This window comes from Myxine glutinosa, chromosome 4 (genome assembly GCF_964187855.1).
Source record: "Myxine glutinosa chromosome 4, kmMyxGlut1.1, whole genome shotgun sequence".
Classification (NCBI taxonomy): Eukaryota; Metazoa; Chordata; class Myxini; order Myxiniformes; family Myxinidae; genus Myxine; species Myxine glutinosa.
The window spans coordinates 280,897-425,075 of NC_136264.1; the positions used below are offsets into that span (position 1 = coordinate 280,897).

The window sequence follows — 144,179 nt, forward strand, 5'->3', positions numbered from 1 at the left end:
AGTTGTCATACCCTTCCTCCCGTCCATGGTACACGGAATCTTGTGGTGAGGCTGTTGCCCAGAAACAACTTGCCTTCGTCTCCTGGAAAGCAAATCCAACGGAAGGAAATCTCATTTCCTTTCACAAAGCCCGAAACAAGTGTGTGTCCACCCTCAGGAGAGCCAGGAAACAATATCTCTCCGTTCTCAAGACCGAACTCTCTTATCTGTCTCCCTCTTCCAAATCCTGGTGGCATCTGGTGAAATCTGTTTCTGGTGTTTGTTCCCCCTCCATCCCATCCCTAACCTCAAACGGCGACACAGCTGACAAAGCCGAATGCCTGAACTCTGTGTTTGCCTCAAAATCTTGTGTCCCAAACCCATCTCTCTCTGTTCCCACCTTACCCAGTCGAACCCAGCTGCTCCTGAACTCGGTGTCCTTCTCTCCTCACAAGGTGGAAAAGTTTCTGTCAAACCTCGACTCTGATTCTGCAAATGGACCAGACGGCATCAGCCCACGGGTCCTAAAATCCTGCTCTGCCGCTCTTTCACACCCTCTCTCTATTCTCTTCACCCTCTCTTTTGCTCAAGGTCATCTGCCATCAGTTTGGAAATCAGCCAACATTACCGCTTTGCACAAAAAAGGTGCAAAAACAGATCCTTGCAACTGCAGACCAATCAGCCTGCTCCCAATTATCAGCAAAGTAATGGAATCCATCATTGCTTTGGATATCAAATCCTTCCACTTCTCCAATGGCTTGATCTCTGATCATCATTTTGGTTTCAGACCAGGTCATTCTACTCTGGACATACTGCTTCTGCAGTCTCAACAATGGATGGAGGTCCTCAATGTCAAACAGGAAATCAGAGCTGTCTCCCTTGACATATCTTGTGCCTTGGATACGGTCTGGTACCCCGCGCTGCTCATCAAATTCTCCTCTTATGGTATCCATGGAAAACTCCACACATGGCTTGCGGACTTCCTCTCTGGTCGTAGCCAAAGTGCGGCCCTGAATGCAATTCTCTCATCTCCTCTGCTTGTTCAGGCTGGAGTTCCCCAAGGCAGTGTTCTGGCCCTGTGCTTTTTCTGGTCTTCATTAATGATCTCTCCGACTCTCTGGAAAATCCTCTCTATCTCTTTGCTCATGACTCCACTATCTGCCGCTCCATATCCCAACCCTCAGGTCGGCAGGCAGCAGCCTCTTCACTCTCTGCAGACCTGGACACAATCACAAACTGGTCAAACAAGTGGAACATGTCTTTCAATCCTGACAAATCTCACACTCACTTTGTCTCTCCGTAAAAACCGTCTGGAGAACTCTCCCATCTACGTTTTGAACAATCCTTTTGAAGAAGTTCTGTCACTCAAGCTTTTGGGTCTCACTATCTGCCATGATCTGTCCTGGGAAAAGCACATTTCCAAGCTGGCCTGCAAAGCCAGTCGCCGACTGGGCATCCTCCGTCATGTGAAGTCCTTCCTTGGCACCTTTGAGCTCCTCACCACATACAAGGCTTTCATCCGCAGCTCAATGGAATACTGCTTTCCCCTCTGGGCTGGTGCTCCTGCCTCACACCTAGCCCGTCTTCACGCTGTTGAAACCAAAGCATTCAGAAGCATTGGAATCTCCCGCGATGAAGCTAACTCCAAGGGCCTCTCACTCACTCACCGCAGGCAGGTTGGTGGTCTTTCCATCTTCTACCGACTCCTCTCTGGCCTTGCCCCCCCCCCCCCCCCCCAGCTCTCTCTGGGCTCTGTCCCGCAAATATTCCTACAGGTCGCACAAGATCTGCCTGCAACCCTCTTATGGTCAAACTGCCAAAATCAAAACTCTCTGCTCACCTTCACTCCTTCATTCCTCTCTTCTCCCACCTCTGGAACAAACTCCCTCACTCTCTTCAATCCCACTCCACCCTCCAGGTCTTTAAAACTGCTGTTCACCACCATCTCTTATCTTCCCCCATCCAAAACCTTGATCTTTTCTACCCCCGCTAATTTCACCCCAATTCCACTTTTTTGAAATACCAACTTCTGTCCTGGAAGTCCTTGGTGTCCTTGTGTTTTATACTTCTCCCTCCACCCCCCCCCCCTTCCCACGCCTCCTCCCCCCAAGCCCTCTCCCTTCCACACGTCTCCCTGCTCTCAAATGTTGTGTTTGTGTGCTTCCCCTTCTCTCCCCAGCTTGTTTTCCGCTCCCTCTTTTTATGTGTTTTGTTTGTCTGGTTGATTTGTTTGTGAAGTAAATGTTAGCTCTTTCACGAGCCTCGATTCAGTATACAAAAAAAAAGAGGAAGAAGTTGTTTCTTGGGTTTGTTGATCTGGAGAAAGCATTCGATCGGGTTCCACGCAAAGTATTGACATTGGCATTGTATCATGGGGACCGCAAGGCTAACCACCACTCTAGTAGGGAAAATGGCCTTTGAAATGCATGTTGTTGTTTGTTGTTGATCAGTATGAATAAAACAAAAATTCCTCTGCAACTGTTAGACCGATGGACATGAAATTTTCAGAATATGTGAGGCTCCTGGAGAATTTTTGAATGATAATTATGACGTCATAGGTCACGTGGTACAGACGCCTTCTTGGAAAAAAATCGAAAAATGTTGCACCTCTATATCTCCGAAACTGCTCCATGGAAACAATTGAAACATGGCTCATTGTCAAGTACTCCCCTCGGGGAATAAGATATGTTAATGATGTCATCTGTGCCTTCGTTATGACGTCATAATTCGACAAGTTCAACACTTATCCAATCATTGATTTGTTTTCCTCAGCAACTGTTGGTCTGATGGGCACGAAATTTGCACCATAGGAGCGCTTCCTCATGTAGAATATTTTCATGATAATGATGACGTCATAGGTCATGTGGTACAGGCGCCATCTTGGAAAAACCGAAAAATGGTGCACCTCTATATTTCCAAAACCGCTGCATGGAAACATGGCTCATTGTAAAGAACTCCATATGGGGAATAGGTATTGTTAACAATGATGTCATTCATGCCATAATTATGACGTCATAATTCGACAGGGACAACGCTTTGTCTGACCAGTTTGAAATGTATTGGGCGTGATCTGGGCAACAATTATATTAGAGAATATAAATTTATGATGTCTTCACTCACGTTTACAAAAACCTTGTTTTCAATTCTTCAATGTCCAGGTTGGAGCACCATATAATAAGTTTAAGTGTGATTTAATTGTTGATTCAATGACTAGGTCTTTACTTTTTGATTTTTTGATTTTTTTTTTTTTTTGTATACAAGTTCGAGGCTCATGAAAGAGCTAACATTAAGCACACAGAAAGACAAACAGGCACATAAAACATATAACATGGGGAGCGGTAGACAAGGTGGGGAGAGAGGGGGAAGGACACAAACACAACATTTGAGAGCAGGGACATCGAGAGATCTGTGGGAGGGAGAGGGCTTTGGGGGTGGGGAGGCATGGGAAAGGGGGGTGGGGGTGGGAGAGGTATAAAACATATGGACACTGCAAGGACTTCCAGGAAAGAAGTTGGAATTTCAAACAAAGTGGATCTGGGGTGAATTAGCGGGGGTAGAAAAGATCAAGGTTTTGGATGGGGGAAGATAAGAGATGGTGGGGAACAGCTGTTTTAAAGACCTGGAGGGAGGAGTGGGATTGAAGGGAGTGGGGGAGTTTGTTCCAGAGGCGGGAGAAAAGGAGAATGAAGGAGTGAAGGTGAGCAGAGAGCCAATTTTTCGGCAGTTTAACCATAAGAGGGTTGCTGACAGATCTTGTGCGACCTGTAGGAATATTTGGGGGACAAAGCACAGAGAGAGCTGGGGGAACAAGGCCGGAGAGGAGTCGGTAGAAGACAGAAAGACCACCTACCTGCCTGCGGTGAGTGAGTGAAAGGCCCTCGGAGATAGCTTCATCGCGGGAGACTCCAATGATTCTGAAAGCTTTGGTTTCAACAGCATGAAGCCGAGCTCGGTGTGAGGCAGGAGCACCGGCCCATAGGAGAGAACAGTATTCCATTGAGCTGCGGATGAAAGCCTTGTAGTTGGTGAGGAACTCAGGTGTGCCAAGAAAGGACTTCGCACGACGGAGGATGCCCAGTCGGCAACTGGCTTTGGAGGCCAGCTTGGAAATGTGGTTTTCCCAGGAAAGATCATGGCAGATAATGAGACCCAAAAGCTTGAGCGACAGAACTTTGTGGAGAGGATTGTTGAGAAAGTAGATGGGAGGGTTGTCCGGTCGGTCTTTTCGGAGAGACATAGTAAGAGTGAGATTTGTCAGGATAGAAAGACATGATCCACTTGTTTGACCAGTCTGTGATTTTGTCCAAGTCTTCAGAGAGTAAGGAGGCTGCAGACTGCCGACCTGAGGGAAGAGGAATGGAGCGGCACAGAGTGGAGTCATCAGCAAAGAGATACAGTCACGTGAAAAAGTAAGTACACCCCATGTAAAGTTTTGACTTTTTCAACATATTTCAACATACAGCTATTTGATCTTCATTTCAACAATATTGATAGATAAAGGTGAAATAATACAACAAATATCATGAAACATTTACATTTTGTTGTCCATTGTATAATTTAAATAAACATGAATGCAAATTTCGCATGTGGAAAAAGTAAGTACACCCCTACATGTATCACTACTTCAAATACCTAAAATTAGAATCAGGTGCACCAGCTCAGGTGCAAATGATCAGAACATCGTTACAGAGGATCTTGGAGGAATCTGCCTTATTTAAACCGAAGACATCTAGTTTGGTTTGCGCTTTGTTGTTGAAGTGTGCGGCGTCACCATGCCTAGATCAAAAGAGCTCTCTGAGGCCTTCAGAAAGAAGGTTGGAGATGCCTACGAGTCTGGGAAGGGATTTAAAAAGATCTCCAAACAATTTGAAATCAATGATTCGACTGTCCGGAAGATCATCATCAAGTGGAGAAGATTCCAAACAACTGCCAACTTGTTCAGGCCAGGCCGCCTCAGCAAGTTCAGCCCGAGAGCAGACCGCAAGATGCTGAAAGAAGTCTCTAAGAACCCCAGAATGTCATCACGGGACCTACAGGTAGCTCTTGCCACTGTTGATGTCAAAGTGCACGAGTCCACCATTAGAAAGAGACTGCACAAATTTGATCTACATGGGAGGTGTGCCAGGAGGAAACCTTTGCTGTCCAGAAAGAACATCAGGGAAACACTAAAGTTTGCCAATGAACACCTCGGCAAAGACCAGCACTTCTGGAACAATGTGCTCTGGACAGATGAGTCAAAGGTACAGGTATTTGGCTACAGTACCAGAAGACATGTTTGGCGAAAACCAAAGACAGCATTTGACCACAAGAACCTGATACCAACTGTAAAGCTCTCGCGAGACTCTCGCGAGATCTTGGAGACGGCGGCAGGGATTTTCGAAGCTCCACACGGTCTCCACGTTTTTCGAAGTTAAGTCTGTTCACAATTGTATTTTGTCGAAACTGTATTTATCTTTCGGTGTGTGAAGTTATTGTGTGCAACTTTGGTTGTTTCTCGGTGTTTATCTTTCATAAATTGATCGTCTGTTTGCCGTGTCGTGTCTTGAGGCCTTGTACAGTGTGCACTGTACAACCTTGAGGCTTTGTTTTTTATCTCAGCGGTCCGTCTTTTGTGATCCAATAACTTTCGTTCTCTGTATTCCCAGGCTTTTCACCCATAGCCTACCTACTTCCTTGTGTAAATCTCAACTCAAAAAAAAAAAAAAAAAAAAAAAAAAAAAAAAAAAAAAACATTTTCCTTCTCTGTTATCATTCGTTTATTCATTCTTATTCGTTCGTTCGTTCTTCGACCACGTGTTTCTCCCCCATTTCCCCAGATAGTTTTCACTCATTAACCTTCAATGTTTACACTTTCCCCTCAAGTTATGTATTCCGTCATATTTTATAACACCTTTTTCTTCTTCTTCTTTAAAAGGCTGCTTTCGACTTGCTCACCAAATCAATTCATCCCAAAAAAAATATCCATCTCCTATAGTGCCTTTGTTCTACATTCCCTAAACTCTCCTGCACTCCATCCTCCATCCAGCGTCCTTAAACGTCTTTTTAACTCGAAGGTCACAAGCAACTCATTTTGCAATAAATGTTCGTTTCCCATAAATCGTACACTTTCAAAAATCCAATCTCACCCCTCCCCTCCAAATCTTCCCCATAACCCCTCCCCTCCAAATCTTCCCCATCACCCCTCCCCTCCAAATCTTCCCCATCACCCATCCCTTTCAAATCTCCCCCCTTGCCCCCTCCCTCCTAAACGACCCCCTCACCCCTCCCCGCCAAGACGCCCCCTCGCCCCTCCCCTCCTAGACTCCTGCCTCAACCCTCCCCTCCAAATCTCCCCCATATCCCATCCCTTTCAAATCCCTCCCCTTGCCCCTTCCCTCCCAAACTTCCCCCTCACCCCTCCCCTTCAAATCTCCCCACCCTCATTGCTTCTCAATTTCCCCCCTCTCACTCCCCCTCCTCAAAGCGTCCTCCCCGCTTCTTCCCCCTTCAAACTCTCACCTCCATCTCCCCCAACCTTCTGCCTCGCTCTTCCCCCTCCTCAAATAACACCTCATTGTGGCTCACCCAATCACCATCAAACCTTTTGTCCGCCCCATCCTTCCCTTTCTCCGAGCTATTCTGAAATCTCTGACACACCTTCAACAGCTCTCCCTACCTCTTCCACCTCTTCCACATCTTACCCTACCCCTCCTCCCCCCTGTTCTGTATCTGATGCTCCCCCTTCCTCTTCATTAACGGTATGGACCTCAAACATCCGGGGCCTTCGTTCAAACTTAACTGATCTCTCCATACAGGTTGCTTCTGTCAAACCAGACGTGATCTGCTTAACAGAAACTTTCCTCCTTTATGATGTCTCTGATTCCATAGTATCTCTCCCGGGCTACTCCCTCCTCCGGTATGATAGACCTGAGCCTCGTCCTGGAGGCGGGGTTGCTATCTTTATCAAAAACTCTCTTCCTCACTCGCCCTGCACTGCACTCTCTCCACCTCACCCCCAGGAATACCTCTGGCTACGGCTTCCCCTTCGCTCCCACCTCTTGTTCATATGTGTGTTGTACCGTCCACCAAACAGTGATGACTCCATCTACATCTCGCTGTCTGATGATATGGACCAACTTCTATCTACTCATCCCAACTCTCTCTTCCTCATATGTGGTGATTTCAACTGTCATCATGCCAGTTGGCTGGGTGTGGGTACCTCTCTCACCAGCCATGGCTCCTCAGCAAAGGACTTCTGCGACTCACTGGGACTGACACAATCTGTCAATTTCCCGACCCGGATCTCAGTCAACGGAACATCTTCTCTTCTGGACTTGGTTATGACTAACTTCCCTGAAAATGTCTGCTGCTCTTCTTCTGCTCCGATCGGATCATCTGATCATGTCCTTGTTAAAGTGGACATCTCTCTGACCATCCTCAGGGAGCCTGCTCAGCGTCGACGAGTCTGGCATTTCACTCAGGCCAACTGGCACGGTCTTCAAGCAGCCATCAATCATCTGGACTGGTCTCCCATCTCTACCACCTCTGACATCAACTCATCCTGGGAATTCTTCCAAAGTAAATTGCTCTCTCTCATGCACAGATTTATCCCATCTCGTCTTCAGTTGTCATACCCTTCCTCCCGTCCATGGTACACGGAATCTTGTGGTGAGGCTGTTGCCCAGAAACAACTTGCCTTCGTCTCCTGGAAAGCAAATCCAACGGAAGGAAATCTCATTTCCTTTCACAAAGCCCGAAACAAGTGTGTGTCCACCCTCAGGAGAGCCAGGAAACAATATCTCTCCATTCTCAAGACCGAACTCTCTTATCTGTCTCCCTCTTCCAAATCCTGGTGGCGTCTGGTCAAATCCGTTTCTGGTGTTTGTTCCCCCTCCATCCCCTCCCTTACCTCAAACGGCTACACAGCTGACTCCGCACGTGAAAAAGCTGAATGCCTCAACTCTGTGTTTGCCTCTAAATCTTGTGTCCCAAACCCATCCCTCTCTGTACCCACCATACCCAGTCGTACCCTGCTGCTCCTGGACTCCGTGTCCTTTCCTCCTGACAAGGTGGAAAAGTTTCTGTCAACCCTCGACTCTGATTCTGCAACTGGACCCGACGGCATCAGCCCACGGGTCCTAAAATCCTGCTCTGCTGCTCTATCTCACCCTCTCTCTGTTCTCTTCACCCTCTCTTTTGCTCAAGGTCAACTGCCATCTGCTTGGAAATCAGCCAACATCACCGCTTTGCACAAAAAAGGTGCAAAAACAGATCCTAGCAACTACAGACCAATCAGCCTTCTCCCAATTATCAGCAAAGTCATGGAATCCATCATTGCTTCGGATATGAAATCTTTCCTCTTCTCCAATGGCTTGATCTCTGATCATCAATTTGGTTTCAGACCAGGTCACTCTACTCTGGACATGCTGCTTCTGCTGTCTCAACAATGGATGGAGGTCCTCAATGCCAAACAGGAAATTAGAGCTGTCTCCCTCGACATATCACGTGCCTTCGACACGGTCTGGCACCCCGCTCTGCTCACCAAACTCTCCTCCTTTGGTATCCATGGAAATCTCCACACATGGCTGGCGGACTTCCTCTCTAGTCGTCGTCAACGTGTGGCCCTGAATGGGTTTCTCTCATCTCCTCTTCCTGTTCAGGCTGGAGTTCCCCAAGGCAGTGTTCTGGGCCCCGTGCTTTTTCTGGTCTTCATCAATGATCTCTCTGACTCTCTCGAAAATCCTCTCTATCTCTTTGCTGATGACTCCACTCTCTGCCGCTCCATTCCTCTTCCCTCAGATCGGCAGTCTGCTGCCTCCTCACTCTCTGAAGACCTGGACAAAATCACAGACTGGTCAAACAAGTGGAACATGTCTTTCAATCCTGACAAATCTCACACTCTTACTATGTCTCTCCGAAAAGATCGACTGGACAACCCTCCCATCTACTTTCTCAACAATCCTCTCCAAGAAGTTCTGTCGCTCAAGATTTTGGGTCTCACTATCTGCCATGATCTTTCTTGGGAAAACCACATTTCCAAGCTGGCCTCCAAAGCCAGTCGCCGACTGGGCATCCTCCGTCGTGCGAAGTCCTTCCTCGGCACACCTGAGCTCCTCACCACATACAAGGCTTTCATCCGCAGCTCAATGGAATACTGTTCTCCCCTATGGGCCGGTGCTCCTGCCTCACACCTAGCTCGGCTTCACGCTGTTGAAACCAAAGCTTTCAGAATTATTGGAATCTCCCGCGATGAAGCTATCTCTGAGGGCCTTTCACTCACTCACCGCAGGCAGGTAGGTGGTCTTTCTGTCTTCTACCGACTCCTCTCCGGCCTTGCACCCCCAGCTCTCTCTGTGCTCTGTCCCCCAAATATTCCTACAGGTCGCACAAGATCTGCCAGCAACCCTCTGATGGTTAAACTGCCGAAATCTCGGCTCTCTGCTCACCTTCACTCTTTCATTCCTCTTTTCTCCCGCCTCTGGAACAAACTCCCTCACTCCCTTCAATCCCACTCCTCCCTCCAGGTCTTTAAAACAGCTGTTCACCACCATCTCTTATCTTCCCCCATCCAAAACCTTGATCTTTTCTACCCCCGCTAATTCACCCCAGATCCACCTTGTTTGAAATTCCAACTTCTTTCCTGGAAGTCCTGGCAGTGTCCATATGTTTTATACCTCTCCCACCGCCCCCTTCCCACGCCCCCCCCCCCAAAGCCCTCGCCCTCTCTCAGATCTCTCGATGTCTCCATGTCTCTCGGTCCCTGCTCTCAAATGTTGTGTTTGTGTCCTTCCCCCTCTCTCCCCATCTTGTCTACCGCTCCCTATGTTATATGTTTTATGTGTCGGTTTGTCTTTCTGTGTGATTAATGTTCGCTCTTTCACGAGCCTCGACCTTGTATACAAAAAAAAAAAAAAAAAAAAAAAAAAAAAAGCATGGTGGTCGAAATATTATGGTTTGGGGCAGCTTTGCTGCGTCAGGGCCTGGGCAGCTCACCATCATAGAATCCACTTTGAATTCTTCATTGTACCAGAGGGTGCTTGAGGATAATGTGAGGCCATCTGTCGGAGTTGTTTTTGGTTTTTTTTGTATACTGAATCGAGGCTCGTGAAAGAGCTAACATTTACTTCACAAACAAATCAACCAGACAAACAAAATATATAAAAAGACGGAGCGGAAAACAAGATGGGGAGAGAAGGGGAAGCACACAAACGCAACATTTGAGAGCAGGGAGATGTGTGGAAGGGAGAGGGCTTGGGGGGAGGAGGTGTGGGAAGGGGGGGGGGGTGGAGGGAGAAGTATAAAACACAAGGACACCAAGGACTTCCAGGACAGAAGTTGGTATTTCAAAAAAGTGGAATTGGGGTGAAATTAGCGGGGGTAGAAAAGATCAAGGTTTTGGATGGGGGAAGATAAGAGATGGTGGTGAACAGCTGTTTTAAAGACCTGGAGGGTGGAGTGGGATTGAAGAGAGTGAGGGAGTTTGTTCCAGAGGCGGGAGAAAAGAGGAATGAAGGAGTGAAGGTGAGCAGAGAGTCTTGATTTTGGCAGTTTGACCATAAGAGGGTTGCAGGCAGATCTTGTGCGACCTGTAGGAATATTTGCGGGACAGAGCCCAGAGAGAGCTAGGGGGGCAAGGCCAGAGAGGAGTCGGTAGAAGACGGAAAGACCACCAACCTGCCTGCGGTGAGTGAGTGAGAGGCCCTTGGAGTTAGCTTCATCGCGGGAGATTCCAATGATTCTGAATGCTTTGGTTTCAACAGCGTGAAGACGAGCTAGGTGTGAGGCAGGAGCACCAGCCCAGAGGGGAGAGCAGTATTCCATTGAGCTGCGGATGAAAGCCTTGGATGTGGTGAGGAGCTCAGGTGTGCCAAGGAAGGACTTCGCACGACGGAGGATGCCCAGTCGGCGACTGGCTTTGGAGGCCAGATTTGAAATGTGGTTTTCCCAGGAAAGATCTTTACAGATAGTGAGACCCAAAAGCTTGAGTGACAGAACTTCTTGGAGAGGATTATTCAGAAAGTGGATGGGAGGGTTGTCCAGTCGGTCTTTTCGGAGAGACATCGTAAGAGTGTGAGATTTGTCAGGATTGGAAGACAGACAACCAAATTGAAGACAGACAATTGAAGCTCAACCGAAGGTGGACGTTGCAACATGACAATGACCCTAAACATACCAGTAAATCCACCAAGGAATGGCTGAAAAGAAATAAATGGAGGGTTCTGGAATGGCCATGTCAAAGCCCGGATCTAAATCGCAACGATATGTTGTGGGGGGAATTGAAACGAGCTGTGCATGCAAGAAACCCCTCAAACATCACACAGCTGAAAGAATTCTGCATGGAGTGGGCAAAAATTTCTCCCAGTCGATGTCAGAGACTGGTAGACAGTTATAAGAAACGCCTACTTTAGGTTGTTTCTGCCAAAGGGGGCAATACCACCTATTAGAGCCAAGGGTGTACTTACTTTTTCCACATGCGAAATTTGCATTTATGTTTATTTAAATTATACAATGGACTCCAAAATGTGAATGTTTCATGATATTTGTTATATTATATCACCTTTATCTATCAATATTGTTGAAATGAACATCAAATAGCTGTATGTTGAAATATGTTGAAAAAGTCAAAACTTTACATGGGGTGTACTTACTTTTTCACGTGACTGTAGAGAGGATTTTCCAGAGAGTCAGAAAAAGCACAGGGCCCAGAACACTGCCTTGGGGAACTCCATCCTCAACAGGAAGGGGAGATGAGAGAAATCCATTCAGGGCCACACGTTGACTACGACCAGAGAGGAAGTCCGCAAGCCATGCGTGGAGATTTCCGTGGATACCATAGGAGGAGAGTTTGGTGAGCAGAGCTGGGTGCCAGACCGTATCGAAGGCACGTGATATGTCAAGGGAGACAGCTCTAATTTCCTGTTTGGCATTGAGGACCTCCATCCATTGTTGAGACAGCAGAAGCAGCATGTCCAGAGTAGAATGACCTGGTCTGAATCCAAATTGATGATCGGAGATCAAGCCATTGGAGAAGAGGAAGGATTTGATATCCGAAACAATGATTGATTCCATGACTTTGCTGATAATTGGGAGCAGGCTGATTGGTCTGAAGTTGCAAGGATCTGTTTTAGCACCTTTTTTGTGTAAAGTGGTGATGTTTGCTGATTTCCAAGATGCTGGTAGATGACCTTGAGCAAAATAGAGGGTGAAAAGAACAGAGAGAGGGTGAGATCGAGCGGCATAGCAGGATTTTAGGACCTGTGGGTTGATGCCGTCTGGTCCAGTTACAGAATCAGAGTCGAGGTTTGACAAAAACTTCTCCACCTTTTCAGGAGAGAAGGACACAGGGCCCAGGAGCAGTTGGGTTTGACTGGGTATGGTGGGTACAGAGAGGGATGGGTTTGGGACACAAGATTTTGAGACAAACACAGAGTTGAGGCATTCAATGTTTTGGCAACAAAGAATTCTGCTGTGACGATGGTTGGGAGAGTCCTAATCAAATGAACGTCCGATTAAGAGGTACTAGCCGTGTCTGCCCCTCGCTTCACTCACGAGTTTAATTAAAAGAGGAAGTTGCACTTCACCAACACGTCACATCTCTATTGAGTCTCAATGAGAATGTAAAATGAAGTGAAACATGAAAAAGGATCTTTTATAACACGTGGTTGTTGCTGCTGATGCAGTGGTTGTTGTTGTCTGTGTGCTCCTTATGGGTACTTTTATATATTTTTCTGTTGGTTCAAGAAGTATTGCAATGTACGTATATAATTCCTCTCCAAGAAGTTCTGTCGCTCAAGATTTTGGGTCTCACTATCTGCCATGATCTTTCTTGGGAAAACCACATTTCCAAGCTGGCCTCCAAAGCCAGTCGCCGACTGGGCATCCTCCGTCGTGCGAAGTCCTTCCTCGGCACACCTGAGCTCCTCACCACATACAAGGCTTTCATCCGCAGCTCAATGGAATACTGTTCTCCCCTATGGGCCGGTGCTCCTGCCTCACACTTAGCTCGGCTTCACGCTGTTGAAACCAAAGCTTTCAGAATTATTGGAATCTCCCGCGATAAAGCTATCTCTGAGGGCCTTTCACTCACTCACCGCAGGCAGGTAGGTGGTCTTTCTGTCTTCTACCGACTCCTCTCCGGCCTTGCACCCCCAGCTCTCTCTGTGCTCTGTCCCCCAAATATTCCTACAGGTCGCACAAGATCTGCCAGCAACCCTCTGATGGTTAAACTGCCGAAATCTCGGCTCTCTGCTCACCTTCACTCTTTCATTCCTCTTTTCTCCCGCCTCTGGAACAAACTCCCTCACTCCCTTCAATCCCACTCCTCCCTCCAGGTCTTTAAAACAGCTGTTCACCACCATCTCTTATCTTCCCCCATCCAAAACCTTGATCTTTTCTACCCCCGCTAATTCACCCCAGATCCACCTTGTTTGAAATTCCAACTTCTTTCCTGGAAGTCCTGGCAGTGTCCATATGTTTTATACCTCTCCCACCGCCCCCTTCCCATGCCCCCCCCCCCCCCCCCCAAAGCCCTCGCCCTCTCTCAGATCTCTCGATGTCTCCATGTCTCTCGGTCCCTGCTCTCAAATGTTGTGTTTGTGTCCTTCCCCCTCTCTCCCCATCTTGTCTACCGCTCCCGATGTTATATGTTTTATGTGTCGGTTTGTCTTTCTGTGTGATTAATGTTCGCTCTTTCACGAGCCTCGATCTTGTATACAAAAAAAAAATAAAAAATAAAAATGTGTGTGCTCCTTCCGTGTCTGTCACACTTTACTCTAAAGGTGTTGTTTTATTTTAAACTACGAGTGCTCTTGTTTGAACCATGCGAAGCGTTCTTCTGACACTACCCTTTATTTGGGCAGTGTATAGGCAACAGACTACTGCCTCAATCAATCTCAAAAATAAAATTAACCTAGGTTATTTGTATGAAGCAAAATCATGAGTGCTGCTTTTGGGCATACATAATACATGGTGGTTATATAGCTTAGATAATTCCAATTGTACCCCCTCCCCTTCACCCCTCCTACCAAAGGAAGAAAATGCTGATTATTGGGTAAAAAAAAAAAAAGACAATTAAATCCAAAGCTTGATGGAATCAAATGAAACTTACAGTTGCACAATTTCAGGATGCCCTCATTAATCATTGAATGTTTCCGCTTCCTTGCTCAAATCCTCTCGGAAGGAGTTGATCATACATGCATACATGCATGCAAACATACATACTACATGCATACATCCATACATACACTTGCTCCATTATATATAGCCGTCTCATTGTGGGCATAACGTTGGAACCGCTACATGAAAGCTCCAAGTCCTGCTGCTTCCTCCTGGAAAGAACAGCTTTTAAAACTGGAGTTTTTATGATTAAGTGGACACTCCTTTTTGTAACAAGTAAATCGATTATTAGCTTTCCAACGATACAATTTTGATCATTCTTCAATGCTTGGAACCCTTTAGAAAAAAGCATGATGAACACATGTACGTACGGGCACTTCTCCTTTTAGTATTTGGTCTGAAGGATTTGTTCTGATGTTGGTTTGCCGAGGCTGAATGTAATGCTTCCCTGCAGTTTACTCGGGGACTCTAACTTGCTTCACAATCACAACACTGTTCATCTGATTAAGTCAGTTTTACAGTTAATTTTTGTCAGAACAGGTAGCTGCTTTTACTACCTTTTGTTTCATTTTGACACTAAACAGCACAATCTTTTAGTTGTACCTCAGTGTAAACAGTGTAATGTTGATGTCTTTGCAGAATACTCATTTCCCACTTCGATGAGCAGCAATGACAGAGCATACGTTCACAAAATGTGCCACAATTTAGGCATAATCTCAAAAAGCAACGGGTAAGATGCATTTGAATCGAGTCATCGTAAAATACTGGCAAGAGAATGGTTCAATGAGGATACTCTATGTTCTGCACTTGAAGGGCACTCGGTAGAGGCTGAACAGTTTACGTTTTCTATCCACTGATGGGCCGGATCTAGATTTGGACCTGAACGAAAAGCTAATCAGCTTGTTCTCGTCACTTACCCAACGCATCCACCAAGTTTTGTCATAATTCATCCACAACTTTTTGTGATGTCATGCGACATATCGTTTTTGGCCAGATTATTCAATGGTGAAAAATCACTTTGTAAAAAAATACAAAATTCTCTGATCCGGATCCGGATTTGAATCTTCACCAAAATCAAATCGATTCGTTCTTGTCACACATTCAACCTCTCCACCAAATTTCGTCTGAATCCATCCACAACGTTTTGAGATATCTTTTTCACAGACAAACAAACAGGAGGACATCATGCGGAGCACGATACTTGCAAAATCCGCCCCCCACCCCCAAGAAAAAAAAATTCCATTGATACAGCAAATTGTCTATTTCATCAAGATTAAAATTGACAATCTTCATCAAAGCTCGGGTCAAAAGGAAGAAAAGTGACGATTTTTCAGATTAAGAATGATGATTTTGGAAGGTTGACTTTTTTTTTTTTTTTTTTTTTTTTTTTTTTTGTATACAAGATCGAGGCTCGTGAAAGAGCTAACATTAATCACACAAAAAGACAAACCGACACACAAAACACAAAAAACAAGGGGAGCGGCAGACAAGATGGGGAGAGAGGGGGAAGGACACAAACACAACATTTGAGGGCAGGGACATCGGGAGGACTTGGGGGGAGGTGGGAGAGGAATAAAACATATGAACACTGCAAGGACTCTGGGGTGAATTACCGGGGGTAGAAAAGATCAAGGTTTTCGATGGGGGAAGATAAGAGATGGTGGTGAACAGCTGTTTTAAAGACCTGGAGGGAGGAGTGGGATTGAAGGGAGTGGGGGAGTTTGTTCCAGAGGCGGGAGAAAAGGGGAATGAAAGAGTGAAGGTGAGCAGAGAGCCTCGACTTTGGCAGTTTAACCATAAGAGGGTTGCAGGCAGATCTTGTGCGACCTGAAGGAATATTGGGGGGGACAGAGCACAGAGCATATGCAGAGCAGAGCAGAGCATATGGACAGAGTATATGCTGTTTTAGACATGGCCATACAATCTATTGAAGAGAGATTCCAACAGCTACAACAATATAATTCACTATTTGGCTTCCTGTATGATATATACAGTATAAAGATAAAATCTACTGAAGATGTACTTAAGGACTGCAAGAATTTGGAAAAATCATTGATGCATAATGGAAACAAAGATATTGATGCTGAAGATCTGTGTTGAATCATGACCTTGAAGATCATGACCTTGAGTTGACCTTTGGCCTTTTGACCTCAAAAAGTTGGTTTCCCAATTTCGTGACTCGATATGCAAATGCTGTTCAATTTTCAAGTCAATCGGTTGAGAATTGACGGCTTTTTAGATGAAAATTCATGATTTTTAAAATTTGACCTTGAGTTGGCCTTTGACCTTTTGACCTCAAAAGTAGTTCATTTCCCAATTTATTGACTCAATATACAAATGCTGTTCAATTTTCAAGTCAATCGGTTGAGAATTGACGGCTTTTTAGATGAAAATTCATGATTGTTAAAATTTGACCTTGAGTTGACCTTTGACCTTTTGACCTCAAAAATAGTTCATTTCCCAATTTATTGACTCAATATACAAATGCCATTCAATTTTCAAGAATCGGATTTAAAATGGCGATTTTAGAAATTTGACCTCCAGTTGACCTTTGACCTCAAAATCAATAGGCTTCTCAATTGGGACGACCGAAACAACTTGGTAAAGTTTAGTGACAATCGGTTTAGAATTGTGACCTGTACGCCGGTAACAAACAGACAAACAAACAGACAGCCAGACAGAACCACAAACGCAACCGATCAATATACTTGAAAAATCGATACAAACAGACATGGATGAAAACACAACCTTCATCCACCTTTGGTGGCGGAGGTATTAAAGTTTGAGAAGTCGAATAACTACTATTTGTGATGTGTTATGGTTTTGAAGTTTATATGTTGTCTAGTTTTTGTTTGTAGAACGTGGATAGCTAAATACATTTCATTTCAAAAATGTAAAATATTTCCATAAAATGTTTGTTGCTTCAATGATGTTTGCTGTTTTGCTTTGTACGGGTGTCACAAAGGCAGTCTTGCCTATCTCTCTGCACATTGCATATTATTTATGTAAGATTTACGAATGTACGATCTATCATGTGTTAATTTGTGAAAATTCTTCGTCAAAGCACGATAGAAAAATTGACAAAAATTGTTAATACCTGTTCAGGGCTTCATCTGAGTTAAAAGAAAAAATTTTGAGCGAAAAAGTTTGCCAAATCGAAAAAAATTCACTAATCCCTCAATTTACGATTTTCTATCCTGATAAAAGAACTTAGGTCAGAATGCGGGTGATAACTCACCTACTCTATTCTGTTTATAATTCCTCCCACATAAGCATTTTTTATGAAACTGTAATCATGTGCATACACGATCGGAAACATTTTCAATTTTAAAAATAATTCCCCTTTATAAAATAAAAAATAACCACCTTTAGAGGCCATTTTTCCCCGCAAAGCGGGGGTTGGCCTTTTTCGGGAACCGTGGTTGTTGTTGTTTTTTGGTCCCCTTTTTGAAGCAATGTTTTACGGCCGGATGCCCTTTCTGACGCCAACCCTTTTTGCCGCCTTTAACGACAAACAGGGAATTACCAGTGAACTGGTACTCAATTAGCCGACCTCGGAAGGATGACAGGCTGAGTCAACCCCCCTGGCGTTAATTCAGCGATCGACCGGGATTCGAACCCAGGATCCTAGGATCCTAAGCCGACACCCTAGCCGCTAGCCCAACACCAGTCCCCTTTGAATCAGGATTTTCCAGGAACCTATCCCCCTCTTCCCCATTGAAACAATGCCCGCTCATTCACAGATTTGGCATTCACAACATTTTCCAAGAAAGTATCCCCCGCGAATGTCGAGGTCCGACTGAACATCACTTCCACAATGAGACAACTTATCACCCCTTAAAGGTGTAGCTGCGAGAGAACTTGCTTTTATTTTCTTTATTATCACATATTGTTCTAAATATAGACTAGAAAGCCGTAACGAGGCAAGCTGTAATGCTTTTGTGTTTTTAACAACTGCGGTGAGTTGTGTTTTCAGTTACAAGTCAATCTTTTACTTTCTTTTCTAAATAAAGATTTTTAATTTTACTTTCCGAAATAAAGAGAATAAAGAGAGAACTTGCTGAAAAGGAGAATAAAGTCAGAAACCCCCAAAACAAACAACAACTGAAAATGGCTGCAGTAAAGACTTTTTAAAGCATCTCAAAGGAAGATATCAAGAGTTTGGTGATGTCAATGGGTCACAGGCTCGATACAGTTATTACATGCAAGGGATATGCAACCAAATACCAACTATTATACGACTTTAACTTACTCTGTTCCAATACTTATGCTTAACTAAAATGGAGGGGACTGAACATAGAGTTATATTGTCCTGCAATGGTAAAACACACACATATATATATATATATATATATATATATATATATATATATATATATATATATATATATATATATATATATATATATATATATATATATATATATATATATACTAATTCATAAAAGATGACCTTCCTCATATTCATCTTTTGATCTCAAATTCAAACTTATTAAGTATATCGCAATAATAACAAATCTGACTTCACGGTTCCAATACTTATGGAGTGCACTGTATCATTATTGTTGGATCTGACATTAAGATGTTCACGGAAGTGGTCTCCAAGCCGTCACCGGTTTCAGGTATACAGTTTATTACAAAATGAACATGAAATGCATAAATTATGTTGGGGAAGGTGGTACAGGTAAAATGCCCAGTAATACTGATGGTGTAATCTGGTGTTGATATTGATGTTATGAGGTCGAAAGACTGACTTCATACATATGAACATTCCTGGTGGGAGAATGGAAAGTAATGGCCTTTTCCCAAAAAAATTCATGAAGTTCTGTCTTGTTTGAATGAAAAGGAAGAAGAAGAAGCGGTGATGAGACAAGATGGAGGCAGTTGCATGCATGTAGTATTTTGAAAAATTCCTGGATAATTATTTTAACTGCAAGACTGTCTGGATGATAAACCAAAGTGAAAGGAATTAGTTTGCCAATATCCAGTTGTTTTGAAGGAGATTCTGCCCGTCAATAGAGTGGACAGATAAGAACCTTTTCAACAAGTGAAGTTTGATATCCACGGTTCGTGAAGAACTAATGCATTTCAATGTGGCCCTAGATGTGAAATACAAATCATTACTCTACAGTCTACAGCAGCGGTCGGGAACCTATGGCTCGCGAGCCATATATGGCTCTTCCGGTGACGGCATATGGCTCCCAGACAATTTTGAGTTGAAAAAAAAAAATTTAAAAAAAAAAAATAAGTTTGGAACTGATTTTAAAATACTTGTGATATTTCTTAATAATACTGTGTCATTTTAAAGTAAACAGAAATTAGTTTTGAAGATAAATTTCACGGGTCACGGGTCACCCGTGGGTCGGGTCGGGAACCAATGGCTCGCGAGCATGTCCGCGTCATTGTAAAGGTGAAGAAATCAATTTTATCAGATAGCCAACTAGTTTATCCGCTTCAATCCTGTAATGGAAAAGATGGCGAAAAGAAAAAAAGACGATGATTACCGTGCATTCCAGGCTGCGTGGACAGAGGAATTTGCATTTGGTGAGAGAGCAGGATCTGCGGTATGTCTAATATGCAATGATAAAATTGCATCGATGAAACGGTCAAATATAAAGCGGCACTTCGATACGCACCATGCTTCATTTGCATCGAAATATCCAGCGGGGGACAGCAGGAAAAGGGCATGCGAGGAGCTACAGCGGAGAGTGCAGACGAGTCAGCAGCAACTACGTGTGTGGACCAAGCAAGGTGACGGGAATTCCGCTAGCTTTGCGGGTGCTTTGGCAATAGTAAGGAATGGAAAGCCATTCACAGATGGCGAGTATGCCAAAACATTCATGCTTGATGTGGCCAATGAACTGTTTGATGACTTCCCAAATAAAGACAAGATAATCAAACGAATAAAAGACATGCCCCTGTCAGCAAGAACTGTGCACGATCGTAGCATCATGATGGCAAATCAAGTCGAGGAAACACAAATTAAGGACATAAACGCCGGGACATACTTTTCTCTCGCGTTAGATGAGTCAACAGACGTTAGCCATCCATCTCAGTGCAGTATAATTGCCAGGTATGCTGCAGGTGACACACTGCGTGAGGAAAGCTTGGCTGTTTTGCCAATGAAAGGGACAACAAGAGGAGAGGATTTATTCACGTCTTTCATGGAGTTTGCTAAAGAAAAAAAACTACCGATGGATAAACTTATTTCTGTCTGTACTGATGGTGCACCCTGTATGTTGGGGAAGAACAAAGGATTTGTAGCGCTTCTCCGTGAACATGAAAAGAGAGCCATCCTAAGTTTTCATTGCATCCTGCACCAGGAGGCGCTTTGCGCTCAGACGTGTGGCCAGGAGCTTGGTGAGGTGATGTCGCTGGTCATTCGAGTGGTCAACTTTATTGTTGCCCGAGCTTTAAATGATCGCCAGTTTAAAGCTCTGTTAGAAGAAGTTGGGAATCATTATCCCGGTCTGCTTTTACACAGCAACGTGCGTTGGTTGTCAAGGGGGAAGGTGCTCAGCCGTTTTGCAGCTTGCCTGAGTGAAATCCGGACTTTTCTTGAAATGAAAGGCGTCAAGCATCCTGAGCTAGACAACACTGACTGGCTCCTGCAGTTTCACTATCTCGTGGACATAACTGGCCATCTGAACCAGCTCAATGTGAAAATGCAAGGTATTGGAAATACAATCTCATCCCTTCAACAAGCAGTGTTTGCATTTGAAAGCAAGCTGGAAGTCTTTCTCAGGGACATTGAAACAGGTCGTCTTCTGCACTTTGAAAGACTGCAACAATTTAGAGATGCATGCTTAGCAAGTGACTCCACTCAACATCTGGATCTCCAGCAGCTAGCTGGCTTTACGTCCAATCTCCTGCAGTCATTCAAAGCACGTTTTGGAGAATTTCGTGCGCGCACTGGTCTTTTCAAGTTCATCACTCATCCACATGAGTGTGCAGTGGACAATATCGACCTGACATGCATCCCCGGGGTCTCTATCGGAGACTTTGAGCTGGAAGTTGCTGACCTGAAGGCATCAGACATGTGGATGAGTAAGTTCAAGTCACTTAATGGAGAGTTGGAAAGTCTTGCGCGACAGCGAGCAGAGCTGGCGAGGGAACACAAGTGGACAGAAATGAAAAATCTTCAACCTGAAGACCAGCTGATTCTTAAAACTTGGAACGAGCTTCCTGTGACATACCACACAATGCAGCGTGTGAGTATTGCCGTATTGACCATGTTTGGCTCTACATATGCATGTGAGCAGTCATTCTCGCATATGAGGAACATTAAGACCAACCTACGCTCACGTTTAACTGATGGAAGCCTCAACGCCTGCATGAAGCTCAACCTCACCACGTATGAACCAGACTACAAGGCCATCAGCAAAACCATGCAGCACCAGAAGTCGCATTAAAAGTAAGACATGTTTAATTTATTATACGTTAAAAATACTATATGGCTCTCAATGAAATATATTTAGAAATATTTGGCTTTTATGGCTCTCCCAGTCAAAAAGGTTCCTGACCCCTGGTCTACAGGTACACAGAGCTTTGGAAGCTGGGTATATGGAATTTTTAACTTCACAGGAATGGATGATGAATATAGTAACACAGAAACGAGGCAAGCTGTATTATTGAGGAATAATCACGTTACCATTTGTGTGTTATTGCTTTTATTTCTCACTCCAGACACTATAAACATTTCAATTGTATGTCAACATTTACATGTACCTGATTATGGCATCGCTTCCAACAGTAAAAAAGAAAATCTAAACAATGAGGGATGCCAAGACTAAGAGGGTCCAACCTGCTTCTGTTCTATTGGCTCCAAGCACTTGTGAATTATCAGCTCTCCTTTGCTGTTAATGTAGCAGTGCTGGAGCTCTTCCTCTGTTGGTAACCCTTGTGGTAATTTCAGTGGTTTAATCCTGTAAGAGACAAGACCATGTTAGTGGCAATTACAATATGAAAGGAAGTCTGGATAACTTCCACATTTTTAATCGATGCTTCCTTTAAAAATATATATACAATAAAAAGGAATGGCGAGAGCTCCCTAAGTCGAATCTTGTTTCCCTGAGAAAATGGTGATGTGAGCCCCCAATGAAAAAGCACGAACCTGAGTTGTTAGTTGTTATACACAAGCTGGGCCCATCATCTTACGACTATTATATTCCCATTAGGAAACGACTCATTGTTACCCGGCAAAAGCCGGGTACTTTTGCTAGTTAGTGAATATATCCCAAATCTAAAGATGCAGTAGATTACTGATGAAAAGAAGAAACGACTCAAAGAAATCTCTAAACCTATCATTCTTCAAATGATGTCAACAAAAACAATGTGGCTGAAATGTGGAATCTTGGACAATGCTTGAGCGGAAGCCGAGTTATTTCTGGTTAATTTTAAAGAAACCGGATGGTGATATCAAGACCGATTATTATAATGTGGTGAATGAAATAAGGTTAACAAGCGTTACGCCTAGGTCCCCCGTCGGGGAAGTGATGTGAGTTGACAAAGTGGAAGACGCAGAAAACATGCTATGATATGATATCTCGCTCTCAAGGTTCAGACATACATGGCGGTGGCCATCTTGGATTTTGACGTGGTGACCCAATTTTCAATAGCGTTCTTCCTTATGCCTAGATACACCCACACACCAGATTAGAAGTTGGTACTTCGCTTATTTTTCAAGATATTCCGCTCACAAGGTTCAGACATACATGGCGGCGGCCATCTTGGATTTTGACGTGGCGACCCAATTTTCAATAGCGTTCTTCCTTATGCCTAGATACACCCACACACCAGATTAGAAGTTAGTAGTTCGTTTATTTTTCAAGATATTTCGCTCACAAGGTTCAGACGTACATGGCGGCGACCATCTTGGATTTTGACGTGGGTTGCACCCACACACCAATTTCGAATGCGGTCCTTCGCTTACGCACGCACACCAGCACGCTCGCACACATGCACGGACGGATGGATGGATGGATGGATGGACGGACGGACGGACGGACGGACGGAGGGGAAAACCAATGTCCCCCTTTCGCTCCGCGGTGCGACAGGGGACTAAAATGGTTACATGGAAGCTTTTAATTAAAATACAATGTTATGATCATAAATCATCAAACGTGATGTGAAGATCAATGACATTTGGGATCCATTGAAATCTATATGCAACACAGAATGGAGCACTGTACACTATCGTATACGAGTAGATGTGTATCATGTGTATCCAATGTAAGGATCCGACAGATGCAAAGCAAAGAAAAAATTATCACTCACTGAATGAGGTGTCTGATGGTATTCAGCCTGTTATTTACTGATGGGGTGTTCTTGTGGATAACTGGATAGCGTTTCTGCAAAAAAAAATTAATAATAAATCTTCCACCAAAAAAGGCAAAAAAATATTCACGACATCATGCAGGAATTAATGTGCCATTTTAAAACAAGACCTATAGAGTACAACCTCTTACCAATGCAGTGTTTGGAAAATAACTTTCCAGTGGAATTTTATTATTTAAATACAGGAAGGGAAAAACCTTCATTTGCAGTGTCAAAATGATGTCATCACATATGTTGGCATTCTCAATCATTTCAAAGGTTTGTGGCACTTACTAGCAACTAAGCTTCTTACTTGCTTCTGCGCATGCGCAAGATTGGAGGTCACGTCTCTTCAAAGCTGTCCATGCGCACACGCTTTCGAAGTTAAGTAACTTTTCACAATTGTGTTTTTGTCGAAACTGTATCTTTCTTTCGGTGTGTGTAACTTTTGGTGTGTCTTTAATAGTATTCTTGGTGTTGGTTTTTCATACCTGTGTACAGAATCGTCGGTTAGTTTGTGTCGCGTATTCTGAGGCCTAGTGTAGTACGAGTAGGCTACCGTGTCTGACCTTGGCTTGAGGCTTTGTTTCTGTCTCAGCGGTTCTTCGATTGCGCTCGCAATTACTTTCCGTCTCTATTTTTCACGTTTCTCGTTCGTTCTCTGTCTCTGTTTTCATCTCAACTAAAATATAATATATATATATATATAAATATATATATATATATATATATATATATATTAAAGTAGAGTTGGCCTCTGTGTCTGTATCCTGATCTATCTATGATCTCTAAGATCTCGAGAACCCGTGGACGGATTTGCGAGCGGAAAGTACTGTTCGACCTCGGGATGGTCCCAGGAATGTCACGGAGACATAAACATTTAAAAAAATTTCGGGTTTTAAAATTAGCGTATTATTAGCACTAGCAGAAGAGAGAGGGATTCGAAGGGAGGGAGCGCAGCGCTTCTAGCGCTTCTGACTACAGCACACCTTAAAATTAAAAAAAACTTCGGGTTTTAAAATTAGTGTGTTACGCGTAATTAGCGCTAGCAGAAGAGGGAGGGAATCTAAGGGAGGGAGCGCAGTGCTCCCTCCAGCGCTTCTGTTAGCGTAATTAGCGTATTTCGGAACGTTAATTTTTCAACTTCATTATTCGGAATCAGTACGTCCCAGAGAACCTTCGTAACGTTAATTTTTCAACTTCATCCGATTGACATGGGACCCAACGGCATGTGACAAAGAGTGAAACATACAGGCTACATTTATTTGACGACAATGAGTTCCGACTTCCGACCTCGGTGGGATGACAGGCTGAGTCAACCCCCCTGGTGTTGAAGGGGGAGGGAGGAGGGGGAGGGGGAAGAGAAGGGGAGGGGAACGAGGGGGAAGGGGGATGGGAGGGGGGAGAGGGGGAGAGGGGAGAAGGGGGGAGGGGGAGAGGGGGGAAGGGGGGAGGGGAGGGGGGGGAGGGGGAAAGGGGGGGGAGGGGTGGAGGGGAGGGGCCCCTTCTTCCCCTGGGCACACCCCCGCACCCTTCCCTCCCCCCCTTCCCCTCCTCCCCCCTCCCCCCCTCATTCCCTCCTCCCCTCCCTCTTTCCTCCCCTCCCCTCCTCCTCCCCCCGCTTCCCCCCTCCCCCCCTCCCCACCCACGTTCCCCTCCCCTCCTCTTCCCCCTCCCCTCCTCCTCCCACTCCCGTGCAAAGCCGGGTACCTCTGCTAGTATATATAATTATATATATATATATATATATATATATATATATATTATATATATATATATATATATATATTCCCTTCTCTGTTCTTATCCGTTGTTTGTTCTTATTTGTTCGTTCATTTCTTCGGACCACGTTGTTCGTGATCACGTGTTCACCGTCGTTAAAAAATGTTTCAACTGTCCCCTGAAGAACTGTATTCTGTCATATACTATAACACCTTTTTTCTTCTTCTTCTATAAAAGGATGCTTTCGACTTGCTCACCAAATCTATTCATTCCAAAAAAAAATTCCATCTCTTACAGTTACAGTGCCTCTTTCATACATTCCCTAAACTCTCCAGCATCCACCCATCCTTCAGCGTCCTCAAACGTATTTTTGACTCGAAGGTCTCAAGAAACTCATTTTGCAATAAATGTTCATTTCCCATTAATCGTACACTTTTCAAAATCCAATCTCACCCCTCCCCCTCCAAATCTTCCCCATCACCCCTTCCCTCCAAAACTTCCGCCATCACCTCCTTCCCTCAAAAACTTCCCCATCACCCCCTCCCCTTCAAAACTTCCCCCATCACCCCTCCCCTCCAAATCCACCCCCCTTACCCCTCCCCTCCCAAATCTTCCCCATCGACCCATCTCTTTCAAATATTCCCCCTTGCCCCTCCCCTCCAAATCTTCCCCATCACCCATCCCTTTCAAATCTTCCCCCTTGCCCCTCCCCTCCAAATCTTCCCCATCACCCCTTCCCTCCAAAACTTCCCCATCACCCCCTCCCTCCAAAACTTCCCCATCACCCCTCCCTCCAAAACTTCCCCATCACCCCTCCCCTCTAAATCTACCCCCTTGCCCCTCCCCTCCAAATCATCCCCATCACCCATCTCTTTCAAATCTTCCCCCTTGCCCCTCCCCTCCAAATCTTCCCCATCACCCATCCCTTTCAGATCTCCCCTCTTGCCCCTTCCCTCCTAAACTCCCCCCACTAGAGTCCCTTTATACAGAGAGTAACGACATGACGATCTGGAAAAATACGGTCACGTGACTCAGGGAGCCATTTTGGAGCCAAATTCGCGTTCGCTTAACTTCTCGCGTTCGCGTGTTATGCAAGTACAATCGATTCGACTACCTACGGAAGCCTTAGTTCACTGAAAATGCCGGGTTGTTGTGCATTTGGATGCACAAATAGACATGACGAGGGTTTCAAGATGTACAGATTCCCTTCAGATCCCAATAGACATAAAATATGGGAGAATAAAGTGAGCCGTGTGGGCTGGAAGCTTCGTCTTCAAAGCTTTGCGAGGTCGGTCAAGTTACTGTTCAGTCCCGTTCAGAAAGTAAAGTGAATTATTTAACTTTCACCTTATAGAGACGACAAGTAATTCCCGCAACAAGTAGTCAATAGCTGTCATTGTATCATAGTGAAAACCGTTAATTTTTTTGTTTGGAAACATTGGATACTTTGCTTGACAGTACATTGTACTGTATTTTCTATATTTCTATTTAGAAAAAGAACGTTCAGTTCACAATATGCCAACAGTTTGATAATAGCGAGTATTAGGAATCATTTCTAGAGAATGGTTATGAATGGTTATGATGTAAATTCAACAGGGCTGGACAAAAAAAAAGAAGTCTCTGTTTGGCATTATTGTGTATTCGTGCATGCATAGTTTATTGTGTATTCGTACATGCATATTTAATTGTGTATTCGTGCATGCATCTTTTATTGTGTATTCGTGCATGCATAGTTTATTGTGTATTCGTACATGCATATTTTATTGTGTATTCGTGCATGCATATTTAATTGTGTATTCGTGCATGCATATTTTATTGTGTATTCGTGCATGCATAGTTTATTGTGTATTCGTGCATGCATCTTTTATTGTGTATTCGTGCATGCATATTTAATTGTGTATTCGTGCATGCATCTTTTATTGTGTATTCGTGCATGCATAGTTTATTGTGTATTCGTACATGCATCTTTTATTGTGTATTCGTGCATGCATAGTTTATTGTGTATTCGTGCATGCATCTTTTATTGTGTATTCGTGCATGCATATTTAATTGTGTATTCGTGCATGCATCTTTTATTGTGTATTCGTGCATGCATATTTTATTGTGTATTCGTGCATGCATATTTTATTGTGTATTCGTGCATGCATATTTAATTGTGTATTCGTGCATGCATATTTTATTGTGTATTCGTGCATGCATAGTTTATTGTGTATTCGTGCATGCATCTTTTATTGTGTATTCGTGCATGCATATTTAATTGTGTATTCGTGCATGCATCTTTTATTGTGTATTCGTGCATGCATAGTTTATTGTGTATTCGTACATGCATCTTTTATTGTGTATTCGTGCATGCATAGTTTATTGTGTATTCGTGCATGCATCTTTTATTGTGTATTCGTGCATGCATATTTAATTGTGTATTCGTGCATGCATCTTTTATTGTGTATTCGTGCATGCATAGTTTATTGTGTATTCGTGCATGCATCTTTTATTGTGTATTCGTGCATGCATAGTTTATTGTGTATTCGTACATGCATAGTTTATTGTGTATTCGTACATGCATATTTTATTGTGTATTCGTGCATGCATATTTTATTGTGCATTCGTACATGCATATTTAATTGTGTATTCGTGCATGCATCTCTTATTGTGTATTCGTGCATGCATAGTTTATTGTGTATTCGTGCATGCATATTTAATTGTGTATTCGTGCATGCATATTTTATTGTGTATTCGTGCATGCATAGTTTATTGTGTATTCGTACATGCATATTTTATTGTGTATTCGTGCATGCATCTTAAGAAATAGCTTGCCCATGTAGCATATCCACTTACCCTGTATTTGGTCTTGCCATTTTTTTTTTTCAGGGGAACACAAAAGTTCTCAAAAAATTCCACATAATGCAATGAAAGTTTTAATGATTGTAAAGATAAAAAGCAGGAAGTTGCTATTCATATTGGGGTCTCAACCCTCACAAGACCTCGAATTTGTATCGTTCTTCAAAATGGTAGAGATAAATGCTAAAAAAAAATTCATCACATATTGCAATTTTGACAGCTGGACGACGTTTCATTTATTCTGATTGTACCTGGATCTGTTGCTGAATGTGGTTAACTGATGAAAAGAAAGCTGAAAAGGTTAATTTACAGTATGTGTGCATTGACCGAGAGCCTGTGTGTGTGTGTGTGTGTGTGTGTGTGTGTGTGTGTGTGTGTGTGTGTGTGTGTGTGTGTGTGTGTGTGTGTGTGTGTGTGTGTGTGTGTGTGTGTGTGTGTGTTTATCCCGTGTGTGTGCATGTGTGTTTTAATGTGTTGATGTTTGTGTGTATGTTTGAGTTTATTGGCTCTGAAAACGCATTAAATTTGTTAGTTTGATAATGTTTACATTAAATTCATTTCTTTCAGACAAAACACACGTGTTTTAATGCCCCCCCCCCAACCCCCCCCACCCCGCTTTTCCTATCCTCTTAATCGAAGAGGTTAAAGATTATTTTAGGTTACAAGACTACCTTGTCACATAGTATGTTCAAATTCTCTCCAGGCATCGTGAGTAACCCAAATTATTATTGCCGACATCGCGATAATGAGGATTCAGAAATCACCCATTTTGTCACTTCTCATCAACCGCTCATTTTTTCAGACAAACTAATATCCCATTATAGGCAATCTGCAACATAATGGAGCTAATACTCATAGACCGACATCTCGATACAATAAAATAAATAAATAAAAACATTCACCGTACTCCCTAACCCGTCCCGTGTTTGTGCAGTGGTGCATTGCATTATACACGCATAGCTCATAGTGCACTGTGCATGTGCCGGTTCAGTGGTTCCGCACAATTGGCCCCAAAATGGCGGCGTATTCTCAGTTGTCGTTACTCTCTGCATAAAGGGACTCTACCCCCCACACCCCTCCCCTCCGAGACTCTCCCTCACTCCTCCCCTCCTCCTAGACTCCCCTCTCACCCCTCCTCCTCAAAGCATCCTCCCCGCTTCTTCCCCCTTCCAACTTTCACCTTCATCTCCCTCAACCTTCTGCCTCACTCTTCCCCCTCCTCAAATAACACCTCACTGCGCCTCACCCAATCACCATCAAACCTTTTGTCCGCCCCATTCTTCCCTTTCTCCAAGCTATTCTGAAATCTCTGACACACCTTCAACAGCTCTCCCTACCTCTTCCTCCTCTTCCACATCTTACCCTACAGCTCCCCCCCCCCCCCCCCCTGTTCTGTATCCGATGCTCCCCCTTCCTCTTCTTTAACAGTATGGACCTCAAACATCCAGGGCCTTCGCTCAAACTTGACTGATCTCTCCATACAGGTTGCTTCTGACAAACCAGACGTGATCTGCTTAACAGAATCTTTCCTCCTTCATGATGTCTCTGATTCCTTGGTATCTCTCCCAGGTTACTCCCTCCTCCGGTATGATAGACCTGAGCCTCGTCCTGGAGGGGGGGTTGCTATCTTTATCAAAAACTCTCTTCCTCACTCGCCCTGCACTGCACTCTCTCCACCTCACCCCCAGGAATACCTCTGGCTACGGCTTCCCCTTCGCTCCCACCTCTTGTTCATATGTGTGTTGTACCGTCCACCAAACAATGATGACTCCATCTACATCTCGCTGTCTGATAATATAGTCAGGTTTGTTATGTAATTTCGTTCTTTTTTTGTGGAGATTAGCAAAACTATACATTTTTGGAAAGCTGATAGCACCAGGAATCCGAAAAACCATGTTTCCATTTGCGCAAATTTTTCTTTGGCGGCCATATTGGATTTTCAAAATGGCCACCATCGGAAACCTATTTTTCGCGATATCTCAACATCCGAACCACCTAGAGTGCTGATTCCAACACCTATACCCACATTTTTGGGGATGAGGAATCACATGAAGCCATCTAAAATAATCTACACCTACCCTGGGATACCAGGTGGCAGCCTACAGCGGATTTTCAAGATGGCCACTTTCAGGAAACATGTTTTTTTCTGAATATGTATACCACATTGAGTGATGTTTCGCTACATTGTGGCACACGGATCATAATTATGAAACCACATCCCTCATATATCCTAAACAGGTGATTTATGTATTCGAGAGGTAAGTATATAGAGATGAGGCTATACAATCCATAATTATACATGTAATAATTACTTTTATTTGAACATAGAATATTTCCCATAGATGAAATTTTATCTTTGTCAACATTCATCAACATTTTGTCCTCATAGGTTTTCAAATGTCCTCATCACTGTCGTCAGAGCAGAGAACAGGTTGACAGTCATCGTCGTTTTCACATTCGGAGCTGCACAAACACAAGTCTGTGCATGCCAAGTCATTGGCACGGCACGAACACCGTCTCGATGAGCAGTCTCCTTTGCACTGACATCTGACCATCTCAAGTATTGCTTTCGGTGCTGGTGGTACATCTGTCATTAGTGGTTTCAATTCCCCATCGTTGTCCTTGAAGCAGCCATGTTGCTGTGGATCCAGGAACACTTGATGTGCGATAGTAGCCTGAGCCCATACCCTTGCCTGAAGATGTACACGATCAACATGCTGATTTAGAGCCCCTAGCGTTGGAGGTAACTTGTGACTTTCAGTCATGTGTTTACAGAAGAGGTACCAGCGCAACTCCGGAATGCTGTTGATACATATTCCCTTTGGTACGTACACTGCACATACAAATCTTGCCAAGTTGGACATCTGATCTGCGGTCACATCTGCAGCATCACCGAGCATTCTCATGGCCTGTATCACGTCACTATCGGCTCTGACGAAAGCTTCAAACCATGTTGTTTTGCCTATTCGCGAAAACCGTCCAGTATTGTCTGCTCCTGTGAATGTGTGGAATGCTGGCAATGCCTTGGCCTTTTCGACGCCAAGATTGTTCCAGATTGGTTGTACTTGCACAAGGCCCGACACAAGGGAGACAGCAGTGTTTTTGAGCAGAACATCATAGTTAGCTATGACCAAGACCAGGACATCCGTATCAGGAGAGAAGAAGGTAAGCTGTTCTGCGTTGGGATTGCGGCGAGTTGCCAGCACTGCTTGGTGAATCATCAGAGTGTCTGCCTCCTCATGATTATTGTCTTCAAAATGCACGCCTTTGTTACTCTTGGCCTTTCCTGCTGCACATATAATTATCAGCTTGGAGGCATCTCTGTTGTACTCCAACGTTTTCTCAGCCAGATATTCTGCCAAATCTGACTTTGTCTGATCGTGTGACAAGAACCGCTTCATGGTGATGTGTTGGATCTTGGTATTGTCCTTCACTTGGTACTGGATTGGATTGTGCCCCCCTCGTCTTTTTTGTCTTGTGCTTTGCTTCAACGAATCGGCCTTGTAAGTATCAAACACGAGGATAACTTCGTCAAAATGTCTTGTCAGTGACATCAATCTGGTATTAAAGCTGACACTGAGATCTTCAACGGTTACTGTTGCAGCTGGTTTTGTCAACAATTTCTGTACAAGAACCATGGCGTCGACTACTGCTATTTTCATAGCTGCAGAGTTATGGACTTGAGCTTGAGGACTTGAGGTCGGAGCTAAGTCACCCGGAGCTAAGTCTCCATGTTTCACAAGGAGATGGATTAACTTTGACTTGTCAAGGCAAGGAAGCAGGTCACCGTTTGGTGCGAACAAGGCGCGAGGTGTAAGGGTGAATTCGTAGTTGCCTATTGCGTCTTTCTGGTCAACATCACGGCTTGATTTTGTCAATATCATCAGCCTTCCATACAAGTCTTTTGTTTCCTTCAAGTCGACTGACTTGTCCCCGAGCATGATCTTGGTCTTCTTCACACCAGACAAGTACATCGTGTTGTTTTCTTTTTTCACGGGTGCAAATAAGCTGACTGTTCCGTTGATTCTTTCGTCAACATACTCTTCATACAAGTGTTGACCAATGTTGTCGATATTCAGGATTTGTGACGTGTGCTCCTCTGGGACATAGGCATGTGTGATCAAGTTGTATATGCTATTTCCTTCTGTGGTAAATGGATTGCCATGACTCATGATAGCAGCCTTGATCTTTTCAACCGCTGTATTGTTCAGATTCACTGCCCTCGGACTAAGTTCGTGGTGTTCTGTCACTTTGTCTGTTTTGGTGTCGAACTGATCTTTGAATTCTCTGGTCAGCCGTGACAATTCTGGAGAGGCCATAAAGAATCTCTGCCTTGCATTGGCATTATTGGAGATGCCTGGAAGTCCAGAATGAACCTTCATTGCTCTGTTTTCCTGTTCACAAGCGTGGTCTGCACCGATTGATACAAAGGGGATGCTAGATTTCGTTACTGAGATATTTCCATTCTCGAGTTCCCTGTATGTGGCCGGATGCGTCTTCCTCAGGTCATACATATCTGCTATGTATCGCGGCCAAAGACGTTTGTATTTGATACGATCCATGGAGAAAAATAGCTTGCTGAGTGCCTCACCAGATTCGAGGTGGAGTTTGAGATCTGCGTCCCGAGAAGCTTCCACAAAGAACAGAATTGTCTCCACTCGATGCAGGTAATTCATCAAGGACTTGAACATGGCTTTTTTGGATTGTTCTGTTTCCCAAGTCTTGAATATGTTCACAACATCAGCTGTAGTGATGACATTCAACAGTTTTGTGTTGGCTTCTTTCACACTTGTGGCTTTGGTGAACTTGTCCTTTTCTGAACATGCCTCGTCTATTTCTTCTGACATATCTGAGCAAACGGCTTTCAACTGTGGATAATCTTTGAAGAACAGGTCCAGCGCCATTTCATAAAGTGCTATATATGAATAAATATGAGCACGGAGAGTGCGTTTGTAATGCGAACATCTCAGGATCTGCCTTGTTGTTGAAGGTCCGTAGAGGTCGGCCTCTATCCACGCGTCATCAATACCTGAGTTCTCAATGGAAGTACCCAGGGCTCTCAAAGCAGCCATGACCACATGCAGCTCGCCAAGCCGAGGTACAACGGTACCTTTCAGGTCTGGCCTTGCATCCAGCAGCCTTATCACCTTTTCATAGAGGGCCATATCCCAGGAAATGACTGTAGGGTGGCTTGTACCAACAACTAAGTTCTTTAGCTGAGTTGTCTGAGAGATGACGGTCAGAAGAGCGACCACTCGTGTGCTACTTCAGGTAGAAGGGGTAAGACTCCGACTTGTGTCAAACTGTGACTACCCGACAGCAATGAGTGGTATCCTGCCCAACCAGGTATATATGTGCTGTTTGATTTCTGCATTCTGGTGATCATAGAAGCAACCAACCATCCTAGATGTGTAAGGTGATACGCTGGTGATATACCATCCTTGCTGATGTGGAATGTGTCTGTTCTCTTTATGGTTTTCGGCACCGGCTTGTCACAATGAAGCATAGGAACCTGGTACGGGGTCACTGACAAACTGGTAGTGTCAGCTATGCTCAGTTGTGGCGCCAATGTTTCTCCTTGAGTGTCACGTTTTTGATAAACAGCAATGATTGTTCCATGGGTTGTCCCTTTGCCATCCACGCTGTCTTCAGCAAAGTCTGTGTTATCAGCTGCAAAAAACACAAAAGTTCCCTTCTTCAAAAATGGAGGAACATAAAGTCCTTGGAACTTCAGGGTGTTTTCCACAATGGCATTTGCTAGGGCTGTTTCGAGGTGCATAACACGACTGTACGAGACACAGTAACCTTGAGAGCAGAGACTTTCCAGGAGTTTCTTGTTTCTTGTGTCATGGTGAACTGCCAAGGCTAATCCTAGAGACTGTGGAGTTTCTTGTGATTTGGTTGATCGGAAGGTCGCAGAATCAGTTTTGGGCCTATAGTTCACTTGCTTGTCAGATTTGAATCCACCCAATAGCATCTGACTAACAGTGAGTACTTCTCTGTTAACGTGAGTGGTTCGTTTTTCAGTTTCTAGTGTTTCTGTTGGCCCCACCATAACCCATCTGATCATTGCGTGGAGTGCTGCTGGAACATCATCTGTGCTGCTAGTGACCTGTATAGCATCGGATGAGTTTTCCTGTTGGTGGAAGTTCTTGATAATTCTGCGCAATGCCTTTGCTGCTTTATAGATAATATTCAGATCGTCTACTTCACTTTCTATCATGGCAGACTGAACCATATCGGATTCGCATGCATCTGGGGAGTAAAGAACAGAAGGTTTTCTCCTGTCCTTTTGCCTAACAGACGTTACGTGTGGTAGTTCTAGAAGAATTCTCTCCTTGAGCCAGTGTCTACTATATGCAGGGAAGTGGTGCGCCAATGCATCTGTGCCACCAAGCAAGTTGATGTATGTTGTTTCAATATGTGCCATGGATAAGTATTGTTTATTCTGAGTTTGACAGTCGACAAGGCTAATCAACTCAATCAAACATGATGTTTGAAACGGATGACCTCTCTCTGTTGTTCCCTTGTTATCCTTGGTACGTAACACATGGAATACATTTGTTGTCCAACATGACTTGTGGTATTGAACATCGATTGCATGTGCATCAGTGGGTGAGATGGATGTGTTTAACCTAGTTTGCAGGGTGAGATTTCCAGACAGCTCCACAGCATCGTGTAATGCTTTCCCACCGTTTTCTGTTCTCAATGTGTACAATTTTTGCTCGTTATCTTCCTGGCAGAAAAAGCAATGTTCCTTAATGAATGGAGCTGTTGCAGAACGTGTAAACGGACTGGTGGTGGAAGTTGATGGTTCGTCCAGTTCTGTGCTTTTTCGCTTTTGTCCACGTTTTTTCTCTGTGTAGGAGCCGGCTGAAATGTGATATTGATGGCGGTCTTTGGCACGTTGTACCTTCTCTTTGTTGGTTGCATTTGAATAACAGATACGATGCCAAACTGCATTATTGAATTGCAGACTTTCACTTGTTTCATCCTTTAAGCGACTGTGAATTTTAACATATTTTCCATCATGGTAGGCTGCTCTATCATTAAGGGTTTGTAGCAAGTGTTCAAACGAGTCCGGTTTGGGCTGCTGGACAAGCGTTCCATATTTTGCTGAAGCGGTTTGACAAATTATGCAGTGCTGCCACTGTGTGGGCTGAGTCGTAACTTCACTCATCTTCTCTCAAGACCTGCAAATATATAAAACGACAACAGGTAAGTAATTGTGAGCTTCATGAGGTTTATTTTAAATGAACTATTAGGTCTGATATAATGACTTTCCATGTACATGAACTGAACATGTTGAAATGATCCCATTTATGACTATGACTGTACTGAGGTGAAACATCACTCAATGTGGTATACATATTCAGAAAAAAACATGTTTCCTGAAAGTGGCCATCTTGAAAATCCGCTGTAGGCTGCCACCTGGTATCCCAGGGTAGGTGTAGATTATTTTAGATGGCTTCATGTGATTCCTCATCCCCAAAAATGTGGGTATAGGTGTTGGAATCAGCACTCTAGGTGGTTCGGATGTTGAGATATCGCGAAAAATAGGTTTCCGATGGTGGCCATTTTGAAAATCCAATATGGCCGCCAAAGAAAAATTTGCGCAAATGGAAACATGGTTTTTCGGATTCCTGGTGCTATAAGCTTTCCAAAAATGTATAGGTTTGCTAATCTCCACAAAAAAAGAACGAAATTATAAATCTGAACATAATGAACCTGACTAATATGGACCAACTTCTATCTACTCATCCCAACTCTCTCTTCCTCATATGTGGTGATTTCAATTGTCACCATGCCAGTTGGCTGGGTGTGGGTACCTCTCTCACCAGCCATGGCTCTTCAGCAAAGGACTTCTGTGACTCACTGGGACTGACACAATCTGTCAATTTCCCGACCCGGATCTCAGTCAACGGAGCATCTTCTCTTCTGGACTTGGTTATGACTAACTTCCCTGAAAATGTCTGCTGCTCTTCTTCTGCTCCAATCGGCTCATCTGATCATGTGCTTGTTAAAGTGGACATCTCTCTGACCATTCTCAGAGAGCCTCCTCAGCGTCGACGAGTCTGGCATTTCACTCAGGCCAACTGGCACGGTCTTCAACCAGCCATCAATCATCTGGACTGGTCTCCCATCTCTACTGCCTCTGACATCAATTCATCCTGGGAATTCTTCCAAAGTAAATTACTCTCTCATGCACAGATTTATCCCATCTCGTCTTCAGTTGTCATATCCTTCCTCCCGTCCATGGTACATGGAATCTTGTGGTGAGGCTATTGCCCAGAAACAACTTGCTTTCATCTCCTGGAAAGCAAATCCAACGGAAGGAAATCTCATTTCCTTTCACAAAGCCCGAAACAAGTGTGTGTCCACCCTCAGGAGAGCCAGGAAACAATATCTCTCCGTTCTCAGGACAGAACTCTCTTATCTGTCTCCCTCTTCCAAATCCTGGTGGCATCTGGTCAAATCTGTTTCTGGTGTTTGTTCCCCCTCCATCCCCTCCCTCACCTCAAACGGCCACACGGCTGACTCCGCACGTGAAAAAGCTGAATGCCTCAACTCTGTGTTTGCCTCTAAATCTTGTGTCCCAAACCCATTCCTCTCTGTACCCAGTCGTACCCAGCTGCTCCTGGACTCTGTGTCCTTTCCTCCTGACAAGGTGGAAAAGTTTCTGTCAACCCTCGACTCTGATTCTGCAACTGGACTTGACGGCATCAGCCCACGGGTCCTAAAATCCTGTTCTTCCGCTCTTTCACTCCCTCTCTCTGTTCTCTTCACCCTCTCTTTTGCTCAATGTCATCTGCCATCTGCTTGGAAATCACAAAAAAGGTGCAAAAACAGATCCCAGCAACTACAGACCAATCAGCCTTCTCCCAATTATCAGCAAAGTCATGGATTCCATCATTGCTTCAGATATGAAATCTTTCCTCTTCTCCAATGGCTTGATCTCTGATCATCAATTTGGTTTCAGACCTGGACACTCTACTCTGGACATGCTGCTTCTGCTTTCTCAACAATGGATAGAGGTCCTCAATGCCAAACAGGAAATCAGAGCTGTCTCCCTTGACATATCATGTGCCTTCGATACGGTCTGGCACCCCGCTCTGCTCACCAAACTCTCCTCTTTTGGTATCCATGGAAATCTCCACACATGGCTGGCGGACTTCCTCTCTAGTCGTAGTCAACGTGTGGCCTTGAATGGGTTTCTCTCATCTCCTCTTCCTGTTTAGGCTGGAGTTCCCCAAGGCAGTGTTCTGGGCCCTGTGCTTTTTCTGGTCTTCATCAATGATCTCTGTGACTCTCTTGAAAATCCTCTCTATCTCTTTGCTGATGACTCTACTCTCTGTCGCTCCATTCTTCATCCCTCAGATCGGCAGTCTGCAGCCTCCTCACTCTCTGCAGACCTGGACAAAATCACAGACTGGGCAAACAAGTGGAACATGTCTTTCAATCCTGACAAATCTCACACTCTTACGATGTCTCTCTGAAAAGACCGACTGGACACCTTCCCATACACTTTATGAATAATCCTCTCCAAGAAGTTCTGTCACTCAAGCTTTTGGGTCTTTCATGCCATGATCATGCCATTTCATGATCATGCCATCCATCACATGATCATGCCATGATCTTTCCTGGGAAAACCACATTTCAAATCTGGCTTCCAAAGCCAGTTGCCGACTGGGCATCCTACATCGTGCGAAGTCCTTCCTTGGCACACCTGAGCTCCTCACCACATACAAGGCTTTCATCCGCAGCTCAATGGAATACTGCTCTCCCCTCTGGGCTGGTGCTCCTGCCTCACACCTAGCTCGTCTTCACGCTGTTGAAACCAAAGCATTCAGAATCATTGGAATCTCCCACGATGAAGCTAACTCCAAGGGCCTCTCACTCACTCACCGCAGGCAGGTTGGTGGTCTTTCCGTCTTCTACCGACTCCTCTCTGGCCTTTCCCCCCCAGCTCTCTCTGGGCTCTGTCCCCCAAATATTCCTACAGGTCACACAAGATCTGCCTGCAACCCTCTTATGGTTAAACTGCCAAAATCAAGACTCTCTGCTCACCTTCACTCCTTCATTCCTCTTTTCTCCCACCTCTGGAACAAACTCCCTCACTCTCTTCAATCCCACTCCACCCTCCAGGTCTTTAAAACAGCTGTTCACCACCATCTCTTATCTTCCCCCATCCAAAACCTTGATCTTTTCTACCCCCGCTAATTTCACCGCAATTCCAGTTTTTTGAAATACCAACTTCTGTCCTGGAAGTCCTTGGTGTCCTTGTGTTTTATACTTCTCCCACCCCCGCCCCCCCCCCCCCCTTCCCAAGCCTCCTCCCCCCAAGCCCTCTCCCTCCCACATATCTCCCTGCTCTCAAATGTTGTGTGCTCTCAAGTGTGTGTGCTTCCCCGTCTCTCCCCATCTTGTCTTCCGCTCCCTCTTTTTATATATTTTGTTTGTCTGGTTGATTTGTTTGTGAAGTAAATGTCAGCTCTTTCACGAGACTCGATTCAGAATACAGAAAAAAAAGAAAAAAAAACTAGCAAGCACTAAATGCTTTTGCAATTTGGACAAGTTTTTCACTTAAACCTTAAGGTGGGTTTTCACGGGACACGCGAACGGTTCGCGAAGGATGCGAATGTCGAAAAAATGGCAAAGTCCAACATTCGTATTTTAGGCTCCAAAAGTTCGCCAAACATGCGCGGGGGTTCGGAAGCGTCGTTTTTTGTTCGGCGGGTATTTCAAACATTTTTGAAATCCCCGCCGAACAAAAAACGACTCCTGCGAACAATTGACGACGCTTCCGAACCCCCGCGCATGTTTGGCGAACTTTTGGAGCCTAAAATACGAATGTTGGACTTTGCCATTTTTTCGACATTCGCATCCTTCGCGAACCGTTCGCGTGTCCCGTGAAAACCCACCTTTAACAAGTTTCACCGCCTTAACCCATCTAATTTTACATCCAAAGTAATTGCTTCACGGTCTCCTTTTGCAGTTATGCTATCACTTGTACTTGATGGCCTTTTTCCAGACATCCTGACTTACTTTTACTGAAGTAATTTTTTTAAAGCATGGAAAACCAGTACAGTGTGAAAAGCATGGGAAACTAGTACAGTATGAAAAGTGTGGGAAACCAGTACAGTCTGAGAAGTGTGGGAAACCAGTACAGTATGAGAAGTGTGGGAAACTAGTACAGTATGAGAAGTGTGGGAAACCAGTACAGTATGAAAAGTGTGGGAAACTAGTACAGTATGAAAAGTGTGGGAAACTAGTACAGTATGAAAAGTGTGGGAAACCAGTACAGTCTGAGAAGTGTGGCAAACTAGTATAGTATGAAAAGTGTGGGAAACTAGTACAGTATGAAAAGTGTGGGAAACCAGTACAGTCTGAGAAGTGTGGGAAACCAGTACAGTATGAAAAGTGTGGGAAACCAGTACAGTATGAAAAGTGTGGGAAACCAGTACAGTATGAAAAGTGTGGGAAACTAGTACAGTCTGAGAAGTGTGGGAAACCAGTACAGTATGAGAAGTGTGGGAAACCAGTACAGTCTGAGAAGTGTGGGAAACTAGTACAGTATGAGAAGTGTGGCAAACTAGTACAGTATGAGAAGTGTGGGAAACTAGTACAGTATGAGAAGTGTGGGAAACTAGTACAGTATGAAAAGTGTGGGAAACTAGTACAGTATGAGAAGTGTGGGAAACTAGTACAGTATGAGAAGTGTGGCAAACTAGTACAGTATGAAAAGTGTGGGAAACCAGTACAGTATGAGAAGTGTGGGAAACTAGTACAGTAAGAAAAGTGTGGGAAACTAGTACAGTATGAAAAGTGTGGGAAACTAGTACAGTATGAGAAGTCTGGGAAACTAGTACAGTATGAAAAGTGTGGGAAACTAGTATAGTATGAAAAGTGTGGGAAACCAGTACAGTCTGAGAAGTGTGGGAAACTAGTACAGTATGAAAAGTGTGGGAAACCAGTACACTCTGAGAAGTGTGGGAAACTAGTATAGTATGAGAAGTGTGGCAAACTAGTACAGTATGAAAAGTGTGGGAAACCAGTACAGTATGAGAAGTGTGGGAAACTAGTACAGTAAGAAAAGTGTGGGAAACTAGTACAGTATGAAAAGTGTGGGAAACTAGTACAGTATGAGAAGTGTGGGAAACTAGTACAGTATGAAAAGTGTGGGAAACTAGTATAGTATGAAAAGTGTGGGAAACCAGTACAGTCTGAGAAGTGTGGGAAACTAGTACAGTATGAAAAGTGTGGGAAACTAGTACAGTATGAGAAGTGTGGGAAACTAGTACAGTATGAAAAGTGTGGGAAACTAGTATAGTATGAAAAGTGTGGGAAACCAGTACAGTCTGAGAAGTGTGGGAAACTAGTACAGTCTGAGAAGTGTGGGAAACTAGTACAGTATGAGAAGTGTGGCAAACTAGTACAGTATGAGAAGTGTGGGAAACTAGTACAGTATGAGAAGTGTGGGAAACTAGTACAGTATGAAAAGTGTGGGAAACTAGTACAGTATGAGAAGTGTGGGAAACTAGTACAGTATGAGAAGTGTGGCAAACTAGTACAGTATGAAAAGTGTGGGAAACCAGTACAGTATGAGAAGTGTGGGAAACTAGTACAGTAAGAAAAGTGTGGGAAACTAGTACAGTATGAAAAGTGTGGGAAACTAGTACAGTATGAGAAGTGTGGGAAACTAGTACAGTATGAAAAGTGTGGGAAACTAGTATAGTATGAAAAGTGTGGGAAACCAGTACAGTCTGAGAAGTGTGGGAAACTAGTACAGTATGAAAAGTGTGGGAAACCAGTACACTCTGAGAAGTGTGGGAAACTAGTATAGTATGAGAAGTGTGGCAAACTAGTACAGTATGAAAAGTGTGGGAAACCAGTACAGTATGAGAAGTGTGGGAAACTAGTACAGTAAGAAAAGTGTGGGAAACTAGTACAGTATGAAAAGTGTGGGAAACTAGTACAGTATGAGAAGTGTGGGAAACTAGTACAGTATGAAAAGTGTGGGAAACTAGTATAGTATGAAAAGTGTGGGAAACCAGTACAGTCTGAGAAGTGTGGGAAACTAGTACAGTATGAAAAGTGTGGGAAACTAGTACAGTATGAGAAGTGTGGGAAACTAGTACAGTATGAAAAGTGTGGGAAACTGTACAGTATGAAAAGTGTGGGAAACCAGTATAGTATGAAAAGTGTGGGAAACTAGTATAGTATGAAAAGTGTGGGAAACTAGTATAGTATGAAAAGTGTGGGAAACCAGTACAGTCTGAGAAGTGTGGGAAACTAGTACAGTATGAAAAGTGTGGGAAACTAGTACAGTATGAGAAGTGTGGGAAACTAGTACAGTATGAAAAGTGTGGGAAACTAGTACAGTATGAAAAGTGTGGGAAACCAGTACAGTCTGAGAAGTGTGGGAAACTAGTATAGTATGAGAAGTGTGGCAAACTAGTACAGTATGAAAAGTGTGGGAAACTAGTACAGTATGAAAAGTGTGGGAAACTAGTATAGTATGAAAAGTGTGGGAAACCAGTACAGTCTGAGAAGTGTGGGAAACTAGTACAGTATGAAAAGTGTGGGAAACTAGTACAGTATGAGAAGTGTGGGAAACTAGTACAGTATGAAAAGTGTGGGAAACTAGTACAGTATGAAAAGTGTGGGAAACCAGTACAGTCTGAGAAGTGTGGGAAACTAGTATAGTATGAGAAGTGTGGCAAACTAGTACAGTATGAAAAGTGTGGGAAACCAGTACAGTATGAGAAGTGTGGGAAACTAGTACAGTAAGAAAAGTGTGGGAAACTAGTACAGTATGAAAAGTGTGGGAAACTAGTACAGTATGAGAAGTGTGGGAAACTAGTATAGTATGAGAAGTGTGGCAAACTAGTACAGTATGAAAAGTGTGGGAAACTAGTATAGTATGAGAAGTGTGGCAAACTAGTACAGTATGAAAAGTGTGGGAAACTAGTACAGTATGAGAAGTATGGGAAACTAGTACAGTATGAGAAGTGTGGGAAACTAGTACAGTATGAGAAGTGTGGGAAACTAGTACAGTATGAGAAGTGTGGGAAACCAGTACAGTATGAAAAGTGTGGGAAACCAGTACAGTATGAGAAGTGTGGGAAACTAGTACAGTAAGAAAAGTGTGGGAAACTAGTACAGTATGAAAAGTGTGGGAAACTAGTACAGTATGAGAAGTGTGGGAAACTAGTATAGTATGAGAAGTGTGGCAAACTAGTACAGTATGAAAAGTGTGGGAAACTAGTATAGTATGAGAAGTGTGGCAAACTAGTACAGTATGAAAAGTGTGGGAAACTAGTACAGTATGAGAAGTATGGGAAACTAGTACAGTATGAGAAGTGTGGGAAACTAGTACAGTATGAGAAGTGTGGGAAACTAGTACAGTATGAGAAGTGTGGGAAACCAGTACAGTATGAAAAGTGTGGGAAACTAGTACAGTATGAGAAGTGTGGGAAACTAGTATAGTATGAGAAGTGTGGGAAACTAGTATAGTATGAGAAGTGTGGGAAACTAGTATAGTATGAGAAGTGTGGGAAACTAGTACAGTATGAGAAGTATGGGAAACTAGTACAGTATGAGAAGTATGGGAAACTAGTACAGTATGAGAAGTGTGGGAAACTAGTACAGTATGAGAAGTGTGGGAAACCAGTACAGTATGAAAAGTGTGGGAAACCAGTACAGTATGAGAAGTGTGGGAAACTAGTACAGTAAGAAAAGTGTGGGAAACTAGTACAGTATGAAAAGTGTGGGAAACTAGTACAGTATGAGAAGTGTGGGAAACTAGTATAGTATGAGAAGTGTGGCAAACTAGTACAGTATGAAAAGTGTGGGAAACTAGTATAGTATGAGAAGTGTGGCAAACTAGTACAGTATGAAAAGTGTGGGAAACTAGTACAGTATGAGAAGTATGGGAAACTAGTACAGTATGAGAAGTGTGGGAAACTAGTACAGTATGAGAAGTGTGGGAAACTAGTACAGTATGAGAAGTGTGGGAAACCAGTACAGTATGAAAAGTGTGGGAAACTAGTACAGTATGAGAAGTGTGGGAAACTAGTATAGTATGAGAAGTGTGGGAAACTAGTATAGTATGAGAAGTGTGGGAAACTAGTATAGTATGAGAAGTGTGGGAAACTAGTACAGTATGAGAAGTATGGGAAACTAGTACAGTATGAGAAGTATGGGAAACTAGTACAGTATGAGAAGTGTGGGAAACTAGTACAGTATGAGAAGTGTGGGAAACTAGTACAGTATGAGAAGTGTGGGAAACCAGTACAGTATGAAAAGTGTGGGAAACTAGTACAGTATGAGAAGTGTGGGAAACTAGTATAGTATGAGAAGTGTGGGAAACTAGTACAGTATGAGAAGTGTGGGAAACTAGTACAGTAGGGCGGGCCATACTTTTTTTTTTTGTAAATCAATCGAGAGGGGTGTTCATATTACGTATTTTGGTGTGTAGAACACAAATGTGAGGTTTAAAAAAAAATTCTGATAACCCTAACCTACATCAATTTGCAGTTGATTAGTATTAAATTTTTGATTATTTTGCTATTCTTCTGGAAAAAAAGAGACGTTTTTTATTTTGAAGTTAGGGCTTTTATTTTGGTAACTTCCTGTTGGGACGGCAGTTGTAGCCATCTTTTTGCTGAAAGCTCGATGTTGTAGGAGTTTGGCAATCCTTATCCATCCGTCTTCTCTTCTCTTCTTGTGGCATTGCCAGTAAGTACGTTTTTGATTAGGAACCTGAGGAACAAATAGATAATAATTTTAGATGTAAATTACCTTGTTTTATATTATATTTGTTAATTGATTTGTGTACTTACCTATTGCTAGACTGAGTTACATGTGAAGGAAAATAGTGACCTGTGAAGTGAATATTTTGACGGTTTTCTGTAATACCTGTGTAATACCTTAATATCTGTCTGTAGTGGATACTTACCTGTATATTATTGTTTTATTTCAGTGTGAACTACTAAAAATGGCTCAAGTCAGAACAAGGATGAAATCAAGTTCTCATTTAAGTAATCTTGTTGGCACTGGGCAGGAGCTGTTGGTGTCTGAACTGCCAACTGTGAGGGATATCCTGAGGTATGGCATCTACTTGAGGGAGCAAGGTGAAGATGACAAGAGGAACTACCCAGTGGACCAGCTCGTGTCTGACATCTACCCTGGTCTGATTTGTCAGTGGAGCAAAGCTAATGCTCTTTTGAAGCCTCCTGTTATCAATGAAAAGGTGACCATCATGTCCAAGCTCAAGGAGGTCTGGAATCAGGCAGTGAAGTTTTCTCTTGGGAAGGGCAAACTTGATGCCAAAGAGAGGTTCATTGTCAAGTTAGACAAGTTATTTGATATTTTGACTTGCAAGTGTCAGATTACCAGTTGTGAGGGGGGAGGCTGTGAGGCCGGTGAGGGCTGTGTGATCCAAGCCCACATTAACTGTTCCTGCAGCAGAGAGAAAATGATTCCTGTGAAAGATCTTGCCTACATCAAGGGACAGAAAGAGAAGGTTGGAAGTAAAGGACCCCACCAAATGGGGAGCCCTGATCTGCCAGAGCACAAGAGACAGGTGAGGACATTGGAAAGGCAGGAAAAGAAAAAGAATGCAGAGAAAAGGAGAAGGAGTAAGGAGGAAAATGCTGCAGCAGCAGAGAAGGCAGCCAGGAAGGATGTTGAGATTTTTTTCAGATGGTGATGAGGATCTGGAATTGGAGAGAAGTGGTGCTGAAGATGAGTTTGTCACTGAAGTTGAGCTCTTCCCTGAAACTGTCACTGAGCCTGCAGCTTCATCAAAAGTCCAGAAAAACTATGATGATATTCCAAACATTGCCCTTGCTAGTGTAAGGTATGGCATAGGGCTGAGGCCAACTGCAGCGATAGCAACTGCAGCTCTGATTGATGCAGGAATCATCACAGAAGACAATACAAGTAAAGTGATTGATAAGAACAAGGTCAATAGAGCACAGGAGAAGTTGATGACAGAGCTGGGGGAAGAGTTTGATGAGAAGTGCAGGGAGGAGGGGGGGGGGATCTCCTGCATCGTCTTTCATGGGCGGATTGACCTGACCAATGTGATGATGGAAGCTGAGGGCAGTGACCAATCTTTTCCTGCAAAGATCAAGGAAGAACACTATAGTGTTGTTAGTGAGCCTGGTAGCTGCTATCTGTTCCACTTTACCCCAGAGAAAGCAACTAAAGAGGAGTCACATGCGGAGCAGATTGCTAAGGTCCTGTTTGCCTGGCTGACAAAGAGGGGTTTTGCTTAGACCTTGTGGGCCATTGGAGGAGACTCAACAAATGTCAACACTGGTGTGAAAGCTGGAGTAATGCGGAAGCTGGAGCTACACCTGGGGAGAAAGCTGGTCTGGTTGGTGTGCAACCTGCACACTGGTGAACTTCCCCGGCACCATCACATTGTTCACCTTAATGGCCCTACTCTGTCAGACAACACATTTTCCGGGCCAATACGAAAGCTCCTTGCTTCTGCTACAGACTTGGATATCAATCCAAACTTCACCTGGATCTTTGTTGGCCCTCCACTGATCAAGCTGTCTGACAAGGCCATTGAAGATCTCTCAACTGATCAACACTATGGCTATAAAATTGTCTGTGCAATCAGGGATGGAGTGCTTCCTGCAAGGCTGGCTCTAGTGGAGATTGGACCAGTAAACCACAGCCGCTGGCTCACCACAGCGAACAGACTTCCCAGGCTCTGGGTGTCAAAGCATGGACTGGAAGGAAAGAACCGGAAGAATCTGCAATTCATTGTGGAATTCATCATTGGAGTGTATTATCCATGTTGGTTCAACGTGAAAGTCAAGCACTCCTGGATCGAAGGGCCTAGGCACATCTTGTTTCAGCTGGACTGCCTCAAGTCCCAGAGGAAGGAGGTGCTGGACCTTGTGATGCCGACTGTGAGAAGATCTGCTTGGTATGCCCACAGTGAAGCCATCCTCCAAACACTGCTGTGCTCTGAGGATCAGAAGGAGAGGACTGAGGGGGTGGAGAGAATCCTGGCCATCAGGGGAGAGAGGGACCCAGACACTCAGCTGGGGGGACTCCTCTGTCAGGATCAGAAAGACACCTGACATCAACTGTGATGGTTCCAGCATTGGTAACTTGATCAGCTGGTCAGAAGGTGTGTCAGAGCCACCTCTCACCTGCTCCCTAAGCACCTCGGAGGTGAAGAACTTCATCAACACCCCCATGGAGGTGCTCAACTGGCCTTGCCACACACAAAGCATTGAGAGAGTTGTTAAAATGGTGACTGAGGCTTCTGCTAAGTACTTCTCACAGGAAAAGAGGGATGGAGGCATCAGGGCTCAGGAGACCAGCAGGAGGCTGATGTCCAAGAATGAGTCAAAGCAGGACTTGTGCAACCTGGTAAAGTTCAAGAAGTAAGGAGATTGATCTTTGTAATTGTAACCAGTGATATACATGCAGTTCACCTGTTAATAAATATGTACATTTGATTTGGCTGTGTCAATATGAATGATTTCCCTTATATCTTTTAATATCTTATAAAGGGGTTCGAAAGGATAAAATTGGCAATTTAGAAATACAAATTGATGTAGGTTAGAGTTATCCTATCCAAAAAATAAACTCATATTTGAATTCCCCATAAAAAAACACATAATATAGACACCCCTCATGTTAGGATTTCCTTCAGATTCATTTTGGCACCTGAGTATGACCCACCCTACTAGTACAGTATGAGAAGTGTGGGAAACTGGTACAGTATGAGAAGTGTGGGAAACTAGTACAGTATGAGAAGTGTGGCAAACTAGTACAGTATGAGAAGTGTGGGAAACTAGTACAGTATGAGAAGTGTGGGAAACTAGTATAGTATGAGAAGTGTGGGAAACTAGTACAGTATGAAAAGTGTGGGAAACTAGTACAGTATGAGAAGTGTGGGAAACTAGTACAGTATGAGAAGTGTGGGAAACCAGTACAGTATGAGAAGTGTGGGAAACCAGTACAGTATGAAAAGTGTGGGAAACTAGTACAGTATGAGAAGTGTGGGAAACTAGTACAGTATGAGAAGTGTGGGAAACCAGTATAGTATGAAAAGTGTGGGAAACCAGTACAGTATGAATAGTGTGGGAAAGTAGTACAGTGTGAAAAGTGTGGGAAACAGTACAGTATGAATAACGAATAAAAATAACCTGGAGCAATATGTAACGCATGCAAGGACAAACAACAGACCACGTGTTCGTACAAAATGTAGTGTTTTTCAATATCGTTGCAGTAATAATATTATGAAAATAATATCGTGGAAAGGAAACATCAGCAAGTAGACCAAAGTCTGCAAAAATGACCATGATACAAGGATTCGTCATCAATGAGGAAGAAACCTTAAACAACAATCTACTACCATGTCTACCACTGCAACAATTTACTGTATGACAATACACTACTACATTAACGGGCACAATTATTCCCAAACTCTACCCCCGCTAATTCACCCCAGATCCACCTTGTTTGAAATTCGAACTTCTTTCCTGGAAGTCCTGGCAGTGTCCATATGTTTTATACCTCTCCTACTGCCCCCTTCCCATGCCCCCCCCCCCCCAAAGCCCTCGCCCTCTCTCAGATCTCCCGATGTCTCCATGTCTCTCGGTCCCTGCTCTCAAATGTTGTGTTTGTGTCCTTCCCCCTCTCTCCCCATCTTGTCTACCGCTCCCGATGTTATATGTTTTATGTGTCGGTTTGTCTTTCTGTGTGATTAATGTTCGCTCTTTCACGAGCCTCGATCTTGTATACAAAAAAAAAAAAAAAACTCGAATACATGAAAATCCTGAACCACAAACATTGCCGAAAACATACTGTATCTGAGCTGGAGTACACGTCCACGTGGCAAAATGAGTCTGCACCAAAATAAATAATTAAAATAGGGAACAAGAGCATTTTGAAATGAAAGCCCCATTACATCCGGCCGTAAAACATTGCTTCAAAAAGGGGACCAAAAAACAACAACCACGGTCCACGGTTCCCGAAAAAGGCCAACCCCCGCTTTGCGGGGAAAAATGGCCTCTAAAGGTGGTTATATTACAATAAAAACAGGAAGCATACGGAAAGCACTTATTTTTTGCTATTTGTTAAACCAAGATGTTATAATTGATATTTATGGTTTAATGATATCTCCTCAGACATGCGATAAATTCAATGTTCATTCAAATTGCAATTTAAAGAAATAAAACGATGCGCATTACAACGAGGAGGTTATACTATGGGTCCTCTGCCTTTGGGGTGGTATGAGGAATAGATGTGTGCGATATGAAAGTTACAGTTTCAACGGTTTTTGAAATATCGCGCACACAAACCTAGTTACTGAGATCGTTGCCATGGCAACATAATTCAGCCAATCATCGCTGTGATCTAATCATGTTGAGATAATGTCATGAGGAATTGATATCTGCAACATGAAACTTACAGTGTCAACGGTTTTTTAAATATCACGTTACAAAAGTCCAAGGACGGATAATTAATCGGTGATCGGTCGGACGGACGGAAGTCAGTTTAAAGTCCCCCGTCTCCGACCTTGTCGGTGGGGCAAGGGACAAAAAAAAGTTATGCACAAACTTACAAAGTGCATTTTGTGCAGTACGGATGTCATCGCTTATCATCCCAGATAACTTTTTTTGTCATAACGACGATAATAATTAGATACCAAAGTTTAAAAGAACGTCGTGATTATTTTCTCATAACATAATCGGTCAGAGCGGACTACTTACCTCATCGCATTACTCTCTCTCCTGCCTAGCGAGGGGAGAGAACCCCTCTGGGTCTCTATGACTCGCCACTCTCCACCATCCACCAGTAAATCGTTTTATTTTAGGAAAGGTGAGGAGATCAGACAGGAGAATAAGGGGGGGAAGGTGGAGGAGGGGGAGAACAGTGACCAACAGGCATTTTAAGGCCATTTTCCCTGCAAGAGCGGGGGTTAGCCTTGCGGTCCCCATGAAAATCTTCTCCATGGATGAACTGAGGGAGGAGATTGGTGTGCAGATGAGCTTGATGGGGAGATTGGTGAAATGCTGGCTGAGATGAGTGTGAGGAGGGATATCAGTAAGTTGGAGGTGGTTGGAGGTTGGAGAGAGTTGGCTGAGGACAGAGGGGAGTCGAGGAGAATCATGGTCAGGGCAGAGCAGGAGATTGAATGAAATGAATGAATGATCGTTTTAAGGCCATTTTCCCGGGTAGAGCGGGGGTTAGCCTTGCGGGCCCCATGACAATCATGGTTCCCTGTTTGAGGCGATGTTTTTATGGCCGGATGCCCTTCCTGACGCCAACCCTTGGTCACCTCTTACAATGCGCGGGGATACGGTGTACCTATTCTAAACCGGGGTACACGCCGGGATCATTCATCCCAGCAAGCTGGTACTCAATTTGCCGACCTCGGAAGGATGACAGGCTGAGTCAACCCCCCTGGCGTTAATTCAGCGATCGACCGGGATTCGAACCCAGGATCCTAGGATCCCAAGCCGGCACCCTAACCGCTAAGCCGGCACCCTAACCGCTAAGCCGACACCAGGCTACCAGGAGATTGGTACCATTAAATCTCACCCCTTATAAAGGGAAGGAGGAGGAGGAGAAGAAGATTTTACATTTTTTACAGCACCGTGAAACCCAACATTTGCGGATTCGACATTTGTGGACCCCGCGTATTTGCGGTTTATAAAATGTGGCCTGCTTATACATTTGCGTCCCCTGTGCGGGCATAAACCATCCCCACTTTTGGTATTTTTTTCCCTTTTTCAAGGAAAAAGACTGGCTCACAGAGACGATCGCAAACCCACCACACGGTTACGATTGGTTTTGACGTGGGGAGTGGGGTTGCTCGGTTTCTTGCATATTTATTTTATCATACATTTTTGATCAGGAACTGCTGATGATTATTTAACGATATATCTCTTGTGTAGTTTTAAGTCTCATGATTCCTTTAGTCCGCACATGATTAAAGTGTAATATATGGTGTAAATATTGTGCCGATCAGCGAGGCTGGTTCATGGTACGGTAAGTAAAAGTGAACTTTCATTTTGGATCTAAAATAAAATGAAACTCTAACACAAGAACTGTGATGCCAGCACGTTTAAAATTGTGCAATTTAAACAGAACGTCTATCTTCGTAAGATAATACAATCTTCCTTCAAGCTTAAACTCCGAGCAGTTAAAACGACAAATATTTCCGGGATTGAGACGCACTTTGGGGATCACGCAAGATCGAAGCAAAACAAACGGTTCATTATTGATAAAGTAACACGACGCTCACCGCAAGAGTGAGCTTACCTTTTGGAATTGAATACAGTGTTTGGGTTTTTATTTGTAAGGATTTTTTAATGAAACTAATTATGTGCATTCATGTTATTACCCTTTTAAAATTCCCCATTATGAATCATGAACCTTCATGAACCAATCCCCCTTTTCCCCATTAAAACATTGCCACGACATTCGCGGATTCGCGATTCGCAGTCGTTTTCAGGAACGCATCAGGGTTCTACCGGACTGTATTACAATGTACAAGACAGAATATATAATCAAATAAAAGTTTGTGAACTTACTTAAATGTGATGCGTTTAATGGTGGCGAAGCAACCTAACATACCTATTTCTTTTATTGCCTCTGCCAGCAGAGATGGATGGAGGTTATGTTTTAACCCCAGTCTGTCTGTCCTTTTGTCTGTCTGTCTGTCTGTCCGTTTGTGAACAAAGTATCTCAAAAGGTTATGGACGGATTTGGATGAAATTTGGCAGAGATGTAGCGTATGTGACAAGTACGAAATGATTAGATTTTGGTGAAGATCTGGATTTCAGATCCGGCTATTAGAACTTTTAAGTGATTCTTCATCATTGGGAGACAGGGCCAAAAACGATACATAGCAGGATATCTCAAAATTTTATGGACGGATTTGGACGAAACTTGGTGGATAGACTGTGTGTGTGACGAAGACTAATCGATTCTATTTCGGTGAAGATCCGGATTCGGATCCATCTAGTAGAAATTTGAAAGCGATTCTTCACCATTGGGAGATAGGGCCAAAAACGATATATAGCAGGATATCTCAAAAGGTTGTGGACGGATTTGGATGAAACTTAGTGGACCGGTTTGGTGTCTGACAAGGATGGTTCGATTCGATTTTGGTGAAGATCTGAATATGTATTCGGATATGAGAATTATTTATTTCTTAAGTGATTCTTCACCATTGGGAGATAGGGCCAAAAACGATACATAGCAGGATATCTCAAAAAGTTGTGGACGGATTTGGATGAAACTTGGTGGACAGGTTGTGTGTGTGTGACATGGAAGAATCTTTTCAATTTTGGTGAAGATCCGGATTTGGATCCGGCTACTAAATTTTTAAAGTGATTCTTCACCATTGGGAGATAGGGCCAAAAACGATATAAGGATATCTCAAAAAGTTGTGGACGGATGATTTTGATTAAATGTGATTCTGTATTGTGATTTTCTGGTCTGCTGTGGGATACAAAACGTAAACTGTTCATCTGGCGGAGGTATGCTCTCTACTGAGTGCCGTTCCAGTTTCTTATGAGATACAGGGCCTTCAGAAAGTATTCAAACCCCTTGACGTTTTTCACATTTTGTTGTTACAGCCTGAATTTTAAAACGATTAAATTGAGATTAAATTAAATTGAAATTTAGAAAGATTAAATTGAAAAGGATTAAATTTCCATGATTAAATTGAGATATTTTGTCAGTGATCTACACATAAAACTCCATAATGTAAAAGTGTAATTTTCTTTTTAGAAAGTGTTGCAAGTTAATTAAAAATGAAAAGCTGAAATGTTTTGAGTCAATAAGTATTCAACCCCCTTTGCTGTGACATTCCAAATTGAGCTCAGGTGCATCCAAATTGGGGAGGGGAGGGGGGGGGAGGCAGGAGGAAGGGGGTTCATATATATATGCTGGTGGGTGAATGGGGTGAATGTGGCATTCATCACGTTTCTGAGTTAAGTGTGATGCCGAACAGGAAGAAGAAGAAGCCGTATTACCAACTTCGTACAATTCCAGAATTGTTTGATTTATTTGTGTTCAAATGTTTGGTTATTGTTTTGTATTTATTTATGCGAATGTGTACTTGTATATAACTGTCATTAATTTTAAAAAGCTTAGGCCCTAACCAGGGGTTGTTTTTTTTAACCCCCAAAAAACGATCTTTTTTTTTTCAATTTTTTTGTTTTTTGCCTGAAACACCCCCAGGCACTCACTGATGAACCTCTGAAAGTTTGAGGAAGATCCGTTCAGCCATCTCTGAGAAAAATAGCGACACAGATAGACAGACACACACACAAACAGACAGACATCTCTCTTATATCGTAGATTATGCGTAGATCAGTGCCAAAAAAATCTCAATGTAATTAATTTTCAATTCAGGCTGTAACAGAACAAAATGTGAAAAAGGTAAGGGGGCAGGGGGGTGAAGGCACTGTAAATTGATCCATTTAACGTCATTTCACTTTGTTTTTTATTTATCCATTTAACCTTGTGCTTTTCAAGAACAGAACCATGAAGGTAACCAAGGACCAAGTGTACGTACGGTTTTATAAAACTCCTGAGCAGGCTGTGTGGAGAAGCACATTTGATTCAGAATAAGCTGGATTAATAAAAAATACTAAAATAGCAAACACTAGGTCCATGTTAATTTTATACAAACCTTTGTCAGACCCAGCATTTTCACCATGTTCTTTTCCCAGTACGGACGCCGAAGCGCACTACGTATGCGGTACACCACATGCAGTTGGTGTGGCTGCTCTGGATCTCCACCATAGTTCTTGTGATCTTCTTCGCTGGGATAATACCTTGGCTGACAGAGATGGTTAAGATAACTGTGTTCCACCCCACCCCGAACAGTATGTAATGTGAAAAAGCTAACGAGAATAACAGTTCAGTTCAATACAGCCCCCTCCCAGCTACCCCTCACTCACCTCCAAATAGAGTACCATACATGCTATTTGTACAATAACACTTCAGTTGAAGCTTTTAGTCTGCACTGCTGTATATAATGTAATTACCTCCGCCACAGAAGGTGGATGGTATAGAAATAAAATTATTGTAATCTATAATAATAAAAACGACAAGACCTAAAGTCTAACAGTGGCGTAGCTGGGCTTGTACAATATTATAAACCACAAACACGTCGCTAATGCTGTTTATAACATTAAACAAAGACATATGGAGGAATCCCGACATCCGTGAGGTAAGTTTTACAGAACTGAGGGAAGATCTACTGTAATCTATATACTCCACAAGGATTGGGTTAATAAACATTAACCCAATTGTCATGGGGACCATAAGGCTAAACCCTGCTCTTGCAGGGAAAATGGCCTTATAATGCCTGTTGTTGTTGTTGTTGATTGGGTTAATAACATTCTATCAAAAAACCGAGGCGAATTCCTTACTTCCGCGGTTGTTAGTCCGTACACCGCCTATCATGGAATCATGAACTATACACCGCTTCAATCCATCAACTTTGTATTCACGACATTGGGATTAAAGTGTTATGGTCATATTTACTATATTCTTATTATTATTACGAAAACGATACTACTGAAACGATACAACTGTATTAAGAAACCTGGGCTTAATTTGTCCGAAGCGGTCCGCAAAGTGTAGGCATAAAGCCTAAGGCCTATACGTACCGTATTGTCGCAAGAGACATAACGCTGATGCTTTCGATATTTGATGATCATGTTAATCAGTTTGTTTGTGTTTCACACTGAATGAAAAACAAGGGTAGAGCATGGCGATTGTGATATATGACAGGTTCAACGATATGTCCGGCTTGAACGAATTGGAATCAAAATGCCGGAGTGTGGAGTCAGCCGCCGTACTGCCATCAGACGTAATCACATCACCCCGTCATGTGACCAGATCCTCAGCTCTGATTGGTATATGTTTGAGGGGACATACATACATACATACATACAGACAAACACTGTTCTAGACGGCTTTGCCCTATGAGCTCTGCCATGAAAAGAAAGTGTCACTGTGTCTCCTCCATAATTCCAAAACCATGAAACTGAGCGACCCCAAACTTTGCATGCACACAGAGGGAACTCCGAAGGAGTGCATGAATGAAAACAGTGTCTGGATAAATATAAACATTCCTTTTGAAAGAGAAATAACGGCTTATCTTCATGAAAGGCTTTATCCCTGGTCAGCTCAACATCACCTCGCAGGGGTCTTGACCGTCATTTTGTTTTGGCCTAATCAAATGTGCCTTGCCTTGGAAATATAATCTACTCTCACAGATTAATTAAAGTATATAATCAAAATCTGTGTTCAGGTTTGAGAATAGAATCTCAAGCACTAAATAAGAGCCGAAATCTGGAATGAAATCTGAACATTTAAAGAAATCAGCCATTCTTATAACTAAGCACATTTATTTATTTAAGAAAGGCTGTCATCCCTCCTTCTGCTCTGTCATCTTAATTTGACGTTCCGCAACCTATGGGTCGCGACCCAATGTTTGGGTCGCGAAGGATTTTCAATGGGTCGCACGATCGTTTCAGAAATCGCGGGAAAAAAACTTTATCGACGATTTACTTCTCCCGACTGAACAGAACAGAGATCAAACGAACGCCGACACAAACTTTATAGTGTGGACTCTTCTACCGCGCTGTACCGATGTACCGCGCGTGCATCCGGTCAGTCAGATCATACGTTTAGATTCTGACACGCGAATGTCCATTGCTTTTCTTTCAAAAGATTGAGCTGTGAGCGTAAGGTACTCGCCATGGCTAGAAAGTATCAGCCTGTGTTCCTGAACTATGGGTTCACCTCGAATATCGATAAGCACAATGTTCATCGACCACAGTGTGTGATATGCCTTGACGTGTTGGCCAACGAGTCCCTCAGGCCCCAAAACCTGAAACGGCACCTCGAGAAGAAGCATGGAGATCATGTCAACAAGTCGCGGGAGTTTTTTCTCCAGAAAGAACGCGAGATGAACAAGAGCAAGTCAGTAATGAGTTCGGCTGTTTTTCTGTCGAAGGGACTGACCAAAGTCAGCTACCTGGTGGCGGAGAAGATAGCCAAAGAAAAGAAACCGTACACTATTGCGAGTAAATTTTTGTTTTTTCCATAAAAGTATTTCACTGCATTGGCGGTTTGTAGGTTCATAAAGTAATACATGGCGCTGTAAGTATAGTTAAATTTAGTTTTTCATTTCGTCTTTAGAATATTGATGTATCGGGTTCTTGCTTACTATTACTCATGCCATGTATACGTTTGGTATATCACAACTTCGTAAGTTTTATTGTTTGTTGCTATACAGCCATTCTTAAACTTTGCTTCTTTTTTTAAAGTACTGTTACGGGACCGCGGATAAGATGTTGTTTGCCGAGCGGAGGCCCCGCGGCCCTAACAGTTACCCCGACTAACCCGATTCCTGGACGTTGGCCGAAATCGCGCCACAGGTATTCAATTTGGAAACCTCTAAAGCGACCGAATGTAAAGAGGAAGAAGAAGAAGACGTACGGAGGAATAACAGGATTTATTAATTATTTTCACAAGCCAAGACAAAGAGAGCAGTTGGTTATATACAGAAAATCTCGCGAGATCTCGGAGACGGTGGGAGGGATTTTCGAAGCTCCACACGGTCTCCACGTTTTTCGAAGTTAAGTCTGTTCACAATTGTATTTTGTCGAAACTGTATTTATCTTTCGGTGTGTGAAGTTATTGTGTGCAACTTTGGTTGTTTCTCGGTGTTTATCTTTCATAAATTGATCGTCTGTTTGCCGTGTCGCGAGCAAGGCCTTTGCCGCGTCGCGAACGATTTGAAATCGAAGTTAAGTGATTGTTCCCATTTGTATTTTCGTTAAAACTGTATTTATTTATGGTGTTGTACGTATATTGTGTCCTGACGAAGATTTTTCGGTGCAAATCTTTCATACCTGTATTGAAAATCGTGTTAATTCGTGTCGTGTCTTGAGGCCTTGTACAGTGTACACTGTACAACCTTGAGGCTTTGTTTTTCTCTCAGCGGTCCGTCGTTTGTGATCCAATAACTTTCGTTCTCTGTATTCCCAGTCTTTTCACCCATAGCCTACTTCCTTGTGTAAATCTCAACTCAAAAAAAAAAAAAATACATTTCCTTCTCTGTTCTCATTCCTTTATTCATTCTTATTCGTTCGTTCGTTCTTCGACCACGTGTTTCTCCCCCATTTCCCCAGATAGTTTTCACTGTTATTAACCTTCAATGTTTACACTTTCCCCTCAAGTTATGTATTCCGTCATATTTTATAACACCTTTTTCTTCTTCTTCTTTAAAAGGCTGCTTTCGACTTGCTCACCAAATCAATTCATCCCAAAAAAAATATCCATCTCCTATAGTGCCTTTTTTCTACATTTCCTAAACTCTCCTGCACTCCATCCTCCATCCAGCGTCCTTAAACGTATTTTTAACTCGAAGGTCACAAGAAGCTCATTTTGCAATAAATGTTCGTTTCCCATTAATCGTACACTTTCTAAAATCCAATCTCACCCCTCCCCTCCAAATCTTCCCCATAACCCCTCCCCTCCAAATCTTCCCCATCACCCCTCCCCTCCAAATCTTCCCCATCACCCATCCCTTTCAAATCTCCCCCCTTGCCCCCTGCCTCCTAAACTACCCCCTCACCCCTCCCCGCCAAGACTCCTCCCTCACCCCTCCCCTCCAAATCTCCCCCATATCCCATCCCTTTCAAATCCCTCCCCTCGTCCCTTCCCTCCCAAACTCCCCCCTCACCCCTCTCCTTCAAATCTCCCCACCCTCATTGCTTCTCAATTTCCCCCCTCTCACTCCCCCTCCTCAAAGCGTCCTCCCCGCTTCTTCCCCCTTCCAACTCTCACCCCCATCTCCCCCAACCTTCTGCCTGGCTCTTCCCCCTCCTCAAATAACACCTCATTGTGCCTCACCCAATCACCATCAAACCTTTTGTCTGCCCCATCCTTCCCTTTCTCCGAGCTATTCTGAAATCTCTGACACACCTTCAACAGCTCTCCCTACCTCTTCCACCTCTTCCACATCTTACCCTACCCCTCCTCCCCCCTGTTCTGTATCTGATGCTCCCCCTTCCTCTTCATTAACGGTATGGACCTCAAACATCCGGGGCCTTCGTTCAAACTTAACTGATCTCTCCATACAGGTTGCTTCTGTCAAACCAGACGTGATCTGCTTAACAGAAACTTTCCTTCTTTATGATGTCTCTGATTCCTTAGTATCTCTCCTGGGCTACTCCCTCCTCCGGTATGATAGACCTGAGCCTCGTCCTGGAGGCGGGGTTGCTATCTTTATCAAAAACTCTCTTCCTCACTCGCCCTGCACTGCACTCTCTCCACCTCACCCCCAGGAATACCTCTGGCTACGGCTTCCCCTTCGCTCCCACCTCTTGTTCATATGTGTGTTGTACCGTCCACCAAACAGTGATGACTCCATCTACATCTCGCTGTCTGATAATATGGACCAACTTCTATCTACTCATCCCAACTCTCTCTTCCTCATATGTGGTGATTTCAACTGTCATCATGCCAGTTGGCTGGGTGTGGGTACCTCTCTCACCAGCCATGGCTCCTCAGCAAAGGACTTCTGCGACTCACTGGGACTGACACAATCTGTCAATTTCCCGACCCGGATCTCAGTCAACGGAACATCTTCTCTTCTGGACTTGGTTATGACTAACTTCTCTGAAAATGTCTGCTGCTCTTCTTCTGCTCCAATCGGATCATCTGATCATGTCCTTGTTAAAGTGGACATCTCTCTGACCATCCTCAGGGAGCCTGCTCAGCGTCGACGAGTCTGGCATTTCACTCAGGCCAACTGGCACGGTCTTCAAGCAGCCATCAATCATCTGGACTGGTCTCCCATCTCTACCACCTCTGACATCAACTCATCCTGGGAATTCTTCCAAAGTAAATTGCTCTCTCTCATGCACAGATTTATCCCATCTCGTCTTCAGTTGTCATACCCTTCCTCCCGTCCATGGTACACGGAATCTTGTGGTGAGGCTGTTGCCCTGAAACAACTTGCTTTCGTCTCCTGGAAAGCAAATCCAACGGAAGGAAATCTCATTTCCTTTCACAAAGCCCGAAACAAGTGTGTGTCCACCCTCAGGAGAGCCAGGAAACAACATCTCACCGTTCTCAAGACCGAACTCTCTTATCTGTCACCCTCTTCCAAATCCTGGTGGCGTCTGGTCAAATCTGTTTCTGGTGTTTGTTCCCCCTCCATCCCCTCCCTCACCTCAAACGGCTTAACGGCTGACTCCGCACGTGAAAAAGCTGAATGCCTCAACTCTGTGTTTGCCTCTAAATCTTGTGTCCCAAACCCATCCCTCTCTGTACCCACCATACCCAGTCGTACCCAACTGCTCCTGGACTCTGTGTCCTTTCCTCCTGGCAAGGTGGAAAAGTTTCTGTCAACCCTCGACTCTGATTCTGCAACTGGTCCTGACGGCATCAGCCCACGGGTCCTAAAATCATGTGCTTCCGCTCTTTCACTCCCTCTTTCTGTTCTCTTCACCCTCTCTTTTGCTCAAGGTCATCTGCCATCTGCTTGGAAATCAGCCAACATCACCGCCTTGCACAAAAAAGGTGCAAAAACAGATCCCAGCAACTACAGACCAATCAGCCTTCTCCCAATTATCAGCAAAGTCATGGAATCCATCATTGCTTCAGATATGAAATCTTTCCTCTTCTCCAATGGCTTGATCTCTGATCATCAATTTGGTTTCAGACCTGGCCACTCTACTCTGGACATGCTGCTTCTGCTGTCTCAACAATGGATGGAGGTCCTCAATGCCAAACAGGAAATTAGAGCCGTCTCCCTTGACATTTCACGTGCCTTCGATACGGTCTGGCACCCTGCTCTGCTCACCAAACTCTCCTCCTTTGGTATCCATGGAAATCTCCACGCATGGCTGGCGGACTTCCTCTCTGGTCGTAGTCAACGTGTGGCCCTGAATGGGTTTCTCTCATCTCCTCTACCTGTTCAGGCTGGAGTTCCCCAAGGTAGTGTTCTGGGCCCTGTGCTTTTTCTGGTCTTCATCAATTTATCTCTCTGACTCTCTTTAAAATCCTCACTATCTCTTTGCTGACGACTCTACTCTCTGTCGCTCCATTCCTCATCCCTCAGATCGTCAGTCTGCAGCCTCCTCACTCTCTGCAGACCTGGACAAAATCACAGACTGGGCAAACAAATGGAACATGTCTTTCAATCCTGATAAATCTCACACTCTTACGATGTCTCTCTGAAAAGACCGACTGGAAAACCCTCCCATCCACTTTCTGAATAATCCTCTCCAAGAAGTTCTGTCACTCAAGCTTTTGGGTCTCACTATTTGCCATGATCTTTCCTGGGAAAACCACATTTCAAATCTGGCCTCTAAAGCCAGTCGCCGACTGGGAATCCTCCATCGTGCGAAGTCCTTCCTTGGCACACCTGAGCTCCTCACCACATACAAGGCTTTCATCCACAGCTCTATGGAATACTGCTCTCCCCTCTGGTCTGGTGCTCCTGCCTCACACCTAGCCCGTCTTCACGCTGTTGAAACCAAAGTGTTCAGAATCATTGGAATCTCCCGCGATGAAGCTAACTCCAAGGGCCTTTCACTCACTCACCGCAGGCAGGTTGGTGGTCTTTCCGTCTTCTACCGACTCCTCTCTGGCCTTGCCCCCCCAGCCCTCTCTGGGCTCTGTCCCCCAAATATTCCTACAGGTCGCACAAGATCTGCCTGCAACCCTCTTATGGTTAAACTGCCAAAATCAAGACTTTCTGCTCACCTTCACTCCTTCATTCCTCTTTTCTCCCACCTCTGGAACAAACTCCCTCACTCTCTTCAATCCCACTCCACCCTCCAGGTCTTTAAAACAGCTGTTCACCACCATCTCTTATCCTCCCCCATCCAAAACCTTGATCTTTTCTACCCCCGCTAATTTCGGTCCCCTTGTGTTTTATACTTCTCCCACCCCACCCCCCCCCCCCCCCCCCTTCCCATGCCTCCTGCCCCCAAGCCCTCTCCCTCCCACACTTCTCCCTGCTCTCAAATGTTGTGGTTGTGTGCTTCCCCTTCTCTCCCCATCTTGTCTTCCGCTCCCTCTTTTTGTATATTTTGTTTGTCTGGTTGATTTGTTTGTGAAATAAATGTTAGCTCTTTCACGAGCCTCGATTCAGTATACAAAAAAAAAAAAAAAAAAAAAAAAAAAAAAATCTCTTCCGAAGCTGCTAACAAGGCAGGGAGTTTACGCCCGATTGGCTGACAATAATATCAAGTGGGCGGGGTCTGTGATCGAAGTCGCTGCCCATTCTCACGGGGGTGTGGTCTCTCGCGCTCTCTCTCATGGTCGTGGAGATCCGTACAAAATAACAACAAAATAAGGACAGTGTTTGGGAAGATTGTCGACACTTTGCTTTATTGTTCAATTACGAATTGCACAACTGTACAAAGATGATGAACCGAACCCTCACCAAGATATTAACGTCATAAGCAATCGATATTTCCGTGACGGTTTGTGGGGGGGGGGGGGGGGGGGTTCGATGGGTCGCGACTGGATGCCTGGGGTTTTCATTGGGTCCTGGGCTAAAAGGTTGCGGAACGCAGTCTTGATTCATACCTCCATATTATAGGGTGTTAGTTACTCCAATGGAACCATATCTCGGAGATGTATGGACCAATTTTGTTCATATATGGCACAAAGACAATGCATGAGGGTATACATATGCACATCATTTTGTTTCACGATGCGATTAAAGAGGGCCAACTGGCGGCCATTTTAGTTGACAAAAAACGCGATGTTGAACACGTCCTCAACCATTTATTGGATATGCATGGTCCGATTTTATTCAAACCTGGCACAAGTACAGTACATGAGGGCATACACATGCACCTGACTTTATTTTGCGGTCTGATCAAAGATGGTCGACTGGTAGACTGGCGGACATTTTAGTAGTAAAAAACTCGATATGGAACACGTCCTCAACCATTTCTCGGACATGCATTTACCATTCTTCTTCAAACTCTGCACATAGATAATGCAGGATGGCTTACATACGCACGTCATTTATTTCCGAGATCAGATCCAAGATGGCCGACTGGCAGCCATTTTTTACTTAAGTGTCCCCAACAATTTCTCGGACATGCATGGACCGATTTTGTTCAAACGTGGCACAAAGACAATACATGAGATTATACATATGCAGAAGATTTTGTTTTGGAATCCGACCAAAGATGGCTGACTGATGGCCATTAACTCCATACAGCAAAATTACTAAAACCACAGGGGCCATGACATTTTATGTGTTTTCTTCTTGTTGACATTTCTAGTGCCTTCAATAACATCATACCACACATATTAACTGACGAATTATTAAACTAGATGTTACACCTATGCTTATCTTAACTACTCTAAATGATTGCTCCCTTAATCCCATGGACTGTTTTATTTACACTATCAAGCAAAAAAGGTTGAAGACACACAGTACCTTTGGTTCAGGCCACTTGAAGACCGAACCTGCGTGCGATGTCGAGCACATATTGCGCAGCCATTGGCTCGGGCAGGAACTGAAAACAAGTAATTTCTGCAGAGACAGAGATAATTGCTTGTTAACTTGGTTCTTAACAATCTCAATCTAAACTGTGTCTATCACTATCTGAGTACCCACAATCACCACCTACCAAATCACCACCTCTACACAAAACCAGTCCAACTTGTCTCCCATGTAATTAAATATGTATTGAATTATCTCTGATGTAAAAAGCAAAGATTGAGCAAGATTATGAATTAAAACAACAACAACAACAACAACAACAACAACAACAACAACAACATGCATTGTAAGGCCATTTTCCCTGCAAGAGCGGGGGTTAGCCTTGCGGTCCCCATGACAATCTTCTCCATTTTGCCCTATTTTCTGCATCTCTCCTTGTTAACCCCCTTGCCCGCATTTCTTCTTCGACCATCTTTAGCCAAGTCTTTCTCGGTCTTCCCCGTCCTCTACTTCCTTCTACATTAACTTCCATCACTCTTCTCAACCAGTCACTTTCATCCTTCCTCAACACATGACTAAACCATCTCAACCTGTTCCTCTTCACAGCATCAATCACAGGCTCTATTCCCATCATCTTTCACAATTCATCATTTGTCTTCCTCTCTCTCAACGATACTCCGCACATCCACCGAACCATTCGCATTTCCACCCTTTCCAGCCTTCGTTGCTGCTCTACGTTCAATACCCATGTCTCGCTCCCATAAATCACAACACTTCCCACACATGCAGCATACACCTTTCCCTTCAGCTTCAACGACACTCCCCTCCTCGTCAGCACGCCACTCAGTTCCCGAAACTTCTTCCATGCACATCTCACTCCAGCAACCGTTGCCGACTCTGATCCACCTTCTCCATTCAGCATGTCTCCGAGGTAGCAAAATGTTTTCACACCTTCCAGCTTCATGCCGTCTCTAAGATCCAACTCAACATTTCCTCCATCTGCAGCTCCCTCTGTGCACACCTTACACTTGAATGTAGCTGCCACACTGGTTAATGACCCTCTCAGACCACTACATTTTTGATGAACCCACTCAGCGCACATTGTACATTGAATGGAGTTCACTCCGACACCCTTCCTGCACACAGCACATGGCCACTTCCCAGTTCTTTCCACCTCACCACATGCTTTACCACTTGCCATCACCTTCATCTTTCCTATATTCACCTTCAGACCTTTTGACTCCATACATTCCTTCCACTTGTTCATCTTTTCCTTCAGTCCATCCATACTTTCCGCAATCAACACCAGAACATCTGCATACAACAACTCCCACGGTAAACCCTCCTTTACGTTCTGAGCCAGCACCTCCATCACAGCTACAAATAGTAGTGGACTTAGTACCGACCCCTGATGCACTCCCACCTTCACCTCAAACTCACCACTGTTCCCGTCCTTCATGCTTACAGCTGTGCGCGCTCTTTTGTACATTGCCATCACTACTCTAATCAACCATTCCTCCACTCCTAACTTCCTCAATGCCCATGCCACTACTTCGTGTGGAACCCTATAGAATGCTTTCTCCAGATCAACAAACCCAAGAAACAACTTCTTCCTCTTCTCCATGTACGTCTTTCTCCTGCAACTGCCTCACAATAAAGAGCGCGTCTGTCGTTCCTCTTCCTGGCATAAATCCAAACTGCATTTCGTCGATCTTCACCTTCTTCCTTATCATCCTCTCCAACACCCTTTCCAATACCTTCATTCCATGCTCCAATAACATTATCGCTCGATACGAGCCACAGTCCAGAGGGTCACCTTTCCCCTTGTATAGAGGGACAAGGGTACTCAGTTCCCAATCCACTGGAATGCGGCCTTCTTTCACCACCAGATTACAGATCTCTGTCATTCTCTTCACACCCCAACTTCCTGCTGCCTTCAACATATCTCCCACAACTCCCGTCGGCCCTCCCGCTTTTCAACTCTTCATTGCTTTTATCTAACTTTTATCTATCACACTTTCATCCCTGGTGTTGGGCTAGCGGCTAGGGTGCCGGCTTCGGATCCTAGGATCCTGGGTTCGAATCCTGGTCGATTGCTGAATTAACGCCAGGGGGGTTGACTCAGCCTGTCATCCTTCCGAGGTCGGCTAATTGAGTACCAGTTCACTGGTAATTCCCTGTTTGTCGTTAAAGGCGGCAAAAAGGGTTGGCGTCAGGAAGGGCATCCGGCCGTAAAACATTGCTTCAAAAAGGGGACCGAAAAACAACAACAACCACGGTTCCCGAAAAAGGCCAACCCCCGCTTTGTGGGGAAAAATGGCCTCTAAAGGTGGTTATTATTTATTGCTTTTATCTAACTAACCCTTTACTCTTTAGGCTAACCCCCGCTCTTGCAGAGAAAATGGCCTTAAAATGCATGTTCTGTTGTTGTGTATTGCTTTTATCGCTTCCTCAACTTCCTTCTCAGTTATCTTCTCTGCCGGTCCTAAAACTGGGTTACGCTCTATGTTGCCATCCCATTCATTCTCTGCATTCAACAGCATTTCCATATATCTTTTCCATCTTCCTTTCATTCCATCTGGGTCCACAACGATTTGTCCCACTTCATCCTTCAAGCACTCACCCCCATCACATCACACCTGTCTTTCGCTATCTGCTTTGCAATCCTGAATACCGCTCTTTGACCCTCTTCCGAATCCAAGCGTTCTCCGAACATTTTCCTACATGCCTCCTGCACCTTTGCTACCTCTTTCTTTGCAGCCTTCTTGGCTGCCTTATAACTTTCATGCTCTGCTTTTTCTGCTCCCGTACCCTTCGCCTTCTGCCACTCCTTGAACTTCTTCCTCTTCTCGTCAATCCTCTTTCCAACTTCATCATCCCACCACCATGTTTCCGAGTGCCTTGTTGGTCCTTTTGTGCATCCACATACCTCACCAACGGCTCCCAAGAGACTATCTTTCATTGACATCCAACCACTTTCAAGCTCAACCACATCATCCTCTACCCTACTCAGCCTCTCTTTTAATGCCTCCCTTACTGTCACCTCTTTCAACCTCCACACTTTCATTCTCGGTTGGTACTTCACCCGCCGAGTTCTCCTCGCACCTTTCACCCTAATGTCGCAGACAACCAATTGGTGCTGTGAAACAGCCTCCTCCCCCGGGATCACCTTTGTGTCCCGGAGGTGCCCCCTATCTCGCCTACACACCATCAGGTAGTCAACGGTTGTCGTCGACCCACCTGACGTGTATGTAACAAGCTTATTATCCTCTTTCTGGAACTGAGTATTACAAATCAACAAATCAGCTCCATCAGCAAACTCCAAAATCCTTTCACCTTCTCCATTTCTCACACCATATCCGTAACCCCCATGAACTCCCTCAAAAGCATCCATACTCCTTCCCACATGTCCTTTTAGGTCTCCTCCTACCACAACAACTTCCTCATCTTTCACGTTTTCCATCAGCTTCTCTATCGCACACCAGAACTTGTCCTTCTCTTCATCGCTCCGACCAACCTGCGGAGCATATCCCGAGATGACGTTCACCAAGAGCTTTCCAATCATCATTTGCACCATCATCAACCTATCACTCACTCTAGTCACACTCACCACACTGTCTACAAACTCCTCAGAAAACAGGACACCAACACCATGCACACCTTCTGGGCACCCTTGCCACACAAACTTGTATTTCTGTCCCTACCTACCCTTCACCATTCTCACACCACTTCCCTTCCATATCGTCTCCTGCACACAACATATGTCCACTCTTCTTCTGACCAATACTTCCACCACTTCTCCTGATCTACCTGTCATTGTCCCTACATTCCATGTCCCAAACCTCAGAAACCGATCTCCACGTCGGGCTGTACCCTGCCCGTATGTAGTTGTAATTGTCATGGTTCTCTTTTTGAGGCAATGTTTTTATGGCCGGATGCTCTTGCTGACGCCAACCCTCTTAGTCGCCTCTTACGACACGCAGGGATACGGTGTACCTATTCTAAACAGGGTACACACCGGGATAAAGCTTTGAATAAAACCAAACGGGTTTAATCCCGAACAAAGACACGGAGAATGAAATCAATAATAACTATATACAATAAAGTAAAATACATCCGATAAAAACTAAGGCGTCAAGTCACAAGCACAGACGGGGCGAGGGACACAAAATGGCGACTTATCTCTGGTGGCAGCGGTTGAGAGAATGGGCACGGAGCAGGCGATGAGATGAGCAGGACGACAAAGAGGTGATGAGGAGACGAACAGGACCATCAACAGGCAATGGTGGAGGATGATAACACCAAGGCCAAAGCAGGCAGGCAGGATGACCTACTTAAAGCTCTCCTTCTTAGGAAGACCAATCTCCTCAGAATACCAGTTCTCACCAAAAACTTGAGCTCCTCTCCTCAGGCTCACGGTACAGTTAATTCGCCTCAGGGTCGCAGTGCAGTTAATTCTCCTCAGGCTCGCGGTACAGTTAATTCTCCTCAGGGTCGCAGTACAGTTAATTCTCCTCAGGGTCGCAGTGCAGTTAATTCTCCTCAGCCTCGCGGTACAGTTAATTCTCCTCAGGCTCGCGGTACAGTTAATTCTCCTCAGACTCGCGGTACAGTTAATTCTCCTTAGACTCGCGGTACAGTTACTTCTCCTCAGACTCGCGGTACAGTTAATTCTCCTCAGGCTCGCGGTACAGTTAATTCTCCTTACTCCACGCGAGCTCCTCAGCACCCGGATCCAAGATAATGAACTTAAAACACAATTTAAACCATTATGAATATATAAAACTAGACCAAACCCTCTTCGACGTTGCGACATCGACCGATATGCCACCGCCCACATTATTACATCATTATTCATACTTGCTCCAAGTTTGATATAAATCCATTCAGCTGTTCTCAAGTATCACTTTTTTTTCTAACTTGACCTCTGACCTTTACCCTCCTGCCCCCATAATACCAGCTTATCTTTACATCATTATACATACTTACACCAAGTTTGACTTCGATCCCTTCAGCCATTCATCTACCATGACCTTTGACCTCGACGCCGAAATCTAATCAGTTCATATTTTCATCATAATATAAACTTATACCAAGTTTAGTCAAAATACCTTCACTGGTTGTGAAGTTAGCACAGCAACACAATTTGTACCCAACGGGGGATATCTGACCTTTGACCTCTTGATCCCACAATCGAATCCGTTTATCTTTACATCATTGTACATAATGGAGCCAAGTTTGACTTCGATCCCTTCAGCCGTTCCTAAGTTATCGAGGTAATGAAAACGTATCACAGACAGACGTACGAGTACGTACGACAGTACGAGCGGGCGGACTGACTGAACGATGCACAACCCCAAAGCATGATGCCTCCAGTGACTTCATCAGCAGCGGCATGATAAAACGTACAAAGGTACACTTCCGACAATGACAATAAAACTCACAATGGGGCCTACGACCTCACAGTGGGTGTTTGTTTCGGCCTACGCCCTCACAGTGGGTGTTTGTTTGGGCCTACGCCCTCACAGTGGGTGTTTGTTTGGGCCTACGCCCTCACAGTGGGTGTTTGTTTCGGCCTACGACCTCACAGTGGGTGTTTGTTTCGGCCTACGCCCTCACAGTGGGTGTTTGTTGGGGCCTACGACCTTACAGTGGGTGTTTGTTTCGGCCTACGACCTCACAGTGGGTGTTTGTTTCGGCCTACGACCTCACAGTGGGTGTTTGTTGGGGCCTACGCCCTCACAGTGGGTGTTTGTTTGGGCCTACGCCCTCACAGTGGGTGTTTGTTTCGGCCTACGACCTCACAGTGGGTGTTTGTTTCGGCCTACGACCTCACAGTGGGTGTTTGTTTCGGCCTACGACCTCACAGTGGGTGTTTGTTTCGGCCTACGACCTCACAGTGGGTGTTTGTTTCAGCCTACGCCCTCACAGTGGGTGTTTGTTTCGGCCTATGCCCTCACAGTGGGTGTTTGTTTGGGCCTACGACCTCACAGTGGGTGTTTGTTTGGGCCTACGACCTCACAGTGGGTGTTTGTTTAGGCCTAAGACCTCACAGTGGGTGGGTGTTTGTTTGGGCCTGCGACCTCACAGTGGGTGGGTGTTTGTTTGGGCCTACGACCTCACAGTGGGTGGGTGTTTGTTTGGGCCTACGACCTCACAGTGGGTGGGTGTTTGTTTGGGCCTACGCCACACCGCTTTACCCCTGCCTGATGGTCCCGCAGCTTTTATCTCCCTCAGACCAAGTGACCCTGCCCTTCACCGGCGGAAGCCGCACAGAAATGCAATAATTGCCTCATATCAATATCAATATCATCTGATCGAAACACATGATGATGATGATGAAGTAAGCGGTAAAATAAAACGTTTTTTTGTCAATCTCTTCGAGGTTATAATTTCTCACAATAGCAAAGATATTAATTAATCTTTCACTTTTATCGATATAGTAATACTAATAGTAAGTATATCGTTACCACAAACCCACAGGCTGGATTATTATCATTATTATTCTTAAAACGTAATTCTTACTTACCCCAAGTGCGTTGCAGCCAATAACTCTGGAACAAAACATCATCTGCACAGATCAGGAAAAACGAGGACACTTTTCACTTCACGAGAACCTGGGAAGACGAGTTCGTACTGTACAATACTGTATAACTATAAGCCCCGTTAAACATCCACCGTGTGACGCAATGCGCACTAAAAACGCAGCGTATGACGCAATGCGCTCTCAAAACGCAGCGTATGACGCAATGCGCACATAAAACGCAGCGTATGACGCAATGTGCACGAGAAACGCAGCGTATGACGCAATGCGCACTAAAAACGCAGCGTATGACGCAATGCGCACTAAAAACGTAGCGTATGACGCAATGCGCACTAAAAACGCAGCGTATGACGCAATGCGCACTAAAAACGCAGCGTATGACGCAATGCGCACTAAAAACGCAGCGTATGACGCAATGCGCACTAAAAACGCAGCGTATGACGCAATGCGCACTAAAAACGCAGCGTATGACGCAATGCACACTAAAAACGCAGCGTATGACGCAATGCGCACTAAAAACGCAGCGTATGACGCAATGCGCACTAAAAACGCAGCGTATGACGCAATGCGCACACAAAACGCAGCATATGACGCAATGCGCACACAAAACGCAGCATATGACGCAATGCGCACACAAAACGCAGCGTATGACGCAATGCGCACACAAAACGCAGCGTATGACGCAGGGAAAACTCAAAACACAAAGAGAAAACACTTCCTGCTTCATCTTAGTTCAATCGTTTAATAACACATATTAATGTCGAGTTATAACATGTGAATGAAGGCAAGCATTAAATTCAAATTGAAGATAAAATTTATGTAACAATTGTCCTCTTTCATGCAAAGGCGCCGTTCGAGTCGACACTCGTGTACAGTATATGCTAAAGCTGAACCATTGGAGTTATATTACAGACCCATAGAGTCTATAATATAACTATGGCTAATGTACTGGATTTAAAGACTATCTGCATGAGAACATAATCGGAAGGTTTCATGAGAACAAGCCTGCATCACAACGTGAAGGGTTTTTAGTGTTAATCACCTTCTTATACCAATTACCATGTTACCTCACTACCCAACATCACATCGAGTTATTGCGCCTGCGCGAACCTAACATTATTCGGATCGACCTGATTGGCTGTAACGTTTTGCGGTTCGATTTCATTCGACGGACAACACATGACGTAGGCTGTCGTGACGTTTGATTCTCAAAAGTGAATGTAACCGATTTGTGAAGGCCTTCGTTCCCTGGTAAGTTCTTTGTACTGTCCTGGTGTGAGTGTTCCTCTTCCCATGAAATCGGAGCAGCCTGGATTCAGAAAATAACCCGTGAGGGGGAACTGATCATTCCAGGCCTCAGGCTCTCACGACTCGGGGCATCGAGTGTCCCGTGTCCACCATTGGGGTCGGCGAGTCTCTGAGTCGGAGAATCGGCGCAAATGGCTATAGTTGGTAAAAAGGGACGTCATGTACGAGCACGAAGTGTACCCGGTACCGTGATCTATTTAATACCGTACATCCTGTGTTCATAATTATATAAAAACAACTCGGATCGATCGGATCATTGATCTTGTTCTCCAGTAATGTCGAGACGATGTTCCATGTGACGGTGTATAATACAGTCCAGACGATGCTCCGTGTGACGTGTGTGACGGTGTATGAGTCGAGACGATGCTCCATGACATGGACCACGTGACGTGCGTGACGGTGTATAAACTATATCTATAGTAGAGTCGTAGCAGCCTGGATTGCAGATTGCAGTCGTATGCAGCCTATAACAGACGATGCTCCATGTGACGTGCGTGACGGTGTATAATAGAGTCGAGACTATGCTCCATGTGACGTTTGTGACGGTGTATAATACAGTACAGACGATGCTCCATGTGACGTGCGTGACGGTGTCTAGAGTCAAGACGATGCTCCATGTGACGTGTGTGACGGTGTATAATAGTACAGACGATGCTCCATGTGACGTGCGTGATGGTGTATAATAGAGTCGAGACTATGCTCCATGTGATGTGCTTAATGGTGTATAATAGAGTCGAGACTATGCTCCATGTGACGTGCGTGACGGTGTATAATACAGTACAGACAATGTTCCATGTGATGTGTGTGACGGTGTCTCCGTGGTCTTGAAGGCTCTCGGGTTGTAAAGTGTCTGAAGGGATTTAGGGTTCTAACTTCAAAAGGGTCTTAAGGGGTCTTTGGGTTCTAAATGGTCTAATGTAATTGATAAATGTACTCAGGTTCTGTGCCGACAAACAAACAAGACAAAGAAACTGAACTTGACCCAAATGCAACACCATTTCCTCTGGCGATGGTAACTATAACGACACTCGGCAAAAAACGTACCCAGTCCAAATGTTGCTAATGACGAAAGTACAAATGGAGAATCCACGAATGTCACGGATGGAAACCTTTACGTCATTTCCATTCTGCGTTGAACTCTATATATATATTTTTTTCCATTCCAAATGGCATCATTCATCATTCCAAAATACAAATTAATACTAGAGTATTGATATATCAAAATATAATGTTAAATAACGAATATATTGAGATACAGTATTATCAAACCAGCGAACTGTCGTCTATGCTCCATGTGACGTGCTTGATGGTGTATAATAACAACAAACAACAACAACATGCATTTTAAAGGCCATTTTCCCTGCTAGAGCGGGGGTTAGCCTTGCGGTCCCCATGACAATCTTCTCCATTTTGCCCTATTTTCTGCATCTCTCCTTGTTAACCCCCTTGCCCGCATTTCTTCTTCGACCATCTTTAGCCAAGTCTTTCTCGGTCTTCCCCGTCCTCAACTTCCTTCTACATTCATTTCCATCACTCTTCTCAACCAGTCACTTTCATCCTTCCTCAACACATGACCAAACCATCTCAACCTGTTCCTCTTCACAGCATCAATCACAGGCTCTATTCCCATCATCTTTCGCAATTCATCATTTGTCTTCCTCTCTCTCAACGATACTCCGCACATCCGTCGAACCATTCAGATTTCCACCCTTTCCAACCTTCGTTGCTGCTCTACGTTCATTACCCATGTCTCGCTCCCATAAATCATAACACTTCTCACACATGCAGCATACACCTTTCCCTTCAGCTTCAACGACACTCCCCTCATCATCAGCACGCCACTCAATTCCCGAAACTTCTTCCATGCACATCTCACTCGAGCAACCGTTGCCGAGTCTGATCCACCTTCTCCATTCAGCATGTCTCCGAGGTAGCAAAATGTTTTCACACCTTCCAGCTACACGCCGTCTCCAAGATCCAACTCAACATTTCCTCCATCTGCAGCTCCTTCTGTGCACACCTTACATTTGAATGTAGCTGCCACAGTGGTTAATGACCCTCTCAGACCACTACATTTTTGATGAACCCACTCAGCGCACATTGTACACTGAATGGAGTTCACTCCGACACCCTTCCTACACACAGCACAGGGCCACTTCCCAGTTCTTTCCACCTCACCACATGCTTTACCACTTGCCATCACCTTCGTCTTTCTGATATTCACCTTCAGACCTTTTGTCTCCATACATTCCTTCCACGTGTTCATCTTTTCCTTCAGTCCATCCATACTTTCCGCAATCAACACCAGATCATCTGCATACAACAACTCCCACGGTAAACCCTCCTTTACGTTCTGAGCCAGCACCTCCATCACAGCTACAAATAGTAGTGGACTTAGTACCGACCCCTGATGCACTCCCACCTTCACCTCAAACTCACCACTGTTCCCGTCCTTCGTCCTTACAGCTGTGCGCGCTCTTTTGTACATTGCCATCACTACTCTGATCAACCATTCCTCCACTCCTAACTTCCTCAATGCCCATGTCAATACTTTGCGTGGAACCCGATCGAATGCTTTCTCCAGATCAACAAACCCAAGAAACAACTTCTTCCTCTTCTCCATGTACTTCTCCTGCAACTGCCTCACAATGAAAAGCGCGTCTGTCGTTCCTCTTCCTGGCATAAATCCAAACTGCATTTCGTCGATCTTCACTTTCTTCCTTATCCTCCTCTCCAACACCCTTTCCAATACCTTCATTCCATGCTCCAATAACTTTATCGCTCGGTACAAGCCACACTCCAGAGGGTCACCTTTCCCCTTGTGTATAATAGTGAATAATAATCTGTTCACTTCTGGATTCGGGAGCAAGGTCCGTGTCGATCGCATTTTAAAATCATAATTGTATTGAGGAATTTCTGAAACCAGGAACCTACCTTATGACACCTGCTGGGACCCCAAAATGTTCCATAGAAGGTTATTATATTTCCTTTTAGTAAAATATGCAACTGTAATTGTTACTAAACGCTGTCCCCCTGTCATGTGACCAGATGCTCAGCTCCGATTGGTGGACGTTTGAGGGACATGCATGCATACATACACTGGACAGACAGACAAACATTGTTCCATACAGCATTGCTCTACGTCTATGGGCTACGCCGCTAAAATATATTGATGATTTTAGGCAACCATGACCATTTGACCTCAGAAGCAATCGACTTCAAGGACCCAATACGCAAACCCTGTTCAAATCTGAAGTCAGTTATATTTTCATTACAAAGCTTTGTTGAAAATTTGATGACAAATGTGTGTGTTCCTTTATCTTACTATAATTCACCAAATGTCCGTCCGTCCGTTCGAAGGTACTGCAAAAATGGCTCAACCGATCGCAACGATATTTTGGGTGGGTATTCCTGGGACCCCTCGGAGTAAAATCGGCTGTATTGTTTTTCCAAGTTTTCCAATTTTCCAGTTTTTCCAAACGATGGAATAATATTTACCGATATGAACAGTGATGTGGCTTTTATTGAAATTCTACAAATACTGTTTAGATTTTGATGACAATTACGAACCTGCCGCGAATGTGGAAGTGGACAGATGATGGCAATGCGCGGGTTTGATAATATCCCAATACAACCGTCATTCAATCATAATGTTAAATCGTCAAACGTTAATCGTGTTAATCGTTTTGTTAAAGTATCAATTGATGATTGGAATTGAGTGAATACAATTACGATTTTGAATTTGTAATTGTGTTCACCCAACCGTACGGAACTTCACATCAGGATTTATATATTTCTTTATGTCACGAATGTTGTTAAAAGTTTATTTTTCATTTTGTTATTTCATTTGTGATTGGAGTTATGCTGTTTGGATTGAAAAAAGAGATATTGAGTTCAAGTGAATGACGGAATGCCGTGACGGTTTCTACTTTCTAAACGTGAATTCGCGGGTCGCCATATGCAGATTCGCCATGGACCCACGATCGATGTTTCTATACGTGAACGTACCCGTTTCTTTGCCAACGGGTACGTTTTTCATGGAAGTCCTTCACGAACTTGCTGTCCATGTCTGACGTGCGACTGAAGGTGCTACAGGAATGTGGAATTTATTGGTTTCATGCTTTAGTATTCGCCGTTTCTGCATTGTCTGTTTGCTTCTGGCCTCCCACCCGTGCATAGCACGGGTACCTCACTAGTTTTTATAATAAAGCAACACACACATACACACACGTGATTGAAAGACAGGCTAACCAGGGGGGTGTTCAGTTACCAAGTTTATTGTCGAGCACTCGCCAAGCGGCTTAAGCATTCAATCAAACATTCCATTTGAAGCCGTTGATAAGGAATGGCTAGCTTGGCAAGCGCTAGCTAGCTGCGTGGTAACTGAACACACCCGAGGATTGTGATGTTTTATCATCGCAGCTCATTCTTTTCTCTTATCTTTTGAGAAGTGGTTCTTTTACGGATTGTCACTGAACGCTGGACATCCTCCCCTTGTAGTTTGTTTGTTGTAATATCTTCTGTAGTCGCTTTTAACATCTCGCTGAGGTTACTGCTTTTTTTACCAAAAGTGGACGGAGGTTATGATTATTCTTGTTTCTTTACGTTGTTCTAACTTTCACCAGCACGTTGTCGGAACTCTACAACTTCGAGTTTCTCTTGCCTTTTTAAATTATGGTATGTGGACATTTTCAATGATCTGCGTTATTTAGGCCTCATGTCACTGAGTAATGATATCTTGACTAGCAATTGTGTGTGTGTGTGTGTGAGAGTGAGAGTGAGACAGAGACACACAGGGGCTGGCAGGATTTTTTTTTTTAAATTTTTGTATACTGAATCGAGGCTCGTGAAAGAGCTGACATTTACTTCACAAACAAATCAACCAGACAAACAAAATATATAAAAAGAGGGAGCGGAAGACAAGAGAAGCGAAAGCACACAAACACTTGAGAGCACACAACATTTAAGAGCAGGGAGATGTGTGGGAGGGAGAGGGCTTGGGGGGAGGAGGCGTGGGAAGGGGGGGGGGAGGAGGCGTGGGAAGGGGGGGGGGTGGTGGGAGAAGTATAAAACACAAGGACACCAAGGACTTCCAGGACAGAAGTTGGTATTTCAAAAAAGTGGAATTGGGGTGAAATTAACGGGGATAGAAAAGATCAAGGTTTTGGATGGGGGAAGATAAGAGATGGTGGTGAACAGCTGTTTTAAAGACCTGAGAGGGTGGAGTGGGATTGAAGAGAGTGAGGGAGTTTGTTCCAGAGGCGGGAGAAAAGAGGAATGAATGAGTGAAGGTCAGCAGAGTCTTGATTTTGGCAGTTTAACCATAAGAGGGTTGCAGGCAGATCTTGTCCGACCTGTAGGAATATTTGCGGGACAGAGCCCAGAGAGAGCTGGGGGGGCAAGGCCAGAGAGGAGTCGGTAGAAGACGGAAAGACCACCAACCTGCCTGCGGTGAGTGAGTGAGAGGCCCTTGGAGTTAGCTTCATCGCGGGAGATTCCAATGATTCTGAATGCTTTGGTTTCAACAGCGTGAAGACGAGCTATGTGTGAGGCAGGAGCACCAGCCCAGAGGGGAGAGCAGTATTCCATTGAGCTGCGGATGAAAGCCTTGTATGTGGTGAGGAGCTCAGGTGTGCCAAGGAAGGACTTCGCACGACGGAGGATGCCCAGTCGGCGATTGGCTTTGCAGGCCAGCTTGGAAATGTGCTTTTCCCAGGACAGATCATGGCAGATAGTGAGACCCAAAAGCTTGAGTGACAGAACTTCTTGGAGAGGATTATTCAGAAAGTGGATGGGAGGGTTGTCCAGTCGGTCTTTTCGGAGAGACATCGTAAGAGTGTGAGATTTGTCAGGATTGAAAGACATGTTCCACTTGTTTGCCCAGTCTGTGATTTTGTCCTGTCCAGGTCTGCAGAGAGTGAGGAGGCTGCATGGGCTAGATGTATGCACACTCGCCTCCAAGTTGTCTAGCTTGAGTTTGAATCCATACCCAGCTATGCAGGGTGATTCATCAATGTGTGCACCATCCCTCAAATGGATGTTAAACTGTGCGTGTCTTATCTGCTGACATTTATTGGTGGGCGGTAAAGATTCCACGGTATCCTTCCGATAATAAAATAGGAGGCAGGCTATCGCCAGCACCATGAACAAATTACAAATTCATTGCCTGACTACTGCTTGGAGAGGGGTGGCAAATTGGCCAGCATGACCCCAGGCCTAGAAACTACTTCAACAGAACGAATTCTTTGAAACGGAGGCTATGACGGGACATTGGATATAACACAGACATGATGGGCCAAATGACCACTTCGTGTCAAACTTTCCTTGTATACTTTAGACTTTATTTTTCAAGTTTAAACTATTAGAGAGAGTGAGAGGGGTGTGAGAGGTCATGCAAAATGATGAGTATTTTGTTTTTCTCTTTATTCCAAATGAATTTTCATGTGAGCAATCTCCTAACTTGCCTCAGATTTAATATTGAGCGAATTTACAACAATGCTTTCAAATTATTTACATATGAAACTTCTGCTGTGAAGAAAACAAAGTTTCATTTTGGTTAAACCAGAAAAAGTGCACTTGCCTTTCAACTTTTGGACCATCTGATGTGAGTTGTCCACTTTGTTAGGTTATGAACGGGCCTCTCTGGAACCCAGACTGGGTCCTCTTCCACCTTTGATGTTGCTGGAGTTTGGAAGTTTCCGATGATGGCCACATGTGCATTTGCTTTGCCCACATGTGTTTTTTGGATATTGCTTGTGTTCTCAACCTACGGGGATTGTTTCAACAAGCAATCTTTCACTGCCCCGCTCCAAGAAAAGCCATTCGTGATTATTTGGAACGTTCCAACTGAAAGATGTGAATCCAAGTTTAACGTCAGGCTTCCATTGTTCATGTTCGATCTGGTGTCTACCCCACGGCACAACCACACGACACAGAGCGTCATGATGTTCTACGAGAACCATCTGGGTACGTACCCTTTCTACACGAAGAAGGGAGAGCCGGTACACGGTGGTTTGCCGCACAATGCCAGCTTGCTGATGCATATTCGGCGGGTACAGCGTGATCTTAAAGCGCTTGCCCCGACCCGGACTTCCACGCAGCTGGCGGTTATTGACTGGGAGGAATGGCGACCGCAATGGATCCGGAACTGGAACCAGAAGGACATTTACAGGCGGGAGTCGGTGAAACTTGTGCGGCAAAAGCACCCGAGTTGGGACGACGAGTGGGTCAACCAACAAGCGCAATGGGAATTTGAAACGGCCGCACAGCATTTCATGGAGGAAACGTTGCGGCTGGGAAAGAACTTCTACAAACAAGCTCTTTGGGGTTTCTACCTCTACCCAGACTGCTACAACTATAACTACAAGAAAGAGCAGAAGTCGTACACGGGATACTGCCCGGAAGTGGAGCGCAGGAGGAATGAGGAGTTGGACTGGCTGTGGAGGTCCAGCACTGCACTATTTCCTTCCATCTACATGGAACAGGAGCTTCAGAACTCTGAAAACGGCCGCAAGTTTGTCCAGAATCGCGTTAAAGAAGCCCTTCGGGTGGCAGATCTTGCCAGGGTCGGCCATGCACTGCCCGTGTTTGTGTACACGCAGCCCGTGTATGCGTATACATTTATTTACAAGTCGGAGGTAATTTTTTTTTTTTTTTTGAATCTCATGTAATGTTTTTTCCAGTGTTGTACTGTACTTGATAGACCAATTATATGACATAAAAAAAGAATAGGGCAGCTGTTTCATAACTATGCGTAATTACAATTGTCATTTTGAACTGTGTATTTGTACATTTGTCTGTCCCCTTCATAAGGACGACGAGTCGGGTTCAAAGGCCAATCTTTTAACATGACTGTATATTTGAGGATTGAAAAAAAATTTGAACAACATTTTCCATACAAGACTAATTACGTCTCTTCTATTGGAAATGTAGACGTTGACTTGCAAAGCAAGCCTCAAGGGCGGTGTACAGAGTGCTTTAAAAAAAAAAAAGATAAATACAACACACGTAGGTGAAATTCACTGCACATGATGTGCAGAGTACGAATGTTCATAGGATGTTTCATAAAGACGATATAAGCACACCTGTCGCTAGGCCGAGGCTTCAGACTTTGGCACGCTCACGAGGCTGGACAGTCATTTTTGATGGGTCTTTATTTTAGTAATTGCAATAAAATCTGGTTTGCAATATTGAGCCGTACACATCTCGAGTTTGAGAGAGAGATCCACTCATTGTGTGTGTGTGTGTGTGTGTGTGTGTGTGTGTGTGTGTGTGTGTGTGTGTGTGTGTGTGTGTGTGTGTGTGTGTGTGTGTGTGTGTGTGTGTGTGTGTGTACACACTTTCATTGCAGAAGGACCTCATGCACAGTATTGGAGAAAGTGCCGCGCTCGGTGCGGCTGGCATCATTCTGTGGGGAGACGTGAAGTTCTCGCAATCTCGGGCAAGTCTCACATGAACCCAATGGGAATGTTCAGAATAAATTGTTTTTTTTAATGCATATTAAGAAAGCTTATTAAATTTAAATGCCTCCCTGAAATAACTAGTTGGGCAGATTTCAATATAATTGTGCAAATTGTGGTAAAAAGCATCGCTTGGTACACCTATAGTAAGTACTCCCGAGAATGATCATTTTGAGATAGGGAGTCACTGCACCAGCAGCGCCACCTATTGGTCGCCACCTACAGCAGTGCCACCTTTACAAAGGTGAGGATTCGAATCTCCAACTGCAGAGTGATGTGCCATTACTTGAAGTGAGGGCTTTGGTTCATTCGATCAGGACACCAGTCATCAAATTGAAGATCACCTGGGTGTACTGTTTGTGCCATGTGGAGGAGAATGCTGACGGCACAGGCTGTCACTTGATGTACCTGTCATTATCATACGTGACAATCAGGTTGCCTTGGCCTGCTACTGGCACCAGGTGGAGCTGGTGTGCTGACGCCCTATCTGAAAACGATCAGTTTGGGAAGTACTGCATCTGTGTACCAAATTTGATGCTTTTACCACGATTCATTTACTATCCTAACAAAATCTGCCCCATTATAAACTTTTATAACAAGCTATTCTGGTTGTGGAAAACGACGGAGATGGCAGAACCTGGTGTTGTCGAAGGTTTTCACACCTCGTTTTAACGATGTGTGCGGCTCCGCTCGGTGGCAAGATGAGATTCAACTCGTCAAGTGCAACTTGCAGTCATGTGGCATCCAAGAAATCTTAGACGTCAACACGAGTTTTGAAATTGATATTCATGTCAGCAAAACCCAACGGTTGATAAAACGCCGTTTAAAAAAGGTGTCGCATGGGATTTTAAAGCTGAATGTAATTCTCATGGAGAAATTGCAAATCAAATCCACATTTACTGGCAAAGACATGGCCGAGAGGTACGCACACTCACCTCGAAGCTGTCTAGACTGGATTTGAATCCCGACCCAGGTATAAACGGACATCCTGGTGTTTCACAGGCACGGCGATTCATCAATGCGTGTGCCGTCCCTCGGATGGACGTTGAACGGGCATCCGGTCTGTCGGCATTGCTTGGTGGACTTTAAAGATCCCACGTGGTCCTTCGCGAAGAGTAGGCGAGCTATCGCCGGCACCCTGAACAAATGTCAAATTTCTGCCCTGACCTACAGGGGGCGTTGTATCAGCAGCACATCCAATTATGCCACCTGCGGCCATGTGCTGCGTACGAAAGAAGACGGTTTGTCTCTGTCTTTGTACAAGTTGTAGTGAAATCGTATTCGTACTAATGCTGAACCCAGGTGATGATCGTTGCTCGCTGACACCACTAGGGGCGCGGCTATAAGACCCGCTGCGGTCGGTGCTCAGGGGGACTTCTCCTGTGACATGTTACATCTAGTGGACTCGCTAATGGTACGCCTGCATAGAATATTAAGCTTGCTTGCATTGAATGTTATGGATGGACCCATGTGATGCCAAACCTTATTCCTATTGCATTTCCTGTATTACAGAATGATGTCATGGTCTTAATGGAATTAAACCACCAGATGGACTAAAGTTGTGGACCCGACTGGTTTTTCACAACACTTAATTCCATTAATGATCTACCGACATGGCGGGCAACAAGACGCTGGTGGTCACACCATTCTGCGCCGACCCGCAAGCCTCGGATGGTGGATTGCAACTGAAGCACTGGCTCAAAACGTTGGAGAATCATTTCGCTGAGCCTGAGACCGAGCCGACGGCTGTCGCGAAGCTAGCAACGTTGCACTCCAAAATCGACTACAAGGTGTACAATAGCATCGCACAATGTGCGACGTACGAGCTCGCGATTGCGGAGCTCAAACGATTGTACATAAAGGAAAAGAGCCCGGTGTACGCTCGGCACTTGCTACTAACGCGACGCCAGCAACCCAACAAGCCAATGGATCACTATGCCCAGGAGCTCCGGCAACTCTTGCTGGACAGCACCCGGGAGCCACGGACTCACGAGCAGGCTCAGGATGACCTTTTGCTAGACGCCTATGTCGCTGGGGTCTCCTCTCAGGACCTAAGGCTCAAACTCCTGGAGAAGACCGACCTGACCTTCGCTGCGGCACTCGAGCAAGGAAAGGTACACACTGAAGCGCGGTTGCAGTCGAACGTCTATGATCGCACGCGCCTCTTGGCGGGAACCTCGCTCCACGCACGGCCGGAGAGTGCTACCGCCGAGGGAGCGGAACTGCTCGCGGAACTCCAGGATGCTCCGGAGGAGGATCCGGTCCTGATGGCTGCCGCAACGGCCAGACCCAAATAGCCACCTGCTATTTCTGTGGGGGACAACGTCATTCCCGGGCCGTGTGTCCGGCTCGGGATGCCATATGCCATTTGTGCTCGCAAAAGGGGCACTACGCGAAAGTGTGCCGGAAAACCGCATGCGGCTCGCGGCAGCGCGCGACCTTGAATGGGCTCATTGCGGAGCTTACGTGCCGAGCTCGGAACACGGCGCCTTACCCGGCTTTGAAGGACAGGGCCCCTCTTCGCGGGCCCCTGGTCGCTCAATCGACCTTGGCGAGAGTCACCGAACAGCCACAACAGTCTCATCCTCGATCGGGCACGGCGCATGCGTCCTTGACCAGACTCCGGGCCACGCGAGGGGCTTTGGAGCCTCGCCAAGCGCCAGCGGTACGTTCTCGTCGTGTCTCTCAAGAGCGTACGGCGTCCACTGGCGGCGACACGAGTTCAGTACCAACTACGGTGGCCCTCACCCGTCAAACGGCGATTTTGAATACTACGGAGGCCCATACACATCAAACGGCGATTTTGAATCGCAAAACACCGGAATGCATGGGAAAGCTCTCTGATGGCTTTAACGGATTCCCCATGGACAACGAATACTCCGGCAACGACCGCAAAACTGCAGATTGCATGGGAACACACCCTGACAACTTATACGAGACTCCACGGGCACCCTCTGACGCCCGGAAAACTGCCGCTGGCATAGGATCCGCCCGCGATGTTCGGCCGACCCACTCGGGAGGTTCGGTCCCACTCACAGCAGGCTCGTCCGGCCTGGCACAAGCCCTTATTCCCCTCATGGTCAAAGGCCATTGTGTGCGGGCCTTGGTGGATACAGGGTCTACGGATAGTTTTATCGACCAGCGACTAGTGCACAGGCATGGTTGGCAGGTCTTGAGGTCTACGAGACGGATCTTCATGGCTTCCCAGGGACTTCGACTCAGCACGAAGGGGGAATGCCGATTGAAACTCGTGATAAAGGGACGGGTTTTCCCAGATGTACACCTTATGGTCTTACCTGCTTTATGTGCTGATATTCTGTTAGGACACGATTTTCTTCAGCGACATGGACGTCTGGAAATGGAGTTTGGTGGGCCTGACACGCTTGTTGTGGGGGCTGACGCGCTTGCTGTGTGTGCCCTAGCAAAAATGGAAATCCAGCCGCTTTCACTGTTCCCCAATCTAACCTCCGACTGTACCCCTGTCGCGGTAAAATCACGGCGCTACTCTCGAGCAGACATGCAATTCATTGCGGACGAAACGGCTCAGCTCTTGAAAGACGGTATCATATAACCTAGCCGGTCGCCGTGGCGAGCCCAGGTCTTGGTGGTGCGAAGCGATGCACACCGCAGACGCATGGTAATCGACTATTCCCAAACGATTAACCGCTTTACACAGCTGGATGCCTACCCCCTTCCGGGGATGGACGCGCTGGTGCGACAGGTGGCCCAGTACTCGGTCTACAGCACTCTCGATCTCCGTAGTGCATACCATCAGATCCCCATCTCTAGGGCAGATCGTATCTATACCGCATTTGAGTCGGGGCAACGGTTGTACCAGTTTACTCGATTGCCTTTTGGGGTAATGAACGGGGTCGCCTGTTTCCAGAGGGCCATGGATGACCTCATTGCAAGGGAGAACTTAACCGATGTTTTCGTCTACCTCGACAATCTTACGGTTTGTGGGTATGACCAAGGGCACCATGATGCTAATCTGACTCGCTTCCTCGAGGTCGCGCAGAGGTATCACTTAACCATGAACGAGGATAAGTGTCAATACTCTCTACGCAAGATAGATCTTCTGGGGTACACCGTGACCCATGGCTCTGTCGCTCCGGGTAAGGAGCGTCTGCGACCTTTGCTCGACATGGCCCCTCCCTGTGATCGGGCGTCCCTGAAGCGCGCCCTCGGGCTGTTCGCCCATTACTCCAAATGGGTCCAGAATTTCTCCGCAAAACTCCGCCCCCTTGTGGCCTGCGACACATTCCCTCTGCGTCCGGCCGCATTGGAGGCCTTAAGGCCGACATCGCCAGTGCCGCTGTGGCGACGATCGACGAGAGCGGATCTTTCGTCCTCGAAAGTGATGCCTCGGATCAGGCCATCGCGGCGACCCTCTCCCAAGGAGGGCGTCCGGTGGCTTTCTTTTCACGGACTCTTACCTCCGCTGAGCGGAGACATTCGTCTGTCAAAAAGGAAGCGTATGCGATCGTCGAGTCTATTCGGCGATGGCGCCCGTACGTACTCGGGCGATGTTTCCAAATCATCACGGACCAGCAAAGTGTTGCGTTCATGTACGACACATTACACGCCCAGCGCATTAAGAATGAGAAAATCACTCGCTGGCGTATAGAGCTTGCCGACTTCTGCTACACTATCAAATACCGCCCGGGGAAGGATAACCAGGCCGCCGACGCCTTATCGAGACCGGCTACGTGCGCAGGTATCGCCACTTTGGAGGGCCTACGCGTGCTGCATGCCACTGCGGGGCATCCGGGCGTAACGCGTTTCGCTCATTTTGTGCGGCGTGGCAATCTACCATACTCGATTGACTATATCCGCCGTATCTGTCGCGACTGCGCTATATGCGCGGAAATCAAACCGCGTTTCTATAACCCGCCCATGGGGACTCTGGTTAGGGCTACGAGGCCGTGGGAACGCTTGGCGATGGATTTCAAGGGCCCATTGCCGGTGTCGAGTAACTCTCGCTATCTGCTCACTATCGTCGATGAGTACTCGCGATTCCCCTTCGCTTATACGTGCGTGGACATGACTGCTGCCACGGTAATGCGATGCTTACAGAACTTGTTCTCTATGTTCGGGTACCCGGCCTATGTGCATACCGACCGGGGTGCGGTCTTCTTGTCTCAGGAGGTGCGAGGCTATCTGCTCCAAAATAACATCGCTTCTAGTTACACCACGCCGTACAGACCCCAGGCGAATGGGCAGATCGAACGCTTCAACGGGATTATATGGAGGGCCGTCATGCTCAACCTCCGGACCCTCGGCCGGGGCCTCGATAAATGGGCTTGGTCGTTACCTGCGGCGTTGAACTCGATCAGGGCTCTACTGTGCACGGCCACCAACCAGACTCCCCACGAGCGACTTTTCCACCACCCCAGGAGCACGGGGTGCATACGGTCTTTACCCAGTTGGCTCGCTGAGCCCGGGCCGGCCTACCTCAAACGGGCGGTTCGCACGAGTAAGTACGACCCCTTAGTGGACAAAGTGCAGATACTCCAGGCTAATCCTGAGCATGCTCGTGTGATGACGGCTGGACATGAGACCACTGTCTCCGTACGTCATCTTGCCCCATGTGGGGTCGCCGACCCTTGTAGGGAATCGGACGAACCGATCAAACCAATCTATGAGACTATGGACTCTTCCGACGCTCCCGTCACTGAAAGTCTGCCGACCCTCCCCACGCCACGTCTACCCGTGCCCGAAGGCTTGGCGGTACCCCCTTCGTCACCTGACTCCGGTAGCTCCTCTGACGCCGGGGTCTCTGGGATACGTGATGCCGTACCCGGGGAATTTCGTACGCGTGCTGGCAGAGAAATTTGCCGCCCGACCGGTACGGTTGGGTCGACTGATACCATGTTCCACACCCTGTTAATGCTGCCGCTCGCTCGATTCTAGCCGCTCTGCAGTATAATTCTAACGGTGGGGAGAATGTAGTGAAATCGTATTCATACTAATGCTGAACCCAGGTGATGATCGTTGCTCGCCGACACCGCTAGGGGCGCGGCTATAAGACCCGCTGCGGTCGGTGCTCAGGGGGACTTCTCCTGTGACATGTTACATCTAGTGGACTCGCTAACGGTACGCCTGCATAGAATAGGGTTAGGGTTAGGGTTAGGGTTAGGGTTAGGGAATCCCACTGCATAGAAATCCCACTCCTCCCTCCAGGTCTTTAAAACAGCTGTTCACCACCATCTCTTATCGTCCCCCATCGAAAACCTTGATCTTTTCTACCCCCGGTAATTCACCCCAGAGTCCTTGCAGTGTTCATATGTTTTAATCCTCTCCCACCTCCCCCCAAGTCCTCCCGATGTCCCTGCTCTCAAATGTTGTGTTTGTGTCCTTCCCCCTCTTCCCCCTCTCTTTTGTGTCCTTCCCCCTCTCTCCCCATCTTGTCTGCCGCTCCCCTTGTTTTTTGTGTTTTGTGTGTCGGTTTGTCTTTTTGTGTGATTAATGTTAGCTCTTTCACGAGCCTCGATCTTGTATACAAAAAAAAATAAAAATAAAAATAAAAAATATATATTAAGCTTGCTTGCATTGAATGTTATGGATGGACCCATGTGATGCCAAACCTTATTCCTATTGCATTTCCTGTATTACAGAATGATGTCATGGTCTTAATGGAATTAAACCACCAGATGGACTAAAGTTGTGGACCCGACTGGTTTTTCACCACACAAGTTATTCCATGAACCTTGGAGCGCGAAAAAAAAATACACGTAGAGAGAAAATTAGAATGCTAAATAAAGCCAGTGTTCCCCCTCGCCGTGCATTGACCATAACACAGTTATTGTAAGGATACCGAGATATATTTCCATGTTTTATTCAAAGCATTACACGTGGCAAATCATTCTGATAGTCTACAAGGCCTAGGTCTAGGTCCTCACACTCCAAACAATATCGACATGTATTCGTGCCATTTAAAGCAGTAAAAAAGCAACTTAAATTGTTGTTACACAATGATGGTACACTTTGTTAGGGGTAGGAGTGAGATATAGATGAACAGCCTTTGAAGGCCATTTTTCCCCTCAGAGCAGGGGTTGGCCTTTTTCAGGCACCATGGTCCCCTTTTTTGAAGCAATGTTTTATGGCCGGATGCCCTTCCTACAGCCAAACCCCGTTAGTCGCCTCTTGCGACACACAGGCTACCTCCTTTTCATTTAAGGGTGGAACCAGCCTCACATGTCTGCCAACATCCCAGGTGTTCTGACTAGGTTCTGACTACTCAATTTGCCGACCTCGGAAGGATGACAGGCTGAGTCAACCCCCCCTGGCGTTAATTGAGTGATCAACTGGGATTCGAACCCAGGATCCTAGGATCCCAAGCCGGCACCCTAAACGCCAAGCCAACGAACCCAGGATCCTAGGATCCCAAGCCGGCACCCTAACCGCGAAGCCAACTAACCCAGGATCCTAGGATCCCAAGCCAGCATCCTAACGGCTAAGCCAACTAATCCAGGATCCCAAGCCAGCATCCGAACGGCTAAGCCAACTAACCCAGGATCCTAGGATCCCAAGCCGGCACCCTATAGGCTTAGCCAACTAACCTAGGATCCCAAGCCTGCACCCTAACCGCTAAGCCAACGAACCCAGGCTCCTAGGATCCCAAGCCTGCACCCTAACCGCTAAGCCAACGAACCCAGGATCCGAGGATCCCAAGCCGGCACCCGAACCGCTAAGCCAACGAACCCAGGATCCTAGGATCCCAAGCCAGCACCCTAACCGCTAAGCCAACGAACCCAGGATCCGAGGAACCCAAGCATGCACCCTAACCGCGAAGCCAACGAACCCAGGATCCTAGGATCCCAAGCCTGCACCCTAACCGCTAAGCCAACGAACCCAGGATCCTAGGATCCCAAGCCTGCACCCTAACCGCTAAGCCAACGAACCCAGGATCCTAGGATCCCAAGCCGGCACCCGAACCGCTAAGCCAATGAACCCAGGATCATAGGATCCCAAGCCGGCACCCTAACCGCTAAGCCAGCAAACCCAGGATCCTAGGATCCCAAGCCGGCACCCTAACAGCTAAGCCAACGAAGCCAGGATCCTAGGATCCCAAGCCGGCACCCGAACCGCGAAACCAACGAACCCAGGATCATAGGATCCCAAGCCTGCACCCTAACAGCTAAGCCAACGAACCCAGGATCCTAGGATCCCAAGCTGGCACCCTAACCGCTAAGCCAACGAACCCAGGATCCTAGGAACCCAAGCCAGCACCCTAACCGCTAAGCCAACGAACCCAGGATCCGAGGAACCCAAGCATGCACCCTAACCGCGAAGCCAACGAACCCAGGATCCTAGGATCCCAAGCCTGCACCCTAACCGCTAAGCCAACGAACCCAGGATCCTAGGATCCCAAGCCTGCACCCTAACCGCTAAGCCAACGAACCCAGGATCCTAGGATCCCAAGCCGGCACCCGAACCGCTAAGCCAACGAACCCAGGATCCTAGGATCCAAAGCCTGCACCCTAACCATTAAGCCAACGAACCCAGGATCCTAGGATCCCAAGCCAGCACCCTAACCGCTAAGCCAACGAACCCAGGATCCTAGGATCCCAAGCCAGCACCCTAACCGCGAAACCAACGAACCCAGGATCCTAGGATCCCAAGCCGGCACCCTAACCGCTAAGCCAACACCAGGCTTGAGGGAGATTATTATAGATGGATGGAAGAATTATCATTGAGGAACAGGGGTGTGTGGGGGTGAGGCCTTGCTGGTGGACTAATCAGTGTTTTTACTGCTTCTCTGTGGTCAAAGCCATTGTTCACTTTAAAATTGAGATGTATGGTTGTTTTGTGTGGTGAGCAGGAAGACTGTGAGGGTCTTCAATCGTTTTTAGAAGGCAAGCTGGGTAAGTACCTGGTGAACGTGAGCGAGGCAGCTAGTCAGTGCAGCCAACTGCTTTGCAACGCACACGGACGGTGCGTGCGTAACAAGCCGGACTCGCACGCGTACCTGCATCTGCCCGCCACTCGCTTCTCCGTGTATCGACATGCAAAGGGCTTCGGCGTCGATGGGTATTTGAGGTCCAGTGACGTCTGGCGACTACGATCCGATTTCCACTGCAGTTGCTACGTCGGCTGGCGGGGTCGGGGCTGCGACAGGTCACGTGCCTCATCCATCGTGTTTATTTTACCTGCAAATGTTTTACTCGTGACGTTTGCTTTTGTGCTTCAATTGACTCGAGCTTGAGCAATGGTTTCCTTTGTGCAATTTGTGATGCGAAGAGACAGATGGAAGATTATGGATGTCTTCCCTGACTGGGATAGCTGTCTGGTGCACCCTCGTTTCATGTGGATGTGACAGTGCAGACTCCCACTGTGCCGCTGGTCTTGTTTCGGCACACGAGGAATCCATGAAGAGCAGATATAACGACTCTGTTTTCAATTAAGAGTTGCTGGAGATTATTTATGCATTTTAATAACCAAGGAATGAAGGTGTAAATTAAAATGTTTACTTGCCTTTAATCTATGCATTAACTAGAATGTCCAATTTAAGCAGGTCTTTGTTCTTTTAATCATGATGTGACATGTTGCATCATCATCATCATCATCATCATCATCACCATTATGATTTTGGCGGTGACCCATCATCGTCTGATGCTATGAAAAGGTGTCGGTTGGTGTTTTTCCTCCTCCCGTCCTCTCTCCTTCCTTCCTCCTCCTCTCCTTCCTTCCCTCCTCTCTACACCTCTCTCCTTCCTTCTCCCTCCTCCCCCTCCTCTCCTTCCTTCCCCTCCTCTCTGTCTCTCCTTCCTTCCCCCTCCTCTTTTCTTCCCCCTCCTCCTCTCTTTCCTTCCCCCCCCCCTCCTCCTCTCTCTCTCTCCTTCCTTCCCCCCCCCTCCTCTCTCTCTCCTTCCTTCCCACCCTCTCCTCTTTCCTTCCCCTCCTCTCTCGACCTCTTTCCTTCCCCTCCTCTCTCGACCCCTGTCGTTCCCTCTCTATACCTTTCCTTCCCCTCCTCTCTCTCTCTCCTCCCTCTTTTATACTGTACTATGAAGAATGCAGTTTAGTTTTATATTAATGGAGTTTATATTCGAGTAAGTTTACAAATCACATTTTTATACGATTTGTTTTTTTATTTTTTACATTGTGTATTCTGTGCTGGTGATACCATGATTGTTTAGTGCTGTGTGTGGGACATGATGTTTTCAAGAAAAAGTTTATCATCGATTTCCTGCCAGTTTTTTTTTTTTGAATGTTCAGAATATCGTGATGCATAAGTGAAACTTTTACTAACATCTGGAAATCAGGAAATAAGAACCATTTGTACCATCAACAGCTAGGTTCTGATAATTACAAGATGAAATCTTTTTCAACATGACGTCGCTCTGTGAAACCACCTTTGTGCCCCTCGTACTCGTGTGCTGACACGCTCTGATCTCATGTATCGGTATGGATGAATATGTACAAGTACCAACAGTAGTTGTCCGTGCAAATGAATTACTGATAAAATACAAACCCATTTCAATTAAAACGCTCAGAAAAAGGGATAATTATTTTTTTATATATGTAATGCTGTCTTCTTTGACAATGAAGAACGTCCAACGGTTAGTACATTTTAAAATTCTTCTTTATAGGTTTTAAAATTATCAATGATTCTTCTTTTTTTTTTTTTTTTAATCTTCGCACAGGTGTACAACCTTTTTAATTGGAGGAGATTCTTGTACATTTCACTTGGTCCACTTCCTTTACATTTTTTTTTACCCCTTTGTTTAATGACAAATAAACATCTTGACTTTCATACATTAAAAAAATTGTCAAATTGGAGCATCTGGCTCTTTTTCATTACCTCTGCCATCTGAAGACAGAGGTTATGTTTTCACTTGTCTGTTTGTGAACATAATATATTGTTACGGATCTCAAACGTCGGCTCTCCCCTTATCAAGAGGGGGTTAATCCCCTTGTCCTTTTATCTGGCCGACACGAGTCCTGGAAGTTACAACGTTCCTTCCGGTTGGTGGTAAATAGGGTTGTTGGTCGATTTTTAGTCCTATTACCTAATTACTACCACCGACCGTAAAGCAAGGGAATAACTCCCGCTCGAACCATGGATATTGATGGGATATGCCGAACGGATAGCAATCTGCGATCCGAGCTGTTAACAGGTGACTAGACCCGATTCGAAGCGGTTGCGATCGTGCCACGCTTACCCAATTAGAGAAAAGACTAGGACGATCGGATAAGAGGAAACCAGGAAAATAGGAAGAACAGATGGGTTTATTAATTTATGTACAAAAAATAAGAGGAAACGAAAGGAATGTACAAGAAAGAAAGAGGAAGGAAAAGTACACAGGGCAGCCTTAATTACAGTCTTAACTTATTCCCTGGACAAACGGGTCCATCTCACACACAGACACTCACACGGGGATTGCAGATGGTAGGGTGGAAGGTCCGGCGATGGGGTGCAGGCTCCAGTCCAGCAGACGAAACCCGGCAGGCAGCTCTTCACGTGGCGCAACGCGAACGGACAATTATAATCACGGGGGAAGGCTGGTATACTGCGTACGTAATATGCGCACTACTCGCTCCAAGCGCACTCTCCCCAATGTCCTGCACGCTGCAGTTCGTGACAATGCGTGCCGTGCGCTCGCCCTTAGTACAGCGGGTTTCCACAGCGCGTCTCTTGAAATACCAATGCCAGCAAGTCCTCTGTAATCACGACAGTCCTTCCACAACGACAGGTCCTTGGTAATCACCTCGGCGCTTTCCCCAACGATCAGTCCTTTCAATACCAATCTTTCACTCGAGTCCTTCCGAAGGGCTTTGTGCGCTGGCTTTTATAAGTCAAGCGAGCGAACGCTCCGCCAGCCCCAACCACGCCCTGTCAGGCGATGTCACTCCAGCCCTGGTTGGCTGGTTATTGCTTAACGGCCCCGCCCTGACGGCTGGGTGACGTGGCCACACCTCCTCCCTGGCGCTCCGCCCCCTTTTTCCAGGCTTCACCTCGTGGCCTATGGCGGCGTTTGAGCGAGCTCAAGGGCAGCGAAGGGTGCGGCCAAGGAGCGTACCAAATTGGGAGGGGCCATGGGGCACAGACTGGGGAGCGCGCTTAATGGCGTCGCTTGGAGGGAGGCTGCAAAATGAACGAAAGGGCCTACTCTTATTTGATTGACGCAACGCAGATTCAACTATTGGGAAAATGGCCTTATCTACACACATATGAAATAACTGACGTCCTATGGTGACCTACGTGTTGCTTGTGGCCTATCTATGGGGTGCTACCTTTAACCTTTAATGATGTGATATTTACAACAAGTGTGGGTTCTCAAAACCGCAACCATATCAAAGGTATGGACCTGGTGGATGGTTTGGGTGTGAAGGAAGAATTGATTCGATTTTTGGTGAAGATCTGGATCTGAATACAAGAATTTTGAAAGTGGATCTTCACCAATGAGAGAAGCCTGGTGTCTGAGTTTGAGCCCCCGTTGTGCCGTTGAATTAACATCAGGTGGGCTGAGTCAGCCTATCATCCTTCAGAGTTCTGCAAAATGAGTACCAGCTTACTGGTAACGGGCACTGCATCGCCACGCTGCCAGAAAATGATGCAACCAGCAGCCACAGGTAGCATACGAAACAACAACAAACATTGAGAGATAGGACCAAAAACGATATATAGCACAATATTGGGGGGAAAAAAAGAGTTGTGGACGAGCAAGCTATGCCAAACCGTGGTGGGAGTTGGGTAAGTGACAAGAACAAGCCGATTAGATTTTGGTTCAGGTCTAGATCCAGATCTGACCCATCAGTCGGATACAACACAAACTGTACTACCTGGCGGAGGTATATGCTTCACTGACTGCCATACCTGTTTGGTCTCTTTTGGACAGTGTGTTTTTAAATATATATATTTTTTGTATACAAGATCGAGGCTCGTGTAAGAGCTAACATTAATGACAAAAAAAAACAAACGGACACATAAAACATATAATTATAAATAAAGGGTGGGAGAGAGGAAAGCACAAAAGTACAACAGTAGAGAACATGGACATCGGAAGATCTGTGGGAGTGAGGGGGCATGGGAGAGGGGGGGGGGGGTGGTATTAGTCAGGTTCACTATGTTTTTTCGTTCAAAATCATGGTAGATTAGCAAACCTATACATTTTTGGAAACGTTATTACATGGAAAATCTGAAAATCAATGTTTACATTTGCAAATTCCGACCAATTCGATCAATCGACCAATTCCATTCGACCAATTCCATTCGATTCATCGAATTCGATTCGATCGACCAATTCGATTCGACCAATTCGACCAATTCCATTCGATTCATCGAATTCGATTTGATCGACCATTCGACCAATTCGATTTGCTAATCAATTTGACCGACCTTTGCTTGTGTGGAACGGACTGTGAAAACGATGCGGACTATATTGTCGGATACGACACACAGGACAGTGATGACGAACTCTAAATGGCATATTCTGTAATCGTGTATGTTTGATGCCATTGACTGCCTGTGTATATTTTGTCATTGACTGCCTGTGTAGATGTGAAGTTATACTGACTGCATGTGTATATATGATTTTGCTGACTGCCTGTGTATGTTTGGTGATATGAATTATTGTGACACATTTTGATGTTATTAACTGCCTGTACAAAATGATAACATGTATTTGATTATGCAACTTATCGCGAATATAAAGACAGTATTTTGCAATTCAAAACCTTTGATTCGTGTCTTACCATTCCCCATAGCACTAATTTGATACTTTCATTGGATTCCTTGTCCCTGAAAATATAGGTTTAGTATATTTTAAAAAGTTTTTAGGGTAATTAGAGGCAGAAATAGAACAAAATATGTATTTTACAGTGGCCATTTTGAAAATCCAAAATGGCCGCCATACAGGTATCTCTCCAAATGTAAGCATTGATTTTTAGTTTCCTTATGCTATAACCTTTCCAAAAATGTATAGGTTTGCTAATCTAGCATGATTTTGAACGAAATATAATTTATTGACATAGTGAACCTGACTATATACAACAAATAGACACTGCAAGACTTCCAGGAAAAGTCGGTATTTCAAAAAAGTGGATCTGGGGTGAATTAACGGGGATAGAAAAGATCAAGGTTTTGGATGGGGGAAGATAAGAGATGGTGATGAACAGCTGTTTTAAAGACCTGGAGGGAGGAGTGGGATTGAAGGGAGTGGGGGAGTTTGTTCCAGAGGTGGGAGAAAAGAGGAGTGAAGGTAAGCAGAGAGTCTTGATTTTGGCAGTTTAACCAGAAGAGGGTTGCTGGCAGGAGTTAAAGGTTGTTTAACCTCAGACTTTTCTGCCACAATTTGCCCCACACCATTTCCTGTTAAAAACATCCCAAACTCAAACAACCACTCTCCTCCACCCCCGGTACATATCAGGGCCATAGGTTGGGGTGTCACCACCAGGCACCCCACAAATGGCAGTCTCGAGCATGCACACATTGATCTTTTCCTACACCTGTAGGTAGCAGCTTTCTTTTATTCACGAGCTGAGATTTTTGGTTGGACCTGAAGCTTTGTTTTGTTAAGTGCATGTGTGGTGTTTGCAATGCCAACACAAACTTGCAATCACCAAACAAAGTGCTGCCATAAAGGCATTGATCGAGTGCCTGACCACATGACCCTTCATACTGATTGCCACAGCTAAAGGTCGGTTCCGGGTCCTGCCTCTTCCCGGGACGGGGCGGATGGTTGAATGCTGTTAAAAAGCAGGGTATGTGCCTGCCTTCAGAAAGTATTTACACCTCTTGACCTTTTCACATGTTGTTGCGTCACAGCCTGAATTTGAAATGGATTAAATAAGATTTTTGTCACTAATCTACACCATATTGATATTTTCTTATTGATATTTGTTATTTTTAATGCAATCAAGAGAGGCGCAAAGCACCCCTCTCTTTATATAAAGGATCGTTTCTCTGTATGCAGCTTTTACATGTGAACTGAAAATATGTTTCTTGGCTTCTACAGGGCGAAATCAGCTGCAAATTTCAGAAGTAAATGCTTTGTGCGTTGAGGTAATATCTATCTATAATTCCAGTAATCTCTGTGTGTATGTATGTATGTATGTATGTATGTATGTATGTATGTATGTATGTATGTCTGTGACCGCTGTTTCTCGACAACCACGGGTTCGATATACTTGAAACTTGCCAGGTATATTGCTGGGGACCCGAGGATGTGCCTTTTCAAGGTTTCATATTAATCGGACAAGTAGTTAGCGAGCTATGTCCAAAAAACGATTCAACCAATCAGAGAGCAGCGAGCTATCACGTGTGCCGAACGTGCCGAACAGACTCTGCCTCGGACGGCACATTTGAGAGCGTATTCATTTATTTCACGTTGGCAAACTATGTTGCCGCTATGTTGGCGTTAAACTATGTTTTAAAACTAATTAAAACTAATTTGCGATTCTTTCGCTTTCCTGCGCGTTTGTGCACGTTATGGCGATTTCTTTACCAAACTCCGCAAGCCGTTCGCTTTGGACCAAACCATTTCATGTAAATAGAGGGGGGGGATTGTCACCGTACTCGCAAGCCGTTCGCTTTGGACCAAACCATTTCATGTAAATAGAGGGGGGGGATTGTCACCGTACTCGCAAGCCGTTCGCTTTGGACCAAACCATTTCATGTAAATAGAGGGGGGGGATATAATTTTAGATATATATATAGTACGGGCATGCCCTAGTGTTCCAAATTTCAGCAACATCTGTTTCCGCATTCTTGAGTTTTATTTCGAAAACTCTCAAAATCGCGTTGGTGTCCGTCCGTCCAAAATGTGTTGCCACTCATATCTCAAGGACTATAACATTGAAACTAGCAGAAACGTGGAATATACATCGGCCAATATATCTAGTTAATGGCTTTCGAAATAAATTCCACATAAATGCTATAGTTTTTGCTTTAAAATTATATATATATATATATATAAGTTCAAATAAAGGGATGCCAATTTGATTCATACAGCTGCATGAAGAAGTAAATGTATTTTATTTGCCAGATGTAGGGTGCCCCTTTATATGAAGTTTTCTAGAGCATTACTTGGTTCCTCCTCAGAACACAAGGGCAGTCCGGCATGCACACGAGATTTATTGAATGCCCTTTATTTATAGGAATGCTCTATAAAAGTTTATAAAGGGGTGCCAATTTGATTCATACAGCTGCATGAAGAAGTAAATGTATTTTATTTGCCAGATGTAGGGTGCCCCTTTATTACTTGGTTCCTCCTAAGAACACAAGGGCAGTCCGGCATGCACACGAGATTTATTGAATGCCCTTTATTTATAGGAATGCTCTATAAAAGTTTATAAAGGGGTGCCAATTTGATTCATACAGCTGCATGAAGAAGTAAATGTATTTTATTTGCCAGGTGTAGGGCGCCCCTTTATGTGAAGTTTTCGAGAGCATTCCTTGGTTCCTCCTCAGAACACAAGGGTAGTCCGGCAGGCATGTAGTGAAATTATACTGAAGGTGAAGGTGAACCCGGGAGTGCTCGCTTATCCCACTAAAGGGGCGTCTATAAGACCCGGGACAACCACGACGCAAGGCCACTCCTGCGACATTTACTGTGACATATAGTCCTGTAGTCTTGAATGGTATGTACGCACCTATATGCTGGACTTGCTTGCTTTGCCTATTGTTATCGGTCTTTCCCATGTAATACCCCGATTCTGATGTCTTTTGCATGAATGTATTTTACAGGATTTTACCACAGATCTAAATGATATTGTTACAGACGCGGTTGTGGATGTTGGTTTACCGAGCGGTTTGGTATGACCGCGTCTGCACAGTTTACCCGATTATACTCGAACGTTGGCCGAGTCGCGCTACGCTAAATCAATTGAGGAAAGGACACAACGGTTGGGTTAAATGACACGACACCAGGGGTACAGTTCTCAAGACCTCCGGAGGAGGTTATAATATTTCGGAACGTTGAGATTACAAGGACAAGAGGGACAGCATAGGAAGGTAGGCACTTAATCACGGTCTTATAGTAACCCCGACAGACCACAGATAAACAGGACAAGACTGACTCACACCGGGATTGATGGCAAGGAAGGGCAGGTAGTCGGTAGACAGCACAAGGTGCACCTTGTGCTCAGGGACAGGATAGCGCGGCCCAAAAGATGCAGGGAGGTCTCTCAGCGCTCGGAGGTGGCGTCTGGTTCTCTTCACTTCAAGCTCGGGGCGCATCTCTCGTCACGTCCGGTCAGTGGCTCCGTATATCCGGCGGGGAGTGACACGCCCTCGGCTCGTTAGCTCCGCCCCAGATGGAATCGGCCCGCCGCTTCTTATTGGGTGCTGGGGGCTACCGGGCTCCGCCCTTGACGAGGGGCCGACAGTCAGCCCCTTCGTGGTAATCCCGCCGGAGCACATGGGCAATGGCGGCTAACCAAGCCGGAGTGAGGACGCACACTCCCCGCGCGCTGTTGTTGTTGTTGTTGTGGTTTCATGAGGAAGATGGGAGGAGGTATGGGGAGGTCCTAAACTCACTACTGGTGCCATACAATCACATTCTGGTGCAACGAAGAGTCAGAATTAATGGAAACGAGTCCTTAACTGACATAGACTAAGAATAACTAGCAAGATGTCCGAAAGTTGTCTACGTGAGATGCGGTGGACCTGGGCACGACATTTAATGGGGGAAAAAGGGGAAGGTCGGTTCTACAGAGTGTTGTTTACAGACAATGGGACTAGGGAATGGGGGATTGGGGATAGTTGGGGAGTATTGGGGAAATAGGGGAATATTTACAAGCGGATATGGATGGAGGCCAAATCCCATATCCGCAACAATATTAAACCAACCTACGGGACAAGTCGTGTGTGTGGATGATTTTCACGACAAGGCACACGAGATTTTTTGAATGCCCCTTATTTTCTATAGTTTGCCGAATGTCACGTACCATATAAAGGGGCCTTTAAAATGCCCATGGCATTTTCCCCAATAATTTTACTCAACTCTACTTTGATTCTTATCACATTAAATTCTCCAGTTTGGTATTCCATATTGTGTATAAAAAGATCATCACTGATATTGAACTATTCCTTTTAAAACCGAATTAAAGTACCTTAAATATTGTTGATGGGCTCTGCAGTTCATCAACACCAGAACAAAAGTTGAACTGGGCATATCGCATTTGTAACCCGATCAGATTCAAAATTGAAGGCTGTTCCTCAGAGGGAGAGGAAAGGGGCAACTCGAGACACCTGCAAAAGTGTTAATAAACAACAATAACGTCAGCTCTTGCAATTACATTTTATTGCACCATCAGTTTATTTAACCATGTAACGCAAAATAAAGGGCAATTCAACTGAATTTGCCAAAAGGCATACCATTTACCAATGAACAAAAAGCACACGCAGTAACATGTGAAATCTAATTTGAGTAAATATCATTCAAACAGAATGGAGTAGCGCCTTTCATTAATCAAGTTGCATCAAAATGGGAGGTTATGTCGAACGCACTATCGACCCAGTATTTTGCAATCACATCAAATAAGGCCACTAAAGTGCTTAAACCACAATCGGATCATACCATACCCTTTGTGATCACACGAGGATCTTGCTCACGTAATTCTGAACTTGAATGTGGAGTTGCTTCCTCGAGTCTTGGAACGTTGAAAGCGCGAGTTTTCGCGCAGTCTCTGAGCCGGCCCACAGAGCGCGGTATATCGGCAGTGTGTACTTCTGCTTACCCTGGTGGACAGATGAGGTGCAAAATTAAATAAATAAATCGATGTAAGTAGTACCATTGGTACCAAATAAATAAATAGTAGCATTGGCTCACACAAAATTAAATAAATCAATGTGCTCACATGTTTAGCAAAAGGTGACGTATTACAACACCCAATAAGGGACATGCAGAATAATCCCAGAGGCGACGCAGTCGCCTGTGAGAGCTGCCCCAACCTGGGTTTGAATCATGACAGCTGTAAACTCTCATCCTGATTCATCATGGGCAGGATTGGTAGGGCAAGGCATCAATGTGTGTGTGCCATCCATCGGATAGGTGTTGAACTGGGTGCCCATCTGCTTCTGTGAGTTAGGGGTCTTTAGAGACCCCATGGTGTCCTTTGCGAAAAGTAGGTGAGCTATTGCCGGCACCCTGAACAAATTACAAATTCCTGCACACATGGTCAGTTATCCTGTGATGGATGGACTGGCAACCTGTCCAGGGTTAAACCGAGCCAATGGTACTACCTCAGCAACCTCACACCTAATGGTAAACAAACAAGATACACCACCCACCCCACCTGCTCCTCACTCACCCCGCCTCCTGCTCCTCGCTCACCCCGACTCCTGCTCCTCGCTCACCCCGCATCCTGCTCCTCACTCACCCTTCCTCCTGCTCCCCCCGCTCACCCTTCCTCCTGCTCCCCCCGCTCACCCTTCCTCCTGCTCCCCCCACTCACCCCTCACCTCTCCCTTGCCTCCTGCTACCTGCTCATCTCTACCCCCCTTCCTGCTCACCTTTCCCTCACCCCCTGATCCCTGCTCACCTCAACCTCGCCTCCTGCTCCCCACTCACCCTTCTTCCTGCTCCTCTCTCACTCACTTTCCTCCTGCTCCCCGCTCACCCTTTCACCCCTCTGATCCCAGCTAACCACCCCCCCCCCCCCCACCCCCTTCTTTCCACCTCTGTCCTACTACTCCCTCCTGCTCTCCTTGTCCTCCCTCCCCTCCTCTCTCTATACTCCCGTCAGTGAAGCGACTCTGCGTTGCCCGGCAATGCAAGGTACCTTTGCCAAGTATGCTTCCATTCAGCCATCGCCGACCCCGCCCCCTTCCACATAATAGTTTCCATTTAAATTACGTCATGGTGTCCAGGTGCTGGACACACATTTGGGGGGGAACCCATTTTGAATTCCAAAACATTAATGTATTTGACATGCATACACAATACACATACACACACTTATGCTCTCAGACCCAAAAGGATGACTTCAATTTTAAGAATGTACACCAAATGGTACCTGAGAATGAAGGAAATGGGAAACCTCTGCAAAGCTCGCTGTGAGGTCATTCTTCACAACTATCTGAGACCATCGCAAGCGCAGCTCCGCGTTTTTGGTCTGTGAGACCTTTGGATAAGTCTTCTCAAGTAAGACCACGTTGCCTGTTATGGAAGTGAAGAAATTAATGAAAAACACAAATGCAGAAGATTTTAATCTCACGAGGAAATCCCAGAAAAGGGTATCAGACATGAATTATGGGAGAATAAAAAACATTATTTGTAATAATTCAGTGAAGAATGTGAAAAGGGTAGCAGCAAAAAACAAAAATTGATGGTATTAAACAGATATATCACGTACTTGTACTTTGATGGTAAGTGCTCTCATCACATTGGAAGTTAATATGTAGAATACATGAACAACTAGAAAGAGCAATCGTAGATTGCAGACCCTCGCCAGGACGTGTTTTCAGTGGTTTTTAAGGCTTTTGTGTTTAAACATATATGGCGGCCACACAACATATATGTGACAACATATATGTGACCGATGACGTCTTTTTTTTTTTCTCCACCAGTTTAGCCCAAAATGATGCTCAAGAAATTTCATCTTGATTGGATGAAGTTTTGTACTTGTCGAATTGAATGAATGATCGGATTAAGGCCATTTTCCCCGCTACAGCGGGGGTTAGCCTTGCGGGCCCCATGACAATCATGGTTCCCTGTTTGAGGCAATGTTTTTATGGCCGGATGCCCTTCCTGACGCCAACCCTTGGTCACGCTCTTACGATGCGGAGGGATACGGTGTACCTATTCTAAACCGGGATACACACCATGATCATTCATCCCAGCAAGCTGGTACTCAATTTGCCGACCTCGGAAGGATGACAGGCTGAGTCAACCCACCTGGCGTTAATTCAGCGATCGACCAGGATTCGAACCCTGGATCCTAGGATCCCAAGCTGGCACCCGAACCGCTAAGCCAACACCAGGAATTATGACGTCATAATGGAGGCACCTATGACATCATCATTAACAGATGTTATTCCACATAGTTCTTTACAATGAGCCATGTCTCAAATTTTTTTCTGTGCAGTGCTTTGAGATATAGAGGTGCAAATTTTTCTGGGTTTCCAAGATGGCGCCCTTACCACGTGACCGATGACGTCATAATTACCATTTTAAAAATTACAGGAGTTGCACTGATGGTGAAAATTTCCTGTCAATCGGACCAATGGTTGAAGAGAAAATCATATTTATTCTGTGCAGACAGACAGACAAGACATGTCGTGCAGAGCACGATACCAGCGAAATCACTAAAATATGTTGTTGGCCTCTGATGACCTCAAAAATAATTGGTGGTTGAATTCATTGACCTAGTATGCAAATCCTCTTCAAATTTCAACTTGATTGGATGAAAATTGAGGATTTTAGAAATTTTTCCAATGTTGACCTTTTGGCCTATATTGACCTTTTGACCCCAAAAGCAATATGTTTCTTGCTTACGACCAACTCTACTTTTTGGTGAAGTTTTGTGAATATGAATGAATGAATGATCGTTTTAAGGCCATTTTTCCCCGCAAGGGCGGGGGTTAGCCTTGCGGGCCCCATGAAAATTATGGTTCCCTGTTTGAGGCAATGTTTTCATGGCCGGATGCCCTTCCTGACGCCAACCCTTAGTCACCTCTTATGATGCGCAGGGATAGGTGAAGTTTTGTGAATATTGGTTGAAAATTCAGAGAGCGGTATTCAGGATTGCAAAGCAGATAGCGAAAGAGAGGTGCACCGATATCTCCGATGGGGGTGAGTTCCTTAAAGGATGAAGTGGGACAAATCGTTGTGGACCCAGATTGAATTAAAGGAAGATGGAAGAGATATATGGAAATACTGTTGAATGCAGAGAATGAATGGGATGGCAACATCGAGAGTAACCCAGTTTTAGGACCGGCGGAGAAGATAACTGAGAAGGAAATGAGGAAGCGATAAAAGCAATGAAGGGTAGAAAAGGGGGAGGGCTGACGGGAGTTGTGGGAGATATGTTGAAGGCAGCAGGAAGTTGGGGTGTGAAGAGAATGACAGAGATCTGTAATCTGGTGGTGAAAGAAGGCCACATTCCAGTGTATTGGGAACAGAGTACCCTCGTCCCTCTATACAAGGAGCGATGGAGTGCAATCGAGCAATAAAGTTATTGGAGCATGGAATGAAGGTATTTGAAAGGGTGTTGGAGAGGAGGATGAGGAAGAAAGTGAAGATCAACGAAATGCAGTTTGGATTTATGCCAGGAAGACGAACGACAGACGCGCTTTTTATTGTGAGGCAGTTGCAGGAGAAGTACATGGAGAAGAGGAAGAAGTTGTTTCCTGGGTTTGTTGATCTGGAGAAAGCATTCGATAGGGTTCCACGCAAAGTCGTGACATGGGCATTGAGGAAGTTAGGAGTGGAGGAATTGTTGATCAGAGTAGTGATGGCAATGTACGAGAGCGTGCACAGCTGTAAGGACGAAGGACGGGAACAGTGGTGAGTGAGGTGAAGGTGGGAGTGCATCAGGGGTCGGTACTAAGTCCACTACTATTTGTAGCTGTGATGGAGGTGCTGGCTCGTAACGTATAGGAGGGTTTACCGTGGGAGTTGTATGCAAATGATCTGGTGTTGATTGGGGAGAGTATGGATGGACTGAAGGAGAAGATGAACAAGTGGAAGGAACGTATGGAGACAAAAGGTCTGAAGGTGAATATCGGAAAAACGAAGGTGATGGCAAGTGGTAAAGCATGTGGTGAGGTGGAAAGAATTGGGAAGTGGCCGTGTACTGTGTGCAGGAAGGATGTGAAGCTGAAAGGTGTGAAAATATTTTGCTACCTCGGAGACATGCTGAATGGAGAAGGTGGATCAGACTCGGCAACGGTTGCTGGAGTGAGATGTGCCTGGAAGAAGTTTCGGGAACTGAGTGGCATGCTGACGAGGAGGGGAGTGTCGTTGAAGCTGAAGGGAAAGGTGTATGCTGCATGTGTCAGAAGTGTTATGATTTATGAGAGTGAGACATGGGTAATGAACATGGAGCAGCAACAAAGGCTGGAAAGGGTGGAAATGCGAATGGTTCGGTGGATGTGTGGAGTATCGTTGAGAGAGAGGAAGACAAATGATGAATTGTGAAAGATGATGGGAATGGAGCCTGTGATGGATGCTGTGAAGAGGAATAGGTTGAGATGGTTTGGTCATGTGTTGAGGAAGGATGAAAGTGACTGGGTGAGAAGAGTGATGGAAATGAATATGGAAGGAAGCGGAGGACGAAATGCGGGCAAGGGGGTTAACAAGGGGAGATGTAGAAAATAGGGCAAAATGGAGAAGATTGTCATGGGGCCCGCAAGGCTAACCCCGCTTTAGCAGGGAAAATGGCCTTAAAATGCCTGTTGTTGTTGTTGTTGGTGGTGGTGGTTGAAAATTGTGACCTGAAGGCGACTGACATACAAACAGACAGAATAATGCACATGACCAACCAATATACTTGAAAAGTCTTCGATTTTCACAAGTAACAAACTGACTCAAATGCAATACCCTCTCCTCTGGCGAGGGTAACTAGAACGGCACTCGGTAGAATGCATACTTCCGCCAGGCTGCATAGTTTACGTTTTGTATCCACTGATGGGCCGGATCTGGATCCAGACCTGAACCAAAATTGAATCTGCTTGTTTTTGTCACCTAACCAACCAATTCACCTTGTTTAGTCATCCGTCCCCAACCTTTTGAAATACCATGTTATATATAGCTTTTGGCTTCATCTCACAATGGTGAAGAATCACTTCAAATTTTATAAACCTCTCGTATCTGGATCCGGATCTTCACCAAAATCAAAACAATTTCTCCTTGCAACATGCCCAACTTGTCCACCAAGTTTTGTCTCTATCCGTCCACAACGTTGAGATATCTTGCACGCAAACAGACAAAAAACAGCAGTGAAAACATGACGTCCACCCATCGCAGATGGCAGAGGTAACTGAAGAGTTCATAGAACACCTTACCACACCCTCTTGAGAAAGAAGATGTGGTACTTTATTAGAAACTTTTTAGTGGAAGAAGAAGAAGAAGTCAAAGTTCCCCCACCCTGAGGCAAATTTGATTGGTGGAGAGGTGGTAAAGTTTTGCCCAAATACTGCTAAACTGAAGGTTTTTGGAAGTGCAAACAAGGTGATTTGTGTTGTACAGTGTTCAAATCTATATCTATCTATAATTCCAGTAATCTCTGTATGTCTGTGTGTGTGTCTGTGTGTCTGTGACCGCTGTTTCTCGACAACCACGGGTCCGATATACTTTAAACTTGCCAGGTATATTGCTGGGGACCTGAGGATGTGCCTTTTCAAGGTTTCATATTAATCGGAGAAGTAGTTACCGAGCTATGTCCAAAAAACCATTCAACCAATCAGAGAGCAGCGAGCTATCACGTGTGCCGAACGTGCCGAACAGACTCTGCCTCGGACGGCACATTTGAGAGCGTATTCATTTATTTCACGTTGGCAAACTATGTTGCCGCTATGTTGGCGTTAAACTATGTTTTAAAACTAATTAAAACTAATTTGCGATTCTTTCGCTTTCCTGCGCGTTTGTGCACGCTATGGCAATTTCTTTACCAAACTCCGCAAGCCGTTCGCTTTGGACCAAACCATTTCATGTAAATAGAGGGGGGGGATTGTCACCGTACTCGCAAGCCGTTCGCTTTGGACCAAACCATTTCATGTAAATAGAGGGGGGGGGATTGTCACCGTACTCGCAAGCCGTTCGCTTTGGACCAAACCATTTCATGTAAATAGAGGGGGGGGATTGTCACCGTACTCGCAAGCCGTTCGCTTTGGCTTTGCGAATGGACCAAACCATTTCATGTAAATAGAGGGGGGGGATATAATTTTAGATATATATATAGTACGGGCATGCCCTAGTATATATAAATGCGGGTTGTCTGTGTGTGTGTTCGCAAACTGAAATGAACAGATCTTTGTCAAACTTTCAGAGGTTCATCAGTGAGTGACTGGGAGTACTTTAGGCAAAAAAAAAAAATTTTTGGAAAATAAAAAGTTCCTTTTTTTTGGAGTTGGAAAAAAATAAAAATCGCTCGATAGTGCCTGAGGCCTAAGCCTTTTAAAATTAATGAGTTATATACAAGGACACATTCGCATAAATAAATACCAACAATCACCAGACATTTGAATACAAATAAATCGAACAATTCTGGAAGTGTACGAATTTGGTAGTACGGCTTCTTCCTGAACGGCATCACACTCAACTCAAACGTGATAAACGGCACATTCACCCACCAGCATATATATGAACCCCCTTCCTCTCCTGTCTCCCACCCCTTCCCCCCTCTCCCCCTCTCCCTTCCCCCCCCCCCCCCCTCCCTTTCCCTTCACCCCCCTCTATGCCCTTCCCCTTCCCCCCTCTCCCTCCCAAGCCTGGCAACGCCAGGTACTTCTGCTAGTATATAATATAATAGAAATAAAATGAAAGTTTTAAAGGCTGTACAAAAAAACCCCCAAAATAAACCAATTAATCAGATGTGTGCCGTCTTTGATGCACAGTCTCTTACACCACCTTATTTAACACGTGACATTAGTTCTTCATGTCTGTTGTTTGGGTCCTTTCTGATGTCCCTTAGTAAGTTTCCTGTTTGGAATGATTTTTAGCTTGTCCTGTGCACAGCAGGAGACTGGGTTTTGTCATTGCGTGTGTGTGTCTCTGTGTCTGTGTGTGCGTGCATGCGTGTGTGTATATATTGTTACGGATCTCGGCCTTCGGCGCTCCCCTTATCAAGGGGGGGGTTAATCCCCATGTCTTGTTATCTGGCCGACCCGGGTCCTGGGGGTTATACGCTCCTTCCGGTCGGTATTATGTAGGGTGATTGGTCAATTTTGTCCCAAATACCTAATATTACTAACCCGACTGTAAAGCAGGGAAATAACTCCCGCCCGAACCACGGCTATTGGTGGAAACGCTGAGCGGATAGCGAGCCGCGATTCGGGCCGTCAACAGGGACTAAACCCGATTCTAAGCGGTTCCAATCGTGCCACGTTTACCCAATGATAGAAAGGACGAATGCGATCGGACAAGAGGAAACCAGAAGGTAGGAAGAACAAAGATGGGTTTATTAATGATATACAAGAAAGAAGCAGAGGAAACAAAAGAATGTACAGGATAGGAAGAGGAAGAAGCAGAACACAGGGCAGTCTTAAAAACAGTCTTACTCTTAATACCCCAGACAAACGTACACACACACGGGGATTGTAGTTGGATTGTAGATGGAACAGGTAGAGGGTCCGGCGATGAGGTCCAGGCTCCGGTCCAGCAGGCGAAACCCGGCAGGCAGCTCCGCGTATGGTTGAACGCGACCGGACAGTGATATAGCGTGGGGAAGCTGGTGTCCTGCGGCGTACGTAATAAATGCACGCTCGTGCCAAACTCCCTCTCTCTCCCCAATGTCCTCTTAAACAAGCGCGCCCTTCTTCTTCTCAGTCCTGTTCAATCAATCAAGCGCGCCGTATATCTCATAGGTCTCACAAAGGTACGCTCTCCCGATAAGTCCTGTGATCAGCGCGCTCTCCCGATAAATAAGTTCATAAAGCGCCTTTCCCAATAAGTAAGTTCTTTGATCACTGCCGTGTGCACGCGAGTCCTCTTCAATCAGCGCTGCTGTATCCCAGTAAGTCCTGTGAAAGGGCTTTGCGTTCGCGCTTATATAACTGGACCAGCGATCACTCCGCGAGCCAAAAAGCCACGCCTGTCGGTGATCCTGCCTCAGCCTTGGTTGGCTGGTGAGGGCTTACCGGCCACGCCTTTGATGACTGGATGACGTGGCCACACCTTCTTCTCGGCGTTCCGCCCCCTTTCTCGGGCCTAACCGCATGGCTTATGGCGGCGCTTGAGCGAGCGCTAAGGCAGCGAACACTGCTGGCAGAGGCCGTAATGGCGTCGCTTGGAGAGAGGTTAGCAAAAATGGACGGAATTGGGGACCTACTCTTATTTGATCGACACAACGCAGATTCAACTATTGGGAACACGGCCTTATCTAAAACACATACTAATGAGATAACTGAAGTCCTATGGTGGCCTACGTGTTGCTTGTGGACTAACTAGGGGTGCTACCTTTAACCTTTAATGATGAGAATTTATATACAAGTAATTATTTATAAGTGAGGGTTCTCAAAACCGCAACAATATATATGTGTTCGCACGTGCATGTGTGTGTCTGTGTGTGTAATGTATATGTGTGTGTGTGTGTGTGTGTGTGTGTGTGTGTGTGTGTGTGTGTGTGTGTGTGTATATGTGTGAGTGTGTGTGTGTGTGTGTATGTGTGTCCGGGCCATAACTTTTTTTTAACCATTCGAGTTTTGTCATCAAATTTTCACCAAAGCTTTTTTGAGAACATGAAGACAAATTAATAATTTTATCAAGAGGTCAAAGGTCAAGGTTGCATAAAATCGGCGATTTTCATCAAATTGACCTGAAATTTTAATAATTTGCATATTGGGTCACATAATTGGTTCACCAATCAAAAGCTAGAAGCTGATTATTAATTTTTTTGGATCTAAAGCTCATAGGTCAATAATTTTTTATTTTATATATTTTTTTTTTAACTCCTTTTGTGATTTTGGGAATTCTGAAGAAGACGATGACGTCTGAATACAAACGGACGTGGATGGGCTTTGCATTTTCGGATGCTTTCTAGTTCCATTTTGCTTGACTGCCACGCAGGTAGAAAGACAAACTATTTACCTTACTCCTCTGCGCGCATGCGCGATCGGGATGATCGGGATGGGATTCCTTACAATTTGCCAAATTCAGAGCCACACTACTACTAACCTGCAGGTTCCTGTTCCGATTTGTGTTAAAAATATATAATAATTCAACTGAAATCAAGTTGTTCTTCGATCAAAGGCCGACGTCTGTAGGCAGCGCAGACCCAGTGATCAAATTGTTTAACTCCGCTTTGCGCAAAGTGCATGGGGTAATTATTGAAGGAAATCCTGGCAATTGTGTTTTTGTTATTGTGATAATCCCGTCAAGTTATGTTTTAAGGAACAAAGGCATCCACAATATTTAGTGAACATACCTGCTGGAAGGGGAGATTTCACCAACAGTCTGTCCAAGAAGTACACAATTTGGTAGGTCTTCCACAAGGAAATATCAATTTGTCTCACTTTCTCAAGATCGACTTTGGGTGAGATCCACAGATTGGCAAGGTCATTTGCTGGCTTCATGAGCTCATCTCCCGCTGAAAGGTCTGGAAGAAATGGTGGCCACCCTGGCACATTCAACCACTGTTCAAACTCCAGGCCTATATAGAGTCAAGAGAAAGACGATGTTACAATTATATTCCAAAAACCTCAATAATAAACAAGAAGAAAATTGATCAACGTGTCGCCAATGAATGCTAAAGTAACAAGTTTAGCTCATTTACAGGGAGGGGAAGAGGGAAGGATGAGGAGAGTGAGAATGGGGAAGGAATGGGGGTGGGGTATGGTAGAAGGGAAGGAAAGGAGAGGGGGAAGGGGAGTAAGATGGGGTAAAAGGGGAGGTGAAGGCAGGGGGAAAGGGGAGGGTAGGGAGAGAGAGATCCGAGGGTGCGTTCAAATTTCTACCAATTTTATGGATGTAATATATTGACGTTTTCTCCCAACAGTAAATATTATCTCCTTCTTGTTGTCCTATAAAGTTATATCCACCGAAAATCCCCAACCCCACTTTTGGCAAAAAGTGATTATCAGGTGAATGCAACTCACCTGGCTTGTTGGCTACATCTTGTTGTTTCAGCTCTGGAAAGTAACCAAGGTAGAAATCCAACATGTCTTCAGCTACAATACTTTGAAACTTGAACTTTTCAACATAGGCCTGAAAAGGCAATAAAGTATACAAATAAAATGCAATCATGTCAGACAGATGTTGAATTTAAAGCATTTCTAGACATTAATTATATAATTTCAAGTAAATGATGAAGGAACGATGTGCACAAGGCCTGGGCTAATCGAATATCAAATTACATTCCAAACTTGGCTCAGTTGAAAATACCTTTGGACGTATTTCATATGTGATCACCAGACGACTCGAGGTATAATTTGCCTTTGTAAGAGCCAATAAAATTAATTATGTGAAGCTCCCAAAGCGAATAACTGTGTTCATACTGTACAAGCCATTGTGCAGTATGAATGTACGAGAGAGTGGTGTATGGCAATACACATAAAGTGGTGATGCCAATGTACGAGAGAGTGGTGTATGGCAATACACACAAAGTGGTGATGTCAAGGTACGAGAGAGTGCGTACAGCTGTAAGGACGAAGGACGGGAACAGTGGTGAGTTTGAGGTGAAGGTGGGAGTGCATCAGGGGTCGGTACTAAGTCCACTACTATTTGTAGCTGTGATGGAGGGGCTGGCTCAGAACGTAAAGGAGGGTTTACCGTGGGAGTTGTTGTATGCAGATGATCTGGTGTTGATTGGGGAGAGTATGGATAGACTAAAGGAGAACATGAACAAGTGGAAGGAATGTGTGGAGACAAAAGGTCTGAAGGTAAATATCAGAAAGACAAAGGTGATGGCAAGTGGTGACGCATGTGGTGAGATGGAAAGAACTGGGAAGTGGCCCTGTGCTGTGTGCAGGAAGGGTGTCGGAGTGAACTCCATTCAATGTACAATGTGCGCTGAGTGCGTTCATCAAAAATGTAGTGGTCTGAGAAGGTCATTAACCAGTGTGGCAGCTACATTCAAGTGTAAGGTGTGCACAGAGGGAGCTGCAGATGGAGGAAATGTTGAGTTAGATCTTGAAGACGGCGTGAAGCTGGAAGGTGTGAAAGCATTTTGCTACCTCGGAGACATGCTGAATGGAGAAGGTGGATCAGACTTGGCAACGGTTGCCAGAGTGAGATGTGCATGGAAGACGTTTCGGGAACTGAGTGGCGTGCTGATGAGGAGGGGAGTGTCGTTGAAGCTGAAGGGAAAGGTGTATGCTGCACGTGTGAGAAGTGTTATGATTTATGGGAGCGAGACATGGGTAATGAACATGGAGCAGCAACAAAGGCTGGAAAGGGTGGAAATGCGAATGGTTCGGTGGATGTGCGGAGTATCGTTGAGAGAGAGGAAGACAAATGATGAATTGCGAATGATGATGGGAATATTGCCTGTGATTGATGCTGTGAAGAGAAACAGGTTGAGATGGCTTGGTCATGTGTCGAGGAAGGATGAAAGTGACTGGTTGAGAAGAGTGATGGAAATGAATGTAGAAGGAAGTAGAGGACGGGGAAGACCGAGAAAGACTTGGCTAAAGATGGTGGAAGAAGAAATGCGGGCAAGGGGGTTAACAAGGAGAGATGCAGAAAATAGGGCAAGATGGAGAAGATTGCCATGGGGGTTAGCGGGGGTGACTATGGAGAGTCACCTTCGCGATTTTGGCCTGAGCCTTGCTTTGTTCACTCTGTGAGTGATCACTCTGTGAGGCTGATCAGGGCGGAAGTTCTAGCACCACAGACCTCCCCATTAAGCTCGGTGCATACTTTCCTTACCTGGATATTGAGCAGACAACTGCGAGCTCCCCGGACACTAGCAGTTTCCTTTGCTGATGACAACCTCAAATACTACCGCCGGTTGGACCTTGTTCTTCGGGGGACCGTCGCTTAATGGCAACGCTCAGATCTTCGATTGATTGTTCATAAACAAGAATGTATCAATTGAATGCAGGTTTATTAGCAACAACGATGAACAATCACCCATACCCATAACCCATAAGGTTATCCCCCGCTCTAGCAGGTAAAATGGCCTTAAAATGCCTGTTGTATACTATACAAGCCATTATCGTGTCGAAATGGCCAGATTGTGTTTGCACTGTTATTTTTGTCCTGCATCTCTTGCATGCACTTTTGCCTCCATTTGGATGGTGTAGCTTCCTCAAGGAAATGCAGGGTACATGGACATAGGAGGCCAAGGCCATTTGACCCATCATTTCTGTGCTTTATCTGTTTAATCATATTAATGTACTGTGTATATGTGTGTGTATATATATATATATAGGGTCCTGAAGGACTCACCTGGATCAGGAGTAACAGTCGCTCAAAACCCCCACAGACCCTGATATTTTTAATTCAGAGAACAAACTTTGATACAACATGGGCGATGAAGGTTGTGATCAAGTTTCTTTGAAATTGTGTGTAGTTTCGGAGAAGAGAGCAAATACCTATTTTGGGGGGGTAAAATATCCCTCCACCCCCTTAATCCCTCTTAGTGAGCGCAGATTTTGATGCGGCCAATACACCTTCATTCGGCATCAGATAGGAAGCTTTTGGCCAAGTTTCATCAAAATCATGTGTGTAGTTTCGGAGGAGAGAGCAAATACCTATTTTGGGAGGTCAAAAACACCCCGGTAATCCGCGCACATTTTGATGCGGTCAATACACCTTCATTAGGTATCAGATATGAAGCTTGTGGCCACGTTTCATCAAAATCATGCGTTTGGATCAAGCGATAATGACTGAAGTGTTTACTGACTTACCTACAGACACTGCTCGATCGCATAAGCTCACCAGACTAACGTCCATGTGAGCTAAAAATAACCGGCTCCAAGCAAGCAAGGTCAAATTTAACGTTTCGTTTTCTCACCAATTAGTGTTAAAAGGCTAGAAGGTAAGAACCTTCATTTACGAAGACGTATACCACTTATACAATTTTAGCCTGGTGTTGGCTTAGCGGTTAGGGTGCCGGCTTGGGATCCGAGGATCCTGTGTTTGAATTCCGGTCGATCGCTGAATTAACGCCAGAGGGGTTGACTCAGCCGGTCATCCTTCCAAGGTCGGCAAATTGAGCACCAGTTCACTGGTAATTCCCTGCGTGTCGCAAGAGGCGACCAACAGGGTTTTTTTGTTGTTGCTTTTTTTTCTTTCTTTTTTGTATACAGGATCGAGGCTCGTGAAAGAGCTAACACTTATCACACAAAAAATCAAACACATAAAACATATAATAAAGGTAGCGGTAGACAAGATGGGGAGAGAAGGGGAAGCACAAACACAACATTTGAGAGCAGGGACATCGGGAGATCTGTGGGAGGGAGAGGGCTTGGGAAGGGAGGGGAGCGGTGGAAGAAATATAAAACACATGGACACTGCAAGGACTTCCAGGAAGGAAGTTGGTATTTCAAAAAAGTGGAATTGGGGTGAAATTAGCAGGGGTAGAAAAGATCAAGGTTTTGGATGGGGGAAGATAAGAGATGGTGGTGAACAGCCGTTTTAAAGACCTGGAGGGAAGAGTAGGATTGAAGAGAGTGAGGGAGTTTGTTCCAGAGGCGGGAGAAAAGAGGAATGAAGGAGTGAAGGTGAGCAGAGAGCCTTGATTTTGGCAGTTTAACCAACAGAGGGTTGCTGGCAGATCTTGTGCGACCTGCAGGAATATTTGGAGAACAGAGCACAGAGAGAGCTGGGGGGGCAAGGCTGGAGAGGAGTCGGTAGAAGACAGAAAGACCACCAACCTGCCTGCGGTGAGTGAGTGAGTGAAAGGCCCTCAGAATCAGCTTCATCGTGGGAGATTCCAATGATTCTGAAAGTTTTGGTTTCAACAGCGTGAAGCCGAGCTAGGTGTGAGGCAGGAGCACCGGCCCAGAGGGGGGGAACAGTATTCCATTGATCTGCGGATGAAAGCCTTGTATGTGGTGAGGAGCTCAGGTGTCCCAAAGAAGGACTTCGCACGACGGAGGATGCCCAGTCGGTGACTGGCTTTGGAGGCCAGCTTGGAAATGTGGTTTTCCCAGGAAAGATGATGGCAGATAGTGAGACCCAAGAGATTGAGTGACAGAACTTCTTGGAGAGGATGACTCAGAAAGTGGATGGGAGGGTTGTCCAGTCGTTTGGAGAGACATAGTAAGAGTGTGAGGGTTGGTGGCAGGAAGGGCATCCGGCCATAAAACATTGCTTCAAAAAGGGACCATGGTGCCCGAAAAAGGCCAACCTCTGCTCTGCGGGGAAAAATGGCCTCAAAAATGTGGTTTTATACCACTTATACAATTTCAGCTCATTATAAACGGTTATTTTTGTGACAAATCAGGAATAATAACCTAATCCCACGAAGTCCATTTTGATGCAAGAACATGATCAACCTGCTTTAAACAAGAATGCAGATTTGTTTTGCTTAAATCACTGACCAAAGGGTCAATTTCAATGTATTAGTGTCTCAGGCTCAGAGAGGAGCTTCATACATATTATGTACAGGATTAGGGTATGGGGGACATCCTTATACAAGGACATTATAGTACATGATGATGAATAAACATCATAATGGATACACAGATTTCAGATGGCTAAATAGATTTCAGTAACACCAGTTATCTGCTGAGATGGGAACGCCAAACAGGCCAATCCAAGCATCACCTTCAGAAAGTCGTCAAAGCGCTTCTGGTCACCAACTAGGTGAGCAAGGTACGATACAAAGCAAAAACCTTTTTCATAAGGCGTCTCATTGTATGTGTCATCTGGGTCCACACCTAGAAAACAAAGAGGAAATGGAAGAAAATGCTCAGCATTGGGATTGCACAAGACCAAAACCTGAATAGGTCGATGGTCTTGGTGTTTAGGACTTGGAACATGTATCTGTCCAAGCTGGGTGCAAAATTAACAATTCCCTGGGGCAACCAAAATTGCAGTTAGGCATCCAAGTTTTGCATCCAAGTTCGGCATCCAAGTTCATTCATTCATTCATTCATTCATTCATCCAAGTTATGATCATCAGTAGTCCACTGGAAAATCATTTTTTCAGCAAAACACAGGTGTCCTTTGCTGAAGCGCCATCACCGGTGAGACAGGTACCAACACACGGCCTAAGGAGAGACAATAAGGAGCTTGGGACATCCTGTGGGAGGAAGGATTCTGTTAAGCAGATGATGTCCAGTTTATCACCACGGTCTGGATTGAGAAATCTGTAGGGTTGGAGCTGAGGCTTCGGATTGAGACATTGCCCCAACATTCCCTCACAAATATCAGGGTCTGACTGTATCTTACTATAATTCACCAAATGTCCCTCTGTCTGTCTGTTCGAAGGTACCGTAAAAACAGCTGAACGGATCGCAAAGATATTTTGGGTGGGTAATCCTGGGATCTCCAGGAGTAAAATAGGCTATTTAGTTTTCCCAATGTCAGCTTTGGTCTCCAGCATTCTCAGGTTTTGACTCGCACATAACATTCGCGTTCGCATAACGTTCATTGTGACGATGTTCTCATTGTGACGATGTTGTTTTCCCGGGTGCAGCGCGATTGGTGCAGCCGTTTGTGCGGCACACGGGAAAGCAACATGTCTCCATCGATCGCTAACAGATCGCTGTCTCCATCGATCTTGCCAAGGCCGTAACAGCTATCGGGTCAAAATCCTTTTAACTGTTGATTTGGTAGTTACACGTATCGGGAATTTGGTACACGTATCGGGAGTACATACGACATAGCGATTGTGAACACGATTATCGATCACGATTCACGATCATGATCATCACGATCATAGTGTATCGATCACGATTTGAAACACGATGGAATAATATTTACCGATATGAACAGTGATGTGGCTTTTATTGAAATTCTAAAGATACTGTTTAGATTTTGATGATTTACGTGTGATATGATTCAATGGATGTTTTTATGAATCGTTTAAAATAAAAAAAACCTTCAATTTCTGATATTTTGCCTTTTCATTTTGGCCTCCCAATTGAAGCCCCCCCCCATAGGCGGGTACCGTTGCTAGTACACACATAATATATTATGGCCGCGGGTTTCAGGGCTACTACGAGGGGATTAGCCTCCGTTCCCTCCCAAACTTACCTTTCCCTCCCAAACTCCGTTCCCTCCTCCACTCCAACATGGATATTCTATTAAAACCCTACGTCTCTCCTTGATTGATACTCTTGGCTGTTGGCAACTCTCCTGACTGTTCTTGTGTAAATGTTGAAGCAAAATACCTTTTTAATAAGCCTGCCATCTTGTTGTCCTCACCAACCACTCTCCCTGTGCTATTCCTCAATGGGCGCACATTTTTAGCCGCGTCGCAGACGCTGGTCATAGAGTGCCCTCTGCTGTTGTTGTTGTTCTTCTTGTTCTTCTTCTGCTTCTTGTTCTTGCAGAGAAGACAAAACCTCAAAGCTCCACCCATTCTGGGAACCATAGCTCCACCCATTCTGGAAGAGGTTTCATATAAACAAATATCCACCATTTTATTAACTCGCATAGCTTTGAGGCCTGTTTTGTAGGCCCGTGGTGTCTTCCTCTCTCACACAGTTTTATTTCAAATCAAATTCGATATATCATTTCATTTTTCACAGTTGCTAACATAGTTTTAGACTCGGTTGAAAAAAACCGGGAAGAAAATCCGATGAAAGTTGCCCTTTATAGAACGAAATGAATTCTCAAAGGCCTGTAACTTCAAGTACATTGAGATATATTTTTTTTAAATCGCGGCATGGTCAGTCATACACCGCCTGAAATAACAGACGGGAAAATGCCGAGATATATTAAAAATTCGTCGCCACACAGGAAATTGCCGAGATATATTTTCACTTTGCACAAAAATAACATCAAGTAATCGAATCAATAGGAATGTCCTGTGCCTATAACATCGACGTTATAGGCACAGCTGCATCTAGGCATTGTGTAACATCGACGCGGCTTTTGTTTTAATTAAAACTTTTTGTACTTGTTATACATAAATAATGCCTTTTTTTTTTTTTTTTTTTTTTTTTTTTTTTTTTTTTTTTTTTTTTTTTTTTTTTTTTTTTTTTTTTTTTTTTTTTTTTTTTTTTTTTTTTTTTTTGTATACAAGGTCGAGGCTCGTGAAAGAGCGAACATTAATCACACAGAAAGACAAACCGACACATAAAACGTATAACATAGGGAGCGGTAGACAAGATGGGGAGAGAGGGGGAAGGACACAAACACAACATTTGAGAGCAGGGACCGAGAGACATGGAGACATCGAGAGATCTGAGAGAGGGCGAGGGCTTTGGGGGGGGGGGGGGGCGTGGGAAGGGGGCGGTGGGAGAGTTATAAAACATATGGACACTGCCAGGACTTCCAGGAAAGAAGTTGGAATTTCAAACAAGGTGGATCTGGGGTGAATTAGCGGGGGTAGAAAAGATCAAGGTTTTGGATGGGGGAAGATAAGAGATGGTGGTGAACAGCTGTTTTAAAGACCTGGAGGGAGGAGTGGGATTGAAGGGAGTGAGGGAGTTTGTTCCAGAGGCGGGAGAAAAGAGGAATGAAAGAGTGAAGGTGAGCAGAGAGCCGAGATTTCGGCAGTTTAACCATCAGAGGGTTGCTGGCAGATCTTGTGCGACCTGTAGGAATATTTGGGGGACAGAGCACAGAGAGAGCTGGGGGTGCAAGGCCGGAGAGGAGTCGGTAGAAGACAGAAAGACCACCTACCTGCCTGCGGTGAGTGAGTGAAAGGCCCTCAGAGATAGCTTCATCGCGGGAGATTCCAATAATTCTGAAAGCTTTGGTTTCAACAGCGTGAAGCCGAGCTAGGTGTGAGGCAGGAGCACCGGCCCATAGGGGAGAACAGTATTCCATTGAGCTGCGGATGAAAGCCTTGTATGTGGTGAGGAGCTCAGGTGTGCCGAGGAAGGACTTCGCACGACGGAGGATGCCCAGTCGGCGACTGGCTTTGGAGGCCAGCTTGGAAATGTGGTTTTCCCAAGAAAGATCATGGCAGATAGTGAGACCCAAAATCTTGAGCGACAGAACTTCTTGGAGAGGATTGTTGAGAAAGTAGATGGGAGGGTTGTCCAGTCGATCTTTTCGGAGAGACATAGTAAGAATGTGAGATTTGTCAGGATTGAAAGACATGTTCCACTTGTTTGACCAGTCTGTGATTTTGTCCAGGTCTTCAGAGAGTGAGGAAGCAGCAGACTGCCGATCTGAGGGAAGAGGAATGGAGCGGCAGAGAGTGGAGTCATCAGCAAAGAGATAGAGAGGATTTTCGAGAGAGTCAGAGAGATCATTGATGAAGACCAGAAAAAGCACGGGGCCCAGAACACTGCCTTGGGGAACTCCAGCCTGAACAGGAAGAGGAGATGAGAGAAACCCATTCAGGGCCACACGTTGACGACGACTAGAGAGGAAGTCCGCCAGCCATGCGTGGAGATTTCCATGGATACCAAAGGAGGAGAGTTTGGTGAGCAGAGCGGGGTGCCAGACCGTGTCGAAGGCACGTGATATGTCGAGGGAGACAGCTCTAATTTCCTGTTTGGCATTGAGGACCTCCATCCATTGTTGAGACAGCAGAAGCAGCATGTCCAGAGTAGAGTGACCTGGTCTGAAACCAAATTGATGATCAGAGATCAAGCCATTGGAGAAGAGGAAAGATTTCATATCCGAAGCAATGATGGATTCCATGACTTTGCTGATAATTGGAAGAAGGCTGATTGGTCTGTAGTTGCTAGGATCTGTTTTTGCACCTTTTTTGTGCAAAGCGGTGATGTTGGCTGATTTCCAAGCAGATGGCAGTTGACCTTGAGCAAAAGAGAGGGTGAAGAGAACAGAGAGAGGGTGAGATAGAGCAGCAGAGCAGGATTTTAGGACCCGTGGGCTGATGCCGTCGGGTCCAGTTGCAGAATCAGAGTCGAGGGTTGACAGAAACTTTTCCACCTTGTCAGGAGGAAAGGACACGGAGTCCAGGAGCAGCAGGGTACGACTGGGTATGGTGGGTACAGAGAGGGATGGGTTTGGGACACAAGATTTAGAGGCAAACACAGAGTTGAGGCATTCAGCTTTTTCACGTGCGGAGTCAGCTGTGTAGCCGTTTGAGGTAAGGGAGGGGATGGAGGGGGAACAAACACCAGAAACGGATTTGACCAGACGCCACCAGGATTTGGAAGAGGGAGACAGATAAGAGAGTTCGGTCTTGAGAACGGAGAGATATTGTTTCCTGGCTCTCCTGAGGGTGGACACACACTTGTTTCGGGCTTTGTGAAAGGAAATGAGATTTCCTTCCGTTGGATTTGCTTTCCAGGAGACGAAGGCAAGTTGTTTCTGGGCAACAGCCTCACCACAAGATTCCGTGTACCATGGACGGGAGGAAGGGTATGACAACTGAAGACGAGATGGGATAAATCTGTGCATGAGAGAGAGCAATTTACTTTGGAAGAATTCCCAGGATGAGTTGATGTCAGAGGTGGTAGAGATGGGAGACCAGTCCAGATGATTGATGGCTGCTTGAAGACCGTGCCAGTTGGCCTGAGTGAAATGCCAGACTCGTCGACGCTGAGCAGGCTCCCTGAGGATGGTCAGAGAGATGTCCACTTTAACAAGGACATGATCAGATGATCCGATCGGAGCAGAAGAAGAGCAGCAGACATTTTCAGGGAAGTTAGTCATAACCAAGTCCAGAAGAGAAGATGTTCCGTTGACTGAGATCCGGGTCGGGAAATTGACAGATTGTGTCAGTCCCAGTGAGTCGCAGAAGTCCTTTGCTGAGGAGCCATGGCTGGTGAGAGAGGTACCCACACCCAGCCAACTGGCATGATGACAGTTGAAATCACCACATATGAGGAAGAGAGAGTTGGGATGAGTAGATAGAAGTTGGTCCATATCATCAGACAGCGAGATGTAGATGGAGTCATCACTGTTTGGTGGACGGTACAACACACATATGAACAAGAGGTGGGAGCGAAGGGGAAGCCGTAGCCAGAGGTATTCCTGGGGGTGAGGTGGAGAGAGTGCAGTGCAGGGCGAGTGAGGAAGAGAGTTTTTGATAAAGATAGCAACCCCGCCTCCAGGACGAGGCTCAGGTCTATCATACCGGAGGAGGGAGTAGCCCGGGAGAGATACTATGGAATCAGAGACATCATAAAGGAGGAAAGTTTCTGTTAAGCAGATCACGTCTGGTTTGACAGAAGCAACCTGTATGGAGAGATCAGTTAAGTTTGAACGAAGGCCCCGGATGTTTGAGGTCCATACCGTTAATGAAGAGGAAGGGGGAGCATCAGATACAGAACAGGGGGGAGGAGGGGTAGGGTAAGATGTGGAAGAGGTGGAAGAGGTAGGGAGAGCTGTTGAAGGTGTGTCAGAGATTTCAGAATAGCTCGGAGAAAGGGAAGGATGGGGCGGACAAAAGGTTTGATGGTGATTGGGTGAGCCACAATGAGGTGTTATTTGAGGAGGGGGAAGAGCGAGGCAGAAGGTTGGGGGAGATGGAGGTGAGAGTTTGAAGGGGGAAGAAGCGGGGAGGACGCTTTGAGGAGGGGGAGTGAGAGGGGGGAAATTGAGAAGCAATGAGGGTGGGGAGATTTGAAGGGGAGGGGTGAGGGGGGAGTTTGGGGGAGGGAAGGGGCAAGGGGCAAGGGGAGGGATTTGAAAGGGATGGGATATGGGGGAGATTTGGAGGGGAGGGGTGAGGCAGGAGTCTAGGAGGGGAGGGGCGAGGGGGCGTCTTGGCGGGGAGGGGTGTTTATTATGTTTAATATTCTTAGCGAAGCCTGGCGTTGGCTTAGCGGCCAGGGTGCCGGCTTGGGATCCTAGGATCCTGGGTTCGAATCCCGGTCGATCGCTGAATTAACGCCAGGGGGGTTGACTCAGCCTGTCATCGTTCCGAGGTCGGCAAATTGAGTACCAGGTTGCTGGGATGAATGATCACAGTGTGTACCCCGATTTAGAAGAGGTACACCGTATCCCCGCACATCGTAAGAGCGTGACCAAGGGTTGGCGTCAGGAAGGGCACCCGGCTATAAAAACATTGCCTCAAACAGGGAACCATGATTGTCATGGGCCAGCAAGGCTAACCCCCGCTCTAGCGGGGGAAAATGGCCTTAAAACGATCATTCATTCATATTATTCATTCTTAGCCATGTCCTTCTCGTACTCTTTTGGCTTGCCGATTTATTTTCTTAATCAGACCTGCTGACACCCATGCTTATTCAAGTCCGACTCAAGTCCTGCTAAAAATGTTGTCTGCTTATGTACTATACAAGACAGCCGTTTGTCTGTCTGTCTGTCGCCATTTCTCTCACAGATGGCTGAACGGATCTTCATCAAACTTTCAGGGGTTCATCAGTGAATGCCTGGGAGTGTTTCAGGCAAAAAAAAAAAAAAGTTTTTTTTAAAAATGAGAAATCAAAAATTAATAAAACCCCTCTATCGTGCCAAAGTCTTTTTGATTGAAGAAGAAGAAGAACCGCCTATAGAGGCCATTTTTCCCCGCAGAGCAGGGGTTGGCCTTTTTCAGGCACCATGATCCCCTTTTTGAAGCAATGTTTTATAGCCAGATGCTCTTCCTGCCGCCAACCCTGGTAGTCGCCTCTTGCGACATACAGGGTATGTGACATCAACCAGTGAACTGGTACTCAATTTGCCGACCTCGGAAAGATGACAGGCTGAGTCAACTCCCCTGGCGTTAATTCAGCGATCGACCGGGATTCGAACCCAGGATCCTAGGACCCCAAGCCAGCACCCAAACCGCGAAGCCAACACCAGGCTTTTTGATTAATGACAGTTATATACAAGTACACATTCGCATAAATAAATACAAAACAATCAACGGACATTTGAACACAAATAAATCAAACAATTCCGGAAGCGGTCGACGTAGTTGGAAAGGTTTCTTCTTCTTCCTGACCGTCATCATACTTAACTCAGAAACGTGATGAACGGCACATTCAGCAGCAGATATTCAACAAAAAGGTAAAATGATGATTTGACATTTGTGATGGATTCTGATTTGGACGTAATTGCTTTGCCATTATATTTGCCCTCATTTCAAATACTAGGGCATGCCCGTACTATATATATATCTAAAATTATATCCCCCCCCTCTATTTACATGAAATGGTTTGGTCCATTCGCAAAGCCAAAGCGAACGGCTTGCGAGTACGGTGACAATCCCCCCCCTCTATTTACATGAAATGGTTTGGTCCATTCGCAAAGCCAAAGCGAACGGCTTGCGAGTACGGTGACAATCCCCCCCCTCTATTTACATGAAATGGTTTGGTCCATGAAATGGTTTGGTCCATTCGCAAAGCCAAAGCGAACGGCTTGTGAGTACGGTGACAATCCCCCCCCCCTCTATTTACATGAAATGGTTTGGTCCAAAGCGAACGGCTTGCGGAGTTTGGTAAAGAAATCGCTATAGCTCGGTAACTACTTCTCCGATTAATATGAAACCTTGAAAAGGCACATCCTCGGGTCCCCAGCAATATACCTGGCAAGTTTCAAGTATATCGGACCCGTGGTTGTCGAGAAACAGCGGTCACAGACAAACAAACAAACACACAGACACACAGACACACAGAGATTACTGGAATTATAGATAGATGTTAATGTTTGTTTTTTGCTTGAGCAATGCCAGGTATTCGAGCTATAAACACTTTTATACTTTACTCGGGGTACAAATACAAATACAACTTTGCCTAGCGGGTAATAAAGGGTACGTGGCCTCGGCTTTATGCAGGGGTGTGGGGGACCGGGGGAGGGGCATAAATTATGTATGTAAATGTGTAGCGTGTAGTGCCACCTGGTGATGGTGGCATAGGGTATTACAATTTCCTTTTTTACCTGGGCAACACTGAGGTTAAAGCACTCTTTACACAGGTAAATTTTTCCTCCTTTCCTACCCCTCCCCTCCCCCAAAACGGAGGGGCCTGTCAAAGCCACCCCCCTCCCCCCCAAAAGATGTATATGTAGTATATCTTTCCCCTCCCTCTCCTCTCTCTCCCCTCCCCCCCCCCCCCCCCCCTGGTGACGCCGGGTACTCCTGCTAGTCCTTACGCTCCTTACCTCCCACTCAACAACCCTGGTCTCATTCTGTTTCTGGATCTACACGCCATTGACATATACTTCCTTGATACACTGCACATTTGCTCCTTGAAGGTTTCCCCTTTCTCTGATGCCGACTGGCCTCTTGTTAGCTTCTCTGATTTCCCTCATTTTAAATGGTGTGTTATGCCCTTATACAGTTACTAAAACCACTCAAACACAGCTAAGCTTCAGACGACCAACAACATCGACAAATTATCTGGTAACACTGCTCTGCACGTCATCACGTGTTGTGGAGTATTCCTTGTGCAGCCGGCAGTTAGGCCACACAGTTTCTCACCTCGTAAATCTCCATCCACAAAATTATAATCAATAAATAAAAATCTGTTTTATCGACTCAACTGTCCGTAATCATCAGAATTCATACCTGACTCTATCTTTACACGGAGCTTGTTCAGTGGATGCTTTTCTCCTGTTGTGTCAATGTGCTGGCGAAGCAAGGCCCGACCAGTTGCTGCCTCCAAGCACATGTATGCTTCTCCTAAACACACGGTCAGTAATTACACCAAATTACATATTCAAAGAAACTACAACCAACCTTATCAACACACCAAGCAAACTAGAGGTTTCAGGGAACCTGAACTCAACTGGTCTATATTAATATGGTTAGAATCAGTATTTGATCAGTATTTGAGACTTTTAGAGCTTGGACGTCGTCCAAACTGATGATGTTTCTGGGTCAAGTCATGTCATAGGTCACGACGAGGTCATTTTTCGGACATCGTCAAAACCCGTAATATGTGTGTTGAGGTTTGTTACATGCTGTCTGCACACCAAGTTTCAGCCTTCTAGCTACATTAGGAAGTACCAGATTGACAAAAATAGATTTTTCAATATGGCCACCCTGCCGCGCCCATTTTTGGGCGTGCAACGCCCAAATACAATCCCAAACTAGTTTATGTCTTAAAGATGCTGCATAACAAGCTTCATCACATTTGATCAATATTTGTGACTTTTAGAGCGTAGACGTCGAATTGTTTACAGACGACAGACAGACAGAGACAGACGACGGACGACGGACACTGGGTGTCGACAAAAACTCAGCTGGACATAGTCCACTTGAGTTAACAAAGCAAAATCATAGTTTGGTATTTTTACACTCCTGAAAAAAAACCAAATCTCTGGTTTTTAACTCAACTGGACTATGTCCAGCTGAGTTTTTGTCAACACCAAGTGTCCGTCGTCTGTCTGTCTCTGTCTGTTTGTCGTCTGTAAACAATTCGACGTCTACGCTCTAAAAGTCACAAATATTGATAAAATGTGATGAAGCTTGTTATGCAGCATCTTCAAGACAAACTAGTTTGGGATTGTATTTGGGCGTTGCACTCCCAAAAATGAGCGCGGCAGGGCGGCCATATTGAAAAATCTATTTTTGTCATATTTTTAGCACAAATAAACGATTTAGTTTGTGGTTCTATTATGCATATTCTAACCATATTGATATACTACCTAGACCAGTTGAGTTCAGGTTACCTGGAACCTCTCCAGTTCAGTGAGGAGTCAATTTCACCAAGAGCGTCACCAACAGATGCAATGTTTGTAAGGGAGAGATGAATCGAGTAACTAAAGAGAAGGGAGGATGACAGGAGAAAGGAGGGTGAGGGAATGTGAGAGGAGTGGAGAAAGAAGTGAAAGAAGCCTTGGATGTGATATAGTAGGGTCAATATATGAAAAAAACTCGCCTAACCCCCAAAAAATTTATACAAAAGGTTTTTCAATGGATTCTGGTACCATTGGGCATGCTAAATAACATACAAAAAATCTAGTAACATCTGACTTCCGGAAAGGGGTCATTTTCAAGATGGCGTCCAAGATGGCCACCAGGAGCTTAAAATGGCCATATCTCAATTATTATTCAACCTAGAAAGGTGGTTTTGGTGTCTAACCCTAGGTTTTAGGGCCCAAGGAATCCAATTGAATCAATAAAATTACCATCAGTTAATTATTTATTGACAAGTCCAAGATGGCATCCCAAGGTGACATCCTGATCCACTAAAATGGCTCTGTCGAATAGTAGTCAACCTAGAGAGATTTTTTCAGTGTGTATACCTAGGTTTAAGGCACCCAGGAAATCATCAAAGTTACTTAAATAAGCACAAAGTAATCAGGTAATCCAGTAAGCCAGGTTTATCAGCCCATTAGGCATTTGTTGTCTTATACAGTTAGTCGCTATTCATCATCATCCTCCGACTCCTCTGGAAGAAACTTATGTGGATTGTCACATTCTTCAAGTTGGCACGGCAGTAGTACATGGTAGTCCATATCGTCTACAAGAGCAGAGGAGTGTCTTGCAGGCAGTGGAGCAGTTACAATGAATGACCTTCAAGAGACTGTCTGGAGCATTACAAGTGTACATTTCTTTTGGAAATGTCTAAAAAAGATGGATTTTGTTTATGCATACATGTACCAAATAATATACTTATTCCTTTTGAGATGAAAATTAATTGTTTGTCAGATTTTTCAGTCCCCCCCCCCCCCCCTCCCCCTCCCCAATATAAAATAGTCTGTCCCTTGCCATAACCTCTCAAGCTTTGTACAAACCTTTGTCTGTAATGATCACTGAATACTGTGGACTGGAGTCACAGGCGGCAGTGGTGCAGACACATTACACTCTTATCTCCAATCTGAAACACACACTTGGTTCATTAGCTGGTGAGTCGGAGGATGACGATGAATAGCGACTAACTGTACAAGACAACAAATGCCTAATGGGCTGGTAAACCTGGCTTACTGGATTACCTGATTACTTTGTGCTTATTTAAGTAACTTTGATGATTTCCTGGGTGCCTTAAACCTAGGTATACACACTGAAAATATCTCTCTAGGTTGACTACTATTTGACAGAGCCATTTTAATGGATCAGGATGTCACCTTGGGATGCCATCTTGGACTTGTCAATAAATAATTAACTGATGGTAATTTTATTGATTCAATTGGATTCCTTGGGCCCTAAAACCTAGGGTTAGACACCAAAACCACCTTTCTAGGTTGAATAATAATTGAGATATGGCCATTTTAAGCTCCCGGCGGCCATCTTGGACGCCATCTTGAAAATGACCCCTTTCCGGAAGTCAGATGTTACTAGATTTTTAGTATGTTATTTAGCATGCCCAATGGTACCAGAATCCATTGAAAAACCTTTTGTATCAATTTTTGGGGGGTTCAACCATATATTGACCCCTCTAATAAGAGCAATTGGCGGGAAGGCAAAGAGCATGTGTCGAGCAATGGGGAGAGGGTATCAAAAATTCCACCATAGTCCAAAATATACGAGCCGATGAAAAAACAAAAATCGCACCCATGTCCGAAGGAAGTGGTTCAGTTTGCCATTTTTTATATGAAATAAGCAAAGCATACAAACAAACAAAACCCATTAGAATTACCCTATAGAACCCTTTAGACTTGCCCATTAGAAAACTATGAGAATTACCGTTTAGAACCCTCTAGACTTGCTCTTCAGAAACCCATTAGAATTACCCTTAAGAAACCCACTTCAATCACCCTTTAAAATCCTTCACAATTACCATTTAGAACTACCCTTTACAACCCTTCAGAATTACCCTTTAGAACCCGATAGAAGTACCCTTTAGAACCATTTAGAATTACCCTTCATAAGCCCATTAGAATCACCCTTTCTAAACCCATTGGAATCACCCTTTAAAAACCTTCAGAATTACCCTTTAGAATCACCCTTTAAAACCCTTCGGAATTACCCTTTAGAACTCTTTAGAGCAACAAGTTGTTGCCCTTTAGAACAGCACCGATTATTTAACAGGGCGTTGCGACAGCCCAGATTATTTAAGAGGACGTTGCTACAGCTCAGATTATTTAACAGGGCGTTGCTACAGTACAGATTATTTAACAGGGCGTTGCGACAGCACCGATTATTTAACAGGGCGCTGCGACAGCACCGATTATTTAACAGGGCATTGCTATAGCACCAATTATTTAACAGGGTGTTGCTACAGCCCAGATTATTTAACAGGATGTTGCTACAGCTCAGATTATTTAACAGGGTGTTGCTACAGTACAGATTATTTAACAGGGCATTGCTACAGCACCGATTATTTAACAAAACGTTGCTATAGCACACATTATTTAACAGGGCGTTGCTACAGCTCATATTATTTAACAGGGAGTTGCTACAGCACAGATTATTTAACAGGACATTGCGACAGCTCAGATTATTTAACAGGGCGTTGCTACAGTACAGATTAGTTAACAAGGCATTGCTACAGTACAGATTATTTAACAGGACGTTGCGACAGCACAGATTATTTAACAGGACGTTGCTACAGCTCAGATTATTTAGCAGGGCGTTGCTACAGTACAGATTATTTAACAGTGAGTTGCTACAGCACAGATTATTTAACAGGACATTGCTACAGCACAGATTATTTAACAGGACGTTGCTACAGCTCAGATTATTTAACAGGGCATTGCTACAGCACAGATAATTTAACAGGACATTGCTACAGCACAGATTATTTAACAGGACATTGCTACAGCTCAGATTATTTAACAGGACGTTGCTACAGTGCTGATTATTTAACAGGGAGTTGCTACAGCACAGATAATTTAACAGGACATTGCTACAGCACAGATTATTTAACAGGACATTGCTACAGCTCAGATTATTTAACAGGACGTTGCTACAGTACAGATTATTTAACAGGGCATTGCTACAGCACAGATTATTTAACAGGGCGTTGCTACAGTACAGATTATTTAACAGGGCATTGCTATAGCACAGATTATTTTACAGGATGTTGCTCCAGCTCAGATTATGTAACAGGACGTTGCTACAGTACAGATTATTTAACAGGGCATTGCTACAGCACAGATTATTTAACAGGACGTTTCTGCAGCTCAGATTATTTAACAGGGCGTTGCTGCAGCTCAGATGATTTAACAGGACGTTGCTACAGCACAGATTATTTAACAAGACGTTGCTACAGCTCATATTATTTAACAGGACGTTGCTACAGCACATATTATTTAACAGGACGTTGCGACATCAGATTATTTAACAGGGCGTTGCTGCAGCACATATTATTTAACAGGACATTGCTACAGCACATATTATTTAACAGGATATTGCGACATCACAGATTATTTAACAGGGTGTTGCAACAGCACAAATTATTTAAAAGGACATTGCCACAGCACAGATTATTTAACAGAGCATTGCTATAGCACAGATTATTTAACAGGACGTTTGCTCCAGCTCAGATTATTTAACAGGACGTTGCTACAGCACAGATTATTTAACAGGACGTTGCTGCAGCTCAGATTATTTAACAGGACGTTGCGACAGCACATATTATTTAAAAGGACGTTGCGACATCACAGATTATTTAACAGGGCGTTTCTACAGCACAGATTATTTAACAGGGCGTTGCTACAGTACAGATTATTTAAAAGGGCGTTGCCACAGCACAGATTATTTAATAGGGCGTTGCGACAGCACATATTATTTAACAGGACGTTGCGACATCACAGATTATTTAACAGGGCGTTGCTGCAGCACATATTATTTAACAGGACGTTGCTACAGCACATATTATTTAACAGGACGTTGCGACATCACAGATTATTTAACAGGGCGTTGCTGCAACACATATTATTTAACAGGACGTTGCTACAGCACATATTATTTAACAGGACGTTGCGACATCACAGATTATTTAACAGGACGTTGCGACATCACATATTATTTAACAGGACGTTGCGACATCACAGATTATTTAACAGGGCGTTGCCACAGCACAGATTATTTAACAGGGCGTTGTTACAGTACAGATTATTTAAAAGGGCGTTGCTGCAGCAAAGCTATAATGGCTCAAATGACTTTACTGTAATCATAAGGGAATGACATCACAGTTGATGGCTATTTAGACTGTTTGTTTATGTCAAGTCCACATCTTAGTCGTTATGACTATGACAGATGTCAGACAGCGTTGCCATTGGACAAGACCCCAGGAAGAGAATTAGGCCAGCTATGATCATTCTTTAATTAGACCATGGGCTCCGTCATTCAAACCGAAATGTAGATTGACATCCAAATATTCATGTTCTGAAGCATTCACGCCCTGAACAAGCACGTACGCATCATGAAAGCAGGTGTAAGTAGAACGGCACTCGGTAGAGCGCAAAACTCCGCCAGGCTGAATAGTTTATGTTTTGTATGCCGCCGATAGGCCGGATCTGCATCCGCACATTAACCAAAACATCATCAACTTCTTCTCGTCACCTAACCAACTCATTCACCAAGTTGTCATAATTCATCCACAGGTGTTTGAAATGTCATGCTGCACATCGTTTTTGGCCCCATCTCTCAATGGTGAAGAATCACTTCAAGAAATTTTAAATATTCTAGTATCCGGATCCAGATCTTCACCGAAATGTAATCAACCCGTCCTCGTCACACACCCAACCTGTCCACCAACTTTCATCCGAATCCGACCACAACATTTTCAGATGTCCTGTACACAGACAGACAAACAACAGAAACACACAACAGACAGACAGGGGTGAAAACAAAACCTTAATCCATCTTTGATGGTGGAGGAAATAAAATTCAAATTAATTAGGGATCAAAGCTGAAATCAACAACACAATGGCCACCTGAGTGAATATGCCATTCTTTCTCGTAGGGTGCTAAACAAAGACATATTTTGTGAGAACTCAACAACATGCTTATAATTGGGAGCCAAGGAAAAAAAGTTACTTTATTTAAGAAAAAAAATACAAATAATAAAACTTTATCATGAAAGCTGAGGTTTTGGGGATCCTTGGTTTCATTAAGAAAAGGTTCGATTACCAAAAAGCATTGTCGTAATACGACGCTGGGCGTACATCGTGAAACCTTCGTTCAACCAGAACTCGCCCCAGTCAGCATTCGTCACAAGGTTTCCAAACCAGCTGTGGGAGATCTCGTGGATGAGCACATCGACAAGGGAACGATCTCCAGCCAAGAGACAAGGTGTGACAAACGTGAGGCAGGGGTTTTCCATCCCCCCATAAGGAAACGATGGAGGCATGATCAAAATATCACACCTGCAAGGGAATGAGAGGAGCAACCAGTCAGACAGGTATTCAGAGGAAAATGGCTCAGGGATAAAAGGTACCATGAGCCAATGATCTCATAATTGATGTTAGAATAAGTCCTCTCATAATTACCTAATTAGCGCTGTTATGATAGATTGTGCAGACCCTTATCTTCCTGCCATCACTCTCCATTCATGTGCTACCCAGCTACGTCAATAAAAGTAATTCTCCCATGCCGCGGGTTTTCTGTGCGTGTGCAATCGCATCTTTCATGCAGCCATTCTGTGTACACACACACACACACACACACACACACACACACACACACACACACACACACACACACACACATATATATATATTGTTGGGGTTTTGAGAACCCTGCACTGTTTAAAGTGTTGTAAATATACCCTTTGTAAATAATTTTGTGTAAATACCTCCATTCATTGTCAAGATCAAAGGTCATCCCCTAGTTAGTCCACATCGCAACACGTAGCGAACCATAGGCCCTCTTCGTAGTTATTTCATGATTATGTGTTTCAGGTAGGGCTGTGTTTCCAATAGTTTGACTCTGCATTGCATTAATCAAATAAGATAGGCCCCTTTCAATTCCCCAATCGCCTCACCCACGTCTCCGGGATAATACCTGGACCAATAATCCTGATCAATCCCACCCCGCAAAAGAGCGTTACAAGTACCAGGACCGGTCGGACGGCCAGCTTAACAGGACAAGGGGATGAACCCCCCCCTTGCTAACGGGAGTGCCGTCCCCCGGATCCGTAACAATATATATATACACACACACACACACACACACACACACACACAAACACACACACACGTTCAAATGTCTTAGGCCACACAAGTTTTTTTTACCAATTTGTAATATCTTTCGCAGGTAACGTAAAGCCACACCCACACCATGTCCAGGATATCAAACTTGATGAGATAATATAATAGTTTTACACAAAGAAGGTATTTCCCAAAGTGAAATAACCTGCAAAACAGGTATTTCCAGATGTGGTATTCAAGCAACAATACAAAAGGTTCATAAGACTTGGAAGAGTTGAAGATAGAAAACAGATTTGAAGGCCAAATAAACTCATCAAAGCAGATGAGCAATACTTAAAGATGATTTTATTAAGAAATAGAAATGGAATCAGAATGCTGAACTTGCACAATAACGGGCACAGATGTCACAAATGGACGAATCTACTGTGAGAAAGTCTCTTATTAAATGTGTTTCTGCATCAAGGTAACAAAGCTAACACACTGAAATATGCCAAACAACATCAAAGGTGGGATGATAATGAGTGGGGAAAGGTACTTCGGAGTGACGAATCAAAAAAAATTTGGAACAATTTTTTGGAAAAAGGAGAAGGCAGGAAATGAGGAGTGTTGGGGAGAAGTTTAAGGATACGTGTTTACAACGTAGTGTGAAGTATGGTGGAGACTACAGGTTTGGGGATGTATTTCTACTGCTGACATTGGTAATTCGAAGAGAATTGAAGGAACAGTGAATGCTGGCAAGTATAAGCAAATCTTAATCCACCATGGCATCCCATCAGGAAGGAGGATACTTTGGTGCTAACTTTGTTTTCCAGCACAACAACGGCCCCAAACACATTGCAAATGTCATTAAAAACAAATTTACAAAGAAAAGCAGAATCAGGAACTCCACAAATACTAGAAATGCCCCCTCTGTCCTGAAACTGAGATTATTTGGGCAGGAAGTAAAATGAAGAACAATCCAAACTAGAAAGCATCCGAAAATGCAAAGCCCGTCCGCATCCGCTTCATATCGAGACGCAAACAGCTTAAACAATTAAGAAATGAAAATTGACGCTAGTATGCAGCCTTGACCTTTGACCTTTTGATCTAAAAAATAAATAAAGACACCAGCCTTTAGCTTTTGATTGGTGAACCAATTCAGTGGCCAAATATGCAAATTGTTAAAATTTCAGGTAAATGGCATGAAAATGGATGATTTTATGTGACATTGGCCTTTTAATAATAATAATAATAATTCATTTATTTTGTATAGCGCTTTTCCAGAAGCCCAAAGGCGCTTTGACAGAGTGGAAAACATAATGCATAACAATACATGAAAACAACAATTGCAAAAAGACAAGAATCAATAGGGAAATATTTAAAGCAAAAGGAGGGAGAAGGAGAAGAGATAGTCAGGGGTTAAATGCTGTGGGTTGAATGTTGAATGCAGAGTTGAACAGGTGGGTCTTTAGTGATGTTTTGAATGTGGTGAGTGAGGAGGAGGAGTCTCTGATGGTGTGAGGTAGTGAGTTCCAGAGGGTGGGAGCAGCGATGGAGAAGGCCCTGTCCCCCCAGGATCTGAATTTGGTCCGGATGGAGGGGGTCAGGAGGTTGGTACCAGCAGAGCGGAGGTTGCGGGTGGGAGTGTGTCTGGAGAGGAGGTCAGCCAGGTAGGATGGGGCCAGGTTATGGAGGGCTTTGTATGTCAAGAGGAGGATTTTGTACTGGATTCTCTGGGGGATGGGGAGCCAGTGAAGCTTGTAAAGGACGGGGGTGATGTGGTCACGGGTCCGGGAATGGGTGAGTAGACGGGCAGCGGAGTTCTGAATGTATTGGAGTTTATTGGTGATTTTTGAGGGTGAACCATAGAGGAGGCTATTGCAGTAGTCCAGACGGGAGGTGATGAAGGCGTGGATGAGGGTTTCTGCAGCCGTGGAGGAGAGCGATGAGCGGAGACGGGCAATGTTTTTCAGGTGAAAGAAGGCTGACTTTGTGATCTGTTTAGTGTATTTGTCGAAGGAAAGGGTTTGGTCAAAGATGACGCCAAGATTCCGGATGTGAGGGGAGGTGGATACTGGGATACCGTCGATGTTGAGGGCAAAGTTATGGGTGGATTTTGTGAGCGTTTTTGGGCCAATGATGATTATTTCAGATTTATCACAGTTAAGTTTGAGGAAGATGATTTGAAGCCAGGATTTTATTTCAGTGATGCAGTTTGTCAGGATAGAGTGGGTGTCGGTGGAGACGGACTTGGTGGAGATGAAAAGCTGGATGTCATCGGCGAAGCAGTGGAATTGGAGACCATGACAGCGGATTAAGTGACCGAGGGGGGACAGGTAAAGGATGAAGAGGAGGGGGCCAAGAACTGAACCTTGGGGGACACCTTGGGGGAGGGGAGCAGTGGGGGATTTGCAGTTATTGATGGAGATGAACTGGCGTCTGTCAGAGAGGTATGATTTAATCCAAGAGAGGGCAGTGCCGGTAACGTTAAAGGTGGATTCAAGTCGGGTGAGGAGGATGGTGTGATCGATGGTGTCAAAGGCAGCGCTGAGGTCGAGGAGGACGAGAATGTTGAGGTTGCCAGCGTCAGAGGAGAGGAGAAGGTCGTTGGTGATTTTGAGGAGAGCAGTTTCAGTACTGTGGTTGGAGCGGAATCCGGATTGGAATGTTTCATACAGGTTATTGGCAGAGAGATGATGTTTGAGTTGAGTGGCTACAGCACGTTCCAAAACTTTTGACAGAAAGGGTAGGTTGGAGATGGGTCTGAAGTTGTTTAGGGTCAGGGTTTAGACCAGGTTTTTTTAGAATGGGGGTAACAGCAGCAATTTTGAGGGAAGGTGGGACGATGCCTGTAGACAGGGAGGAGTTTATTGTTGCAATGATAAGTGGAGAGAGAGCAGGGAGGGAGGCCTTGACAAAGCTGGAGGGGATGGGGTCAAGAGTGCAGGTGGCAGTTTTCATTCCTATGAGGAGTTCAGAGAGGTCAGTAGGGGAGATTGGGGAGAACCGAGACAGGGGATGGCAGGACAAGGGGGGGCAGGTGGTTGGAGGGGGAGCGGGTGCGGCGGTGGTCAAGCTGTTGTCGATGTTGTCAATTTTGCGTTGGAAGAAAGAGAGGAAGGAGATGCAGTTGTCTACTGTGAATGACTGGGTGGTGGTGTTCAGGGGGCGGAGGAGTTTGTTTATTGTCGAGAAGAGTGCTTTTGGGTTTCCGGAGCCAGAGTGGATAATTTGAGAGTAGTAGGCGGAGCGGGCGTGGGAGAGGGCATCTTTGTAGTGTTGTAGGTGGTCCTTGTAGGCTTGGGAGTGAACTGTGAGACCCGTTTTATTGCGGAGTCTTTCAAGTTGGCGAGCACGAGTTTTCATCAGGCGGAGTTCAGGGGTAAACCAGGGAGCAGAATGGGTGAAAGAAACTGTTTTGGTTTTTACAGGCGCAAGCTGGTCAAGGCAGGAGGAGAGAGTGTGGTTGTAGTAGTCAGTGAGGTCGGAAGGGGTGTGGAGGTCAATGAAGGGAGAAGTGGACATTTTTTCAGAGAGGGTGAATGAGAATGAGGTAGGTGAAAGAGCGTTTAGCTTACGGAAGTTGATAGTGCGATAATGCCTTGGTGTTGGGGCGGGGATGTTGATGGTCAGAGTGATGGCTAAGTGGTCAGAGAGGGTGAGGTCGGAGCCAGAGAGATGGTGCAAATTTAATCCAGTGGAGCAGACAAGGTCCAAAATGTGACCACGGATATGCGTAGGAAAGTCGACATGTTGAGTGAGGTTAAAGCAGGTGAGTAAATCAGTGAAGTCGGTGGTTATTGTGGAGTCAGTGGAGTCCATGTGGATATTGAAATCACCAAGGAGGAGGATTGAGGGGGAGAGGGAACATAGCTGGGTCAGAAAGTAGGAGAAGTGTCGAAGTGTCTTCTAAGTGTCTAAGAGAAGTGTCTTTTGACCAAATTATTAATTTGTCTTGTCCATATACTCATAATAAAACTTTGTTGAAAAATTGATGACAAAACACACACACACACACACACACACACACACACACACACACACACACACACACACACAACTGATGACTAATTAACCACAAGATATTTTTGTAACAATATTATTTTTATTAATATTATTACTTGCAAAATCGAAGATTTTTCAAGTATATTGGTCAGTTGCGTTTGTGGTTCTGCCTGTCAGTCACTGGCCTACAGGTCACAATTCTAAACCGATTGTCACAAAACTTTACCAAGTTGTATCGGTCGTCTCAATTGAGAAGCCTATTGATTCTTAGGTCATAGGTCATCTGGAGGTCAAATTTCTAAAATCACCATTTAAAATCTGATTGACTTGGAAATTGAATAGCATTTGTATATTGAGTCACTAAATTGGGAAATGAACTATTTGAGGTCAAAAGGTCAAAGGTCAACTCAAGGTCACATTTTTAACATCCATTTTCATCTAAAAAGCCGGCAATTCTCAACCGATTGACTTGAAAATTGAACAGCATTTGCATATTGAGTCATTAAATTGGGAAATACTATTTTTTAGTTCAAAAGGTCAACTCAAGGTCAAACTTCCAAAATCATCATTTTTCATCTGAAAACTGTCAATTTTCATCTGATTGACTTGAAAATTGAACAGCATTTGCACGTCGAGTCACTAAATAGGGAAACCAACTATTTGAGGTCAAAGGTCAACTCAAGGCCAACCTTCCAAAATCGTCATTTTTCATCTGAAAAATCGTCACTTTTCTTCCTATTGACCCGAGCTTTGATCAAGATTGTCAATTTTAATCTTGATGAAATGGACAATTTGCTGTATCAATGGAATTTTTTTCTTGGGGAGTGGGGGGTGATGGTGGATTTTTCAAGCATCGTGCTCCGCATGACGTCTTCTTGTTATTATTTTGGCCTGGTAGGGTAGCCAAGATGTATTAGGCACACTCACCCCAGAGCTGTCTTTGCTGGGGTTTAAATCTCAGCCCGGTGTTTCACAGGCAGGGCAAGGCATCAATGTGTGTGCGTCCCTCAAACGGACATTTGGTAATGATAAACTTCCCCGCCAATGTATCTTGCTCGTCCTCTGCCCCAATATAGCTCATCTGATCATGTGCTCGTGAAGGTCAACATCTCTACAGCCATTCTCAGAGAACAGACCCAGCGAGTCTTGCAGTTCACTCAGGCAAACTGACAGAGACTGCAAGAAGCAATTGGACTTCAGGACTAGTCTATATCTATCACTCCTGACATTAATTCAGTCTGGGAATTCTTCCACAGAAATCTGCTCTCCATGAAACATATGTTCATCCCGTCCCCTCTTCAGTTATCTTACCCATCCTCCTGCTCTTGGTACTCGGAATACTGTGTTGAGGCAGTTGCTTTAAAACAACTTGCATTCTCCTGCTGGAAGACAAATTCAACTGAAGGCAACTTCAGATCATTCCACAAATCCCGCAACCAGTGTGTGTCTACTCTCATGAGAGCCAGAAAACAATCTGTCCAATATCAAGAATCAACTTTAAAACTTGTCTCCCTCCTCTAACACGTGGTGCCGCCTTGTTAAGTCGGTCTCTGGTGTATGATGCCCTTCCTTCCCTTCCCTCGTGTCGAATGACACCACAGCCGACTTCGCTTGTGAGAAGGCCTCAATTTGGTATTCGTTTCAAAATCTTGTGTCCACATCTGTCTCTCTGTCTCTCTGTCTCTCTGTCTCTCTGTCTCTCTGTCTCTCTCTCTCTACCCAGCTTTCCCAGTCAAACCCAACTATTCCTGCATTATCTGTCTTTTGCACCTGAGAAAGTGGACAAGTTTCTGGGAACCCTCAACTCTGACTCTGCAACTGGACCAGATGGCATCAGCTGCTATGCTGCTTTCTAAATACCTGCTATGCTGCTCTTGCACTTCCTCTCTCTGCTCTTTTCACCCTGTCATTTACCACAGGTCATCTTCCATCTGCTTGGAAATCAGTCAACATCACAGTATTACATAAAAAGGTGAAAAAAGCGCATCCCCTCAACTACAGACCAATTAACTTACTTCTAATCATTGGCAAGGTCATGGAATCTGTTATCACAATTGACATAAAATTATTCCTTCTCTCCAACAGCCTCATCTCAGATCATCAATTTGGATTCAGACCAGGTCACTCCACCTTCGACATGCTGCTTCGACTCTCCCAACAATGGATGGAGGCCCTCAATATCAGACATGAGATCAGGGCTGCCTCTTTGGACACATCTTAAGCTATCAATACAGTCTGGCATCCCACCTTGCTCTCCAAACTGTCTGCTTATGGAATCCAAGGCCAAATCTTGGATTACTGACTTCCTCCACTTTCATAGCCAACGTGTGACACTCAAATAGACCCTTTCTTCTCCTCTCCCTGGTAAGGCTGGCATGCCCCAAGGCAGGGTTCTAGGCTCCATCTTATTCCTAATCTTCCTCAATGTCACCGACTCTCTAGAAAATGTTCTTTATCTCTTTTGCCGATGACTCCACATTCCTCATCCTTCTGACAGACAGGCAGCAGCCTCTTCCTTCTCTCAGACCTTGACAAAAATCACAAACTGGTCAAACACTTGGAATATGTTTTTCAATCCTAATAAATCCCACACACTCACTCTCTCTCTAAAAGGACCGTTCCGCAAACCCTCCCATCTACTTTCTCAACAATCTCCTCAAATAAGTTCAGTCACTTGAACTCCTGGATCTAACTCCATTTCAAACCACATTTCAAAGTTGGCCTCCAAAGCCAGATGCCGACTGGGCATCCTCCATCGTGCAAAGTCCTTTCTTGGCACACCTGGGCTCCGATCCACCGACAAGGCTTTCATCCGCAGCTTGATGGAGTACTGCTCTCCCCTCTGGGCTGACTCCCCTGTGTCACATCTTGCTCAGCTTGTCACCATAGAAACCAAAGCTTTCAAGATCATTGGAATCTCTTGAGATGAAGCTAATTCTATGGACCTATCACTCTGCCATCGCCAACAGGTCAGTGCTCTCTCTGTCTTCTTCCACCTCATTTCTGGTCTTGCACCTGTGCCTTCTCCGTTCTTGCCACCCCCGGTATCTGCAGAATACAAGTGGTCTACCAGCAACCCACTCCTAGTGAAACTACCTAAATCCAGAACCACTGCTCACCTCCACTCATTCATTCCTCTTTTTTACCATCCTTCACATCATCTTTAATGTCATTCTTCTCTCCTGGTCTTCAAGACAGCTGTTCACCCCACCATCTCAGGTCACCCGACATCCAAAGTAATTATCTTTTCTCCACCTGTTAAACCAACCCCATCCGCACCAGACATTTTGCTCACGTATCCATCTTGTTCACCCCTTACATTGTCCCCTTCCCCTCATCGTTAACTACATTTCTTGTTTGTCCGTCTCCATCTACTTTCTCCCTCTGCCCTGCTATTGGTTTCCCCCTTTCTCCTGCTGTTCCCTTTATGTTGTATCCTGATCTTTTCTGTGTCCAAGCTCTTCCACGAGCCAAGACCTTGTAGTAAAAAAAATACTGGCATATAGTCTGCTCGAATTAGTTGGTGGATGATCAAGATCCCACTGTGTCCAAGGCAATGAGTCGGTGAGCTATCGCTGGCTTCAATTTTAATCAAGGCTGACATCCAATCCATCATTATACTCGCAAAATGCCAGAGGGTGAGTAGTTTCACTTTTATACTACACTCTGATTTTCTGAAGCAACTGCACCACCAGCAATTATTGCATTGCAGTAGAAATTCAATAGGCAGAAGTGAGACTAATACCTTCCCCAAAGGTACGGTCCAAACAATTGTTCACCAGTGCTCAAGAACTGCTCTACGATCCCATCGAACTCAGACTTGGCAGCAGGTAAGACACCTGGCTCAGCCCAAACACGACTCCTGGGAAAAAAACGAAATTGCAAAAGCAAAACTTTGCCTCAACACTTTCAAAAAACATCTCATTAACCTGTACAAATCTCCATATTTGCCATCATTTGTAAATAATAAGTAACCAAGGTTAGACAGCTTAAGGTGAGTATGCGTACATCTAGGCCAACTCTGATTAGAGGATAGGATGTTAAAGTTTATGCCCAGGATAGTTTTTATCCCTCAACGAATAGTTCAATGAGCAAACTTCATTGCGATAAAATAATGGCCATACGCTATAATGCATTTTTATGGTTTGCAAGCAAGAGACAAACATAAAATAAATGGATACCAACTCATCGGTCTTACCTTGGTCCAATTTCAGCGCTTTCTAGATCACCAATAGCCAAAGCAACGAGGTATGATGGAATGGGCTTGTCCATTGTAAAGCGGAACTCACCATCAGCACTGGGTTCATGCCATTGTGACGCACTCATTATGGCCACCAACCCATGTGGAACCTTAAAATAAAATAAATCAACATGTTCTATCTCATACATTGCCCGATTCATAAACCCAGCAAACAGCGATCCTTCATTTTGAAGTTTTTAATCACAAGGAAGGGTGGTTCCAGAATTATGCAATAAGTCTCACGAATGTTAAAAAGAGACATAATGTTGGCAAAATACATCCCAAGCATGATATTAGATTAAACTAGATGTTATTCATAGAATACTTACCCTGCGCAGTCAACTTGGTGCGAGCCAACTTTTCTGTTTTTGAATGTTTTTTTTTTTTTTCTTTGATCCAATATGGCTGCCAGACCACGTGAGCAATGACATCATAAATTTATATTCTCTAATATAATTGTTGCATAGATCACGTAAATAAATTTCAAATGATCAGACTAAGCGTTGTCCCTGTCAAATTATGACGTCATAATTACGGCATCAATGATGTCATCGTTAACAACACCTATTCCCCATATCCTGGGTACGGTACAATGAACATGGCATTAGGACATTAATTTTTGAGGAGGAAGCCTATTTATTTAGCGTTATATTACATTTCAATATTATTTTAATTACAGCTTAGTTATAAATGGCGTCATAATTGTGGATCACAATTCCACGGCAATCACCATGCCCACCCAATTTGCTACGGTAAATATGTAATGAACAATCACCATTCCACCAGCATTCTTTACAATGAGCCACGTTTCAATTTTTTCCATGGAGTGGTTTTGGAGATAGAGATGCAACGTTTTTCGGATTTTCCAAGATGGTGCCTGTACCACATGACCTATGACGTCATGATTATCATAAAATATTCTGCAGTAGGAGGCATTCCTATGGTGAAAATTTTGTGTCCATCAGACCAACAGTTGCTGAGAATTTTTTTTCACAATGATCGGATAAGTGTTGTACTTGTCGAATTATGACATCATAATAAAAGCACCGATGACATCAGCATTGACAAATCTTATTCCCCATGGGGAGTAGTTGACAATGACAGGTCTCAATTTTTTCCATGGAGTGGTTTCGGAGATATAGAGGTGCAACTGTTTTAGATTTTTCCAAGATGGCGCCTGTACCACGTGACCTATGACGTCATAATTACCATTACAAAAATTATACATGAGGAGCCACTCATATTCTGAAAATTTGTGTCCATCGAATTAACAGTTGGAGGGAATTAATTTTTTTCATACTGATCGGATCAAGCGTTGGACTTGTCGAATTATGACGTAATAATGAAGGCACCGATGACATCATCATCAACATATCTTATTCCCCATGGGGAGTACTTGACAATGAGCCATGTCAATTTTTTCCAATGAGCGGGTTGGGAGATCGAGCTGTAACATTTTTCCAAGATGGCGTCCATACCACGTGACCTATGACGTCATAATTATGAATTTAAAAAGTATATAGGCGGAGGCACTCCTATGGTAAAATTTACTTTCAATCGAACCAAGGTTGCCAAGAAAATTAATTTCAGAAATGCAGACACGTACGCACGCACGTACGCACCCGAATTAGACCGCAATGCAATGAGCAGAAAGAGCTCTATTTCTTGACTTTTGCAACCACCATCTGGCAACTACTTGAAATTTTGTAGAAAGATGAGGAAAAATACATTGAATAAACACACAAAGTCGTCAAGGATAAAACTTGCACATTATTTAGTAATAGTAATTTAAAATTTCAGAACTTCTGTTTGTCGCCCTCTTGAGTCCTGTTGGGGGATTGTATAATAAGGATTATTACTGACTGACTTCCAACGGAATCCTCTCCGCGAGTACGTGATATACGAATTTGGTATGAAATCTTGAAGACTCAATTTATTTTCTATGATCCAGGAACACATTTGAGTTTACATCCTACCCAAAGGATGCTTGGATAACTATGATTTACTGTATTTTCTTTTCTATAATCACTGGTGGATTCTTTGAATGAATAATGGCAAATAGAGCTCCCATCCATGGCATATATGTGCTATTACTCGTCAAAGAAATGTTACATGTGGGTGTTTTTTTTATGCAAATTAATTTACCATGTTTGGTTTTACATCCTATCTGAATGATGCATTGACAACTATGATTTAGTGGCTTTTTTTGGTCTGGAACCACCAGCGGATTAAAAAAAAAAGAATAATGGCACTAACAAAATACAACACCAATCCATAGCATATTTTGTATATTACAGCTTGCTAACTATCCAAGAGATGCTCCATGTATTATTTCATTTAATATTCAATTACTTTCTACATTTTATATGTTCTGCTTGAAATGAATTTTCTCTCTTCTCTGACATCGGGTTCATCAACAATTCCATTCATCTATTCCACTTCATCAAATCCACTCTTCACATCTTGTAAAATCACTGAATTTCTAATTTCCTTTCCTCTCGCAACATACTCCATTACAACAATGAACAAACTTTCCATTTCCCTTTGTCTCATTCAATTTGTTGTGAAATAACAGCTAATTAATTTAAATGCACATTCTTTTTCATTAATAAATGTTGTATTTGTGAACACGACACATGCAAACCAAGCCTCTTCATTTATTTCTGTTGTTGTTTTACTATCTTATTTGAAATTGATGAACTGTCAAAGACGAGACAAAAAGCTTTAAAAGCTTTTTAAGTGCCAATATGTATCAAAACAAAACTGAAACGTTTCGGAGGCAATGTCCATCATACCATAAACCACATCCAATACTAGAATGTATCTCCAGATAAAACAATGTTATTCTTTGTGTCAAAGAAGAATAGAAATTAAGACAACAAAATTTCATAACCAAACACAGTTCAATCATTAAATTACATGTATATGGTAATTGTGCACCATATGACATGTACACATTAATATGTTTAGTTGACAAGATAAACATTGAATATTTCATAATTTCATGGATTATGGATGCTGTTACACATACCTAACCATCTTTGTCCTGTTTCAGAATTACTTATCAATAACAAATATAAATATGCCCTTGGCCAATCACTAGCAAGCATTTTGGTGAGTTGTAACAATTGTCGGAACAAATTAAAACAACTTCTTATGAAATGAGACACTTGATTAAACTTTGTGTAGTAGTTGTTGAAAATTAGATTGAGATTTATAGTGAAATCACTACAGGGATGTACATTATATAGTGGAGATATGATACTCATCCCCACATAACATCTTCCACAAATATGACCAAATGAAGATCATATATTCACAAAGTGTTTGTCATTCTACTGTTCATAACTTAATGCTTTCTGATATATCTTGTGCTCTGACAAGTACACTGGCCTTTACATTATCTAGCAAAATGTACGCATCTAGCAATTGATAAAGAGCATCAAAGGATCACCATGCATGTCTGTAGGCAATCTTTCCTCTTGTAATACCCTGATGTATCACAGGCCAGTAAAATATTCAAGTAATTGCACATTATGTATTGTATTCTTTATGACAGGAACATGTTTTTTTTACCCCTGCATGTCTGACATGACCTTTACACGCAAAATTACATTTGTGTTCATCTATTCAACTCACATTTCATTTAGTACGTCTACAATAAAACATGATTGTACTACATGCAAAGGATGATGGCAAACTTCTAATCTATAATCATCCCAATAATAGTAATGATAAAAGGAATACATGCCCCAAATTATGGCAAAATACATGTCACACAATTATGGCAAATTGGTAAAACTATGTATGTACACAGAGGGTATTCTGGTGACATAGCTTCTGGCACTGTACATTCAGTGGTTAAACTGCAGCTTCATACATTTCAACTAAATAATGCTTAGAGCAGTGAGTAATATCTGTAGTAATACCTACACCCATATGCATTACCGGTAGATGACGAAGCTGCCATTACAATGTTGCAAACATATCAGCTGAGGAAGTTTATAAGGCACATTTCAGAATTATTTTTGCAGCTCTTTTTAAACATTTATTCAGCTTCAGCATCGTATTGTGCGATTCGTACCGTCCTCCCTAAATACTACAACAATATTCTAGATGGCAAAACTAAGCTTGTAAAAAGAGTGTGCAGACTGCTTTGGGGAACACAGTCGCGAATTCTATTGAGCATAGCCAACTTAGAAGAAACAGTTTTCTTTACGTATTGAAACATGCGGGGTCCATGATTAGATCTAATTCTTATCTGTATCGGTAGTGTAGGTTTCTGTACAATCCAGCAAGGTTATCATGACTTGAGTTGTACCTGTGTACAGTGACTTGTGCTTGTGTGCAAATTGCTGATGTTGTGCCAAATTAGTCATAAATATAAAGCTTCGTTCAACTGGGATACATTTTATTTATCCAGCTCTCATATTGCTTCCACATTTGATGAGTATTTGACACATGTTATGTCCTTCCGGCAGGACATTTCATCCACAATTGCCGCTCCTCATCAGGACGGTGAACAGGCTTTGATGAGTAACAGAATAGAATAGAAAAGAATAGAATAGAATCGACTTGTGGACCGTGGGCGGTGTAATTGTCAACTGAATTTGATTGAATTTTTTACTTTCAATCAGGATTTAGTGTTCACACTGTTCTCGTGTTGATCTGATGATCATCGATCATGAGCAGAGAAGATAACACAGGTTGACAACGCTGATACCGATAATGATACGTGATAGACCTTGATGAGTGTTACGTTGGTAACAAATCTTGCTGCCTTCTTTCTACTCAGCCACTGCTGGCCACTCTTTGTACTCAAAGCCGAGTCAGATCATACAGAAAGTATCCTGGCCTGACTCAAACCGAAGTTGAGCCTGGCTTGACTTGACAAGAGGAGGGTCGAGACTAGCTCCGACGGTCGGCGACCGACTATAGACCCCTAATTTATTTGTTTTATAATACAAATTAGACCTAATAAACCATGACATTATACAACGAAATTGACTCTACCAAAATACACAATCTAAAACACTGTTTACGAAGGCCTACCGTGTGGAATGTCCACTTTCAACTTCACTTGATCCTGACCCATGGCGTGATTTAATGCGAGCACCATCCCGGTCGAATTCCAGACTTTCTGCATTCACAGCAATCGCACTTTCCGGGCTCCCATCCAACTCTTTCCACAGCTCGGCACATTCTTTGAATTTTTTAAAACTTTTCTCACTGAAAGAAAGAACCTTGCCATGCGTGTCTACTGTGTGAATGTAGCAAAATGCAGAAGATTTTCCTTCGGAATCTGCCTCAGACGACATGGAAGACACATACGGCATGTAGGTCGCCATGTTGTTTAGTATCGCGCAAAGGTAACAAGAGGCATAATTGGTTAAGAGGAGATGGCGATTGCGGTTTCGCGTAAGACACGCGCTGTGATTGGTCAATATTTTGGATAGGAAAAGCTAATTTTTTGTTCGTTTTTTCTCATTTTCTCTCTTTTGTGCAAGTTATATTCTTGACGAGTTTCACAAACTTACTGAAATATATTCATATACATCATGTTAGGATATTATGTAGTTGCAGCACGGTGGTCACAAAAGTGAAAGATTTTCGGGGTCAGCATGCAGTCTAAATGCCTAACCCTGCTTTTCGCTTCGTGAGTGCAGGGTAACTAGAACGGCACTCGGGAGTGAGTAGTGAGCATACTCAGCCAGGGTGAAACAGTTTATGTTTTGTATCCCACTGATAGGCCGGATCTGGATTCGGACCTGAACCAAATCTAATCGGCTTGTTCGCGTCACCAAACCAACTCATTCACCAAGTTTATTCATAACTCGTCCATAACTTTTTTTAAATATCATGTTATATATCGCTTTTTGCCCGATCTCTCAATGGTGAAGAATCACTTAAGAATTTAATAATTATCGTATCCGAATTAATATCCAGATCTTCACCAAAATTGAATAGATTTGTTCTTGTCACACATCCAACCAGTCTACCAAGTTTCGTCCAAATCCGTCCATAACTTTTTGAGATATCCTGCTATATATCGGTTTTGACCCCATCTCTCAATGAAGAAGAATCATTTTTTTAAATCTAGTATCTGGATCCGTATTCAGATCTTCACCAAAATCGAATCAATTCCTCCTTGTCACACACAAAACTTGCCCACCAGGTTTCATCCGAATCTGTCCATAACTTTGAGATCGTGTTCACAGACAGACAGACAAACAGACAGGGGTGAAAACGTAACCTCCATCCACATTCAGTGGCAGATGTAACAAAAATTGAATTGAGGATCTGGCATTTTTTTTTTTTTGGTTTTTTACATCGATTGTATATCTGGTGGCCAAGCTGTGGGGTATTCTGGTAGTTAGTGTCTTCAGAAAGTATTCACACCCCTTGACTTTTTTCACATTTTGTTGTTACAGCTCGAATTTAAAATGCATTACGTTGACATTTTTTGTCACTGATCGACACAAAATACCCCATAATGTCAGTGGATTTTTCATTTTTTTATAATTTTTTACAAAACAATTTAAAATGAAAACCTGAAATGTCTTGAGTCAAGTATTCAACGCCTTTGCTATGACACTCCAAATTGAGCTCAGGTGCATCCAATTTCCTGTGATCATCCTTGAGAAGTCTCCAGAACTTAATTGGAATCCACCTATGGCCAATTCAATTGATTATACATGATTTTGACAGAAACACACCTTTCTACAGACTTGGCATTTAATATGGAATTTTTTTTTGTGGGAGTGAACTTACTTTTCAAGATGTCTTAGAACCAAAAGTTCATTGGAATTATGTTGAAATTATTCTAGATTTTGTTAATGTGACCTTTAAAAGAAACAAAAACCACATTTGACATTTCAAAGCAAATAAATTGATCCTTGAAAGTGATGTAAACCGATATCGAACTCAATTCACGGACAGTACTGTGTTAAACTTCTGCACGTTTTCCAGAAGTATCTTTATTTTGCACATTAGCCAAATTCTTTTTTAACAAAAACAAAAGTTAAATTACGACTGGGATTACGGACAGTAAAATTACAGTTCAGTACTTCGTGTAACCCCCACGAGCATTCAGGAGAGCACGTACACGTTGAGGCATGCTGTTCACGAGATTTGCCAAGGTTTGGACAGGAATCGCTTGCCCTGCAGTGACAATAGCCTGCTGCAATTCACGCACAGAGGTGGGCTGCTGGTCCAAGTTGTCGATTTGACGCGTTAATTCTGCCCACAAGTTCTCTATCGGATTCATATCCGGGGACATGGCAGGCCACTCCGTATGCTCTACACCACGGTCAGCAAGAAAGTGTTGGATCATGCGAGCACGATGAGGCCGTGCATTGCCATCTTGGAAGACAAAGTTTCCTCGAAAGGCTGCACGAGCAAATGGAAGCAATGTTTCTTCCAGAATGGCCCTGCACTTGAACTGGTTCAGGTTTCCATTCAGAACAACCAGGTCAGTTTTGCCCCCTGCATGAAAAGCAGCCCAAACGGTCACCCCACCACCTCCAGCTTGGACTCTTGGCACTATACAATCTTTGTTGGAGGCTTCATGCACTTGTCTGCGCACTCGGACGCGGCCATCTTGACGATAGACCAGAAATCTAGACTCGTTACTGAAGATCACATGATTCCAGTGTCCCGGCTGCCATTGACGGTGCTCTCTGGCCCACTGCAATCGGCGCTGGCAGTGTTGTCTGGTCAGGCGTGGCTTTCTCAGGGGACGTCTGGCACGATAGCCTGCTTGAACCAGTCGTTGGTTGACTCGCCTTCTGGATACAGGCACATTTGTCAGTTGCTGCCATTCAGCCCTAAGCCGATTAGCTGACTTGGTACGGCCATTGCGGACTAACCGGTGCAGCTGGCGATCATCCCTCCTTGTGGTTCTGCGGGGACGTCCTGGCCTCGGTATTGGAGTAGGGATACCCCTCTGAGCATTTCGTTTCAGGATCTTTGACACCTGACCTTGAGTGATGCCATACTGCTGAGCATTAGCACACTCTTTCATGCTGTAATTTCGTAAAGCCACCACTCCATGACAAACAGCATTGTCGAGTTGACGGACCATCTCCAGAGGAAGCGGCAATCACTTTTGGAGACGTGCAGCAGTTTTCCACTAATACAGAACGCAACAACCCTTGTATACCCGACTGTGAAGCCAATCGTCAAATGCACCTGTCCGTACATTTTGCCACGCCACCTGTGATATAATCCTGTTGTTGACTTCTTGCTGCGACAGACAATCGGTGACATGGTTCTTTTAACAAATAAATCACCAAAGTGTAAAAGAAACCCACCAGATTGATATACTGAGTTAAGAAAGTAAACCCAAGTCAAGAAAAAAAAAATATTCCATATTAAATGCCAAGTCTGTATATAAGGTCCCACAGTTGACATTGCATGTCAGAGTCCACCATGAAACCATGAAACTACCATGAAGTCAAACTCTACATTGTCAAGAAACAAGATCCGTCAAGTCATCCAGTCAAGAAACTCTACCATGGAGTCCAAGGAACTGTCCGTATAACTCCGAGATATAATTGTGAGGAGGCCTAGATCTGGGGAAGGGTATAAAACAATTTCTAGAATCTAGAGTGTT

The 144,179-nt window shown here is 44.5% G+C and overlaps 3 protein-coding genes across 6 annotated transcripts in view; 1 reads left to right on the top strand and 2 right to left on the bottom strand.

Annotated features, from left to right (window-relative positions):
- Positions 1-21,726: 21,726 nt before the first annotated feature.
- Positions 21,727-68,193, bottom strand: LOC137424406 (large ribosomal subunit protein uL30m). The gene is made up of 5 exons (XM_078775361.1): positions 67,980-68,193; positions 61,445-61,540; positions 52,640-52,789; positions 23,350-23,423; positions 21,727-21,998 (listed from the first exon to the last, which is right to left on the bottom strand). Exons 1-5 carry the CDS (start codon positions 68,019-68,021, stop codon positions 21,863-21,865), a joined length of 498 nt encoding a protein of 165 aa, XP_078631487.1. The 5' UTR covers positions 68,022-68,193; the 3' UTR covers positions 21,727-21,862.
- A 963-nt stretch (positions 68,194-69,156) lies between these two features.
- Positions 69,157-88,546, top strand: LOC137424405 (hyaluronidase-1). 2 transcript variants are annotated; one of them, XM_078775364.1, is made up of 4 exons: positions 69,157-69,245; positions 75,928-76,939; positions 77,653-77,746; positions 86,590-88,546. In XM_078775364.1, the coding sequence occupies exons 2-4, from the start codon at positions 76,004-76,006 to the stop codon at positions 86,967-86,969; spliced, it is 1,410 nt and encodes a 469-aa protein (XP_078631490.1). In that variant the 5' UTR covers positions 69,157-69,245; positions 75,928-76,003; the 3' UTR covers positions 86,970-88,546. The 2 variants fall into 2 exon arrangements, with proteins under 2 accessions (XP_078631490.1, XP_078631491.1); XM_078775365.1 differs by lacking the exon at positions 69,157-69,245 and having other exon boundaries at positions 75,380-76,939.
- A 7,449-nt stretch (positions 88,547-95,995) lies between these two features.
- The window catches only part of RNPEP (arginyl aminopeptidase), a 55,532-nt gene continuing 7,348 nt past the window's right edge, over positions 95,996-144,179 (bottom strand). For 2 of the 3 annotated variants that reach the window (XM_068111827.2, XM_078775362.1), the window contains exons 4-12: positions 135,524-135,675; positions 135,071-135,187; positions 126,323-126,558; positions 119,867-119,980; positions 111,085-111,197; positions 106,467-106,575; positions 105,797-106,021; positions 97,727-97,869; positions 95,996-96,449 (exon numbers count right to left, since the gene is read on the bottom strand). In XM_068111827.2, the coding sequence (XP_067967928.2) occupies positions 96,303-96,449; positions 97,727-97,869; positions 105,797-106,021; positions 106,467-106,575; positions 111,085-111,197; positions 119,867-119,980; positions 126,323-126,558; positions 135,071-135,187; positions 135,524-135,675 (1,356 nt within the window). In that variant the 3' untranslated portion in view covers positions 95,996-96,302. Of the gene's footprint in view, positions 96,450-97,726; positions 97,870-105,796; positions 106,022-106,466; positions 106,576-111,084; positions 111,198-119,866; positions 119,981-126,322; positions 126,559-135,070; positions 135,188-135,523; positions 135,676-140,617; positions 140,656-144,179 lie in introns of those variants that run through there. The other variant, XM_078775363.1, reaches the window with a different exon arrangement.

Bases quoted from the DNA above. Each gene is read 5' to 3' on its own strand.
- LOC137424406 (XM_078775361.1), bottom strand. From the start codon at position 68,021: ATGATGTTTTGTTCCAGAGTTATTGGCTGCAACGCACTTGGG. The intron at 52,790-61,444 runs GTACTGTGTGTC...CATCTCTGTCAG, and splicing joins TCAAGTGGCCTGAACCAAAG to CCAAGGTATTATCCCAGCGA. The intron at 23,424-52,639 runs GTTTGTATAAAA...TTTTTTTTGCAG, and splicing joins AAATGCTGGGTCTGACAAAG to AAACGCTATCCAGTTATCCA.
- LOC137424405 (XM_078775364.1), top strand. From the start codon at position 76,004: ATGATGGCCACATGTGCATTTGCTTTGCCCACATGTGTTTTTTGGATA. The intron at 76,940-77,652 runs GTAATTTTTTTT...CTTTCATTGCAG, and splicing joins CATTTATTTACAAGTCGGAG to AAGGACCTCATGCACAGTAT. The intron at 77,747-86,589 runs GTCTCACATGAA...GTGAGCAGGAAG, and splicing joins GTTCTCGCAATCTCGGGCAA to ACTGTGAGGGTCTTCAATCG.